General features: G+C 38.3%; 2 protein-coding genes across 6 annotated transcripts; one reads left to right on the top strand and one right to left on the bottom strand.

Annotated features, from left to right (window-relative positions):
* The first annotated feature begins 36,257 nt into the window (after positions 1 to 36,257).
* On the top strand, positions 36,258 to 93,589 carry AFAP1L2 (actin filament associated protein 1 like 2). 5 transcript variants are annotated; one of them, XM_044665598.1, is made up of 18 exons: positions 36,258 to 36,375; positions 43,460 to 43,546; positions 46,711 to 46,790; positions 60,552 to 60,642; positions 65,265 to 65,348; positions 66,783 to 66,988; positions 68,336 to 68,515; positions 73,017 to 73,106; positions 74,065 to 74,149; positions 74,596 to 74,700; positions 78,699 to 78,910; positions 82,894 to 83,039; positions 83,907 to 84,028; positions 85,598 to 85,780; positions 86,191 to 86,346; positions 90,081 to 90,274; positions 90,456 to 90,578; positions 92,052 to 93,589. In XM_044665598.1, exons 2-18 carry the CDS (start codon positions 43,483 to 43,485, stop codon positions 92,076 to 92,078), a joined length of 2,148 nt encoding a protein of 715 aa, XP_044521533.1. In that variant the 5' UTR covers positions 36,258 to 36,375; positions 43,460 to 43,482; the 3' UTR covers positions 92,079 to 93,589. The 5 variants fall into 5 exon arrangements, with proteins under 5 accessions (XP_044521533.1, XP_044521534.1, XP_044521535.1 ...); XM_044665599.1 differs by having other exon boundaries at positions 90,081 to 90,278; positions 90,463 to 90,578; XM_044665597.1 differs by lacking the exon at positions 65,265 to 65,348 and adding an exon at positions 85,229 to 85,483 and having other exon boundaries at positions 36,260 to 36,375; positions 46,696 to 46,790; positions 83,907 to 84,024; positions 85,588 to 85,780; positions 86,182 to 86,346.
* A 3,324-nt stretch (positions 93,590 to 96,913) lies between these two features.
* Positions 96,914 to 134,158, bottom strand: VWA2 (von Willebrand factor A domain containing 2). Its single transcript, XM_044662584.1, has 13 exons — positions 134,107 to 134,158; positions 131,074 to 131,148; positions 126,824 to 126,957; positions 123,107 to 123,216; positions 115,731 to 115,925; positions 114,334 to 114,467; positions 113,014 to 113,146; positions 106,593 to 106,648; positions 104,053 to 104,160; positions 100,957 to 101,538; positions 99,149 to 99,700; positions 98,079 to 98,201; positions 96,914 to 97,014 (listed from the first exon to the last, which is right to left on the bottom strand). The coding sequence occupies exons 1-13, from the start codon at positions 134,156 to 134,158 to the stop codon at positions 96,914 to 96,916; spliced, it is 2,355 nt and encodes a 784-aa protein (XP_044518519.1).
* Positions 134,159 to 144,179: the final 10,021 nt, after the last annotated feature.

The raw sequence follows: 144,179 nt of genomic DNA, 5'->3' as shown, positions 1-144,179 counted from the left end.
GCAGAATACAAACTACTTGAGGGCAGGCACTATTTCATTTTTGCTTTTGTAACCTCAGCACGTAATGTAATGATAATTGTAATGTAAGTGTAATTAGATTAATTAAGAATAGATTGTAGTCAGATGTAGAGTTTATAAAAGTTATTTGAGACTTCCTAGGGTTGCTTTAAGATTTGCCATGGAACTCTGACGGGGTCAGAGGAAGAGAATTTTGCAGGTTGCTTTGGGAGCTGTGTGTGTGTGTGTGTGTGTGTGTGTGTGTGTGTGTGTGTGTGTGTTTATAGATGGCTAGATATATAGACATATAGATCTATATTTATATATGTATATATGGAATACCACATAATAGGCACCTAATAAATGTTTTTCTAATTGAACCATATTCTTTATGGGGACAATGCGATTATGAGATGTCTTGGAGACTACAAATGATACTATACATACACAATTATTTCTATATTTTAGGGTAATCTATAAAATCTGATAACTGAGATGGATGTATATGTACATATAGATGGAGATATTAAGGGATGTGGGAGGGAGAAGTAAAATGAGACAAAATGAATGGGAATTAATTTCTTTCTTATGACTACTTAGGTAAGATTCACTATCAGGCCAAATCCCATCTTCTATAATAAGCCTTTTCTAGTCCTCCTTACTCTTTAGCGCCTTCCTTCTGAAATTACTTCCAGTTTGCCCTGGTTACATCTTATTTGTATGTAGTTGTATATGTGCTGTTCCCCCAGTCAGACTGTGAGCTCCCTGAATCTGTCATTTACCTTTCTGTTTAATCCTTAGCACTTAGTAAGTGGCATAGCACATAGTAGGTATTTAATAACTATTTACTGACTGACAAATTAGTTTTGTAGAAGATGATACTGTTGTAGGCTGTGGATTTATCTTGATTTCTATTTGAATGTTGGAAGTGACTGTCTCCAAAACAAGACCAAAGCTTTAGAGCTGGAAGAGACCTTGTTGTTGTTGTTCATTTGTTCAGTCACATCTGACTTTTTGTGACTCCATGGATTATAGAACATCAGGCCACTGTCTCCTGAATTGCATCTAAGTTCATGTTCTTTGCTTCCATGACACTATACATCCATCTCACCCTCTGCAGTTCCCTTTTGCTTTTAACTTTTCCCAACATTATGGTCTTTTCCAAGGATTCCTATATTCTCATTATGTGGCCAGTATTTAAGCTTCAGCTTCAGTATTTGATCTTCCAAAGAACAGTCTGAATTAACTTCTTTTAAGTATTGACTGATTTGGGGAAGGTAAGTGGATGCTACATGGAAAAAAAACATCAGCCTGGAGTTAGGAAGAAGTGAGTTTAAATCTGTCCTTAGATACGTGTGACAAGTCATTTAACTGTTTGCCTCAGTTTCCTTATCTGTAAAATAAGCTGTAGAAGGAACTACAAACCACTCCGGTATCTTTGCCAAGAAAACCCCAAATGGAGTCATAAAGAGTAGCACATGTCTAATCGAATAAACACGAGCAAACTGATTTGCTCTCCTTGTTGTTCCTGGGACTCTCAAAAGTCTTCTCCAGGGAGCAGCTGGGTGGCTCAGTGGATTGAGAGCCAGGCCTAGAGACAGGAGGTCCTAGGTTCAAATCCGGCCTCAGACACTTCCTAACCATGTGACCCTAGGCAAGTTACTTAACCCCCATTGCCTAGCCCATATCACTCTTCTGATAGTATTGATTCTGAGGCAAAAGCTAAGGGTTTAAAAAAAAAAAAAGTCTTCTCCAGCACTATGATTCAAAAGTATTTATTCTGTGGCACTCAACTTTCCTTATAAATGCAGCTCCCACAGCCATACATTGCTATTAGAAAAACCAATCTTTGATTGATTATGTGGATCTTTGTCAGCAAGGTGATGTGTCTGCTTTTTAGTATACTGTTCAGATTGGCCACAGCTTTCCTTCCAAGGAGCAAGTGTCACCATCTGCAGTGATCTTGAACCCAAGAATATCAAATCTGACATTTCTCCTTCCTCCATTTGCCAGGAAGTCATGGGACCAATTGCCACGACTTGGATTTTTTACGTTTAGCTTCAATCCAGCTTTTACATTTTCCTCTTTCACCCTCATCAAAAGTCTTCTTATTTAGTCTTCATTTTTTGTCATCAGAGTGATATCATTTACATATCTGAGACTGTTGATATTTCTCCTGGAAATCTTAATTTTGGCATTTGATTTATACAGCCTGGCATTTAGAATGATGTGCCCTGCATATAAGTTAAATAATTAAGGTGATAATATACAGCCTTGTCTTACGCTTTTCCCAATCTTAAACCAATCAGTTGTTCCATGTTCATTTTTAATTGTTGCTTCTTGGCCTGTATACAGGTTGCTCCAGATACAAGTAAGATGATTTGGTATTTCCATCTTTTTAAAGACTTACCATATTTTGTCATATGTCACACAGTCAAAGGCTTTAGTATAGTCAGTGAAGCAGAAGTAGATTTTTTTCTGGAACTCCTTTGCTTTCTCCATAATTGAGCAAATATTGGCAATTTTGTCTCTAGTTCCTCTGGGCCTTCAAAAACCAGCTTAGTCTTCTAGTAATTCTGTTTATATATTGTTGAAGCCTAGCTTGCATTATCTGCTGGGATGTGAAATGAGTTTGATCATTTGTTAATTTGAACATTCTTTGGCATTTCCCTTCTTTAGAAATGCGATAGAACCAGATCTTTTCTAATCCAGTGGCCACTGTTGAGTTTTCCAGATCTGCTGGCATATTGATTGAGGCACTTTAACAGCATTATCTTTTGGATTTTAAGTAGCTCAGCTAGGATTCCATTACTTCCACTAGCCTCATTGTTAGCAATGTCTCCTAAGGTCCACTTGACTTTATTCTCTAGGATGTTTGGTTCTAGATCAGTAATCAAATCATCATGGTTGGGAGCAGCTGGGTGGCTCAGTGGATTAAGAGCCAGACCTAGAGACGAGAGGCCCTAGGTTCAAATTTGGCCTCAGACACTTCCTAGTGTGACCCTGGGCAAGTTACTTAACCCTCATTGCCTAGCCCTTACCACACTTCTGCCTTGGAGCCAATATTGGCTCCAAGGTGGAAGGTAAGGGTTTAAAAAAAAATCATTGGAGATACTAGGACCTTTCTTGTGTAGGTTTTTGCATATTCTTGCCACCTCTTCCCTTAGAGGCCATCAAGTCTAGCTCATTTGTTTTACAGATAAGAAAGAGATCAGATCCCAAGAGGTTGCTATTTCCCCAAGATGACATAGCTAGTAGGTATCTGAAGCAGAAACCCAGACCTTGACTCTAAATCCAATGTTTTAGCATACTCTCCCATGCTGACTTGTACAATGATTAAAACATCCTCTCATGGTAGGTATACTTGACTTCCTTAGCCATATAAGTAATGAAACATGAACTTACAGCTTCCTGGTCTTCCCATCTCCAGTCTTCCTCTCTTCTAATATACTTCTCTTCTATACTTCTTTGAACACCAGCTGATTAATCCAAGCATTGCTTTGGTAAAATAATTTTCTTGCTCAGAACCTTTAGTAGCTACTCATATATTACAGGATGGAACTCAAAAAGCTTTCCAAATTCTAAATCCAACGACATTCCAAACTGTACTACTTGTTATTTCCTCCATTCCCTCTAAATATTTTATAAAAATACATACACAGACACAGACACACACACCACATTTATTTTTTTCTCAAGCCTTATCTCTCCTCTGGAAATCCCATCTTCCTCTTCTCCACCTATCTAAATAATAAATACCTTATAAAACCAAGGCAAAGTGCTATCTTTCTCCATGATTCTTCCCTGAGTTGCATAGCCTTCCCTTTCAAGAAGTCAGATACTCACATGTAAAACCTAGTGGAAATACATGTCGCCTATAGAGGGGTAGAGAGGGGATGGAGGGGGAGAGAAAGGGCATGAATCATGTAACCATGGAAAATTTTTCTAATAAAAAAAAGTCAGTCACTTAAGAAGCATTTATTAAGCAGTGTCTGTAGGCTAAGTGATATTCTGACCTGCTAGGAACACATATAGACCTTTAAAAAAAAACCATAGTACTTGCCCTCAAGGGCCCAGGGCAGAGTCTTAGGGGACACTTGTAGTTATTGATCTTGACCTGGTTGGAGATCCAACTAAAGAGTGAGAAGGAATGATCAGACAGGTAGCAAAAAAAAAAAAAAAAAAAAAAAAAAAAAAAAGCAAGAGGGAACAATGTTATGAAAATGTCAAGAGGAGAGAGTAAGTAGGAAAAAAGAGTGATTGGGGATATTGGGTGAGAAGAGGGTGATTGAGAGTCAATGGCTGCAGAGAACTCAGAGGAAATGGTCTGTCCCTCCTCTATACCATTATAACATTTAGCTTTTAACTCCCATGGGAGACAGAGCATATCTTGCCTTATTTTATAGATAATTTTGCACATGCCTCATCTTCTCCATTAGATAGCAAGCTCCAAAAACTGTACCTAATTCGTCATCTTTGTAGCTTCCACAAGCTCCTGCTTATGTATCCTAGGTTCTGAATGAATCAGTGAGTCAATGAGTAAACAATATTGTGTCTTGCTAGATGCATAGTTTGAAAAATTAGGACAGCTTAATTAGGAAGAGGCAGAATAGAAACTTGTACTAGTTTTTGTCTTTATTTAGGCAGACTTTAAAGGTGGTGGGGTGTTGTGTTGATGGTAGAATCTGAGCTCTGGTTTCATCTCTGGCAAGATAACCACCATATCAGCAATTGTAACAATAACACCAACAAGCAGTTCTTAGAGTGCAAGGATCATTTTCCTCATTTTACAGCTGGGGAAATTGAGAGTTAGCAAAGTGCCTTGTTCAAAGACATATGTAACAGAAAATAACTAAAATTCATCTTTTTCTGACTTTGTATCTATTTCCTTACGTATGTGTCATTTGACTTGAGGAAGACTTAGTTTTCTTCAACTGTCAAATGAGCGGGTTCAATTAGATTATCTATGAAGTCTCTTTCAGATTTTACCATTCTATGACACTTTAAGAACCTTCAGGCCATGAAGGAAAGGCTTTGTTTCATAGGAATGAAAGTTTTTATTGAAAAGTTAAGGTTCAAATATTTCATATTCTTTAAAACTTGATCATAAGTCTTATAATTCATCAACAAATGAGACCTTTCTCAAGGTCATCCAAACCTCCACCACTTAAGCTCTTTTTTTTTCTGAACCAAGTGAAAAAAAAGTTTGTTTCCAGCCCCTAAAGTTAATGGCTACAAGAAATAATATAGCATTTGTCCAAGTAAGATAGACACAGGCAAACTGAAAAGTCATTCTGACTTGCCCTGGTGTCCTTGGAAGTGTCATAAGTCATCCATCCACCCACTTACCCAGCATCTAGAAAGAATATTTGCAAATTCCCTCCATCCACTTTTCAGGATTTTCCCACCCCAGATTATCCCACTAAATGAGCAACAAAAGGTTGCAGAAGTAGGCATAGGAAGAATGGTAAGATTTGGGCAAATTGATAAATATTCTTTTACCAGAAACGTTGGCATGGACTTCTTTTTGGACTCTCTGTGGGAAGCACGTCATGCTTGCAGAAATGAAGCTTGTCTTCTTTTCCTGGGAAATGTTGGTATGAACTAATTTCTAGCTACATGTGGGAAGCATCTGGTATACAATACATGCAGAAATGAAACTAGGGCTCTAGAGCCACAAACATTAACAGCAAACAGTTGGTTTGAGACGAATGAATATGGTCACTATCAGACGATAGGAAGTATTGATTGGTTAGCTAGTTCCAGAGAAGGAAGAAATTGTGTTAATCATTTTAGCTCAGGGAGGATTGCTCTCCTCTAGAGAGTTTGAAAATAATTCCCCATATAGGAAGGTTAATATTTCCAAGATAATATTGACAGAAATTTTCTCTTTTGCACATTTTAATAATTTTATTTAGTTATTTATTTATTTTAAAACTCTTAACTTCTGTCTTCAATACTGTGTATTGGCTACAAGGCAGAAAAGTGGTAAGGGTAGGCATTGGGGGTCAAGTGACTTGCCCAGGGTAACATAGCTGGGAAGTGTCTGAGGCCAGATTTGAACCTAGTACCTCCCATCTCTAGGCCTGGTTCTCAATCCACTGAGCTACCCAGCTGCCCCTGTATTTTAATAATTTTGATACCTTATTTTTTTTTATATCACCACCAACTTTCAAGACAGTTTTCCTTCAACAACTCTTCATTGTAAGAAAAACAGTCTACCAAAAACAATTAACACAGTGACATATATATGACATACATATATACATTGTATATATACACATAGTCCATATATACATTTGGCATCCGTTCCTCCCATCTTTTCTATTAAGAAAAAGGGAGATATTTCATCTTTTGTCCTATTAACAAATTTTGGTTGTTCCAAGTTTCTTTGACTTAAATTCTATTGAATTTAATCTGAATTCAACTGCCTTAGTGTTGTTTTCATTTTCATGATTGTAATCATATTTGTGTGTGTGTGTGTGTGTGTGTGCATATTTTACTGGTTTAGCTTTCTTTGTTCTATATTGTTTCACACAAGTCTTCCCATTTGTTTCTTTTTTTAATTTTAGGGCACAATAATATTGTTATATTTGCTTATTGCAATTTGTTAAATCATTCCCCAACTGAAGGGAAGCAATTTTGGTTCCAATATTCTACTGGAGAATAAGGGCTGCTATGTATATTTGCATGTATGTGGGACCTTTTTTTCAGTTCTTGACTGTATTTCAGGCATATGTACAATAAAATTACATTCTCCAAAATACAGATTGGGGAGAATGGCACACATCTTTAGCCCAGGTTCATTTACTCTCTTTTAGGAGTATGGTTTCTTTGAGATAGAACTCATGCAGATGGGTAAATCACTATATTGCAATGTGTATACTATTTGGAGAAGATATATTTAAACTCCCATCACTCTTTGAGCCTAAAAATCCTAAGTATCCCACCCAAACCTACAGTACACGAAAGGCAATATTAGCTTGAATAACTTTGGTACAGAACACCCACAAGGCATTGGAAATCCATCATGAAAGTGGTCTTTTTTTCTTAGTTTCCAGGGCTTCAAGGTCTTACCCAGAACATCTTGAGCTAGAAAATTCATTGGTCTAGATTCTAGAACATGCTTTTTTTGTAAACGGCTTAAGCTTTTACTTCTGGTGAAATGGAAATATCCATAAAATGTCCCATTATATTCTAACATTCTAACATCAAAGAGTATGTTTATTAGGGAGAAGGAGGTAGCAACTGCCGAAATTTAAAAGAAAGTACAGTGGTTCAGAATTGAAGATATTTTCCTAGCTCTTGGAGGTTGTATTAGTATCCCTCTCAGCTTCTATTTTGACCATGTTACCCATTTCCATTCACTTCCATTTTAGTTCTGTTTAAAATGTGTTTCTTTGTTCCTCTTTCTTCAGTTTCCAAATCTGATGTTTTGTTTTGCTTTTCTCTTTTCTCTCTTGATTCTTTCTGCTCTTCTCTCTGTCTGATTCTACAGTAAACACAATAAGGTCCATTGCTGGAAGCCTGTTTCTGAATATTTGAAATGAATCTTAGATTGAGTCAATCAACATTTGACTCTTTCTTTCCATTAAACATTTGACTATCCCTTGGTTACCCACACTAGGTTGAATGTAGCCAAGTAACACTTAAAAAAAATTATGAATAGAGAATTAGACAAAAGCTAATGTTACCCTGGCATCACATATCTACACAAATACACACACACACACACACACACACACACAAACATATAAGTGTAACAAAGTAAAAAAATAAGTTTAGGGAATGTTCCTAAGAATATGAATTTACCAAAAGGTCGTTCATCATTAAGAGTATTTAAACAATGACTTCCTGCCATTTTTCTACATAATCTCTTGGCATAGTCAGACTTTCATTCTTATCCAAAGGCTGTTGAATAAAATGGCATGTTCTTGATTTAGACTTGCCGATCTTTAATTTTTTCACATCATCACTGAGCCTGCTTTCCTTCCCCACCTTTTTATTTATCCCTTTGATACATTTCAAAGAAACTGAATCTTGAGATTTGTGCTGGACCTCAAAGGCTTCTAATATAATGCTTACTTGCAGCAAATATTGACTCAACATCATTCAGTGTCTTCTTGAACACTTTTAAAAATAGAAAAACACTCTCCATTTTTTGACGGCTCTTAATTGTTAGAAAATATTTCTTTATACTGAGCTGAAATAGTTCTACCTGTGATTTCTATCTAATGGTCTTAGTTCTGCCCTTGAAGCCAAAATGAATAAATTCAAATTTTTGTCAGCATGACAGTCATTAAAGTAGTTGATTATACCCCCACACTCCAATTTTATCCTCTTTTTCTCCAGGCTAAAGATTTCATATTCTTTCAATCATCATTTGATGTGATTTTTAATTTCCTCATCATCCTACTACTCCTTTTTAGGTGATCTGTGGTTTGTTCATGCCCCCTCTTAAAATGTGGTACCCAGAATGTACACCATTGTCTAGATATGTTCTATATAGAACAGAATGCAAGGGTATTATTGTTGATTGGAAAACACAGTACCCATAAACATAAAAGTTAGTGATAAATTTATGCAGCAGAAACATTTTTTCATATTTAAAAATGGAATCATAGCACATGCTTTGTCTGGGGACCATATGTGTAAAAGAACAACCATTTAAAAAACAAAGTAGATACGAAGCCACAGTTATAGTGGATATTCTTTACAGACTTAATGTTTTTTGCCTAACAAAAGAGTATCTCATCCAAAATTGCACCTGGACTTAATATCTTAGTCATTTCTCTTGTGAAAATTTTGAACTCTTTGTATGTCTGTGCTTTGTGTGTGTGTGTGTGTGTGTGTGTGTGTGTATGTATTGTATACCCTGGAATCACTTAATGGTAATATCAGGCAACAAGAGCAACACTTGGGCTTGCAAGGTAAATATCAGATATTTACTGGATGAGGTTACCTTTTGGAAGACGTGATTTGACATGTATTGCATCCAAATTTAGGAATCATCAAGCAGAGTCATAACAAATAAATCAGGCTTTTCCAGTATGTGTGTGTGTGTGTGTTATTTTAAACAATTTTTCCTCACAGGGGTGTAAAACCTTGACTTATAATCATAGTAACAAATACTTATATATTTAAAATTTAAAGATCATGATCTCAATTCATTTGATGTTTGATACTTGAAATTAATGAGGACTTGTTCCTTAAATCATCAAACATATACTAAAGAATTTAGCAAGCCCCAGGCTCCTTTGCTAAGGAACTAGGAATATATAAGTGAATAAAATATAGTTCATATTGCTCTATTAAATAGTCTATAGTCTGGTAACACTTTTGCTCATTTCTCTTGCTTCCATTTGTATTCTTTTATGAATAAAAAGGCAGACACAGTCAGGAAGAACCTAGGTTTAAATCCTACCTCTAACACATACCTTCTATCTGACGTTGAGCATGAACCTCTGTGTTCTAGACCACTAGTGATGGGAAATTAATCCCTGCCATCTTTCATGGAAAAGATATTGGAATGGTTTGCCATTTCCTCCTTTAGCTCATTTTATAGATGAGGAAACTGAAGCAAACAGGGTTAAGTGACTTGCCTAGAGTCACACAGTTAGTGTGTGTCAGAGTTCAGATTTGAACTCAAATTTGTAAAGGTTAAATTTAGTGGTTGGACTTAAATTATATGAAATAACGTGGTCGCCAAAGTTATTATAGCTCAAGTCAGAAGTTTATTTACCAAATTAGAGGGGAAACAATAAAGTAGAGAAATGTGAGAGAGGTTAGAGAAAATACTTTTACTAGTCCTCAGCCAGGAGGGCTAGTAGGGAGTAACTACGAGGCCTCCTCTAAGATGGAAGCTAGTCTCTTAGGAAACTAGGAAAGAAGTCAGCCCTTTTCACTCACCCAATGAAATAGTCCAGGAGTCAGAATCTAAGCTGAAACCAGGATTCATGCTGCAGTCTCCAGTGAAGTTCCCAGGAGACACTTTCCAGGAGACTCAGACTCAACTTCAGGAGACTGCCCCAGCCCAAGTATTTCATGGCTTTTATGGTGGTTTCCTGTTCTGCCCCTCTTCAGAGGGGCCAATCACAGTTTCCAAATTGTTCAGCCCAGGGGCAGTGTCTGTGGGATTGACTTGTCACTTCTAAAGGTATTAACTCTCCTCCTAGGATTCACACTTTTCTGAGTTATAACCCAGTTTAGCATTTGGTTTGCAGATTTCCCCCTACTTACAGTTAAGTAGGGGTATCTTCCTTTTGGAGGTATAAACTCCTGTAGTAAGAGTTTCCCTTACTTTAGGGTTAAGTATGGGTGTATTGCTTTTGTTGATTAATTCAAAAGTAGACAAAGGAGAGTTAATCATGTCCTTACAATCTAGTGAGGTACTAAGTAGGAGTACTTAAGTTATTCTTAACCAAAGTTTTAACTCCAACTAGGCAAAGAGAATAAAGGATTCCCTTTTCAGGACTGTAAACTCAGAATAGACAAAGAGAACCAAGAATTTCCTTTCACAATTCTCCCTGTGATTCTTTGGGAGACTAGTCTCCCCAATAAATCATTTTACATAACTATCTTGTATCTCTAAATATCTTCTAGCTAAAGGTGCATACACTATTCAATAGTTAGAGATAAGAGGGAAATAAAAGAGAGAGAGAATGAGATAGAGGATGAGAGAGAGAGAGAGAGAAGGAGAGAGAGAGAGAGAGAGAGAGGAGGAGGAGGAGAGAGAGAGAGAGCGAGCAAAGAGAGAGGTGCATTGACAATAAGCCAATTAGGGGGGCAATCCCTTGTGGCATGCAAGTTTACATCCAAAATATTTGTGTTCAACCTCCCAAAGTTCAATCAGTAATACTCCAAAGTTCATGCTGAATCTTCTGATGCTGTGAAAGTTTTCTTCAGGCATCTTCATGGTGTCTTCTTCAAACAATTCATCTTCTAGATTCAAAGAGTTATCAAGCTCTCTTTCCTGAAATATTTCTTTTTCAAAAGATTATACAATCCCCCCCCCCCGAGGAGGGTGTTGCAATCCCTATGACAATTATACAAGTCCCTACTACTCTGTCCATTGCACCTCCTAGCTAACCTGATATATTGACTTAGAAAATCATGAATTAACATTACCTGTGCTATATTTTTACTGCTTTTAAAGTAGAGAGTATGCTAAATCAATAAAATAAGGGATAGTTCGATTCAAGGATGTCCTACTTGCCTATGGGGAAACTAAACCCACAAAGTCTATTCACTAAAAACCCAAAAGCCACCCTTCCTCCCAGAGCCCACAGGAAATCAGGAAAGGTAACAGGGGAATAATATGGAGAAGGTCAGGAAGAGGTCCAGAGATATTAGCTAGGTTCAAATTGTCCAGAGACAAAGCACAGGCCAAAAGCAAAACTGAAAGCCAAAGGCAGAGTATCAGCAATACACCCATACTTAACCCTAAAGTAAGGGAAACTCTTACTACAGGAATTTATACAATTCACTAAGTGTCCCCCATGTTTGAAGGTGGTGTCATCTTTGACTTCTGCTTCTCTCTCCCATCTCTTTTCTAATCAGTCACTAGATCTTGTCAATTTTATTTCTAACATTACTTACATTCATCCCCATTGCCACTATCCTAGAATAGATTCTCATTACCACCTGCCTGGTCTATTGCAATAACCCCCTAATAGATATTACTACCTTAGTTCCATCTTGCTTCTATTTCATCCCTTACACAGATGTCAAGTTAATCTTTCTTTTGTATAGATCAAATTCTTATGCTCAAACATTCTCCATAGCTCTCTACCATTTACTGAACAAAGTTCAAATCTTCATAGTCCTCTGAAAATTGTTGTCCAGCCACCTTTCAGACTTACAATATTTTATGCCTTATCACTATTTCAAGCTAAGATAAATTATGCTTTGTCCTAATTGTGCTTTGTGCCTTTCTGTCTCAATGCCTATGATCACACTGTTTCCTGTGCTTGAACAGCTTTCATTGATCATTTTCATTGGTTGAATTCCTACCTATTTAGAAGTTAGAAGAGATCTTATCTAATCCAAGTTGTACATAAGAGGAATCCCCACTGTAACATATCTAACCAAGGGTCATCCAGTCCAGCCTCTTTTTGAAGACTTGCAAGGTGGAAGAACCCACCACCTCTTGAGGCAACTCGTTCTACTTTTGGATAGCTCTAATTGTTAGGAAATTTTTTTCTGAACATAACTCCTAATTAGTTTCTTTGCAACTTTCACTTCTTGCTTCTCATCCTTCCCTGTGAGACAAACTGATCAAGCCTAATCCCTTCCATATTTTTGAGACATTTATGATTTCTGCTGTGAATCTTCTCTTCTACAGGTTAAATATGTCCAGTTTCTTTAACTGATCTGCCAATATGCATTCAGGTCTCTTTGTTCTTGTTGCCCTCAGAACAGTTTCCAGTTTATCAATATTTTAAGTTTTGCTATCTATACTGAACACAATAATCCAGCTAAGCAATGAGGGAAGAATACACTGGGACTGTCACCTCCCTGTCTTTGCTTTTTTTTTTTCAGATAATTTATGTTTTTAAAAATTTCCCAATTACATGTATTTTAACAATTTAAACATGTAAGTTGATATACATTATACACATGTAGTCATGCAAAACATTTTCATATTAGCTATATTGTGAAAGAAAACACAGATGCAAAAAACCAATCTTCCAGGGATAGAAAAAGTATGTTTTGATCTGCATTCAGACTGTCAATTATTTTCTGATGGTGGCTATCATGTTTTATCATAAAATTTAGAATTGTCTTTGATCATTGTATTCCTGAGAATACCTAAATTATTCATAGTTGAACACTGTGCTATATTGCTGGTTTTATGTACAATGTTCCCCTGCTTCGGCTCACTTTACTTTGCATCGGTTCAGGTTTCTCTGAAATCATACTGCTTGTCTTTTCTTATAGAATAATGGTATTCCTTCTTAATCATATACCACAATTTGTTCCGCCAGTCGCCAATTGATAGACATCCTCTCAATTTCCAATTCTTTGCCACCATAAAACAAGCTGATATATAAATGTTTTTGTATATATAGGTTCTTTTCCTTTTTCTTTGGTATCTTTGGGATATAGATCCAGTAGTGGTATGCTAGGTGAAAGGGTATAGACCTTTGGGCATTGCCCAAAATTGCTCTCCAGAATGGTTTGATCAATTCACAATCTCACCAACCGTGCATTAATGTCCCAATTTTTCCACTTCCCTTCCAGCATTTGTCATTTCCTTTTTCTGGCATATTAGACAATCTGATAGGTTTGAGATGGTATCTCAGAATTGTTTTAATTTGCATTTCTTGAATCAATAGTGATTTATAGCATTTTTTCATGACCGTAGATAGCTTTGATTTCTTCATCTGAAAAATGCCTGTTCATATCTTTCTGTTATTTATCAATTGGGGAATAACTCATATACTTATAGATTTGACTCAGTTCTCTATATTTTTGAGAAATGAGGCCTTTAATCACAGAAACCTTTAAATCTCCCCCCCCCACCCTGCCGCCAGTTTTCTAATCTTGGTACATTGGATTTGTTTGTAAAAAATCTTTTCAATGTAATGTAATGCTCTCTTTCTCTTGTTTTGTCATAAATTCTTCCTTTATCCTTAGATCTGACAATTAAAACATTCCATGCTCCCCTAATTTGCTTATGATGTCACCTTTATATCTAAATCATGCATTCATTTTGGCCTTACGTTGGCATAATGAGATGTTGGTCTTTACTTAGTTTCTGCCTAATTGCTTTCCCATTTTCTAGCAATTTTGGTGAAATAATGAGTTCTTGTCTTAAAATCTGAGACCTTTGCATTTATCAAAGACTAGATTACTGTGGTAATTTTTACTACTCTGAATTGTATACCTAATCTTTCCCACTAATCTACCACTCTATTTCTTAGCCAGTATCTGATTCTTTTGGTGATTACCACTTTTGTAATATAATTTGAGTTCTGGTACTGCTATATCACCTACTTTCACTTTTTTTTGTTGATTGCCTAGATATTCTTGACCTTTTGTTCTTCCAGATGAATTTTGTTATTATTTTTTCTAGTTTAATAAAATAATGTTTGGTAATTTAATTGATAAGGCACTGAATAAGTAAATTAACTTAGATAGGATTTTAATTTTCATTATCTAACCTCAGCCTACCTGTGAGAAATTAATATTTTTCCAATTATTTAGATCTAACTTTATTTGTGTGAAAAATATAATTATATTTCTGGCAAGTAATCTCCCATATATTTTATATTGTCTACAGTTATTTTTAGTGGAATTCCTTTCTATCTTGCTGTTGAACTTTGTTGGTAATAGATAGAAGTGCTGATAATTTGCATGGGTTTATTTTATATCCTGCAACTTTGCTAAAGTTATTATTTCAACTAGTTTTTTTAGTTGATTGTCTAGGATTCTCTAAATTTACCTTAAATCTCCTGTGGCATTTTATTTCCTCATTGTCTATTCTAATTCCTTTCATTTTTTTCTGATTTTTTTTTCATTTTTTTCCTTTTTTCCTTTTCTCCCATTCATTTTTCCAAATCATCCTTCTGTCTCTTTCCCCCTTGCTTCTGTTCCTAGAATTCTATGCTGAGGTCATCTGTACAAAGGTTATGTCCTAATCTCTCTCATGAACTCCATTTAGGCATTGCCAACTGCCAACTAGATTTTCCCTCATAGATGTCCATACGCATCTCAAATTCAGCATATCCAAAACATATCTCCTTAACTTCTTCCTTTTCCAAAACTCTATTTCTTTATCATCTAGTAACCTAGGTTTGTAACTTCAGTCTCATCCTTGTTAAGTCTTACCAATTATATTTCCGTGGTATTTCTTTTATATTTTCCCTTCTCTCTTCTCTCTCACAAGACCATAATAATACCTTGAACCATCATCATTTCTCTCCTGGAGTATATAATAGCTTCCGAACAATTCCCCCTGCTTCTAGTACCTCTTCCAGCTTCCAAAATAGCTGCCAGATAACTTTCCCTAGACATAGGTTTGACAATGTTATCTCTCCTGCTCAAAAACCTTCCATGGCTTGCAATTATTTATAATATAAAATACAAATTTCTCAGCTTGACATTGATGACTCTCCACAAATCCTACTTACCTATTTCTATCAGCTAAAAACTGAGCTGAATCAGCTGATTCTTGGCTTTGATACTCCATCTCCCATTTTAGGGCATTTGTATGGACCATTGCCCATGCATGGAAAGAACGTACTCCTCACAAAGCTGCTTGCCAGAATTCTTAGTTTCTATCCAAGCTCATGTAAGGAGCTACCTCCTTTGTGAAGTGTTCTATGCTCTTCCCCCAATTGTTAATCTCATCTCTTTTCCCCTCTCTCTTTCTCATTTGTTTGTGTATATGATTTATCCTTTTCGTAGAATGTAAGCTCTTTTAAAAGACAGAAACTGTTCATTTTTTATTTCTCTGTCCCTAATGCCTATGACAGTGCCTCAGCTGCATTAAATGAAGTTAGTAATAATAATACAGGACTTTACAAAGTGATATGTTGAAGGTAGGCAAAGGGCATGTATTTGGTGGGGGGTTTGACATGCATTCTGCATAAGAAACAGAATATACAGATGAATGGATAGAAGTAGGAATAAGCAGGTCATATCTAGGGGAAATGGATTAGCGTGATTATAATGCAGAGTCCAGAGAAAGGAATAAAGAGAAATTAAATTTTTGTGCAGCTTTGAATGTGGACTTAATGCAGTGGATATTAGAGAGTCATGCAGGTTCTTGAATTAGTAAGCGTGGTGCTAGAAAATTATTTTGTTTCTGAGGATCATAAGTTCCCAAGAAGGGAAAATCTAGTATAGATTCATTTTACAGGTTAGGAAACTGAGACCCAGAGAGGGTAAGTGACTTGCTTAGGGTCATAGTGTTAAGTAGGACTGCCATTAAGTAGGAAAGTTAGGATTTGAATACAGGTCTTCTGATTCTAAATCCAGTGTCCTTTCTACAACATTCTATTCCCTTTATCACCTTCCATATGATGAAATCTTAGCCGTCCTTCAAGGCCTTAAGCTCAAGATTTATCTCCTCTATGATGCTTTTACTCTAGCCACTGTTTTTTCCCTCATTCTGAATTTTGCTGTTGCTCATATTGGTCCTTACCACATACTTCCCTTTATTAATTTTCATGTTGGTATATATCTTATTTCTGTAACTAAAGTGTACACTATTGAAAACCATTTTTTGTGTCTTATTCAGACTGATCACATAGCCCAGAACAGATTTTTACACTTAATTCAAGCCAGCCAATGTTTAAACACCTTCTAAGTGTAAGATCCAGAGCTAGGCAGCAAAGCTCTCTGACAGTGGTAGCTTAATTTAATTTAATTCCAATTTCAAAAGATAGCAAGTTGTTTATCTCACTTGATCCATTGGTCTTTACTCTTCATACTTCTTTCTTGAATCTAGGCAAAGTTAGTAACTGTCATTCCCCTGCTCCTCACCCCACACCAAAATGCTACCATTATGTTTCCTACCCAGTAGCTGTTCCACATCCTACTCTTATGCAACATATTTCAGGTCCTGTTCTCGAGCATTCTAAGGGACAAAGGATAAAAGACAATGAGCAAAGTGCAAAATTAGTGCTTATGAACATTGGTGGTATAATAGGATAGGCTAGATTGGAGAGACAATGGAAGACAGAAAAAACAAATTGGAAGGCTTTCAATAACTTCTGGGTGAGCTGATTTCCAGAGGCTTAAGTAGGGCTATCACTACTGAAATAGGAAGATGCAAATCCAAGAAAAGCATCAACAGAATTTAGCAACAAACTGGATGTAATGAATGAGAAACACAGAATCAGAGACTCCAAGGTTATAAAGACCAGAAGGATAATGCTACCATTAATAATAATGTAGAGATTGGAAAAGAAATTAGGGGAAGATTTTTAAAACAACAACAACAAAAAACTGTGGTTCTGTGAGTTTCATTGAGGAGAGATGGGGGAAGGGGTGGTTAAGAAACCAAATACACACATATTAAATATTCCAAGAAAACCAAATTCACTGGAAGAGTTTGAGCTGATGCATCTGTAATTCCTTCTGACAAATCTCATTTGAAGCATTAAACAATAACAGTGATCTAAGCCTGAAATCTGTGATAGGATTTATGATACCTTTAGAGTATTTATGTAATGTGCTCTAGAGATTTAATTCAGAATATTTTTCCTACTCTGAATTACTGGCTCTTGTTCATGCAAACAGAGTACAGGCTGCACTTGGTAACCAAATCTCCTTTATCCAGGTCATAGTTGTTTTGCTGAGCAGGAAAGAACGTTTCTATTATATCTCTTTCTTACCTTAGTAAATCTATACAAATAGAGCTCTAGTCCACTAAATATCTGGGTGATCTGGACAAGTTGCATCATTTCTAGATCTCAGTTTTCTAATTTAGTTAGGAGGTGAACTAATGTTTGCTAAGATTTCTTCCAGCTCTGATATTCAATAATTTTATGAAACAAAACTGAAATATAGTAGGAACAAACCAGTTATGATAACTGAGACCAGCCCTCACACAGAGACAAAGTAAGTGACTGTCAGCTGAGAGGCATATAAGGCTTGTCTCCCTACAGTCATGAAAATGTCTAAGGCAAATCATATCTTTGGTTTAATTATTTTGTTTCTATTAACTCCTTGACTTCAGTTAGTTGATAAGCTTAGCTTGTCACCACCTGTCAGAAAGTAGGCTGCAGACATTGATAAAAGGATGTTATTTTTTTGGTGTGAGGAAGAAAAAGTCCCAAGAGTATCTATACTGAGTAGATTTAGCCAAGCTGGGAATATCAAAAAGGAACTGAGCTCCTAGGTGGATTGAAAGGAGAGGGGAAATATGACAGTAAAGGAAAGTAATAAATATTGGAGGGGATGTGGCAAAATTGGGACACTAATAATACATTGATGGTGGAATTGTGAATTGGTCCAAGCATTCTGGAGGGAAATTTGGAATTATACACAAAAGGCTTTGAAAGAATGCCTGCCCTTTGATCCAGCCCTACCACTGTTGGGTTTGTGCCCCAAAGAGATAAGGAAAAATAGTTCTACAAAAATATTTATAGCCATGCTCTTTGTGGTGGCAAAAAATTGGAAAATGAAGTGGTTGTCCATCAATTGGAGAATGGCTAATAAATTGTGATATCTGATGGTGATGGAATGTTTATGCTGAAAGAATGATAAACTGGAGGAATTCCATGTGAACTTGAATGACTGCCAGGAATTGATGCAGAGTGAAAGGAGTAGAACCAGGAGAACATTGTACCTAGAGACTGATGCACTGTGGCACATTAGAACGTAATGGACTTTTCTCCTAGCAGCAGTGCAATGACCCAGGACATTCCAGAGGAGCTTAGGAGAAAGATTGCTATCCACATCCAGAGAAAGAACTGTGGGAGCAGAAAAGCAAAAGAAAAACCTATGATTGGTCCTGTGATTCGAAGGGGATATGATTGGGGTTTTGATGTTAAAGAATTGCTCTACTGTAAATATGAATAACATGGAAATAGGTTTTGAACACATGTATAACCCCATGGATCTGCTTGGGGATGGGGGGGGGGGAATCATGAATCATGGATTCATGGAAAAATATTCTAAATAAAAAGAGGGGAAGGAGAGGGGAAAATGAAGAGAACAGGGAAAGTTCAGAAGAGAAACAGAACAAAGGCAAGTATTACCAATTTACAATTTCTCCTCTATTTGCCTCAGTTTCCTCAACTATAAAATGGGGAGAGGGATAGCTAGATTGCTTAGTGGTTAGAGAGCCAGCTCTGGAAACAGGAGATCCTGGGTTGAAATCTGGCATCAGACTGCCTAGGTGTGTGAGCCTGGGTAAGTTACTTACTTAACCCCAATGACCTAGCCCTTACCATTCTTCTGCCTTCCAACCAATTCTTAGTATAGATTCTAAGGAAGAAGGTAAGGGTTTAAAAAAATTTTTTTTCTTGATGGGGATAATAATGTGTCCCCCCCTCTTAGAGTTCTTGTGAAGTTGAAATGAAAAAATATTCATAAAGCATTTAGCATAATGCCTGGTACATGGTTGATGCTCAATCAGTACTTGTTTCCTTCCTTCAGTCCTTTGTCTCATAAAGGGGCCTGATCATCCATACCTCACAAGTTGGCCATCTTTAATAGGAACTTGAACATGATGGTTCTAGCTCCACTTGAGTACTTGATCCTGGTTAAGTCATGTGTGGTTGAGCTGGGTCTGTAAGCAAAGAGGATGGAGTGTTTCTCCATCAGCGAGGACTGATTATGTCTGAAGGGAGAGATTTTTGTTTCTCATTTATTGGGTAATACATTTTGAGACTTTTTTTAACACCTAAATGATGAATTTTCTGCAAAAATCCATTCCTTATCACAACTTTCTTCACAACTCCTACACAGCTCCCACCAAAGTGGACTTTAGGTTGGTGATATTCCTATGAAGGAATTTAAATTGGGAATTTTGCAAAAGACCTGTCCTTGGGTTATCAATCCCTTTCCTTAATTAGCCGAGGACAGCGGTGCTAGTTTGTATAAGAAACTTTTTTTTTTCACATTACACCTTCCCTATAGGAAGTTTTTACTTCTTAAATTTCTCCAAGATTTCAAGGATTATTTCAGATAAGCATCTTTTCTCTAGTTTCCATAACTGCAAAATCGGGCCACCTCCCATTTAATGAGCTGTGTCATCCTCTCAATTCAATTCTCTTGAGCTAGATGGCTTGGAAAAAAGAGATTGAAGGGTGTAAACATCTTAACATCTGTTTTGCTCCCTAAGCTTAAGTTGATGTAGCTTCCAACCTTGTATTTTTCTCATTCCTTCAGCAACCTCGGCTATTTCTAGAGAATTCAGCCATGTCAAAAGATATCATCATTAGAGTTCAAGAGCCACATGGCACTGATCAACCTTTTGAGGGCCAGTGTCAGAGAATACCACTTTGCTTATCGAGTATGGCCCTTTGGCTTTTGAAACACACACCAGATGCTCTGTTATTAGAATCAGCATTTTAAATTTGTCATCCCTTTTCCCCCTATACCACTCTAAAGATTCTCCAATATAATACTCTACCTAGCATTTAATTTTTAATCCATACTCAGTCCACAACAAAATAGAAGCTAGCATTTAATATATAGCACTTTAGAGTTTGCAAAATGCTTTACATATATTATCTGATTAGATTGTAAAAACAACTCTGGAAGAAAGGTGCTATTATCATCCCCATTTAACTGATGAATACAATGAGGCAAGTTAAGTGAATTGCCCAGTGACCATTAGGAGGCATCTGAGGCCTGATTCTAGCTTAAGTGTCCCGGACTCAATTTGTCACTTTTGTTACTCCATAGCTGATCTCTGTGTCTTTATCAATTCCTTCAAGGCCCTACTACTTTTTCCTACTTAATTTAATAATTCCATTCATATGGAATGGGGATTAGATTTGTTTTGGGCTCTGGAGGATAGAATTAGAATCAATGTATGAGAGCTACAGGGAATCAGTTTTGTACTTTAGAATAAAGGGGAGAGCTTTCTATAAGTAGCTCGGTTTAAAAATATGGTAAACTATATTGCTAGAAAATGAGTTGTCTATCATTGGAAATCTCATTTTGCCTGATAATGAGATCTCTAACATTGGAAGGTTTATTTGGAGCATAGTCATGGGAATCTCTGAATCAAAGAGGATATGAACATTATGCCTTTTGATGTTTAATTCTATGTTGCTTTCCAGAATGGTTGAGCCAATCTAACCTCTACCAGCACCAAATTAGTATGCTTATTTTATGACAGCCCTGCCAACACTGAATTTCTCCATCTTTACCATCTTTGCCAGTTCCGTGAGCATAAAGTGATACTCTAGAGTTGTTTTCATTTTCATTCTTCAGATTATTAATGACTTTCAACATTTCATATTTCATAGGGGTTCTTGATAGAGAAAAGTACTGGTACTCAAAAGGAATAACTCTTACCTTAGAAATTGCAGTCTGGTGACTGTGACTGACTGCTTCTCAAATCATAAACCTGGTTTATTTCTATGTATTTTAAAACCTTGAGGCCATATGGTAGTAGAGGGAGAAGCTCCTCTGCTACCTCAGTAAATTTCTACTCTGTTTCCTCCAAAACTGTTTTTTGGAGCAAGAAGACACATTTTTCTACATCTCTCAATAAAAATAGTACCTCAGCGAGTCTCTGAGGAATTATATTCTAGTTGCTACTATTAACTTTCTAACTTGTAATAGTTATTCTCTAGTAAGGTTCATGGACCTTTAAAAACAAATAGGAACTTTTCCCATCACCTTTTGGATTTTGAAGGTAGTGAGAATTAGAATTTGATTTTTTAAACAATCCTCATCAAATATATGAAAAGTTCTCTATATCCAATTTGCAAGAAGATTTGAGTAACTATGGAGGAGTCCAAAGGGCAGGAGAAATTTAGGTTTGATATAAGAGAGAATTTCTTGGCAACAGGAGCCAAAAAGCTATTATCACTGAACTGTATATGAAAAGATAATTGTCTCTTTCTTGGATGTCTGCCTGAGAAACTGCCTGGGAACTAGACTCAATAACTTGTCCCTTCTACACTTCTGTTTCTGTGGTATTGTCATTCCTTTGGGTAGAAAGAGGGCATGTGGAAATAGTTATGATGGCACCTGATAGCTCTTTACCTGGTCCTTTTGTTTCTCTCATTTCTTCATGAGGTTCTCAAATTCTTAAGTCTGAAAACTAAATTAACAAGAACCAGGCATCCTATCTATCCTGTTACTGAAGTCATGTTGGCCAGTTACAGTATTTCTGAAGCTGGAAATATGAACTCTAGTGACCCCAGCATCCTCTTGTGTTAAGACTGAAGTTGTTTGTGTCACTTGTGTGATTTGCCATGTAAAGAGCAACCAGGCTAGACCTTTGCACCTCCCACAAGAATAGTGGGCCTCATCTGACTATGAATGAAGCTACTCTTCTGAGGGATTCCATTTAAAGAATTTTCTAATGCTGTTGTGGGCAAACAAAGCCCCTTCCAGGACCCGAAGAAAGCCTTTGTCTGGGTGAGGCTGCAGCAATGCTCGTTCCTTGCAAGGCACGTCTGTTTTCAGTGCCCTTCTATCCCATTGCCCTTCCACTCTGAGATCTAAGTATTCTGTGATAGTGGAATGTCTGAATGTCTGGTGAGATAGGGTGATAGGAAGCTATCATAGAATGGTTTAAAAAAGCGGGGGGTGGGGGTGGGAAACTGAACTCAAAATCTGTGGACCTAAGTTCAAATCCTAGCCTTGCCACTTATAAGCCATGTTACTTTTGACAAATTGCAAAAATTCCCTAAGCCTCAATTTCCTCACCTGAAAATTGAGGGTGATTGATTAGATGACCCATGTATCTGTGAGTTTTTAGTTCTGAAATTTCCACTTTAACAAGACAGTGTAAGGAGCTTTTTAAGGCATGAAACAAATGCCAGAAACTGATCCCTACAAACTATTGTTTTATTTCCACCTGCCCACCCTCTACTCTTCCTTTACATGTTCTTGTGGAAGATTAGTATTTAATTAGTAGTACATTTTTTGTGAAATAATTTTCTCTTTAGCTCCCCCTGAAAAATCTACTTTTAAGCTAAGGCTATAGCTTCTCTCCCATGTCATGAGGCTTGATTGGGATCTCCTTTCTTTTGCTTGGATCTTGGAAGGATAACACAATTAGGGATAGAGTTGAGCAGCCACTTGACTCTCTTGAAAGATTCCATCAACAACCTTCAGCCACCATGTTGGGCAGTATGGTGAACCCTGATTAAGAAAGTGTGTTGGCAAATCTTCAAGGTCTCAACAAGGACATTCCTCTTCCTGTGATGAAGTAATGAGGGAGAAGTCAAAGTCTCTGAGCCCACTTCCTCAGGGTCTATTAAACAATCAAAAACGTCTTGTGATATTCAGGGGATGGAAAGAGTAATGAGGTCACAAGAGTTATTTATATATGGGTCTGCCCCACAGGAACTCTTTCTCTTTTGCCTTGCTCATACTCCTTGATATGTATTTGGATTACGAAGGGCATCAAATGGCTAGTTTAGATTTTCTTGATTAATAAACTAACTTAAAAATACTGCCTCTTGAGAATTCAGTTGCTACATCCTCCTACCAAATATGCTTTGAATTATCCCTGTAGTAGGTTGATATTCTCCATAGTCTTGGCAGGGGACCATGGAATATGGTGGACTGATACAGAACACAGAAATGAATCTAGAGATATCCATGCCTACAGAAGATGTTCCTCTGCTCTTTACAAGTTTAGCACTGAACAGAGAAATATTTAGTCAGCCAATGAGTGAGCATTCATTCAGTTCTTTATGTGCAGAGAGGTGATGAAACAATCCCTACTGCAAGGATCTTACATTCTAATGGGGAAAACAAGAAGGATATGTGTACACACATATGTGTATAGACACACGTATGCAGAATAAATATGAACAGAATAAATACAAAATAGTTAAATCCATGGTAATTTGGGATTGGGCCACTAACAATAGGAGAAATCAGGAAAGAATTCATATAGAAGGTGGTGCCTCAGCAGAGTATCAAAGGAAGGAAGGAAGGGAGGGAGAAAGGGAGGGAGGGACTTTATGAAGTGACAGTCTAGTAAACTAGGGCAAGTGCAAGTATACACATATGTATATACACACATGTATGTAGAATAACTATGAAGAGAATAAATACAAAGTAGTTAAATCCATGGTAATTTGGGATTGGGCCACTAACAATAGGGCTTTATATTTATATACATATACACATGGGTATATATATATATATATGCATATATATATGTATATATGTATATATTCATTGGTCAAGCTTATTTAATACATTCTTAAAAAGTTATCTATATATAAAATTAACCTTGTTCTTAACTCGCACTCGCACTGATGAATCAGTTTTATCCAGAGCAAGACTAACTACATCTTCCCTTCAGTGTTCTGGAGAACAGTACTCTTGAGGGATTGAAATGTCATTCTGCTATTCTTGGCCCCAATTCTTATATGTTCTCCTCAATATCAGGAACCAGTTACAGTTAGTAACTCATATCATTGATTAATCTAATGATTAATGCCCCAATATCATTTACCCAGTTAATATCAATTAGCTTTTTAAAAAAAGATAGTTATGGAGAAGATATGGCAAGAAGAGAAGCACGAGAATATTCACCTCACCCCCAAATTTGGGGCACATACTTCCCCCTCCCACCACTTCAATCTCTAGAGAGAGTGAGTTCAAACTTAAATGGTGGCTACAAAGGAATTAACTTCATCATGTTCACTTCCAAATGCAATATTGCCAAAGGAACAAGTCAGCCCCTTGTGAAGCAGAACATGGTGTCTCCAATCAATTCACTCATAGGGAGGGTCAAGCCAATTGCATTTCTGGGCCTTTTAGGTATTTCACCTGGTACAGTTGTCAGGAAACTCATTCTCCTGACTTTTTTTAATTATTATTTTTTAATTAATTAAATTTTTTTTGCTAACCTTTTTTTTTAAACCCTTAACTTCTATGTATTGGCTCCTAGGTGGAAGAGTGGTAAGGGTGGGCAATGGGGGTCAAGTGACTTGCCCACGGTCACACAGCTGGGAAGTATTTGAGGCTTTTTGCTAACCTTTTGAAGCTTGTAGAGTCACAGCCTCATCCATTGCTTTTTCCAATATTTCACCTAAGAACAGGAAAAAAAAAAACAAATACAAAGAGGCAAATAGTGGTCCCTTGTTCATAGCCATGTATAGGCCTGAGTAGCAAGATAGGCAGCTGGCAAGAGGAGGCCACTGCCAACACCTCTCATACTTCTCTTCCCACCCAAAGCCTTACAGGGATCACTTATTGCCATCATCGGGAAAGAGATAGAAAGAGAGATTTGTCCATGTCAGTCTTTTGCATTCCCAGTTGCAGATTAGCAGCCAAAGAGGCTTTTTTCTTAACCATGTGGTACAGAGGCAGGAAACAGTCATAGAATACCTGGGTATTCCAAAGAATTCCAAAGACTTCTTTAAGGGATTGCATCAGAGTATGCTGCATAAGACCAGACTCTCATTGGTCAGTCCCTTGTTACAATGAGCCATGTTATTGGAAATTATGGAAATTGAATTAAAAAAATTAAGCCCTTACTTCTATTTTAGTATCAGTTCTAAGGCAGAAGGGCTAGGCAATTAGAGTTAAGTGGCTTGCCCAGGGTCATATAGCCAGGAAGTATGTGAGATCAGATTTGAACCTAGAGCCTCCCAACACCAAGTCTGATCTCCATACACTGTGCTACCTAGTTGTCCTGGAAATTGGCTTTTTAAAGGAATGGTTTGTGAATAGCTTTGTGAAATGAAGAATCTTTTGGAAAAACTAAAATTTATTATTTCTGAGCTTGTGTGAACTTGGATTTTTATATATTAGGTTTACTTAAAGCAGAGTATCTAACAATACCAAAACTAGAGATGAGTTTGAAGAATAAGAGACCTGATAGAGATAATATAGAATGTGCTGGAGCCTACACAGAAGCTCCCTTAATCCCAAGGGGTTGAGAATTATTTTTTCACTTGGAAAGTATTTCACTCCTTTGGACAAGGAAGCGTTTGCCAGGTGGCCACCTCTTTGATGGAGTATGTCAGCTTTCTGAAAACAAACCTTTTTCAAGGATCCAGAATTATAGTACTTGGATTCTCCAATACAGTGTGCCGGGTGACTTGTAGGGAGACCTGGGTTTTGCTTAATGCTCTTTCTTTTTATTTGTTTAATAGACAATACAAACAAAACAAAGATCACTGCCCTCATGCTGCTCGTAGTCTACCTCATTAGGTCACAGGATTTAGCACGAAATAGTACCATAGCTAGTCCAACTTCCTGATCCTATAGATGAGAATACCGAAGCTCAGAAAGGCAATGGACAACCCAAATCACACTGATAATAAGTAGCATAGCCAGCATTCGAGTCCAGGTCTCCTGGCTCCAAACTCAGTGCTCCTGCAGCTCCAAATAGCTGGCCCTGTCTGGTAGGGTGAGAGAAGCTGTGTGCCAATAACCACCAGAGAGGGCAGAATGTGATGCATAATAAGTCCCATAAGAGAGCACCTAGCAAAGTGCCTTGTACAATGGGGGTGACCTTGTACACGGCCCTCAATCCTCCTTGGCTTTAGTTTCCTCATCTCTAAAATCTATAAATATATAAAATATAAATCTAAAAAATTAAGGTGTTTTATTATGGTGCACATTGAGAATCTCAGGCAAAGTCTGTCATATCTTTGAGCTCAGGACTTCTGATTTCCAATGGGCTTTGCCATTTGAGAATGTGTATTACATTTGGCATTCATATGGCAAGGCTTGGGAGGGGAGTGCCACCAGGTTGTGTAAGGAACGGTGAAGCTACTCGGACCAGGATGGAAGTATGTGTGTGAGTGTGATGGAGAATGGGGAGACAGGGAAGAAAGGGAAGACTGAGACAGAGAGAGAGAAAGAGACGGGGGAGAGAAAGAGAAAGAAAGAAAGAGAGAGATAGAGAGAGAAAGAAAGAAATGGTAGATGAGAGGAAATGAGAAGGGAAGAGAAAAGAAGGAGAGGCAAAAAGTGAGTATAAAAAATGTACACGTCTGCCTATTTTAATATTGGGGTGAAAATCATGCTCTATTATGGGCCTCAAGCAAATGCAGCTGAATAAATACAAATATGTGTGTAAAACAGCAGGGAAACAGTTGAAGAATAACTTTTTTTGGTGTGATGAGAAAACGTTTAAGAGTGTGAACCCAGTGACCAAAAAGCAAGATTACCTCAAGATGAGAAAACCTGGGGGAGGAGGCCAGCTGAAGAGACAAAGCTTCTTAATGGTCACAGCCAATGAATTGAACACTTGAATTGAACCAGATTTGCGTGGGCCTTGGAAGTTTTAAACAAGAATCTTATTGACGAGCTGTCAGCCCTGACCAGAGAACTCTGAACTTTAACAGAACAGTGATGGAAAGTACTCACAAGGGCCTTCAGTTTCAAGAATGAACAACATAATTATTACCCCAAGCCTTCCACTGGAAGACGAGGAAAAGCAATGAAAAAGCAAAAATGTGGGGGAGAAAGGAAATGTGAAAGACCTCCCTACAGTCGTTCAATGGTACAGACAATGTTCTGCTAAGGAAAGGCTCACCATTTTGAACTTGCTCTAGCCTAGATGGAGAAAGAAGGGGCCACAGGGGTTTGAAGGATTTCCAGCCTTCCTCTTGATGACTGTCATTTCTGAGGCTTTATCATTTATTTTTTTCCCAGAGACTGATAAGAGCCATCATTAAAAAAATTGAGCACATTACTATGTATTAAGCACTAAGTAGATAAAAAAGAATAAGTTGGATATTGTCTCCAAGAAGCTTACAGTTTACTTGGAGAGAGAATATGCACATACACTAAGCATTAATAAATAATACAAATATAAATGATATAGTATATAATAAGTACCAAATGAAAAGAACAGACAAGTGCTGTAAGAATTTTGAGGAGGGAGAAATTATTTTGGGTAGGGGTAGTCGGAAAAAAGTTCACAGAGATGGGATTGGAGCTAATCCTTGAAGGAAGGGTAACAACCTACCAAAATTCCAGAAGCATTTTAATGTTTCTAAATTACTTCCCTGCCATAGTCCTGTAATTTAGTTACTGTAAGTATCCCAATTTTGCAAAGGAGGAAATTGAGTCTTACAGCCTTTGGGAGCTCCATAATGGGTAGGGATTGGTTAGGTGAAAAAGGAAGAAGACTTTCCTAGTTTTGATCTACTTATTTTAAAGAATACTTTTCCCTGATAACTGAGTGAATCCAGTAGTTCCTCTCTTAAGGGACAGTCTATGGACATCTTTATTTTATTGCTTAATCATGTCATAGAGTTTACATTGGGTTTTCAAAGATTGTTGCAGTCCAAATGAATGCAAATAATGAATTCCCTTAAGTAGTCACATTCTCTGATTTGGGATTGCATATTTGTACTAGGTTAGAACCAATTGCCATAATTTACCTAATTAAAAATTTAAATATTGCAAATTAGAATTTGACTACTTTATAGAAGAATGGCACTGACAGGAGGTCCTAGGTTCAAACCCGGCCTCAGCCACTTCCCAGCTGTGTGACCCTGGGCAAGTCACTTGACCCCCATTGCCCACCCTTACCAATCTTCCACCTATGAGACAATACACTGAAGTACAAGGGTTTAAAAAAAATAAAAAAAAATTTAAAAGTGATGTACAGAAGTTATTATGCTTGTTAAGAAATATAGCTCCTAGGTGGATAGAGAGTCTGGAAATAGGAGAGAAGTCTTGGGTTTGAATGTCACCTTAGACATTTCTTAGGTGTGTGACCTTGGGCAAGTCACTTAACCCTGATTGCCTAGCCTTTACCACTCTTCTGCCTTGGAACCAATACTTGGTATTATTTCTAAAATGGAAGGAGGTTGTGTTTTGTTGGTTTTTTTTAAAAGGAAGGAGAAGAGGAAAGAGGAAGGAGATAATGAGAAGAGAGTAATTTGTGTCTGTACTGATTAGCCTTTTCCATGTTTCATGTGAGAAACAAGCATTTCAAAGTAGGGAGGCATGAACAGGGCAAAACTTAGAGTTGCCTGCTGTCAGAAAAGTATTAGTTCCTTGATGTTCAGTCAAGGGCAAAGCTAAAAGGGAAGAAAAGTACAGAAGACGCTTCTAATTCTTAGCAGGTGTCATTAGTTAGTGCCTTTAGGAAGTGAGTTCTGAGGCTGACCTCAGCTCTCCCTTGAATTGGTAAATCAGAACTTCAGGAAACCCAGTGAGGAAGAGTTGGTTTTCTGTAGACTCAACACTGTCCTAATTTCCTCCTATTTGCCCCTAAATCATGGGAATGTGCCTAATCAGCTGTTTGAGTCTCACACCATCATCCGTGCAGTGACCAGACTACAGATGTGTCCTTGGAAGGTTTCCCTTCTCTTTTGTGGAGACCATCAGGCTCCATTGCCAAGAGGTCGTGTGTAGAGCTTCTCATATGTCATCAAGTGTCTGAGTTCCAACCCAAGAAAAGAAAAGGCCCTCCTTGCTGCCTCTGAGTTGCTGGCTTCTGTGCTTAGAATCACATGAGCTGCTGGTTGTTTTGCAGGAATTAATTAGGTAGGGTTACTGGAAAAGGCAGCTTTTAGGAAGTTACAGTCTCAGGAATGTGCTGGTCAATTCAAGGGGAAAAGACACTGTTTCAGTTTTTGTTTGTATAAAAACACAATGTGTGTGAGAAGGAATAGGAAAACTTTAAAACTGTGAGAGGATTTGGTAGACTCTGACTCTCCTCTTGGCTATAATCTGACTTCAGGAGAGATACACTTTCCCATTAGGGTACCCAGTCTAGTTGAATTGAAATCAAGGAAGTTTTTTTCCTTCAATTTATTTATTTATTTTTAATTTAGTTTCATTCCATCAGTCTTAGAAGCTTGGATTACAGACCTCAATCTAAAAGGACTTCAAAGGGAACCTAGAGGGGACCTCCTTGTATAAATGAGGAAACCGAGATCCCAAGAGTATAAATGACTTGTCTAAGGTATCGCACAGGAAGTGACAGAAGCTGGTACTATAGAATGTTAGAGGTAGAAGGGGCCTTAAAGATCAGTCTGGAGATCCCAGCTTGTAGATGTATGACTATAAATAAGTCTAATTATTCTCTCTGTATCTTAGTTTGTTCATATATAAAAAGGGGGATCAGATATGATATTGAATCCTGCTCACCTTTCCATAGTTGTGAAAAAACCATTTTAGGAAATGGGTGTTGTACACTACATTTGGAAACAGGACGAGGATTCAAATTCTACCACTTGTAGGTTTAAGTAAATTTTGAAATTGTGGAATAAGGCCCAGGTCTTCTGACTCCAGGCTCTTCCCACTCTACTCTAACCCCTCAGCCTGGCTTATAAACATTATTGTTTCATCCAGTTTTGTTTCATATGTGTTGGTCTTCTCACCAAGATTGATAACGTCTCAAGAAAGTAAACCTCTCATGCTTTTCTTGAATTCTTCTCCGTGCTAAGTATACAGTAACTATATATAATATATATATATATATATATATTCAGTAAACATTTATTAAGTGCCTTGGTCATATATATGTGTATATACATGCATATTCAGTAAGCATTTATTAAGTGTTTACAATGTGCCAGGTGCTAAGTAAGTGCCTATTACATAACATGACACTTTCTGAGCAGCATCACAAAACAAAAGCAGTTTAAAATTCACTAAGATTGATATAAAAATGCCTTTGAAATTTGGGTTCAGGTTTAGTCTCTGATTTTGTCTGAACAAGACCATTTTACTTCTTGGGATGATGTTGACTTGATGCTCTCTAGCAGTTATGGCTTGATCAGTTATGGAGCTTGAAAAAATATTAATAGATGCTAGATACTTTGAAATAATTTTTAAATGGCACTAATGGCAGTGCTCCCCTGACACTGAAGAACAGAGATGAGACAGTTACTGGCACAGCATTCCTTTCTCTGTCCCCGGTTACCGAGGTTTTTTTTTCCCTTTGCTTTGCATTTGGCCCCCATAATATCTGTTCTGCTCTTGAGATAATGAGGGTCATCATTAATCCTGCCGCCCATTTTGGGAACAAACTTTATTTTCACAGTTCACTTTGGACCTCTTTGAAGGAGATTCTTTCCTTAGTTTGAACTGACAGAAGTACATTCTCTGAAGTCTGATAGCACAGCTCAGAGATAGAATTTAGTCCTTTATGTTTGAGAGAGAGAACCAGCAAACAGCTGATATTTCTCTGTATTTTATTCAGCCTTTCCAGGGTGTCATTTTTCCTTTCATATTCCTACTGAAGACCACTTAGGTTCTTCTCATAAGCATCCTGAATCCAAATTTGTTGTTGTTCACATTTTCTCCCTTTATCACTGCTTTCTTATTGAAACATACAAATTCCTCTTCCCCTCCTCTGTTCCCACGTCCCTGAGTTCCCTCCCCGCAACCCTCCCACCCAACTGGAATGAATGAAGATATTCATTTCAGGGAGAGTTTATTTTTGCAGGTATCAAGTTCAGAAGCAAACTATCCCACTAAGATCAAAGAGACATCTGAATAGAAACAGGCCATGTAGGCATTCCTTTTGGGTCAAGAAAGGATGATGGTTTCTCTCTTTAATGAAATGCATGAGGAGACAGTCTTGAAAGGAACCCTAATGCTCTGGTTTTGTAGCTGTAAAACACTGCCTGAGAACCATCTGAGTATAGTGGATAGAAAGAACCAGCCTTGGAGCCAGAGAGACCTTAGTTCAGTTCTCACCTCTGACACACGCTGGTTCTGTGTTCCTGGGCAAGGCACTTAACCTCAAAGCCTTCTCAAGCAATGCTCTAGTCCTATGAGTGGCAAAACTTCACATCTGCGGATATGAGGAGTTTCTTCACCAAGAATACTGTACATTAGCGCTTACTGGATACAGATCCAGGCTGGCCATTGAGATGTGGTAGTTAAAAGGACATTTAAAGGTCTTTTTCCTTCTTGACAACAGGGTTTAGCAGTCTCTCTGTAGGTACTCAATAAATATGTGTAGAAATTCACCAATAGAGGACAGAAAAGTTATTTATGTATGTCACTAGCAGGACTAAGCTATAGGCAAAGGGAGCAAGAAAAACAGGTAGAGATGGATGAGAGACATGGATAGGAAAGAGGCATTGAATTATCATATTCTATCCTAAGCTGTTTTCTTTTACCAAAGAAGTTGCAAATTCAGAGCCAGAGAGTCATTTACTATAGCAAATTAAGAAATACAGAACATATAATCAAAGAAAGAGCCTGAATGACCAAGCCAATGGAACCTCAGTTTCCTATAAGAGTATTATTGTATTATATAAAGTCCATGATTGGGAACCCAAGAGGTTCTTGATCCCAGGAAGTGTGAGAGGCTCATGAAGGGAAAATGGGGAATATTTACTAGTAATGCTGCTATCTTATTGAAATTATTTAATCTATTTTGCATATATATATATATGCTTTATGAGCTTTAGACTTTAATTTCCTTTCATATTAAATATGGAAAATAGGAAAATTTTTTGAAGACCAGTAAGTATATATAGGGCCTGAGAAAAGTTGAAAAGTACCAGATTAAATGATCTTTAAGGTCTTACTCAACTCTGAGGTTTGATGAGTTTGGAAGAGAATGAAATGTCTTATCTTGGAGCAAGGAGTTAGGGGAAGGGCAGTGGAGAGTAGTTCTGCACAAGTCTTCTTCACAAATTAACTTTAGAATTGTTTACTGATAATGACCTCATCAGTAGAAGGTTCACATTTGAATTCTGGACCTCCTAAAGCTCACCCCATTCCAAACTCTGGGAAGTGTTTGGCTTTGGTGTTGGTAACTGGGATGACTTGGCATTTTTACTTCCATTCATTTCTTGGCAAAAAACAGATTAAAAAGTCTTATTGATTTCTTCGTGATTCTAAATGGAGCCTGCTTTATACATCTTGCCAAAAGAATCATACACTTATGCTTTACCTTTCCTTGGTATACCTGGGCAATAGCTGACAATTTATCTCTCATTTTCCTATCCTTGTGAAAGGGACCTGGGGAGTAATTATTTAAAATGAAATACAGTGTATTCCTTACTATAATAGACTGCAATTCAGCAAACTGTTATTAAGCATTCACTCTACCAGAGAAATCTTGTGTTAGGCAATGGGGTTATCAAGATGAAAAATTACATGGCTCTCCCCCTCACTGAGCTTGCAAAAAATAAGTGGGGAGGAGAGGCTATGACATGTACAGGGGATAGGATGTGATAAGGGTCAAGAAGTGTAGAATATCTAGTATTCTAAAGAAAATGGAAGAGAGAAAGGAGGTCACTTTCACCTAAGAAGGACAAAAGAGAGGCAATGAGGGAAAACTGACTGTATGGCAATTGTAACACCTGAGCTGGGTCTTGGGGCACATTGGGTCTTGGGGCACATTGGGTCTTGGGGCACATCACTTCCTCTTATCTGCCAAGCAAAGTTCATACTCAACTGCTTAGTAATTAAGGCCTTTGTTAATCTGGCACCACTTACTTTTTCTCCTTTTATTCTTTTCCATGTATTCCATGTTCCCTCCCAAAAGATGGTGTTCCATCCCCTTTATTCCAGCTTCAAAAAAATGTTCTCTTGATTTCATGTCCAAAAAATTATTTTAAAGTCCCCATGCACACATATTTCATGATTTTTAAAATTGATTTAGACTGTTTGCTGTTGCTGTTCAGTTGTGTTCTTTCTGACTCCATTTTTTTAAAAAAGACACAAGAATGATTTGCCATTTCCTTTTCCAATTCATATTAAAGATGAGGAAATGGAGGCAAACAAGGTTAAATGACTTGTTCAGGGATATAGCTAATAAGGATCAAAGGACAGATTTGAACTCAGATCTATCTGATTCTAGGGTCAGTGCTTTGTCCACTTCATCACCTAGCTGCCCAAAAGCTGTAGAAGGAACTGCTGGGCTTTTATTTATCATCTTTTCATACTTAATAATGTTATTTTTTGCTATCTACACTGCCTTGTTCATTTAATTGCCTTTCCCTGAAACCACTATAGTTCCATCATATCTTTCTTTTAATAAAATGACATTCTATGAGTGGGATTGGCATAATTTTGGATTTGTTTTTTGTTTTCGATTTATGATTTCATGAGGGAAGGGGGTAGGAGGAGGGAAACTTCTTATGTGGAAACTCTGCCTGCTAATTATCGATAAGCAACTCATCTGTCAAAAAGAGTTTGAGAGATTTGCCTAGGACATTGAGAAGTTAAATGATTTACTCAAGATCACACAGCCAGTATCTGTCAGAGGTAGAATTCAAATCCAGATCTTTATTACTCCAAAACTGACTCTCTACCCACTATTGCCATGTAGCTATGGGCTATTGTAAATAACTTTTTCATTGAAGTAGTCCAAGTGACTTCATGATCTTTTTCTTCAGTATTAATTAACATCATGAAATTGTAGATTATGAGCTGGAAAAGATCTTAGAGGCCATCTGAATCTAATCTATTTTTTTTTATATGAAGAAACTTCAGGCCTAATGAAATTAAATAACTTGTCCAATGTCACAAAGTAGTTAGTGACAGAGATGGGTTTTGAACCCGAGTCATCTGATTCCAAATTCAATGCTCTTTCCACAGTTCCATACTTTTTCCATTAGTTCCACTAATAGTTGGAAACTAGAATCCTATAAGTGTAATTAGGATTTTTTTTAATCAAAGCTTTATATTGTTTTGGTTTGATTTTTTTTAGTCTTTGCCCAAATTTCTGTGCACTCATACATTCCCTTACTCTCAGCCTAGTAGAAAAAGAGTATTGATTGGCCTTGGAACCAGAAGACCTCCTGATACTTATTAGCCAGTAGGACTTTGGGCAAGGCATTGCCAGCCCAGTGCCCATAGTCATCACTCTGGCAGGCAGCCCTTTAGGATATGTAGCCCCTGCTCTTATAGGGGCTATAGTCACAGCTACCATAAGACTCCCTAAAAAAGTCCTTGCCCCAAAGTCTTTAGCTCTGTCAAGCAGTCCTACATCAGTCGTTTTATCAGGAGAGATGACATTAAAGAAGAACTATTATTTGCTTTGGAACTGTATCCTAAAGGAACATGGGACTTTCCCATCTGGCTTATAGTAAAGTCCTTCTGTATGTGTTGACTCCTCCATTAGAATGTGAATTCTTTAAGAGCAGGGATAATCATTCTTTTCTAACTGTATCCCCCTGCTTAGCAGAGTGGTTTTCCCATAGTAAGTGCTTATTAAACATTTTATTCATTAATTTCACTTTTCTGATACTTGATTTGCCTTTCTCCCAAGGTTGAGAGGATCAGATTATTTAACAAGTGCATGACATTAAACATTTGTTAAACAATATACAAGACATAACAGAGGTGTTAGTGCAGTTTTAAGCTTTAATAGTTCAACAGCTATTAAACTTTAATAACAACTAAAATGGTCAAGGCAATGGGAATAGTAGAAAAGTTAGTATTCTTTGATCCCCAAAAGTCTTAATGCAGTTCTAAGCTAAGATTTTGGGGACATTCTGTACATATAAAATATTTTTTCAGACATGAACATAATTAGTAACATACTCATGCCTGGTATACTCATGGTTTATCCTCAGTATGTTGGTATATCATACCCTGATATAACAGTGTTATCTCTATACTAGAACCGTTTTACCTTTGGTGATTACTTGTAAAAATGCCCAAATTACTTGTAAAAGATGCTCACAGAAGCCAAAAATTCCCGAGACTTCATTGACTATCCTTCCACAAAAGTGCCATTTTCTCCCTGGTATCTAGTAGGAGCTGCTGTAAAATTTAATTCTTGCTCATTAAATTCAGAGAAGCCTGGTTTGGTCTGTCTCTGACATAATGAATGAAGTAGTGGACAAGCAAGTCTTCCAGGTGATGGAAAAATGGTTGTGTTTTACTTTGGGGATAAGAATGTTTCATCCAAATAGGTGTCAGGATAGATTCAGTCAGACTCTCTGGGGAAGGAGGACTTGAAATTACATGTTTTAGTATTTAGTGGTATAAATTAGGAAGAAAAGAAATCACATTAAGTACCATGTCTCCTACAGAGCCCCATTTCCTTTTCTGTAATGTGTATTTGGGGGCAGTCATTTGCTATTTGGGGGCAGTGGTTTGCCCTAGGCAGTTGCTAAGGATGCTTCCAATTCTAACATTTCAGGATTTCTGAGTTCTGATGCCACAACTTCACAAAAAACCTGTTAGGTGAACTTTACTTTCATTGACTTTCCTATTAATTATATGCCACCTAGTGGTCAGGACTAAACTAGAAAATCTTTGCTTCTTAGAAGAGGGTCCCTGGGGTTGTTGTGATCCAAAGGTGAATAGGTTGAGGAACTCTCTTGCCATCTTTTCTCCTTTGTATTACCAAATTGGACCCAAACTTATAATCAGAGAATATTAAGAGTTGGGAATGGACTATATAATTGGATCCCCTTAATTTACAGGTAGGTAATATCTGTAGCTAGAGAACCAGACTTGGAATCAAAGAGACCCAAGTACAAATCCTATCTCAGACAAATTATTATTATCAGGAAACTTGAGACACAAAGATACCCCAAAATCACAGAGTGATAGTGTCAGGACTAGAACTTGGTGTCCTGGCTCAGTTTACTCCTTTCAGTACATCTTGTTGGCTTATCATCCCACACTGCCTTTCTTTTACACTATTATTATAATGGCTTTTCCTCCATTTTTTTCTTCTTTTAGCTCTAGAACAGCTGCTTACAGAACTGGATGCCTTTTTGAAGATCTTAGACAAGGAAAACCTGAGTAGCACAGCTGTGGTGAAGAAGAGCTTCCTTACTGATCTCCTTCGGCTCTACACAAAGACCAGCAGTGAGTTCTGAGTCATCCTTTCCTGAACTTGCTCCTCTTGGGTCATGTTGATAATCTTCCCTTTTTGAAGTCCTGTGGGAAGGAAAAGATTATTTGTGGAATCATCTTTCCATTCCCAGCTAACTTTTCTTTGGAAAGTAGTAAAAAGATTGGCTTGTGGTGATATAGGTTTGGGTGAGTAGAACATAAGCTCCGTGAGGGCAGGAATTGCTTCACTTTTGTGCCCCAGTTCCCAGCACATAGTAGGAAATTTTTTAATGCTTGCTTGGTTGATCAAAGAATAAAACAGTAATTGGCCTGCACTTTAGTTCCAGAGATATACTTTAGATATAAAGAATAATTATCTACATGTCAGCAAGGGGTGGTGGTGAGTTGAGGTATTTCTTAAGTCCAATTAGTTGAAGTGTCAGTGCCTTAGAGCAGACAGTTTTCAAATAAGCTATTCTTTGCAGTTACTGGCTTTTGTGGTTTAGTATGTTTACTCTGGAAAAATTACTGATGTAACCATGACTAGAGGCAGAAAAGGAAGTTTAAGGAAACATGGTTTGGAGGCATTGGAAACCACAAAATCCTGAACTCTAGGTGTTTTTCAAGAGAGAAGAAGATGGTAATTATCAAGGATTTTTGTTTTGTTTTCCTTTGCTTTTTTTCCTTAAAAATATATCAGAGGGGGGAACTAGGTGATTCAGTGGATTGAGATCCTGAATTCAAATCTGCACTCAAATGCTTCCTAGCTATGTGACCCTGGGCAAATCACTTGACTCTCACTGCCTATATATTAGAATCAGGGCTAGTAGAGGAGGATTTATCTATCTCTGTGCCTGCTTGACAGAACCAGACTAAAACCGTTCTAGGAGGTGATAATCTTTCAGATTAAGAAATACCTCAATCCATTACCACCCTTTACTTTCCTCTGAGGAAGTTCTTCATTTTATTTAATCTAAATCCCACAGGCTAGAGCTTAATTAAGACCACTTTCTCATCTCTTATTCTATTCTTGGAAGTAGTTTTCATCCTCTGATTTCATATGCTTGAAATTCACTGTATCCCCCTCAATCTTCTCTGGGCAACACTGTTCTAGACCCTTTACTTTTACATTATTTAGCTGGTACCCTAGTCCATTCAAAATATAAATAGACTTTAAAAAATCATTGAATTTCCTTATAACCTTTTGGGAATTCATCAGTTGTGTAAAACAAAATAATCTTATGATAGGAAAGTGACCGTATTCTAAACTGTCTTGGTGGATCCCAGTCTAGTGCCCACTTTGTAAACAGGATTACATTGCCAACCCACAGTTTGCCTTTATCCAAAGTTATCTCTGGACCTTTTTCTAAATGTGGTTTGATCAGAAAAATTGATTGATCAGAAAATCACAGAATTTCAGAGTGAGAAAGGGCCTCAGCAGCCCTCAAGTCCAACACAAGCCCCCAAAGAAACTCTATGACCACAAGTAAGCCAACAAGCCTTTCCTTGAATAGCTGCAATGAAGATTCCCTTCACTACCTACTTTTGAGTAGCTTTAATTCTTTGTAAGTTCATCCTAGCACCAATTTTCTCCTTTGGAACTGCCCTTCTGGGACCCAACAGAATGATTATAACACATTTTCTACATAATATGACATAGTAGATGAAAAGTTGGCCATGAAGTAAGGAAGACCCAAATTCAATTCCTGCCTCTGCCTCATACTGACTGTGTGACATCAGGAAAGGCAATTTTCTAAAACTAGGCATTGTCAAGAAGGTGCCAATCTGTATTGGAAAAGAGATTCCTCATCTAGAAATTCCCTATTCCAGTGATATCACAAATCTTGTGACAGTAGTCTTTCAAGTCCTTGAAGACTTCTACAATATCATATCTAACTCTTCACTAGACTAAATATCCATTCCTTCGATTGATTTTATGTGGCATAGAGTTTGCTAAACATTCATCTCATCATGATCTTCCCTAATGGGGAAATGAAGGGACTAGTCCAGAACTTGTTTGACTAGGATCAGGGACTATAGGACTATTGTTCCTTTATTCCTACAAATTATACCTTACCTAACACAGCCTAAGATCACATTAGCTTTTTTTAGGGGATAGGGATTGCCCTTTTGATTCATTGAGCTTCCATGAAAACCCCCAGATCTTTTTTTTAAGTAAATTGTTCTATAACTATGCCTCCCTTCATCTTGTACGTGGGGAATCAACTTCTTGAACCCAAGTATAAGACTTTAAATTTGTCCCTAAAGAATTTCATCTTCTTATATATTCATTGTAATGTTCCAGCCTGTTGACGTTGTTTTTTAAAATCTTAAATCTGTATCCACTTAGTTGTATATCATCATCAAATTTGTTAAGTATGGCATCCATGCCTTTAAAATTATTACTGTTTTGTACAACTGGGCACACATATATAGGGTAAATTGGAGGTAATCTCAGAGGGAAGGCACTAATACAAAAGTACTTAAAACAGTACTTGGCACTTAGAAGGCAACTAATATATAATTGTTGAATGAAAGCTAAAGAGCTCAAAGCCAAGCACAAATTCCCAATGCACTCCACTGAAGACCTCCTTTAAGGTTATCATGGAACTATTATTAATGGCTTTTTTTTTTAAATTTTAAACCCTTAACTTCTGTGTATTGACTTATAGGTGGAAGAGTGGTAAGGGTAGGCAATGGGGGTCAAGTGACTTGCCCAGGGTCACACAGCTGGGAAGTGTCTGAGACCAGATTTGAACCCAGGACCTCCCGTCTCTAGGCCTGGCTCTCAATCCACTGAGCTACCCAGCTGCCCCCTATTAATGGCTTTTTGAGCCCAGTCTGATAGTGTTAATATGTAACCTGGGCACTGTGGGGCAAAAGATGAAAACAGTATAGTTCCTGCCCTTAAGGCAAGATTCCCCACAATCCTGGGGGAAATATATGATGACTACAAATAACTACAAACCAGAAATAAATTTGAAGTAAATTCATAAAGGAGATACTAAGAAAGTTCATAAGGACATGGAAAAAAGGAGAACTCTCATCGACTCTTACTGGTTTGTTTTTGCATCAGTATTTTGCACAGTGCCTAGCAATAAATATTTACTAAATAAATGCTTTTTTCATTTATTTATTATGCTGGATTAAAGGGGCAGGGCACACTATCAAGAAAGGCAGCATTTGAGTGGGTCTTACAGAAGACTTTGAGCTTCATAATGAAGGATTTAGACTTCCATCCTTACAAGACCAAGGAGACACCTTAGAGATGAACTTGTCTTTCATTTTATGGATTAAGAAACTCAGGCCCAGAAATATAAATGAGATGCAGTTGCCAACCTGGGATATGAACCAAGTCCCCTGTCAGCAGATCCATGATTCCACTGTACTCTGCTTCTGCCCTTCTTAGAACCCTGGAGACTACCTTTCATTTTGTTTTCAATAAACTAATATATAATATGGCCATTTAATACATATGTTCTCAGGGACAACTCAGTGGTTCAGTAAATAAAGAGCCAGACCTAGAGAGAGGAGGTCTTGGATTCAAATGTGGCTTTAGATTCTAGCTGTGTGACCCTGGGCAAATCACTTAACCTCCAACTACTCTTCTGCCATGGAACCAATATTTAGTATGGATTCTAAATCACAAGGTAAGGGTTTTTTTAAAATGTATTTTAAAAAATACTTATGTTCCCAGTTTTATCGTCTAGATGACCGGTGAAGTGATCAAACCAATACTGAATATCACACATCCCTCCAGCCAACACCATGCTTTCTTAGCTGATATTTATGTACTAATAATCATATTTTAACAACATGGTTTGTCCATTAAAAAAAATCCTATCTAATAGCTATGGTGGCTTAGTCTCTAGATTGCCTTTTCCCAGTTTATTAATAGCTGTGTTTTTCAAGACAGCCAGTCACATACCTACCTACCTCCTCAGTCTCCCAAAGGTGCCCATCTGCCCTTCTAGAGAATTAGATCAGTCTGACAAGATTTTATTTCAGAGAAAAGATGCCATTTCCCCCTTAAACCTTATCAAAATTTAAACTCTAGTTAGTGAGAGGGTAGAAAATTATTCCCCATACTCTGTCATCTTCAATTGTTTAACATCGTATGTATTTCCAAACCTTTTTTTTTGGGAGGTGGGTCTGAAAATGAAAAGATTTTTTTCTTAAAGGTCAATAATTATTTCATATTATGTGGTCTTTAATTTTATTACTTTAAAATTAACTTCTAACATCTTTGGCAAGCAGCTATGAATGGGGGGATTTTACAGTGGCATTTATTTATTAAGGACTTGACTACACTTTATTTTACTTTATGGTACTGGAGAGTTCCTCAGCCATTTTTGTGTCTTTTGCCAGGCCTAGTACAATCAGAAACAGGATTTTGTTTAGCTAAATGTTCTCCTAAATGCCACAGAATCATAGAATGTTAAAGCTACAAAGACTCTTATTTTTCAAAAGAAAACACTGAGAGGCAAGAAGGTTAAGGGTTTGCACAGGATCATACAGGTAGCTAAGAGCTGAGGTAAAATCTAGGTCTCCTGATTCCTGGCAATGACACCCCCTTCCCATTTCCCCACATAGACATTTCATTGCCTTTCTTTATCATGCTTCAGTAGCTGTCTAGTCAAATGGAAGGACATGTAATATACTCCTTGGGCTCAAACAAAATCACTTTTTCCTTTTTCAGTTCTCAAAAACTCCCAGTTCTCCCTACCCCAACCCAACCACTAAGTGCTCAGAGAAAACTACCCCTGTCCCCACTACAACCTTCATTATACAGTGAAAATTTCTAGCCAAGTATTGGCTTACACAAATAAGCAGTTCTCTCACATTGAATGTTATCTCCTCTTACCAGATTCATTGCATAGTTTTCCACTGATAGACAAAGTCCTTTAAGCAGGATCTATCCAAACATTTTACGTAGTATGTAGTAGATTTAAGGTATACTAGAATGACAAATTTATTCAATTTGGCAAGTAATTTAACTATCCTGCACTTCAGTTTCCTTGATTATAAAATTAGGGTGTTATACTTCCATGGTCTCTGAGGTTCCTCCAAGCTATAGATCTATGATCCTCACCTTTCAATAATCCAGACTAATTGATTTGGCCTCCTGATTTTGCCTAATTGAGTTTATCAATTTATTTGTAAATATCAGTTTATTTAACTAGGTTTATCATAAAGAAGCCCTCATGTCAAGGGTCAAGAGCACTTGGGCTCCATGCAGCAGTGTTGGATGGAACTGAGTACACAGGTGGTTAATCTTAGCCAAATGCATAAGTCCCTGATAATGAAATAAATACTGCTGAATAGAACTTTCTGAGTGTGGAAACATGCCCAAGATAAGAGGACATTATTTGTTAAAGGAGCAAAGTTATTTGTTACTAATAACAACAAGAGTAACTTATTACCCGAAGTGGCATTTGTAGAGCATCGTACACTAAAGCCCTTCTAGGACGTTCCCTGGGCTGCCCTAGGCTCTCAAAGGCTCTGCTAAGGATACACAAGCTCTGTCAGGTCCCATCAAGCTGGAAAGGCTTTCATTACCTGCTAGTGATGCATCACAGACCTGCTGACCAAGGACAACCCTTGCTAAGCTTGGAGAATCTCATCACCAGAAGGTTAATCACCAGGGAATGATGTGAAAGTTGTTGCAATCGGCATCTTTGGAAGGAATTCCCACACAGATGAAATTATAGATCTGTGAAGTATTGAGGCAAATGTTTCTACTTTTTCACTCTTTCCTCAATAATATTAACTCATTGTTAGCTTCAACAAGCCTCTGAAATCAATAAGTAGTATCATTATTATTAATAGCATCATCTCTGTATTGAAATTGAAAAGAAACAGATAGAATAAAGGAATTATCCTGCTCCACTGGGAGGAGAAGAGGAAAGGAGAAGAAAAAACAGAATTGATTTCTGATTTCATTGGTTTAGGAATCTCTCAATCAGTATTAGTCAGCCAGCATTTATTAGATGCTTTGCAATGCGTAGGTCATTGTGCTAAGCACTGGAGTAAAAACGTCATCCCTACCCTCCAGGAGCTCACATTCTAAAGGGAGGAAATGATACATAAAGAACTATGTACATGCAGGGTGGATGGAGAGAATCTTGGGAGGTGTTGGACTGCCAGGCAGTCTTGTCATTTTCCTTCTAACTGTCCAAATCTCCCCACTGTAGTTGCAATTCATATCAGTACTGTTGCTTTATGCTTTAAAGTTTCTCCTCCTAAGTCATTAGGTCAAAGAATAGCTATTTGATTAAAATAGTTCACATTAAAGGGCATGGAAAGCTTACCTTTACTAAAGAATATTTATATTTTAAAAGAGGAGTGGGGACAGTTGGATGGCTTAAGGGATAAGAGCCAGGTCTAGAGATAAGAGGTCCTGGTTCAAATGAGACCTTCTCAGAAACTTCCTTGATGTGTGATGCTGGACAAACCACTTAATCCCCACTGCCTAGCTCTTATCACTCTTCTGCCTTGGAATCAAATCACAGGATAGATAGATAGATAGATAGATAGATAGATAGATAGATAGATAGATAGATAGATAGATATAAAACACAGTATTTTTATTATATTTTTTATTTTTACTTTATTTTATTATCTATATAACATACAGTATTAATTCTAAGACAGAAAGTAAGAGGTTTTTTTTAAAGAATAGTTTATTACACCAAAGTAATTTCTAATTGGTAGAACAGAGAAGGGAATTTTGAACAGGGGCCTTTTCCAAAGTGCTTATTCACTCCAGTGGCCATTTATGGTACATGCATGCCAGAAAATGGGCCTGAAAAAGGAATAGCCAACAACACCCTTTGGAAAGGCTGCTGACCCCACAATCAGTTCCTATTGAGGTGATGAACCGCTTCCTGGAAAAGAGTCATTGAAATCAATAGTGAAGATTGAAAAAGTAGCAGGGATATCTGTCAAATAATGACACTTTTTTAAAAAGAGCATCAAATAATTCTTGATTCTTTTTGCCTCTATATTTTTTTGTTGAAACAGGTAAAAAGAGGGTCTTCTCAATATAATCAATAGTAACCAGGCAATAGAAGCAAGTTCTCCATCATCCTTTCTTTTGGTCTCTGTTCTTCCATAGATTCCGATGAGGAATATATTTACATGAACAAAGTTACAACTCATAAGCAGCCGAATGTGGAAATAGAAGGCAAAGGAAAAGACAAAGGTATGGGATCTGGGCCAGACTGATGATTGGTGGGGTGGGACTCATATCCTGGAGGGGAGTGGTGGCAGGGAGCATCTGCCACATTCTTCCATGACCATAAGCATCAAAGCTTTGGCTGAGACTGGGGAGCTATTCCTGGGAGCTGCATTTTAAAGAATGGTATTTTGGGATGGCAGCATTCTATTCTTCAGCTGGAGGACTATATTTTGGGATGACAGTACTGTATTCTTCAGCTGGAGGATGGTATTTTTGGATCACATTATTCTAATTTTCAACTGGTCATATGCCCAGTTCTTAAACTCTGCCTGTCTGTTTGTGGCAGGGGTTCTTAACCTTTTGTGTTATAGATTCCCTTGGCAATCTGGTATAGCCTATGGACACCATCTCAGAATAATGTTTTTAAATACATAAAATAAATGCATAGATTTTGCAAGGAAAACAATTACATAAAATATAATTATCAAAATGTTTTTAAAAATCATATTCTCAAATCCCAGGTTAAGAATTTCATCTTTAGGGACAGCTAGGTAGCTCAGTGGATAGAGATCCAGATCTAGAAACAGGAGGTTCTAGGTTCAAAAAAAAATAAGACTTCAGACATTTCCTAGTTGTATGACCCTAATCCTTACTGCTCTTTGGCCTTGGAACCAATACATTATATATTGATGTGAAAGTGGAAGGTAAGTTTTTTTTAAATGAATTCCATATTTAGGAACTGAATATCTACCCTTAGACCCACTTGATCCATTCATGTAACATCATTCAGATGAAGAAGTAATATTTCTAATATTGTGAACTGAACAACTGTGGGTGCTTTACTTCTGGTCATATATTGTATCTTTTCCTGAGTAATATATGTGTTTCCTTAAATTATCTTAGTGGCTTTGGTTTTTGTTTTTCCAGATTTATAAGCATTTTAAAATTTATTGATTGATTTAGAATATTTTTCCATGGTTACATGATCCATGTTTTCTCCCTCCTCTCTTGCCTCCCCACTCCCAGAGCTAAGAAGCACTTCCAATAATACATGTATTATTGCTCAAAACCAATTTCCATATTATTCATATTTATAGTAGAGTGATCTTTTAAAACCAAAACTTCCAGTCATATACACATAGAACCACAGTATTTTAAATGTGTGTGATATCTCTTACATTGCAAAGCATTATGACAACACATTATCTCATTTTATCTTTCTAGAGAACTCTGAGATAAGTAATAAAGTGAAATAATGTGAAGTTATTTTTACCAACATCATATATCAAAGTAATTAGGATGTAGATATTTTGACTTTGGTGCTCTTGTTTGTTCTCTCCAGCCCTCTAACATAAAAACTTGGATTGAGTTAACAGGAATAATATTCAAGGGCTTATTCTTCCCTCCTTCCCCTTCTTTCCTTTCTTCTCTCCATCCATCCAGGTTGGAAGTAGAGTGTCCATGTACAGATCCAGTCCTAATATTGATCAGCATAGTTCTGATATTTTCCATTTCTAACCTAGGTTAATTTGCCCCTCCTTAGCCAAGGCAGCCTGCTGGCAGCCAGTTTCCAAGGACTCACCATATTGGATATGAGACTTAGTGTAGACACCTAATTATCTAAACCTACTGTGACTCAGAATTCCCTAGGTCAAGTGAACCACCAGTGTCAGCCTCCCTGATAGCAAGGATAGCAAGCATTTGCTATCATGATTGACTACAGTTCATTCTAAAATCCTTGAAGGTAACCAGCAGGCTCTTGAATTGACTCTGTTCAGTGCCTTCCATATATTTCTCTTAGGAATAAAATTTAGCAATGCATTGCTGTTTGAGTTGTGAACTGATCCAACCATTATGGAGGACAATTTGGAATTATGCCTAAAAGACTATAAAAGAATACACACCCTTTGTTTCAGTAATAACACTGAATAATGAAGGGAATGATAACGAAGGAATAATAATACTGAATAAAGAAGGGAGATTTAAAAAATGAGAAAATACCTGTTTGTAAAAAAATATTTATAGCTGCTCTTTTTGTGATGGCAAAGAATTGGAAATTAAAGGGATGTCCCCCAATTGAGGAATGGCTGAACAAATTGTGGTATAGGATGGTGATGGCTATATAAACTACTATATATACTACTGTGCTAAAAGGAATGATGAACAAGATGATTTCAGAAAGAGCTGGAAAAACCTACATGAACTGATACAAAGTGAAATAAGCAGAACCAGGAAAACATTGTACACAGTAACAGCAGCAATGTTGTGGAATGATCAACTGTGTTAGACTTTGCTACTAACAGCAATACAATGATCCAGGACAATTCTGAGGACTTATGAAAAAGAATACTGTCCACCTCCAGAGAAAGAACTGTTGGAGTAGAAATGCAGATGAAAACATATGATTTATCACTTGTTTATTTGGGTATATTTTGGGAGGCTTTGGTTTTATAAGATTATATGTTCACAAAAATGAATAATATAGAAATATGTTTTCCATGATAATACATGTATAACCCAGATTGAATTGGTTGCCAGATTGGGGGTGGGGTGGGGAGGAGAAGGGAGGGAGACAATTTAGATCATATAAATTTGGAAAACTTATTTGGAAATTTGGCATTAAAATAAAAATAATAAAAAATTTTAAAAGGAATATTAGTTGCCAAATTTTTTTAAAACTTAGTAGGTTTTCCACAAAACACATGACTATTTGGTGCCACTGAATTTTAAACATGATTCCCTAACCCTATGCCCCCAAACCTCAGCTAAACTACCCCTTCTCAGTGGTGGCCAGTCTGCCAAAAACAGTTTGCCTGCTGGATAAATTATGGGATGGAAAGAACCATAATCACAGGGTAAACACAGAGTCTCTCTATATAGCAATTGCTCCTACAGGTCTAATGATTACTGAAAACACTGTGGTCTGTACCATTTTTGACCCAGGGGAGTTGGGGGAGGAACATTCCAGAAATCCAAAACAGGTTCCTCCAAAAGAATTTCCCCTGTAGTTGAGGTGATACTACATTGTATTCTTAGAGAAAAGATAATATACTCTTCAAAGTAGCTCCTGAGCATGTTCTGACAGGTTACTTTCTCAGATGTAATTTTTATGCATAAGATTGCATTCTACTCTGAGACACCTCACTAACATTTTTCCATTTTTTTCAATACAGCACTGAATTTCTCAGATCCTCTGACCAATGGAGAGTTGGTACAGCACTTATCTGCCCCACAGAAGAGTCTGCCTGATCTTCCACCTCCTAAAATAGTAAGTGCCCAATACTGGGTCCTGATTCCCCAAACTTGAACTTCCTTTAGCTTTTAGTGGTTATTATATGTTATAATCAATTAGTTAATCAGCTAAAGTAATTTTTGAACACCGACTATGTGTTTAGCTTTGTGCTAGGCACTATGAGGTACACAGTAGCACAATAAAACTTCAACTTTTAGCACAGATAGTTTATAATTTAGCTAAAAAGAAAAGTTCATTGAACTTAAAATTGTTATAAATAAGCAGATGGCTTTCAACCTAACCCTTCTTTTTGAAGTTGCTCTCCCCAATGTTAACTATGACCCCCTGATTGCTAAATCCAAAGGTTGTTTCTCATTCTTTCTCCTTGAATTTTATGCAGTATTTTACACTCTTGGGCACCTCTTCCTCGTGGGTACCCCTTCCTCACTTGAACATGACCCTGGTTCCCCTGATTCTGCTACAAGTTGGAAGACTCCTCAGTTTCCTTTACTAAATCATCATCTATGTTCCATCCCCTAAAAGGATATTCTCCAAGGCTGTGTTCTGGATCCTCTTCTCTTCTGATTCTCAGTCCTTCTTGATGATCCCATACGCTACCCTGAGTTCTTTTTCTGTGTGCAGATGACTCCCAGATACTTCTACCAGGCCCCACACTCTTTCCTGAGCTCCAGTCCTATACTTGTTGACTTTTCCAAACTACATTTACAATAGGTAGTTCATACTCAATATGTCTAAAATGTAATTCTTCATCTTTTTCCCAAACACACTTCTCCAATCTGCCAACTTCTCCTTATTCTGTTAAAGATACCACCTTTTTTACACTCACCAAGGTTTGAAACATAGATTTCCTCCTTGCCTCTTTCATCTCCAAAACCTTTTTTACAAAAAAAATTAAATCTTATCAATTCAACATCTCTCTGCATCCATCATTGCTTTATCTCCACTTATATAGCCACCAGGTCCTGATTACCTCCTACCTGGATTACTGTAATAGCCTACTAACTCTTCTCCCAGATTCTCTTCTCTCCCCTCCCAAGCCATCTGCTAACCAGCTGCCAAAATAATCAAAGGGCACAGGCTTGACCAGGTCACTCCCTTGCTCAAAGAACTTGTGGTGTTGCTTTATCATTTCTACAATAAGATACAGACTCCTAAGGCATTTAAAGTCCTTCAAATTCTTGTTTTGGCCAAACTGGCCTCCCTAACCTTGGCATGCTAAGTTTTCTTTTTTTTAACCCTTATCTTCCATCTTAGAATCAATATTGTGATTTGAACCCAGGACCTCCCATCTCTAAGTGTAGCACTTCTAGCTGTGTTCTAGTTGTATTCCTGAATTTTTGAGAGACTATATGTTCTTCAGACTTTAGGAAAGAGAGGAACAGGACTGTGGGGGATGGCTCAGTCTACAAGTCTAACCAAGGTAATTGAGGACAGGTCCTGAGTGGTTCATCATTGCATCCAATTTGTCAAGTGTCCTGAGAATAAGGGAGTAGAAAAGCAGATGGAGGCCTTCAACAGCCCAGCTCTTGGAACATGCTTCTGGCTCATGATTTGGGCCAGAAGCCTCTCATTGCCTCATACATAGTATTGATGTTAGATAAGTTCAAATTCCTCTCTGTTCCTTGGTGAGATCAAATTTTACCACATCTCTTTTGTTTAGCAAACATTTATTGAATACCTGCTATGTCCAGTTCATTGTGGCATATCCAAAAATGAGTGCCATGGGCTTATTCTCAAAGAATCTAAATATATGCATAAAAAGGCTAGAAGTGTATAAAAGAGAAAAATAAGTGTATGAAGACAATGCTTTGAGAATTCAGAAGTGAAAGAGAACTGTTCACACACTCCTGGAACTGAGGGCAGGTCTCACGGATAATGTAACCTTTGAATTAATCCTTGAAAGGCAGAAACTGGAAGTGGAGGGAGACAGAAGACATCCCAGCTTATCAGTGATCAGACCAAAGACATAAATGTATGAGATACATTCAAGGGATGAGGAGCAGTATGGTTTGATTATAGTGATGGACATAGAATTCAATTGCATCCAACGAACTTTCACCAAATGCCTATTATAAGCAAGTTGGGAGTCAGTATGATTGAGTGGGCAAAGGGCCATCCATGAGACTTAGTTCAAGTACCTCCCCATCCAGTTGTGAAGCTGTGGACAAGTTGCTTAACCTCCTTATACCCCACACTTCTGTTTTAGCCAATGCTTTACAAGTGGTCTAATTGCATTATTTTCTCAATGTGAGTTTCTCACATTAATGAAATCACAGGTTCAAAGAGAAAATAACAAAGGTGTTTAGTACTAGGACAGCTGAGGAGGAAGAGGACACTATCAAAAAGAGGAATCAGGAAAAGCTTCATATAGAATGTCATCTGAGATGATCCTTGAAAGAAGACAAGGATGAAGAGGGAAGGAATACATTCCATGCCTTGGAGAATTCCATGCCTTGTGGGAATTTAGGGAGGCAAAAAAGGAAGTGTGCATTTAGAGGACCAACTAGTGATACAGTTTTTGAGTAGAACACAGAATTTGTGGGAAAAAATAGCATGAAATAAGTATTGAAAAGGTAATTTGGAGCTAAATTGTAGAGAACCTTAAATTTCAGACTGAGGAATTTGTATTTGATTATAGAGCTAAGAGGTAACTACTGAAAAATTTTGAGCAAGAGAGTGAATTGATCAGACCTATGCTGTAAGATTATTTTGGAAACTATGTGGAGGATGGATTGGAGAGGGGGAGAGAATGGAAGAATAGAAAGCAGTTAGGATGCTACCATTGTAATGGAGGATTATTAATAACTAAATAACCCTCACAGCACCAGGTAATGAGGGACTACTACATTAAGGACTGAGGAGAAAGGAAAATCTGAGCAATATTGTGGGAGTGGAAATGATAAGAGTTGGCAGATGGGGTCATGGAAGGGAAAAGAACTGAATTTCACTCTCAGGTTGTAAAGCCAAATGATTAGAAGGATGGTGGCGCCTCGCCAGAAACAGGCAAATGGGTGATTTAAGAGGATATGCTAAGAAGTTCTGTTTTGGGCATAGTAAGTTCTAGGTGCCTACAGAATATCCAGGAGGAGTTAGCTACCAAGGAGCTGCTACATAGATGGAGCTAATCATGGTATATTAGAAAGAGTACTGCTTCGAGAGTCAGAAAACATGGGCCCAAATCCTACATTTAGTTTATCCTATGTATTTGATCTTGGGCAAGTCATTTAATTTCTCTGGACTTCAGTTTCTTCATCTGAAAAATGACCATTGGATTACATGGCCAGCTCTAAATCAATGATACTATAATACAGGTTATTGGAGTCATATGCAAAAATAATATTTGAACCCAAGAGAAGTGATTCGATCTGTGATTGGGTATAAAGAGAAAGGAGAGGAGGACCTAGAACAGAGCCCTACGGATCAATACTCACAGTGACAGGGTAGGATTATTATATACTTTCTGAGTGATAATCCAGCAAAAATGACTAAAACAGAGCAGACAGGCAAACATGAAGAAAAATAGGAGAGAGTCATGTCTTGGGAGCTAAGGGAAGAGAAAGCACATATCAGAAGGAAGGAATGTTTAATAGTAGCAAAAGTTGTAGAGAAAGTCAAAGGTGATTAGATTAGGTCAAAGAAAAAACCATCAGATCTAGTAGTTAAAAGGTTGCTGGTAACCTTGATGAGAGCAATTTTGGTCAAGTGGTAGGAACAGAAGCAAAATTGCAAAGGATTGAGGAGCAAGTGGGTGGTGAGAAATTTGGAAGGAGTGAGTTTTGATTAGTTTTAGGACTTTGGCAGGGAAACGAAGAGAGGGAAGAATAGAGTGGTTGCTTTAGGGAATAGTAGAGCCAAGTATAGGGTTTTGTTTTCTTTTTTTAGGATAGGATACATCTGAGCATATTTATAGACAATGGAGCAAGAGATAGTAAAAAGATATTGAAAAAGAGAGAGAGGGAAATGGTAGAGTGGAGACTGAACAAGCCCTGGGAGAAGACAGGAAGGGATAAAATCAGTGACGCAAGCAGAGGCATTGACCTTGGAAAAGAAAAGAGATACTTCTTCCTTAGAGACAGGAGGAATGGAAAAGGAGGGAATGATTAGTGGTAAAGGCTAAGTTGATATGATTTGGTAACTAATGAAATGTGGGGATAAAGGGAAAGAGAGAAGGAAAGGACAAGAAGTAATTCCCAAGTTTTAAGCCTCAGTAACTGGAAGAATGGAAAAGCCATTAATAAAAATAGGAAAATTGGGAGAGGTGGGTTTGGGGTAAAAGTTCATTGTGAGACGTGTTAAATTTGAATGCCAATGAAACATCCAGGTGAAGATGTCCATTTAACAGTTGTAATTGTTGGTTTGAATTTTGAGAGAGAAGTTAAAATGGAAGGTATATTGGAGAGTTATCCATTTAGAGATGATTATTGAAACTGTTGGATGAAGTGAAATCTCGAAGGAATTGAGTATAGAGAGAAGAAAAGATATCGAAAATAAGGAGAGTTTAGATTATTATATATTAATATATAATGTACTGATCATGATAATACTATAATTTTACCATTGTGTTATGTTAATAATATAGCAATTATAGAGAAAGATATAGTAAGTGGATAAAGAATAGAGACTTAGATCTTAGCTACATTTCATAAAGAAACAGGAAGGGAACCATGTGAGAGAAATCTCACAGAAGCCAACAAAGGAGACTGCATCAAAGATGGCAAGGTCAACAGTGCTTCAGAGGTCCAGGAGAATGAGGACTAAAATCATTTTGATTTTGAGATCAGATCATACTTTTCCAAGGCCTTGATGAGGCATTTTGTCTCTGTTCGTGACATTCAGGAGCAGCCTGCATTGATATTCAGAAAGGAAGGGACTTGAGAGGGAACAAAGTACCCTGGGGACAGCTAGATAGCTGTGGATAGACAGTGGGGCCTAGAGTGAGGAAGACTCATCTTCTTGAATTGAAATATGGCCTCAAGATAATAGCTGTGTGACCCTGGGCAAGTCGCCTTTTTGCCTCAATTTCCTCATCAATAAAATGAGCCAAAGAAGAAAATGACAAGCCACTCTAATATCTTTGCCAAGAAAACCCCAAATGGAGTCATGAAGAGTTGGATAGGACTGAAAAATGATTGAACAACAATAAAGCATACTGGAAACACTGGATTTAGGAAAACTGGATGTGAATCCTGTCTTTGGTATTTAATACCTGAGTGGCCATAAACAAGTCACTTAACTACTCTGTAACTCAGTTTTACCACATGGTAAAACAGGGATAATACCACTAGTAGCTACAAGTTTGTTGTAAAACTCAAAAGAGAGAACACTTTGAAAACCTTAAAGCTTTGAATTTCCTGTATAAAGGACATGGGGAAGTGGTAGTGAAAGGAGGAGGAATAGAAGAAAATCATTTGGGCACTTTCTAGTGCAAATGAAGGAGCAAGGAATGTAGCAACTTCTCTGAGTGGGCTGGGTCTGCTGTTATAACCTGACTAAAGCTTTTCTGCCCCCCAAACCCTTAGTCCTTGCCAGATAGAAACTTCATGCTTGCTTCACCTCTAGGGGAACAGCTGTTCACAGGTTAACAAAAAATGAGGGGAATTTCCTGAGTTGGAACCTCCCTCCAACTGTGCAGTATCAACTCAGACCCAGGAATTTGTACGTGTGTTTAAAACAGTAAATGCATTTGCCTAAGGATTTCACATGGACGAGTAGTAAAGTTCATTAGGTCACCATGACCAGCTTTCAAGGGGACTTAACTTCTGACTTCCTTGACAAAGACAGCTCCCTTTAGGGCAGTGGTTCTTAACCTGGGGCCTATGTACTTGGCTTTTTTCCTTTTTTAATCTTTTGATAACTATATTTCAAATAAAATTGGTTTTCTCTTCAGTGCTATGCATGTATTTTGTGTATTTAGAAATATCTTCTGAGAAAGGGATCTATAGGCTTCACCAGATTGCCAAAGGGGTCCATGACACACCAAAATGTTGAGTCTCCTTGCTTAAGGGGAACCTAACCAAGGGGTTTATTTACTACCCAGGAGCCTGTCCCTCAGCTGGAATGACTCTAGTATAGAAAATAAAGGGATTTGGAAAGAGGAGTGTGTCCAGGGTAATAGAAACTAGAGAGGAGCCTAGCCCCTTCTCTAAAGAAAACATCACATTTCTAGTAGATTCTGTTATGGAGCAAGGAGACAAGAGAGGTTTGTTTAAGAGAAAGCTAGTCAGTGGAATTGATGGGGCAAAACCCAATGTAATGCTGAGGAGAGCTCTCAGATGTAAGGCAGTTGTTCTAGTGGATACATTCCAGGCCCTGGGGAGATTTTCCAGAAAACCCATACAATTTTCTAGTATAAGCCAGCTCCACTTTCCATGGAATTACTTTGCTGAGAAGCAAAGATAGTCTTTTCCAACTTCTTCAAGGGAATCACCTTTTCGCTGTCCAAGGTTCACTCTCCCTCAGGGAACTGCTTGATCAGTGAGTGAGTCACAAGATAGGCTTAAAAGCCAGGATAACCCAAGAGCCCAGTGACCTCTTTTTTCATCTTCTTTGTAACAAATCCCAACCTCCTCACAGCCAAGCCTCATTCTTAGGATGAAGCTCTGAGAGAATCTGGTTTAAGTGGAGAGGAGAACAGCTGTACACGCTGGCACGTTTGGAGGTAGAAAAATGGGGTAGCAGTCCCCGAAGAGAAAATGCAGTAGATGAAAGAGAATAGCCCTAACTCAGCTGATCCTAGGTATGGGGTGAGCTTATGGTCTCTCATACCATATATATAAAAAACCCCAAAGCTCATTTCATTCTTTGACTCCAGCATTCAGTCAGTCAATCAATATTTATTAAGAATCTGCTAGGTACCAAGTACTGTGCTAAATATTAGAAAACAGATAAGAAAAAGAAAGATAGTCCCTACATTCAAGGAACTTACAATCTAATGTAACAATTCAACAAAATTGTTCAAAAAAAATTCAACAAAAGAAAACTGAAAAAAAGATAAGGGGAAGAAAGTATCCAGTGTGTGGAGACAGGTAGAGACCACCATGCCAAGGGAGTTAGTGAAATGGTAGAGAGGATAGAATTCAGGACCTGGAGTCAGGAAGACTCATTTTCCTGAGTTCAAATCTGATCTCAGACACTTACTAGCTGTGTGACCCTGGGCAAGTCACTTAGCCTGGTTTGCCTCAGTTTCCTCCTATGGAAATATGTTTTGCATGATTTCACATGCATAATTAATATCATATTGCTTGCCTTCTCAATGGGTGGGAGAGAAGCAATAGGGAGAAAATTTGGAACTCAAATTTTTTAAAATGAATGTTAAAAAAAGTTTTACAGTAGTTGGGAAATATTTAATGAAATAATTTTTAAAAGATTGTTGATTATCTGGAATATAGCTAGGACAATACAGACCAGAATGGCAAGGGAACACAAAGTTGTGCCTTAGAAGTATATATGTGTCTAAGAAAGAACTGGGTATTCCAAATGGGCATATTTAACCTGGAAAAGAGATGATGAGGGGAAGGAGAAGGGGATAAGCATTTATATAGAGACCATTATGCTAAGCACTTTACAAATATTATCTCATTTAAACTTCACAACAACTCTACAAGGTAAGTCCTGTCATTATCCCCGTTTTATTGTTGAGAAAACTGAGGCAAATGGAGGTTTAGTGATTTGCCCAGGGTGCCACGCTAGCAAGTGTCTGAGATCAGTTTTGAACTAATGTCTTCCTAATTGCAGGCCAAGCATTCTATTCATTATACTATCTAGCTGCCTCAGCTAGGGGCAAGAAGGAGAGGGGCATGATAATCATTTTCCAATATTTGAAGGATTGATAATGTGGTAGGGAAATTATACTCATTTTGCTTAGCCTCATATGGAGAAACTGCAGTCAAAATTACAGGGATGTACATTTTGGCTTATTGTAAGGAAAGATTGTCTTTTTCTTTTTTCATTTCAAATATTTGCTAAATGCCTGCTATGTGCTAGGCACTGTGCTAAATGTTTTACAAAATATTTACAAGTATCTCATGTGCTCTTTGAACCTCCCCTCATTCCCATTTTACAGTTGAAGAAATTGAGCCAGACAAAAGTTAATTGGGTTCTCCATGGTCATACTGCAGCAGCTAAGTTTCTTGGCCAGCAGGGTCACACAGAAGGAAAGATTGGACTTTCCTTCTTTAGTCCTGGCTCTCAATCCACTAAGCCACCTAACTCCTCCACAGGGATTCTTATATGCATCTGTACCCAAGTGGGGCTTGTTTCTATTTGAGCTATCCCTGAGGCACATGACTTATGAAGTTTCTCCCAACTCTACTTCTGTGATCTTTTTGATGTCATAGCTTAGAAAAGTAATTTTTCCCCCTCTTGCTCCCCAGCAGAGGAATTCTCTGAATCACTTCACTGATCATGGCTCTGGACAGTCTCTTCTTTCTTCTTCCTCAAGAAAAAACTTGTCCTCTCACAGTTCCATAGCTCTTCCCCTTATTTCTCGAACTTTATGTTTCAGCCTGGTGCCACCTCCTTCTCTCTTCCTGTGGGAGGAGGTAGGTGGGTTTCCATATTTATCTCCAGAAGCTGCCCCTATTTCTCTTAACTTTTGTCCTTCAATTCTCAGTATTCTGCTTGAAACAAATCCCTCTAGTTACACTAATTGTTTATGGTCCACACAGGAGTGAAAGAAAATTCTCCCTTAGAAAAGACAAGGGTAGGGGTCTGTTGTGACTGTGTGAATGTGGTCCCTGACTCCAAAGCAGCCAGCTGCTCTGACTGCCTCAGGAGAAACAGATGTTCTCAGGCTGCTTGCCATCAAATTTCTCTTCTTTACACCCTTCCATCTTCCCCCATACTCTGAAAATGAAAAGATAAAAGGCTAGTCCTAAGTGAGTTAACTTAATTGGGAGAGTTTCACACAACTTGTCTATTGATATATCTGAATAATTCAGCCATGACCTACCCACTGACCCTTCCTCCTCTCTCTCTACTCCCAATCCAAAGGCAAAATTCACCAAACAGACTTTTTGAACTTCCTGTACGCTAATGCACATTGTGGTTGTTGCAGCAGTAAGGAATTGGTGCTTGCTCACAGCTGGGTCAGAACTCTTAGAGAGTGTGTGTTTACTACACTTGGGAAAAGATTTGTTCAGACAGGACCCAAGCATTGAAGTTCAGCTTTCTTGTACTAGAGAACAGGGCATCACACTAAGATTATGAGAATCCTCATTTGAATCCAAAATCCTGGATGTCTGGGAATTTTCAAAGAGATGTCAGTCTACTGGTAAAAAGGAAAGTTTTCAGCCCAAAAGTTCCAATCTTCCCACCTAATGAGGGCTGATCTGGCTTTGCTTGAAAGAGTTTAGGGATCCAAGCTACCTCAGGAAGTTACAAAATGAATGGAGTTAGCAACAGCTAACATGAATTTTACTTAGTTTGACCTCCATGTGTCTCTTTTCTCAACTCTTTGTCTTTCAATCCCAACCTTCATTGAAGGATCTGCTCAAGGGCCATCTTCTAAAATGAAACTTTTCCTGATTCTTCCAGTAAAGACTGTTAGTGATTTCTACTTCCCCCCACCTCCTTACCCACCCAAATTACTTTATTTCCATAAAAGAAAGGCCTGAGAGTTTGAATGAGAAAGCAAAAGAGTATGTTATCACTTTGCTACATGATTTCCCTGTAAGTGTATCTTACTACCATTTTGATATATTTGAATCTATTCTTTCTACAGAACTTGTGTGGTCAATCACTCTGGTTTGGGGAAATTATTTCTCTAACTGCCTTTGTATATCCATTTAAAACTCCTTTCAAAGACTTAATTAAATCTGACAATCAGTTTAACTGATAAATAATTAATGCTACCAATTGATCCTCAATGTAGTCCCTAGAATTCTGAGTAAGAGTAATCTCCATTTAGTGAGAGTTGGTGAAGTTGCCGTGGAAGAAGCGTTACATATACATTTGGTATTTATTTTTCTGTGTTCATATTAGTTCTACCTAGTAGAATGCATATTTCCTAAGGTTGAGAACTGTCTTGATTTTCATGTTTGTATCCCTAGCACCTAGCACAGTATCCAGCACTTAGTAGAAATTTAATAAATGTTTATCAAATTGAATTATTCCATTATCTGCCCCTTTTGGGCCAAAAAAAATTTATTTGGAAATCACATTACTTGGGGAAATTCCTAGGCTACTGGTCCTATATAGGTACCCCTTCCACATTGTGGGGGGTCAGGAGTGTGGCAATCCTATGATCTGGAAAATCTGCTTAAATTTTTTGACCCTCTCTTCTGACCAGAGGAGGTCTGAATTTTTTCTTTCTTTTATACAGTGTTTATAGTACCTTCTGTTAAGTATTTGGTCATCAGCTATATGTAGGCCAATGTTAAGATAGTGCTACATTTTTAGACTTTTTGTGTCTTCAATTGACTTTTGAGTTCTTTTCACAAATTTTAACTTTTTACCTATTCAGCTTTAAAAAAAAAGAAATTTTGTATGTGTTATTAAAAGATAAAATATGTTGAACTCACATAATAGCATACATATATTTTATGCATTTCTGAGTTTCTAAGCTTTTTCTGTGTCATTTGCTGCTTCTGTAAAACTCCCCAAAATTCCCATTTAATTTCTTATGCCTACCTGGAACATGTGGAAACTGTGATGGGGAAAGTTGTGATGTGGAAGGGATGCCTGTATATCACCAGTCCCCTGACTATATTCTATGTGATCAAAAAGTGGATGAGTTAAGCAAAATGAAACCATCTCCTAAGGCAAAGTTTTGGATACAGCAGTACATTTGCTATGGTATTGGTGCTACCAAGCTTTGAGGCCAGCTATTGCTACAAAGCTGTGATGTTCCCAAGTTTTGCAGTCAGGCACATTGTATTCAAGACCCTCTAATAAGAACTGTGGAGAATACAAAGGTGTATAAAATGTGGTCCCTGCCATCACAAGAGAATTGAGAATGATAGGAATCTGCTGACTAGTAAAGAGTAGCCCCTTATATTTTGAACCCTCTGCTTTCCTTAATTTGACATAATTTGTACATAATGAAAAATAGTCATTTTTCCCTCTTCTGTAACCTGATTATTGCTAAGGGGTCAAGTGGTATATCTCTGCCAGTGTTTGTGTGTGTGTGTGTGTGTGTGTGACTAATATTTTCAGCCAATCTGAAAGAAAACAAAGGCAAAGCTCCAGGCTAATAACAGATTTATGGAGAGAGACCAGTGTCTCTCAGCAAAGCTGGATCCTTCGTTTCCTCCTATCCTAAGAACCTTGAATGTGGTTTTTCTCCACTTTTTACCCTAATATTGCTCATTATATTATGATATAATTTATGACAATGAGTGGGATTATATTTTCCTGACAAGGGACAGATGATGCATTTTCTGACAGTGGGTGGGAGATAACATTTTCCTAGCAATAATTGGGTGCTAGCTTCTTGAGGAAATGTCTCAGCTTCTTATTGAGTCCTGGTTGGTTAGGATAGTCTTTAAGTTAATATGCTAGGTTGTGACCTTATAGTCATGAGAGATCCAAGACTACCATGTTCCATCTTGGATGTACCTTATATGGTAGGTTAACAAGAAGTGCCCTATTTCAAAATGCTTCTTAACATAATTTCTATCACCTAAGTTCATCTTAGTAATGCATTAGTTTTCCTTATTATCTAATAAAATATATTTATTATAAGTCTTATAATCCTATTAATCACTAAATAATCATTGTCCCGGATTAATTACTTCTTTTGGCTAACTATTGATTGATTCTAACATTTGGAGTCTTATTTGAAAGAGTCGAAGGATTCTTATTCTCTTCAGTTCGTGTGTGTGTGTATGAACATGTGCATAATGTGTATTCAAGCTTGAATTTCCAAGAAAGGTCATAGAAATCATGCTGGGACTTTTCTCAGGTTCTGGAATCTTTTCAAAGACTTACTTTAGTGGCATTTATCTGCTTACTTGATTTGTACTCCTATCAACTTAAAAGATGTCCGGTATGTTTCCTAGGACTGGCTTACTTGACCCACTGACAATGCTGTTTTGATTATATTGAACTGAGAGTCTCTGTTAGCAAGAGGAAGTGCCTTTTGCGTGCCCCAGCTCATAAGGAGATAATCAGATGCCTCTTGCCATTTGCCCACCATTCCTCCCCCAGTCCCCACCCCTTTTCCAGACAACAATTCAGTCTTCAAGCACTTCTGGCTGGTACAGGCTTCTGGGTAATCATAGGTGGATCTAGGATTGTCCTTGGAAGGATATTCTGTATAGAATAGGATAAAGGTCTTGACTCCGAATCCTCCACTCCAACTAAGTACAGTTCTTTTAGTTAAATATCCCTAAAAGTGAATACTCTCTAGGACATCACCCCAGAGATATAGTTAGAATAAATATCAGATATGGTTTTATAAAGATATAGTTATGGAGCATAATGACATCTCTGAAGAGAAACCCTAATGAGTGCTGGGCTACTGACCTTTATAATAATAATTAATTCACTTTTTGTAGTGCTTTATGATTTACAAAATCTTATGCACATAAGTCTTTTTGAGATAGTGCTATCATTATTCTTATTTTACAGATGAAGCTGAGGCTAATGTGGTTAATAATAGACCCTTGTTAGTGAATATCAGAGCTGGGTTTTGAACATGGATCTTCTAATTCCAGGATCAATGTTCTTTAGTACTATTACAACCTGCTGACTCTTAAAAAAAAGCATTCTCCTGTAACATTGGGGGAGAAAAGAAAAGAATGGTTTATAAGAATAACCAACGTTTCTGATGGAGTTTTAGTGTTCCAGCCCTCTAGGGTATCTCCATCTTTTCCATTCTTTGCTTACAAGTCCCTTTTTTCTAAAGCATAAAGAATATTTCAGCTATATTGAAAGAATCGTTGATCTTGGGCAGCTCTCTCAAAGTCTACAGCCATCTCTTATATGCTGAAAGCCAAACACATAAAGTATTTTAAATCCACCAAATATAACAGAATAACATTCTAGACTGCTTTAACATAGAATTCATAACTTAATAGTTATTACCTCTATTTTCCCTAGATTTCTAAAATTTAAGTTGTCATACAAAGATTTTTTTCCTTTTTTATTTTATTTTAAATATTTTTCCATGTTTCCATGATTCATTTTCTTTCCCTTCCCTCTTCTCTCCCACCTCCCAGAGACAACAAGCAATTCCACTGGGTTGTATAAATGTTATCACTTGATACCTATTTCCATGTTATTCATTTTTGCTATAGAGTGAATGCAAAGATATGCTTATAGATAATATGAAATGTAAAACATTATAGTTCAGTAAGCATTTGTGCAGATGCTGGGTATCATCAGTTGATTGCTAAACATTTATTTAGTAGTTCTTTCTTTCCTGAGAAATCTTAAATTATCACAATAAGATAATAATAGGAAATATTTTTAAAGGAGTGGTAGACCTGGATTAAAATCCTAGCTCTTGGTGACCATGGGTCTGCCACTTAAGCTCTCTGGAAGTCTCAGTTTCTTCACTGGGGAGGTGGGGGGGATAAATGTTCTCTAAGTTCTCCATCTCTAAATACTAATTATTTTTCCATATTACTTCTTCATCTGTGGTTCCTAGCCCCTAACCTAGCTTCTTCCATATTTGGCTGATATTAACTGATTTCAAGACTATATCACATTTTCTTCTTGAAAATTTTATTAAGAAATTCCTTCTATCCTTCTACTGAAAGAGTTAATTCTGAGTTTCTTCTTCTGTATCTTTATCTGAAAAAAAAATGTTTGTTTTATTTATTCATTCCACAGATTCCAGAAAGGAAACAGCTCCCAGTCCCAAAGATCGAGTCTCCCGAGGGATATTATGAAGAGGCAGAACCATATGATACTTCCTTAAATGGTACATCCCAGCAGCTTTACCACTAAGGGTGATTTAAGCACTTCATGCACATGAGAAGAGAAATGCTTCTAATATCCTAGTCGCTGCAGACACGTCTGCCGCATAGCTGGAAGGCAAGAAAAATCTGGTTGGGATTTTAGTAAGGAAAGATAACTCTCTGTCTTGTGTAGGGTTCAATGTCAAGTGTGACTGAAGGGTTGTCCATGCAATCAGGGCATTTCCCCCAAGAGGGCTCTCCCTTGTCTAAATGGGGGTGGGGGGAGGCAAGACTAAAGCAGGACATGGCTGTGACTAGAGAAAGGGCAAGCTTGAATTGGCTCAGGATCAGAAGATTTATGGGATTTGATGTTTCCTGTTCTCATGTTCTGCTGAGCATTGCTGACATCAGCACGTACAAGGAGAGGAAGGGTCAAGTGTCTGTGCCAAATGAGGTGAAGTCTGAAGCAGAGATGAGAAGCTTCTTTGTAACTAGGCGCCAGTGAGGAGAGGGAGGCTCTTAGCAGAGCTGGAGGCATAATCCAGTCTCCCTCCTGAACTTGACCTGTTCAGAGAGCATAGAATCACAATCATAGAGCTAGAGCTGAAAAAGTCCTTCAAGATCATTGACTCAAAACCTCTCGTTTTATAGATGAGGAAACTGTAACTCAAAAATACAGAGTGTCTTGTCCACAGTCACACAGATCTGAGGCAAAATTTGAACCCACATCTTCCTGACTTCAGGTCATCTATTACAACTTTTAGATTTGGTTGGGCAAATTCCAAAGACTCTCCTCAGATAAGCATTTAAGGTCTCCAATGAATCTTGACACAGAGGGAACCTAGGAGGTGATCATTGTGGGCTCTTCCTCTACCACCACCTTCTTCTTTTTTTCTCCTTTCCTTTATTCTTTTCTCTAATTCCATTTCCAGTGTCATAGTCTCACCATTACTTGGCTACCAGTTGAGCCCTCAAGGCTAAGGATATCACTGAGTGCTGCTACAACGCATCCCATATTCTTTTGAAGTGCCCCAGCTTAACACAGAATAGTATGATTTGATTAGCTGTCTTCCCCTTTGGGTGAGATGATAGGAGGCATTTATATGGGTTAGCCAATAGCCATAATGGATCTTGTTAGAGGACGAGATTTCCCTGGAACACAGGACAAGAGTGAAGTTTGTCATATTTATATTGTTAAAGTTTTAATAAGCCTTCTCCAGCATTTAGTGGGTCAAGACAAGTACCATGTGGCACCTCAGATTGATTTGGCCAAGAAAGTCCAAATGATAAATATGCTAAAAAAAGTGAATATGATAAAAATAAATAAATATAAATAAAGGGATATGATAAATATGCTGAGAAAAAAACATTCAAAAGATCTTCTTTGGTCTTGAGATGGGAACTGACCATTATTCCTAATGGTTAAGCTACCTGGAAATAGAAACCAAATAGAATCTTAATTAAAGGTGGAAGAGACCTTAGAGATCATTTACTTCAATCACCCTAATTCTCAGTTGAAGAAAGGGAGTGGTTGTGACTATACAGCTATGTATGTATTGAGGTAATTTCTATCAAGGTCAGAGTTGAAATTTTTAGTCTTTAAGCTCTTAACAATAAGATTGTGAAACTGTTAGCATGAGGCCTTAGAAAGAATGTTGTACTTGAGGTTATTTAGAAATCTTTTTCATTTTAGGCTTAAGTTTATATTATCAGATTTGGTGTATTTTCAATAAAAAAACTACTGTTTACTAAGTTGAAAAGATTATCTCTTCTGGAGTTAACAGGATAGACTGCGGATGCATGGGAATATTTGGTTACCAGTTGTGTCCGAATAAAGAGAGGGACTAAATAATTTGTGGAATGTATTTTTTTCCTTAAGCCTTTGGAGGATTAAGAAATTCCCACCCATTACCATCCTTTTCCCTACCCAGCACACATTTTGGCCACATGTTTTCTGGGCCAAGGATCATAGGATTCTGGATCTAAAACTCAAAAGAATATTGGAGACCATCTAGGGCAACCCCTTCATTTTATAAAGAGAAAAACAGAGGCTCAGGGAGCTGGAAGTCATCTAGTCCAACCTTCTAACTTTACAGATAAAAAAAAACTCCGGTGTAGGATGGTTAAGTGACTTTGCCTGAGGTCACACAGATAGTGTGAGAAACAAGATTTAAACCTAGGTCTTCTGACTCCAGGGTCAGTTCTCTTTCCCCAGTACCACAATGCTGAGAGCTCAAAAGATAGATAGCTAAAAGAAACACCTATCTCTTTGCTCAAAATTCATGTAGCCAAACTACTCAGTTATAGCTAGCATTAGCCCCAAACCAAGCACTAAAGCAGTGGTTCCCAAACTTTTTTGGCTTACTGCCCCCTTTCCAGAAAAAAAATATTACTTAGCCCCCTGGAAATTAATTTTTTAAAATTTTAATAGCAATTAATAGGAAAGATAAATGTACCTGTGGCCATCACCGCTTCCTGGATCACTGCAGCACCCACCAGGGGGCGGTAGCACCCACTTTGGGAATCACTGCACTAAAGGAATAAATATAATGGAACTGAGGAGAAAAAAATATCTGCTTAATTTTAGAGACTCAGAGCTCCAATTTTCTAATCTCTTCCTTCTCAACTTGGTATGACACTTGTGATTGAAATTTTGTTTTGTCAAGAGAATACTAAATTTAGAATCGAGACCAAATTACCAAACAATAGTATTGGAAATGTACTAGTTCGTCATAGAGCAAGAGACCTACCTAGATTCTAATTCCAGGTGTAATACTTGCTGACCTTAACAAGTCACTTAATCTCTCTCCCTCCACTCCCCTTCTGCCTAGGTCCCTCTCCCCTTTTCTCCCAGGCTCTCCTCTATCCCCTTCTCCCTTCTTCCTATCTCTATCCCCTCTCCCAAACCTCATCACTAAAATAAGGGAAAACTCCCCAAGCTTGCTATTGAGGTAAAATGAAATTAAAGTAGAAAGCAATATACAAATGTAAAAGATGATGCTTTTTTTTACTATATCAGTGACCATAATGAATGAATATTACTAAAGGAAATGCTATGTCACTGGGAGGGTCAGTGAAGATGGGTAATACTAAAGACCTTTGGACAGGAAAGTCCAAATCTAGTGAAACATAATAAGTATACTGAAAAAAAAAATTCATCCAGAAGATCCTATTTGGTTTTGAGATTAGGACTGACCATTTTTCCTAATGGCTAATCTACCAGGAAATAGAAACCCCAAAAGGATTTTAATTTCAAAGCTGGAAGAGACCTTAGAGATCATTTACTTCAATCACCTTATTTCACACTTGAAGAAAGTGAGAGGTTGTGACTTATCCACTGTCATATAGCTGTGAGGTAATTTCTATCAAGGTCAGAGTTGAAATTTTTAGCCTTTAAGTTCATATATATATATATATATATATATATATAAAGTTTCACAATAAAACTGTGAAACTGTTAGCACGAGGCCTTAGAAAGAATGACTAGTGTGAAGAAAGAGCTACAAAGTCTGGGATTGAGATAAGAAAGAGATGGGGAAGAGAGGTTTTTTGTGGCTTCCTCTGCTTTTCTCATCCTATGCTTTCACCTACCATCTAGTTCTAGGCTTTGGAAAGTTGGTCCAGTTTTGTCTGATGTAATTCGAAGAACAGAGTCCTTATGGTTAGATGTCTGTCTGTAATTGATGTGTTGAACATTTTCTGCCTTTTCAAACCATTGGCCTGGGCTGTAATTTCAGGGCTACTTTGTTAGCGTCTGACAGGCAAGGTGAGGTAAATCAAGAACCCGCAGGATGAGGCACCTTCACAGACTGACGTGGTGATTCACTGAAGCATCAACCTCTGTGCATTTAGATAGACCTCTTTCTCCTGGCAAGTACCAGCTTGAGCCTGTCTTGCTAATAGTTGGAGAACAGGATTGGGAGGAGGAGAGCCTCTTCATAATGTAAACACTTCGTCACGAGCTTTGCTTTGGAGAGGCTCAAACAAATTGTTAGGCTCCTGCCTCCTGTTCTTCACCACTGTTCAGTGAATTTGTATTAATTCATTAATGATGGTGAGAGTTTGGGTCATTTCAAGGACATCTTAACTAATATGGGTCCTACTAACTTAGTAGGCGACTAGATATGTACAGGGAGAAGTTGTCAAATTAGCACGGTGGATATAGGAAACTTGAGTTCTGTTGGCTCTCAAGGAAGAGATGATTGGGGAATAAAGAGCCAAATTGCTTCAAAATGATATTTGTATGTACTCAAGTTGAAAATTGGTCTTTTAATGAACTGAGCATATTTGTGATTCTCCTTTGGTCTAATCAAGGATTATGTGAGAGTGGCAATCGAAATACTGCTTTTACCCACCATATCTTACCCATGATGAATGAAAATAATATTCCATTGCCTTTCTGAAAGTCAGAATGGTTTCATGTATCTATTTCTCTGTCCATGCCTGAATATTAAATGTTAAGCATATCACTGAGGGAAGTAAAAGCTGTTAATGTACCCCTCAGCATCTCCAGAAAAGGAAAGTTTTCAAGGGAAACCAGGCTGTGGCATCCTTGATGAAAACTTTAATCGTACTATCTGTGCTTCTCTTTCTCTTTTCTTCTTCCTCCTTCCCACACCTTTTTTTCTTTCTAAATATTGTACAGGTCATTCTAGTACATTTTGCACCACTGGAATCCTAAAAGAGGTTCAGGTGTCTGAGGGAGTCATTTATGCCACAATTGTCTTGGGTTATTACCCTTTTCTGAATATAGAATGCTATATAATGTATACTTGCAGAGTAACTTGGAGAAATGCTGTCAACTGTCCAAAAGAGTAGTCATTACTATCCGTTTCTCTGCCTAAATGTATGCCTCCATCCTATCCCTTACTATTGTGCTCTCACTAGTAGTTATTTTTTATTTTTGCTCCTCTAGGTTGACATTGCTTCTGTAACCAAAGGGGCATGTGCCCTAGCATGGCATCTCATCATATTCCCAAGAAAATCTAGGGAAGGGACTGGAAAAATGGGAGTCCATATTTTAGATGTCTTTGCTCACTATGGCTTAAATGAGCACATAGTGGAGAATAGCCCTACATCCCATTTCTCAGAGTCTTGTGACAAACTGAATTTTGCTTCTAGGTATATTATTGCTCTACCTTATCATTATTATTCTTGGCCCCCAGTAATTATAGCAATACTGAAGTCTTGAATGCTATCCAAGGTATGTAAAATACTGTTTTATAATGTCATCTCAGTGACTTTTATAATATACCATTGAAGTGAAATCGTAGACTCCTAGAACTGCTAGGCTCTCACAGGTCATCTAGCCCAATCTTTACCTGTCCTTGTTGTTCAAACATCTCTAGATGCTTCATAAGGCAGCACATTCCATTTTGAGATAGCTCTCATTATTAAAAAGCTATTCTTGGTCTGGAAACTACCACACCAATGCAACTATCAACAATTTGGAAATAGGTCTTGATCAATGACACATGTTAAAACCAGTGGAAATGCGCATCAACTATGGGAGGGGGGGTGAAGGTGAAAATAAGAGCATGAACCGTGTAACCATGTTAACTTTTCTAAAAAATAAATATTATTAAATGTTAAAAAATTTAATTTAATTTAATTTTTTAAAAAAGCTATTCTTGGAGAGCCTCTGGGTAGCTCAGTGGATTGAGAGCCAGACCTAGAATCTGGCCTCAGACACTTCCTAGCTGTGTGACCCTGGGCAAATCACTTAACCCCCACTGCCCAGTCCTTGCCACTCTTTTGCCTTGTGACCAATACACAATACTGATTCTAAGGGAGAAGGTAAAGAATTGAAAGGGGAAAAAAAACCATTCTTAGTGTTGTGCCAATAGCTTCCTCCTTGAACTTCTGGCCAATGATCAGAGATCTTCCCTCTAGAGTGGACAGAAATTTGTAAGAATTCTTTTAGCCTAAAAAATTAGTAGAGTGTGGCTAAGAATAGGAGGAGGATTTGTGAACTAGTTAATTTGGAGGTCTTAAGAAAGATATAAGAAGCTTTGATGGCATCTGAGAACACTTTTCTCACTCTCCAGCTCTGATGTTGCTCCTCCTTGGTTCCCTTTGTCCCTTGCCTAAACAGAGCATGTTTGGAGATAGCCTTCTTGCCTTGCAGGCAGACAGATTTTAACTAAGCTGATCTTTCTTACAGAGGATGGTGAACCTGTGAGTAGTTCCTATGAATCATATGATGAAGAAGAGAGCAGTAAAAGCAAGTCAACCCCCCACCAATGGCCATCCCCAGAAGCCACCATTGAGCTGATGAAGGATGCCCGGATCTGTGCCTTTCTGTGGCGGAAGAAGTGGCTGGGGCAGTGGGCCAAGCAGTTGTGTGTCATTAAGGACAGCAGATTACTGGTTAGCAAAACACTGTATTTTGTACCTAACATGAGTGATTAGTCTTTATTTTTTTTCCTTGGTAGGAGAAGAGACAGATAACTAATATCTGAGAGTCAGGTTCATGCCTGAGATGATTCTGTCACTTTAGCCCAGACCAATAAGGTGTATTAACATCCGTTGCCCAACTGAGGACTTGCCAGTAATGTAGAGGCAGCTCTCAATTACATGTGAAGACTGCTTTTATGCTATGGCTACCTTTCCTTATATTGCCCAGTTGCTTCTCTCTGACTTTTGTACTTCAAACAGATTGTATCTGCTTTTCTAGCTACTTAATTATTTTAACTTGGTATATAATCGAAGTATCACAGGAGGTGTCACTGTGGCAAAAAAACAAAACAAAACAAAACAAAAACCTAACTAGAATATTTATTATTTTATATTATCTGTAATAATATTGCCCCAGTTAACTCAATATGTCATATAACAGAGGGAAGATGTTGTGGAGATATTCCAGAAATACTGGATAATAAAAAAAATCTATTAGCTTTAGTTTGGGAATGGCCTTTCATTTTCTATTATATTAACCTTCCCAATGAGATTTCATTAAAATAAATTCTGTTGACATCTTTTGTTTTATCACCCACATCTCCCAATATATCCCTTCCCCTCCCCTTCCAGAGAGCCATCATTTTAATGAATAAAAAAACTAGTTCAACAAAACTATTGATACATCAAAAATCTTACATTAAATGCAATTTCTTACACTTGGAGTCCTCCCATTTCTTTAAGGAATTTGGAGAGATACTTTTTCATTTCCCTTCTTTGCCCAGTTAAGTTTTACTCAGGCTAATATTAAATTTAGATTACATTGCCTAAACCCACAACACAGATTGCAGGGATAACTAATCACATTGTGTTGGGAAACAGAGAGAAGCTAGTTTTGAATTAAAATTCTTACTATGGATAATATTGCTTCTATGATAAGTGAGAGGTGGTTTATGTACTGTGTTTCTTAGGAGAGCCCTCTGGGGTAGCTCCCCAGCATAAGGCATTAAGTCATCCGAATAACCATGACCCTCCAGAACTTCATCTAGTTTAATTTCAATTGGATGTGTATATATGTCATCACCTTTGCCTAACTGGTATTGATAGGAAGGATTCCTTGGAAAGGGAAAGTGACCTGTAGGAATTACATGTAGGAAATTATAAATGCTGATATCCAAACACTAAATATCTGGGGCTGGTTGGGGAGCAGTAAACTTCTCAGTTTCATAACATAGAGATGAGTTTGATGGATTTTCCAAAAGTGACAGTTGTTCCTGCTTTAATGGTTTTCACTGTTTATATCTGATCTCTTCTTTCCAGTGCTACAAGTCTTCTAAGGACCACAATCCCCAGCTTGATGTGAATCTGGTGGGCTGTAGTGTGGTTTACAAGGAGAAACAAGTGAGGAAGAAAGAGCATAACCTGAAGATTACTCCAACAAATGCCGATGTGATTGTCTTAGGACTGCAGAGCAAGGACCAGGCAGAGCAGTGGCTCCGGGTAAGGAGAGTTCTGAGAGCATTTTTTTATATTTCTCCAGGAAATATTATTGGTGAATAATTGGGAGAGACAGTACACTGTGTCTCTTCTCTCTCACACTCTGTTCTTTCCAGGGCTACTCATAACAACTGTTCTCTATTCCCTAGTAATACTCCTTAGGCAGACATATAACCTCTGAACCACTTAATTACAAAATATCTTCTCTTACAAAATTCCTTACTCCTCTCTGACTCTAGTAGCACTTCTAGGTAATTCTAAATGATAGTCAACAAGAGAAAAAAAAAAACTTAGAGGAGATGGCAACGTTTCCGTGGTTCTCACCATATGGTATATTTTTAAAACTCAATACCATGTATTAATCAATACCGTGTATTGGTTCCAAGGCAAAAGAGAGGTAAGGACTAGGCAATCACTACTAAGTGACTTGCCTGGGGTCATGCAGCTAGGAAATGTCTGAAGTCAGATTTGAATTCAGGACCTCCCATCTCTAAGTCTGACTTTCAATTAATTCACTGAGCCACCTAGCTGCCCCCAGTCACTGTATGGTATTAACACACTTCATCAATTTGTCACTTACCTCTTCAGCTGCAAAATTAAATTTAATTCAGAAAGTATTAATTCAGTACATGAACTTTGCACTATAAAAGATACAATATGAGATCAAGAACCTATAACATAGTTGGGGGTGGGGCAAAAAAAAATATAATACAGATAAACCGATTAAAGGACCATGCAAGATGATGATATTTAAATGTTAAATATAAGACGATGACAAAATAGATTATAAAGATAATAAATGCTTGACCCTGAGCAAGTCACTTGACCCCCATTGCCCACCCTTGCCATTCTTCCACCTATGAGCCAATACACAGAAGTTAAGGTTTTTTTTAAAAAAGATAAGAAGTGTTCTGCTTTAATTATTTGCCAGAGTAATTGGAAAAGACTTCACAAAGAAGTTGGGATTTACAGGACGTTGCATACAGAAGAAATTAGGTGTATGCAAAGTACTTTGTATTGGGAGAACCTAAAGGAAAATAATAGGAATGCTGAAAATAAGGTAGCTAACCTCCCTCAAGCAGAAGGTACTTCCTGGGGAGGAATAGTGATGAATGAAGTTGGAGAGGTAGGTTGGTACCAAATAAAAGGCCTTAAATTGCTGGGAGAAGTACTTGGGTATTCCAATTTAATAGACAATGACGAGACACTGATTTCCTTACTGAAAGCATATACCTATGAGGGGCTTAATAAATGCTTCTTCTAATGGTTACTGTTGACACAAAGAAAAAGCAGCATCCAAGGGGAGACCTTAACCATCTGTCACTGTTCATATAAACAAGCCAACCTCCCTATGATTTGCAAGAGGAAAGGAAGAGAGACACTATCCAACTCTTACCCTCCTCTAGATTCCAAATGATTCTTCCTACCCTGAGCCTTATCTGGCGCCTGGATAAGAGCACTCAGAAGAATCTGGCCAAAAGCTGCCTCTCCCTTTTTCTCTCCATCCCTTCTTCCCTTCGCTACCATTTGTGGGTGATGCCAATTAGATGTGTCTCTATCCAGGAGAAACATCCCCCTGCAGCTTGCTGGATGTTACTGACTTGGAAAGCACCGCTAAGGCTTTGCAAACTGCAATTAAACATCCGATGCCTTATTAAAAAGCAACAGAAAAACAACATCTGCTGGAAGCACTAGCTCTCCCACTGTCAATACTCGGTAACTTCAGAGTTGGAAGGGAGAAAGCTTTGCAAAATGCCTTCCTTGGGAAAACATAGAATGCCACCTCCCTACACCTCGCATACTCCAAACTCACCAGCATTGGTGCTAAATAATGTGCAAAAAGAGGGAGAAAGTCTGAGAGGTCTCGCATGCATCTAAGTCTTGAGGAGTACTGCAGAGTAAACAATATTGCAGGTGACTGAAATGAGGAATTTAGAATGGAGTGGGGTAGAAAGAGACACTACTGTAGCTCAGTTAGTTCTGATTGATAAAATTCAGGGGATAATATAGAGAAGGAATAAACCTCTGAGTTCATCTGGTCTACCCCTCCATTTTATAGATAAGGAAATTGAACCTTAGAGGGTTTAAAGTGACTTTTCTAAAAGTCACACAGAATTTGAACCCAGGCCACCCAACTCCCTCCACTTTTCCCAGTACCAGACTGTGTTCAGAGTAAGAACACACAATTTTCAAAGAGAAAACATTTCAAAATGCACTGTTTCTTTATTACATTTTCATAAGGATCTTCTTTCCTCATTCCATAAAAATGCTTAGAGGCAGTAGTGAAACCACTTCATAGCCACATTTAAGTGGACTCTGTTCACATGCCTTCATTCTAACTGTCTGGTCACATCTTACTACCAGAATGGCCTGACTAAGTCACAGATAATGACTTTTCTCCCATGCACTTCTTCCAAGGGGCCCTCTGAAGTACTGATAGACTAGGGGTTCTAGTTTTTTTGTGCCATAGACCCCCTTTGACAGTATGGTGAAGTCTATGCACCTTTTCTCTGAATCATATATATTATTTTTAAACCAATAACTTAAAAAAATGCTAAAATTCAGTTAGAGGTTACTGAAAGTAAAGATTTCCCCCCTTATTCAAGGTCATAGGACCCTTGAATTTATTTAAGGGAGGCTGTGAACCCCAGATTAAGATTCCCTGGACTAAAGGCATGCCTGCTGTCTGAGGTTTGAGTGCTAAGCTTTTCTGTAGATGGAAAAAAGACCTGATTTAACATTGCTTCTGTGTATTTGAGAGAATCCAGATAGGCAGAGGCCGAGAAGACCCTTGCCTCATCTCTTCCCACTTTAAATCCAGTGGGACCCTGTTGGCTGGTTCTGTTGTTGCTACTGGAATTAAGTGGAGGTATATGTAGAAGGGAAGGGATAGTGAGGAAGCTGTAAGGCAATGTATCTCTCCCACTTTAAAGAGGTGAGACCTTTTGGTTTTTAGTCACTTATCACCTCCAAATACATTCAAGGAAGAGAGAAATGTCAGGACTTTTTAGAGGGCAAATGCCTGCCCTGTTTTCCTTTGGAAGTTCAACAAAACACTTAACTTAGTGTTTCAGAATCAAGCCTGAGTGAGCAGCAGCTGAAGTGAAACATCTGGGAATCTAGAGGGGGCATATGGGAGGAAGGGAGCTCAAGAGGCCCCAGAGAGGAGAGCTGGGAATTGGGAGCGGAAGCCCTGAGCTGAGGACTGCCAGGGAGGGAGGGAACTGCCTCTAGAGGGAGGGCAGACTTTGGATCACAGCAGGATTCAGTTTTACACCCAGAAGCAAATAGAGAAAACCAAAGGAGACACCTTAAGTCTAAGTAGAGTCCCCAGAGCTGAAGCGCAATAGCAGCCAGCTGTCACATCAGGCTCTCAGAACTGAATAAGTTTCACATTATTAGTGTTTCTCCCAGGATTTGAGAGGAGCTGTAGCTCTTAGCTATGAGAATCTCTAACTGGGTAAGAGTGAAGTAAAATTTAAGGTTTAATTTGGCCCTTCCTGAAGAATCCTCACTTTGATTTCAAACCAGTTGGACCTTTTTTTGAGTCTGAGAACTAATCTTTAATGGTTCAGCTACAGCCAAAGGACCAGGGATGAAAGAGGAGATTCTTTAGGCAATTCTGCATCTGTAGATGGAATGTTGTATGTGTAAATGTGTGGAATGAATGCATCTGGCTTTATCTGCAGATTAAGGTATTGTGAGAAAGGATAGGAGTAGGTTGACTGTAGGAAACTCCCTCAAAGTAAGAGCTCTGGCATTAGTCATCCTGTAAAGTCATAGATTTTGAGGGTCAAAGAGCCAGCCAGCCTGATTGCTTCTCTCTTTCTTCCAATTCAATCCTTTAGCCATGAATAAAGAGCCTCTTCCTCCCTAGAAGCATGAAGCAGATTCTGTAGAGGATATTAAGGGAAATATTTCTTAGAGGCACTTTCTTGGGTATGAGAACATGTCACAGAGAGGTTTCCAACCCACTAAAAAAGGAAGAGGCTGTTCAGGAAATGTGGTAATTTTATTGAAACCACAAAGAAACAACTATTAAAAGCAGTGGGGACCAAGGAGCCAATAATGCCCATTGGCAGGCCTGGGTATGACAAGAAGTTTTCACTTGTGTTTTACCAACCACAGAACTTGAAATATTAATGATGAGGATCAGCTTCTTGACTCATGTCGTTCTCTACAATCCCAAACTCCTGGCAACATGCTCCCTTACTCTTTCTGTTAACATGATCATATGGGGTCTGCGAACCCTAATAAACCTTTTCCAGCTGGGAAAACCCAGCTTCCAGAGTCCCAAGATAAAGTTTGGGTTTGGTCCTGGAATGGCACTGAAGTGTTCAGGTTGGGAGGAAAATCATTTAACACATTTAACACAAGCTGTTAGTTCTCAAGAGACTCCTGACTTCTGACCAAATCATAGTGAAGGCAGGAAAACCTGAGTGAGTGACAGCTCAAGTCTGATCCTGAGTCTGATCCACCAACTGGCTTTTCTCTTCCCATTCAGGTCATCCAAGAAGTCAGTGGCTTGCCTTCTGAAGGAGTTTCTGAAGGAAACCAATACATCCCTGATGCCCAACGTCTCAATTGTCAGAAAGTAAGCCTAGGTCCTCCTCCCAGGGGGGATTCTTAATTATTTTTTCTCTTAAAACGAAAGTGTAAAATTAAACGTCTTATTTTTGCATTTCCATCCAATTAATAAGAAACACACTCTGTTTGGAGATAAGCATGGTTGACTTTATTTTGGCTAGAAAACAAGTGAAAAGGACACAAAGTATTTTCTTGCTTGAGGGAGAAAAAGCTTTATTGGAATAATATTAACTTTGTTTTATATTCTTAAATTGGGAGAGTTAGTTTGTGTGGCTATTTTCTCCAAGTAAAAAACTCAATGTTTTCTGTGCTTATCAAGAAATAAAGGCTCTTATTTGCTTTTAGACAGTTTAAAAGACTGGAGTCCAGTGCAGCCTTGTTTGAACTCCTAATTTTAAGGAGTAGGTTCAATTAATCACGCAGCTTTGGCATCCTACTTAGCTCTTTTGGTGAAAACAAATGGAGTAGATCCTAGAGCTAAAGACTCAACTCTCTCTGATCCTGGTTTTTCTCATCTTTATCTGAGCTGAAAAGAAAAGGATATGCCAAGGATCTGGAAGTTGGAAGTCACCACTGATCCTTTTGACAGAGAATTTTTATACTTCTATGAAACTTTTCCATTCTGGTATCCATTAAAAAAGTAATGAATGCTAATTATTTTTTTAGTATTGACTAGTCCCTTTGGATACTTGGGAACCAAGGAGGAAATTGACTTCTATAATATGAGGGGTCCAAAAGCAAGAGACAATGAGACAAACTTGGGGAAACTTCAAGAGACACAAGAGCTTTCAAGGTCCAGACCACTGGACCTTAGAGTTGGATGAGACATTAGAATTTATTTCTGCTTCATGGGTAGAATTACCACTAGTTCACAGTTGGGAAAATTCTTTATTTTTTCCCAACACAGTTATCTGATCTACTATCAGCACATAGTCAGGCTTATCTTTTCTCTTTCCCATTGACAGCCAGATATAGCTGAGAAATACCTCTCAGCCCCAGAATGTGGGAGTAATGTGGATGGTCATCCTGAAACCACAGAGACCAAAGATGGTAATGGAGTTCCTTCCTTGTGGGATGGTGAGGGAAATGGCTTTCAAGGGTGACAGTCAGTGGCTCAAGTGGAAGTCATTTACCAACCTACTTCAAAAGGATGGGTTGGGGGAGGCATGTAAGCATCCAAACAGTTAACCTATTAAGTTTATATTGTTTTTTTCTGAGATGATATAAATAATTTTTCATCCATCCCAATCAGTTATCTTTCAAATCTTAAGCATTCTCTGTTACTAGCCAAGGTATTCCTAAAAGATTCCCATGCCCTGTCCATGTCAATGGGGAGATGTCTTTATGTGAACTTTTATGTGAACTGACTCAGCCTATGGATTTTTGTGCGATGAAGAAGAACAAGAGGGGAATGTCTGAAATCTTTGGTGGGCTTTGGATGAGGGTTTACTTATGTGATATGTATGATGCCAGTTTCTTCTCCCCATTCTTGTTAGTTAAGAAGAAAGGTACAGCAGGCCTCAAATTGAGCAACTTGATGAACCTGGGGAGGAAGAAATCTGCTTCACTGGAGAATTCTGAGAGGTCTCTGGAGACATCCAGTAAGAATCATAGACTCTTAAAGCTGGAAAAGGCCTCAAGAGGTCATCGGGTCAGACCCCCTGCCAACCGGCAGGTGAACAACTAAGCCACTAAGATAGAGTATTATTGATTCCTAATTTAAAACATCTCTGAGAATAGAGATTATCCATCTTTCCATGGAGGTCTCTTCCAATTTTCCTTCACCATCTTCATAAACTATTTTTATGTCTATTTAAAGGGGTTTACAAGCTAGGATTGAAGTCAGGATGACCTGAGTTCAAGTCCTGCCTCCAACACATATTGTCTCTGTGACCTCAATCATGTCACTTAACCTCAGCATCCAAGAGAGTTCTGAGACTGGAAGGTGCTGAGGAAGTGCTGACCTGTATTGGTAGTGGGTTTCGCCAAGGCATTTTCTAATATTGCTCATTGGTCCAGTCCCTTTTCCTGGGTTTAAAAACACTTCCTTCTTGCTGCAGTTTTACTTTCTGTTCAATTCTTGGCAGATTTAGATATCTGGTCATCAACCTTATAATAACTTTAGTTCAATACATTCATTTATTCATTCATTTATCCAACTAACAGTTCTTGTGTATAGATAGCACAATAAAGGGTGCTTGAGAAGCAGCATTGGAGAAAGAAAGACGTTTTCCAATGAAAGAACTTTGAAACTGGAGTTAGAAGCCCTCATCAAAGTCCTATTTCAGATTTGTATGTCTTCTATAAGAGACAGACCTAGAACTTAGAGGAAGGCATGATATAGTGGAAGGACACTAAATTTGAAGTCAGAGAACTTGTCTCTGATAGATATTGTCTTTGTAACCTTGAACAAGACCTACAGTAACCTGTCTGAGTCCCAGTTGCTTCAGCTATAAAAGGAAAATGTTGAGCTTGGTGGGTTTCTAAAGTGTCTTGCAGCTAAAAATCCATATCCCTATCTACTTCCTTCATTTCTCAAGGCTTAGTTTCCTCATTTGTAAAATGGGAAAATAATATTTATTTTACATTCCTCCAAAGGTGGTTATGAGGGAAGTAAACCTTAAAGCATCACATAAATGTGCACTTTCTTCCAGTGAATACCAAGAAATAAAATACAGTCTTTGAAACTTTTAATCTGGGAAGGCAGAAAGACATTTACCAAGAGCTATAATTAAAGGGCAGCATTTGAGTGGTTCAGACAATAAACATTATAGAATTCAGGGGAGAAAGAGATGATTTTGATGGAGTCCTGAGGGAAGACTTTACTGAAGAAATAGGTCTTGAGCTGAGTTAGTATGGGCATTTAGGAATGGGGAATTATGAGCCAAAGACTTGTAATGAAGGAGGGAAGAGCACAAAGCATCCTTAGAAGAGAAGTAGATAAATTTAGTTGTAATGAAATTTTTGTAAAGCTATTAGAATTGGAGAATGTTAAAAGCGGAAGGTTCCTTCAAGGTTCCTGGTCTAATTCCTTATTGTGCAGATGAGAGAACAGGCTCAAAGAGGAAAAGGCTTTGCTTGGGTTTACATGGGTAGGGTAGAACCAGGATTGGAACATAATTCTTCTGATTCCCAGGCCATCGTACCATAGCTTATACCTCTTCATTTTTTCAGACGAAGAAATTAATACCCAGAGAGGTGTTGGGGAAAAAAACACTAAAATTTATTGTCAAAGGAATTTGAATTCCAGCTCTGCTACTGAAAACCTCTTTGATTTGGGGCAAGATGCTTTCTTCTCTCCAGGCCTCTACTTCCTCACCTCTAAAATGGGTGATATTAGATTCAGTTGATTTCCAGTCTTCCCCACCTCCAAGTCTTACAATGCTATAAAATTAGTGATTTAGTCAAGAAAGGACCAGGTGTAAAGTACTCTCTTTCGAGGAAGTTGTGATAATTGAAGGTAATTATCATTAGTCCTTGGCTCTCTCTTGGCCAAGTATTTCACCTTTCTTCATAAGATATAGTTTCAAGATATAGTTTCTTTCCCTTTAATACTTTAACCACTCAAGTGATTTGTTGTTTTTTTGTCCACGGTGGTCTGCGTATTGTTCTAAACAGTGAAACTGTTTTTCCCAGAGTTCAGGGGTGTTGAAAATTGAAGCTAACAATGGGATAAAAATCTGAGTTTGTCTTTGAAGACCATGTGTTTTTCCAGCAAGGATGTTGTCCCTTGGTGCCAGTCTAGTTGTATGGATATTGCATCATCTCAGGGTGCAGCCTCCAGAGGGCATGTTTTGTGCTACATGAGAATAGTGCCAATGAGTCATTGTTTCTGGGTGTTGTGGCAGTGTTATTTCTGGAAGTATACTTAGCAATGAAATGTCCTTCCATTCCCCCGGGGAAGATGGAAAGGCTTGGGGAGAACAAAGTAGCTACCCTTCCCAGGGCTTGGCTGATCCTTAGAATAGGCTGACCTAAGTTAATAATAATATTGTCTTGCATTTATACAGTGAGTGCTTTAAGGTTTGCCCCATTAATTTCCCTCTGCTTCCAATCCAGGTTCTAGTTAGGACAAGCATCATGACCTCAACTAGCTTCCATTTTGGGAAGGAAGCATGGAGCTATGTAATGGATGTGTTTCATTTTGGCCCAGGAAGGGAATGGGATGCATTGGATAGAATCACTGGGCTTTTAATCCAGGCACTACCAGGGGGAATAGTATGAGCAAAATGTCTTTAAAGTTGACCCAAGTGTCTTAGAAGTATTATTTTGTTAGTTAGATAATGAATACCCACAATTGTCTGGGGTGAGACTTGAGACTCCCAGGGATATAAGAAAGATAAGACAGTCATTGCCTCAAGTTGCTTAGCTTATGGTTTGGTAGAGGAAGCAAAACTAACACAGAAAGAACACGAAGAAAACATCATATATGATTAAGTGCTAAGCTAAGTAAGCTGGACGTGTCTGTACTATTTAAGAGCTGGAGCAGTTGGAAGACTTCATGGAGGATGTGGGAATTGAGATGAAGCTTGAAGGATAGATAATGGATATTCTTGAAAGAAATAGCATTATGTGCACAAGGCATGTAGGACCAGAATGATCAAGGTCTGTTGGTGGGATAGCCTAGTCACTTGCCTGATGGAGTGTAGATGTGGTGAGAAAGAGAGACAGAGAAGGGGGTAGGGAATGGGAAACACTGAAGAACTTTCTGTCCTGACAACCAAGAGGTTAAGGGGCTTCACACAGACTTTTATTAAAGAGCAAGAAGTGGGAGCCATCTCTCCATTAGTTAGCAGGTTTTCCACCAGCCTACTGCTTGAATAAACTAAGAATAGCTTTTGGATAAGAATCCAACCAGAGTTCATTCTCTGTTTTCAAGGGGGCAGCATTCACATCAGAGCTTCACCAAGCCTGCCTGGATTATTTCCTTATAGTTATATTTTGCAAAATATAAATTGACCGAACTATCAGGAAATAATCCAGGCAGGCTTGGTGAAGCTCTGATGTATTAGCTAAACCTTGGCACAATGTACTTCCTACTCATTGAGCATAGATTTAAAACAAAAGGGGACCCTAGAAATCATTTATCCAGTTTGACACCATCATTTTAGTGATAAGAAAACTTGAGGACCAAAAGATCCTCTTTCTGGATACAGAAGACTCAGCACAAATTCCAGTTTTGCTGCTTGCTATCTGTATGACTCAGCCTCTCTAGGTCCTCCCTTTGTGAAATGAAAGGGTTGGTCAAAAATTGTCTCTAAGATTGTTTCCAGCTCTAAATTCTGTGATCTAATGTGATTGAAATCTAAAAATTGAAAATCTAATGTGACTGAAAAAATACTAGTTGTAGGTTCATCCTTGGAACTCACATTCTCAGATTCCAAATTCAGGACTCTTACAACCATACCATGCCTGACTCCTCTAAAAGCAACTCATAAATACAATCACCTTCCTCCATAAATCGAAACCCAGAGAAATGCTTTTTGTGATAAGAAAGCTCCTTAGATGCAAACCTGGTGAAGTCAGACTCCATATTCCCAGGGCTGGGGCTTTGATACGAGTGATTCTACTCCTATTACAGACGTTCCTTTTCTGGCAGGTTACCTGAATGTCCTGGTCAACAGCCAGTGGAAATCCCGGTGGTGCTATGTGAAGGACAGTCACCTGCACATCTACCAGGACAGGAACCGAACTAAATCAGCACAGCAGCCACTCAGCTTGGTGGGATGTGAGGTTGTCCCAAATCCCAGCCCCGATCACCTCTACTCCTTTCGGATTCTCAACAATGGAGAGGAGATAGCCATGCTCGAGGTAATCTGTGTGTGCTCCATGGTTAGATACAGACATGGTTTTATTTGTTTGTTTACAAGCTCCCTGTGAGGCAAGGGATCCAGATAGGATTATCCCCATTTTATAACTGAGGAAAATGAACCTGAAAGAAGCCACATGAGTACCCAGGCTCACAGTGCCAATGAGTGGGGAATCCAAGCTCCCACATCTATCTCCTTCCAAAACATGCCCCCATCTCTGCTTAGCTGGGGCTGAGAGCTGGCTTGTGTTTAAAGATGGCAGGAGTTAACTGGAAATCCAGAACAGCACCGAAAGCCTCAAAGGGCAATTAAATATAGCCTGGCACTATTTTAACTTAACATTTGTCTGAGATTTTTTGTTTTTTTTTTGTTTTTTGTTTTAAGTTTTATACCTCCCTTTCTGACCTCAGGGCAGTTATGGTAAAGTAGGAGGACAATGAGAACAACTTCCTGCATTTATAGTGGAAAAGTTATTTATAGCTCCCAGAGCTGCTAAAAGGCTTCTAGGGATCCCAAAAGGAGGGGTTTATTTAGTTTATGCAGCACCAGATGGAGGCTTCTGTGCCTGGAAAATAGAAAAATGTTATGACTAGATGATCTGAAAGATAACTGGGTTTGAGAGGCACGTATACAGCCTGCTAGATAAAAACCTCATCCTGCCATCACTAAATGGATGGATGGATGGATGGATGCTCTTGGATAGGAGTTACAGGTATAAAAATGGGAGAGGACCAAAGGCTGATGGAAGGCTAAGATGATGTAGGGACATACTGCTGCTGCTGTACATTCGTCGTCGGGGATATGAGTGTATGTATCTATCTTTAATTAAAATCTCACTCGGATGCCTTTTGCTACTAGGGGGAAGGGAATAAGCTTTTAAAGAGCACCTACTACGTGCCAAGCACCTACTATGTGCTCAGCACTTTTTGCAACTATTATCGCATTTGATCCTCATGACAACCCTGCAAGGTAGGTTCTATTAATTAGCCTCATTTCATCTTGAAGCCTAATTTGACTTCTGTTTTCCTGACTTAGAATGCTTAACTGTTGTATCACCAGCTGGATCCCAAAGGCTTTATCACCCATGGAGTACAAACGCAGTGGGTCTTCACCTGGGGATAAGCCTGAAGGGGTGGGGGGTGTCTGTTGTCAGCATATAGAATGTTAAGCGTTTTGAGGGCAGGTCCTGTTTCTTTTAGGCACTTAATAAAATGCTTCTTGATTCATTGATCAGTCAATGTCAGAGAAGCACATTAAGAAATGATATCACTTAGAAAGTTGGCCAGCGAGAGTGATTTTTTTCAGCTTCAGCAATGTGGAGATTCATTTAAGAGTGAGGGGGTTTTTCCTCCAAGGTCTAATTCAATTGCTACTTAGCCTTTCCCAATTCCCCTCAGCTGTTAGTACTTTTATAACTACATTATATTTATTTGGTGTAGATTTTGCTTTTTTATATATAAAATATCATTTTATGTATTATATATTATACATAATATTATATATTATGGCATATATTATTACATATTAAATACATACTTACAGATATGTTGTACACATGTTGTCTCCCCTTATTAGAATACAAAATATTACAACAAATGAAATAAAATGTTGCAATAATCTTAAAATATTGCAATAAAAAAGTAACATTTTCCAATAATCTTAAAATGTTGCAATAAATAAAATAAAAATTTGCAATAATCTTAAGATATTGCAATAAAAGTAATATTTTCCAATAATTTTAAAATAGCGCAATAAATAAAATAAAATTTCGCAATCATTTAAAAATAAAATTCCCCAATCTTGCTTTTGTGGTATTACATGTAGAGCAGTGCTATCTTTGTTTCTGAGAAACTATCTACTGTAACATTGTTCTGTCATCTTTTCAGGGACTCATTAATTGCTGTTAGGTGGGTGTATCTGTGTGGACATGTATAATTTAGGTGCTTTGAGTCCCAAACCCACATTGATGCTAAAGACATTTTTGTTAAAACTATGCTGCAGTATTGCCCTCTAGTGGGAGGAGAGCCTCCATACAATTGCTTTAGGGTCCTTTACATCTAAAAACGCCACATTGGAAACACTCTAGGTGTTCATTATTGCCTGCTTCAAACATTTCTTTTCATTTAAGATAATACACGTCCAATGGAATCCTCATTCCTTAATTTTCTGACTCTCCCTTCTATTGAGTGGTATTCTTTCCCTAATTTGTTTTGTACTGATAACATAAATTTAGAAAGATGGCCAGGAAATTTACACAATAAGTGGGAGGCGATCATACTCTCAGACTTGCCCTTTTAAAAAAATTTATGTCATGGATTGCTAATATTCCATATTATACCAGAGCTTACAGGGAACCTGTTCCACCTCTTTCCCTAAGGGGAATCATATTATTTCTGGAAGGATTTTCACTATATTTAGCAAAGTATTAGTCTGGGAATCAGAAGACCAAGGTTCAAGACTCAAATCCTATCTCTGGGATCCTATGACATTCTTTGTCTCAGTTTCTTAATCTGTAAAGTGTGGATAATTATAATAAATTGAAATTTATTTATTTAAAATACTTTATAAATCTTAAGGTCTATATAAATGCCATTTACAGTCTACCTAATAAGATTGCTGTTTTTTATTCGAATTTAGTATAAATTTCTCGTATATCTTTCTCCCTCCTCCCCTCTCCTCTCCATACTAGAGAAGGTATCATTTGGCAAATATATGTGTATGTGAAATATATATATGTATATGTATACGTATATACATATATACATACATTAAGAAAAAATATAAAAACTATCTCATGTATATTTCTATTTATCACTTCTTTTTCTGGAAGTGGGCATTCATAGTTAATTCTTTAAATAATATTTCTGTTGTTGTTGTTTATAATATCCTTTTGGTTCTGCTAATTTCCCTTTTCATAATTTCATTTAGATCTTTCCAAAGTTTTATAATTAACCTGCTTGTCATTTCTTCCTGTGCAGGAGTATTCCATCACAATTACATCATAACTTGTTTAGCCATTCTCCAATCGATGGGCTTTCCCTCAATTTTCATGTTTTATTTTGAGTTGTCTTTCTTAAATCTTAAGCTTCCATATAGATGAGTGATTATTAATATATTAAAGAAGAATGTGACATATATTTTACAGCTTATGGGTATGTGGTTATAAAATATCACATAGAATAGCCATGAGCAAAATCAGGAATTTAGGCTTACGCATTATTAGTGGCAAATATCTGCTTTAAGTGAGACATTCTGCTTTTGTTGCTAAAGATAGGAAGTTTTAAGTTCAAATCTAACCTCAGATACTTCTTAGCTGTGTGACCCTGGGCAAGTCACTTAATCTCCACTGCATAGCCTTTATTGCTCTTCTGCCTTGGAACCAATAAATATGTTGCTGTATTGATTCTAAGACAGATGGTAAGGGTTTAAAAAAATTATTAGTTGAAGACCCCAATAGGTAGTGAAATAGCTATGAAATTCCAATAACTTTTTTCATTTTTAGTGGGTCAATCCATGGAGCCATCACGCTGCCCCATCAACTAATGGTTTAACAATTGTGCTTGGCAAAATTTACAAAAGACCTCATCCCTGCCATCAAAGAGTTTATAGTCATGTAAACTGAAGATTCATAAATTTTCAAGCAATTTTTTCTTTTTCCTGGCACAAGAATCACATAATAAATCAAATGGGTGATGTTGCCATATATTCCTTTATGTTGTGCCCCCTACATATTTATGAAGAGGGGAAATCTAGGAACAAAGGCTCCCAGAGCCCTCAGAATGCTATTTTTACATCCATGTGGGGATTTGCTTACAAAGGCAGCTCAGACACCTACAGTCTAGCTGCTTTGGGAAAGAGTGATTCTTTGCAAATGCACACGGGCTAAGCCTTTCCTAGTAAATGTCTTACCTTGGCAGTGAAAAAGCCTTTTAGAGGGTATAGGATGCTGCTTTCATTGGACTGGTCTGTTTTCTCCATTTTCAGGCCAAATCATCCGAGGAAATGGGCCACTGGCTGGGCCTCCTCCTGTCAGAGTCTGGATCCAAGACCGACCCAGAAGAATTCACCTATGACTATGTGGATGCAGATCGAGTTTCCTGCATTGTGAGTGCAGCAAAGACCTCTTTCTTGTAAGTTCTGGGGCAAAACTTCTCTCTTCCTGTCTCAGGTAGGATTCCGTGTGCAAGAAAGGGGACGGAAGAATGAAGATCCAGCTGGAGTAGGGCCATAAACGAGTTACTTTTGGTGCAGGTAACATTACTTCTCACCGAAAGTGATTTAGGAGGCATCTAGAGGACTCAGTCGATGGAGAGCCAGGTCCTGGGTTCAGATTTGGGTTTGCTTTCTGGCCGTGTAACTCTGAGCAAGTCACTTAATCTAGCTCTTCCTGCTCTTCTGACTTGGAATCTTAAACTTAATATTGATTCTAAGTCAGAAAATAAGTGTTTCAAAAAAATTAAAAAGTGATATGGGATGGCCCTAGTACATATACAAAGCTAGTTCCAGAGTCAGGAAGGTTTAGGTTCAAGTCCTGCCTCCAACACAGACTTGCTAAATGATTGTGGACAAATGACCTGATTTCTCAGTCCCCTAGGCAACTCTTTAATACTGGAAATTGCAGAGATAATTCTTTTCTGGACTGGCATTAAAAGTCCCTTCCTGGGAGCTCTCCCTACTCACCATGAAACACCAGATCCAATAAAAAAAAAATTAGTCCTGCTCAGTATCCTCAGCTCACTCTCATGGAGAATTGTAGAGGAATGGGGGTCTCTACTCCCATCAGCATGCACAAATAAGAGGTCCAGGATATGAGATCCGAGTCTCCCAAATGAGGTTTGTGCATGGTGTTCCATCACCTCTCTCAATCCAAAAGCAGGAAGATGTGCTGAGTGAGCTCTCATTAGATCCTATCTATTTCTATTGGAGATAATCTGAATATTTCTGGTATTCATGTTCCCCTACCTCTCCTAATGTCTCATGCTTATTATACCTTCCAGTTTGATGCAGAGAAAGTATTCAGAGCCCAATGCCTACATCGATAATCTGCCCAAAGGCCACCAGCACGAGGAGCCTTATGATGAGGTCATTCTGGATACAAATGAGCCAACACCATTAGTAAGTTTTTGATCTTGGCCAGTGTGCAAAGAAAAGGTGACCCTTAATAGTATGCAAATATGATGAATAATTGAGCCAGATTTTCAAGCACTGTTTACTTGATGGGCACTTTCATATATGTACCAGGCAGAAGGAGCAAAGAACCCAAAAGAAGCTCTCAGCATATGGATCTGTCATGGAGCTCATCTCCAACAAAACCATCCTCATCCTTTACCTGTTACCTCTCAGATCACCTCATCTCTTGTGGCAAGAGTTCCTTAAGGGGCAAACCCTACACTCTGGAGCAGAGACTGATTCTCTCATATACAAATATTGGGGGGGGGGGGATGAGTACATGCTCAATATGTTTATACTGAGTACAAGTATTAGCTTCTGATTTTTTTATTGCATCTCTTTCTATGTTCTGAAGAGGTAAGTGGCACATTTACAACCTATGGAGTTGGGAAATATTTCTACAGAATACTTTGGAAATAGAGCTATGGCCACCCATCACAAGGAGGAGGAGAATAATGAAGAAATAGTGCCAAAGACTTCCTCTGTAGTGAAAGAAGAGCACCAGAGGGCCACTTATGTATGACAGGACTAGAGATATCTGGGTAGCAAAGGTTCTTTATAGGTTGGAGGCATGTAGCTAGACTGGTTAGTCAACTGTTTAGCACTGGGTGTGAAATGTGTTTGGGTTACAGGCAGTAATAATCTTAGAAATCAGTGAATTCTTGCATTCTGAGTGTTTTCCTCTTGAAAAATCAGTAGCTAGCCCTTTCAGGACTCAAGCCAGTAATGATAATAAGGTCAAATTTTAGCCCAAGGCTTCTGAATGCAGAATTGGAGGTAGAGATCCCCCAATCTCACTAAGGCTAGGAGGTAGAGGTGTCTTCCTGTGGTTTCAGAAACACTAATATTACAGTATAGCAGAGATCACTAATCATATGATGAAGAAGACACATTTTTCATTCTCTTGAAGTCTTAAATGCCCTGAGCAAGGGAGGAATGTATTCCCACCCCCTGCTCCTGGCAGCTGCATTTCTATCCCCACTGGTGATGCTTGAGACTTCAGGTGGCTTGGCAAGGTGCGGTAGTAGAGAATATTTGACTCAATTAGGAGCTTATTAGATACATATTAAAACTATAATGTTCCAAGTAGGAGGTGGCAAAAGCTCTTAGGAAACTTTTCAGGTGTCTGCTTTATTGTCTTCCTTTGCAGGTGGAACAAATACAAGAAAGCACTCCTCTGAGAGCCCCTACGTCTGAAGAATTAGATCGAGTGTACTTAGATCTCACACCCCTTGTGTCCTTTCCACCTGGCCCCAGTCATGTGAAAGCCCAGCTTTCCCCTCCTTCCTCTCCACTTTTGGAAAAAGCCACCTTTAAGACAGAATTAGAAGACAGCACTGAAACCTCTTCAGCAGACAAGGAAACAGAATTCTGCAGAAAGTCTTTGGAAATAGCACAAGAACAGGTACTGGCCAACCCCACATGAAAATAATTCCAAGCCTTGTTTTCTTCTCTTTTCCTATTCCCTCCCATTGTCTCAGATACTATTATTATTTCCTCCAAACACAGAAACAACCAGAAAGGACTGAATCAGAAGAGCCATCACTGAGAGGCACTGGTGTCAAAATCCAAACCCAACAACAGAAAATCTCTTTTCCTCAGAGTTTCCCTGACTTTCCATTCACCACAGCAACAGGGACTCATCTACAGCCAGTGGCTACCCCTAAAGAGAAAACAGAGAAGCCCAAGGGGACCAGTGCAGGTGGGTTCCTAGCTATGTCCTTCCAGCTCGATGATTCAACAATGTGCCTGTTCCCCATTGCTCTCCCAGTTACCAAATCAATTGGCCTTTTTCCTCTCTTCATCTAGCTCTGCAGTATTTGACATAGTTGTCATCATCCCTTCCTTCCTGAAGTGTCTTCTCTCTTGATTACTCTATATTATGGTTCACTATTTTGATTTACTTCCTAAGCTTTCCAATTTTTACTTCTCAGGCTCTACTTTCTTCCTCTGTTCCCTAAGGACAGATATTTATGACCTTCTCTCTATCCCCTGTCCCATCGAGATCTCTGCTCTGGGAAAGACTTCCAGCTTTCTCTAGCTATGAACTCTTTAAGGAGGTTGATATTTGCCAGTCATACTGTGCCCTCCCTTCCATTACAGCTCCTGTAGAAATTAAACTTGGCAAGAATAGGACTGAGGCTGAAGTGAAGCGGTACACAGAGGAAAAGAAGAGGCTTGAGAAGGAGAAGGAAGAAATTCGGAATCACCTCGCACAGCTCCGGAGAGAAAGACGGGAACTGAAAGACACTGTGGTGAGATGTACAGGTATGCTACTATCTGGAGGCATGCAATAGTATGTACATGTTTCAGCCAAAGACTTGTCTGTCAGCTCTTCTCTTCCCAAAGGCAATAAAGCAATCTTGAGTTTAGCTCTTTATCCTAACTGTGACTTTTTGTCAAGTTAAATGAATCTGTTTCCTACATCAGAGGCAAAAGACAGACCCTTGAGTGATGAATCTATAGCCTCTTTGCCAAATCCACTATCTTCCCAAATGTCCTTGTCCTGGGAATTCCCTCTAGTAGTGAGCTTCTTTTTGAATTATAAAATCAAATAATTTGAGAGAATGGAAGGGATTTCAGCAGCTATTATGTCAAAGGCATACCCAAAAAGAATTGCCTCTATACCATGTGCAACAAGCAGCTCTCTAACCTTTGCTTCAAGACTCCCTTCCCCTCAGTTTCCTTTTAAAATACACTTATTTGGAAACTTTTTGATTTTAGTTTAGACATTTTCAGGTAGAGCCCCTCCTCTTCCAAAAAGCATATGCACCGGGGCAGCTGGGTGGCTCAGTGGATTAAGAGTCAGGCCTAGAGACGGGAGGTCCTAGGTTCAAATCCGGCCTCAGACACTTCCCAGCTGTGTGACCCTGAGCAAGTCACTTGACCCCCATTGCCTACCCTTACCACTCTTCCACCAAGGAGCCAATACACAGAAGTTAAGGGTTTAAAATTAAAAGAAAAACAAAAATAAACATACACCACATTGAATTCTTCTGCCTAAGAAAAATTTGTTCAGCCAAAAAAAAACCCAAAACCCAACAACATCTTCTACAGACACTATGTCAGACAGTGTTTGCTCTATCTTGTCCTTATGTAGCTCTACTTCTCCCAAAAGAAAAGAGGTGTGTTTTAAAAATCTATTCTTAAAGGTTGATTAATTAATAAATTACTGTCTGACTTCCTTCTAGTGCCTTTTTTTAAACAATTGTAATCATTGTATATTTTCTTCTCCATTCTTCTTACTTCTTTTGGCATTAGTTCATAAAAGTCTTCCCCAATTTTTCCAAATCCTAAGACTTGCCACTTTACCTTTTACTTTTTGGAGTCATATCTGGGATTTTATGGCTGTAGTGAGCTTTCATTAAGGAATTTCTTCTAAAGTATAGTTTAGCACCTTCAAATTCCAAGTTCACACAGTATTTCTTTAATGAATCAACTTGATTCTGGACCCTGAGATTGATTCCCTATTTATGGAATACTGCCTTAGTCACTTAAATATTTTTTAAATGCACAGTAACAATATTCCTTTATATTCACACAACACCATTTGTTCAGCCATGCCTCTTAACTAATGGACTTTGTTGTTAGTTCTTGCTATCACAGCGTATGCTGCTTGAAAATTTTAGTATATATGGGACCTTTCTGACTTTAATCTCCTTGAGTATATCCCTAGCAGTGTGAAAGTTATTTAATATATAAACATTGGGAGAAAAAAGAATCTTAAAGTGACTAAAAGGTGACTGCTAAGAACAAATGATTATGATGATGATGATGATGATGATGATGATGATAAGAGGAATAAAGTACTCTAAAGTTTGCAAAGTACTTTCCAAATATTATTCTAAATAGGGAAGTAGTTGGTAGTGACAGGAATTTAATAACCCAAAGAGGGCAGTTATTTCAGGGATTGCCTATAGGAGAAGAGCTACCTTCAAAAATAAAAAATTCATGTCTCAGCCAAATAGTCCATGCTGTCCAGATGTCTATTCCAGGAGAAGAAAAAGGACTTAAAGGCAGAAAAGTTGTCTCCTAACCACTAACGGATGGATATATAGCCCCTTCCCCTAAAGCAGAGTCTTAGTCTGGGGTCCATAGATGCTATGGTTAAATTTCAGGGGGGGTTTGAACTAGGGTAGGAAAAAAATTATGCATTGACTCACTAATCTCTTCTTGGAATATAGCATTTTCTTCAACTGTCAATTTAGGCAATAAACATTATTCTGAGAAGGGACCCGGTAGGATCCATCAGACTGCTCAAGGGAGTCCATGACAGAAAATTTTAAGAACTCTTGGACAGGGGATTCTTCTCCTAGAAGGAAGATGGAAATTTTCTGTGGTTCATGCACCCAAAGAACCTCTTCTGAGGAGAAACCAGACCTCCTGCCTCCAGGGCTTGGAATTCAAACCTTCCTTCATGAGATGAAAGGCATCAGAAAGAACAAACAGGGCTATGGATGGGGTTGTCATATGCAGAGCAAGAGCTTCAGAACTGAACTATAGTGGTTTTTTTTCCTAAAGGATTTGTGACCTTTCTAGAGGTAGGGAATTCAAACATATGTTAACCTTGTTCCCTCCCCTTCAGATCCAAAGTATCAAGGGCCCTTATTGGGCTTCCTTCTATCTACTAGGTGACCTTCACATAATAGTTAAATAAGGGCTTGCTAATGTTTCCGAGAGTTTGGAAACAGAGAATATTAATAATGATGATTATTACACACATCAAGCTACCTCAGCTGCAAAGCATCATCTTATAAGCAAGCAAGCTTTGGAATTCAGAGCAAATAGTGCCTCTTGTCAGTCCATACAGTTTTTCTCTCCATAGAGAACCAGTTATTTATACATTTACCAGCACTAGACTCTTATTCTTTGCATCTCTCTGTGGCACTGTAGATAGAGAAAAGGCTTCTGATCTATAATGACTCTGCAACCCTGGATAAGCCACTTAAACCCTCACAAAGCCTCTGACTCTTAAATGAAAAAAGAAAAAAATGATGGAGGAATTTCCTTATCATATGCCCCCTATATCAACTAAAAGCACAGGTCTGAGTCTTTTTAAAAATCAAAACATTCCTAGGATCATAGATTTTGAACCAAAAGATAACTCATTGGTTATCTAGTCCAGTGGTATCAGACTTGAATAAAAACGAGGGGCAGGGGAACTCTGGACTTTTGCAAGTCCATGTGTGACTCTTCTAATCTAGTCTACCCACCTCATTTTAGAAGTGAAGAAACTAAGACCCGAGGAGGTTGAGTAATGATAATAGCTAACATTATATAGTGCTTCCTATGTGCCAAGTACTCTGCTAAGCAGTTTTACAAATATATCATTTCATCCTCACAACAACCTTGAGGGGTGCTATTTTACCCCATTTTATGAATGAGGAAACTTAGGCAAACAGATTTAAGTGACTAAGGCTAGATTTGAATTCTTTCTGACTCTAGGATTGGCAATCTATCTACTATAGCTTGCCCGAGGTCTAAGCCATCCTTAGTCTCTATCATAATAACTGATCAGAGGACAGCTAAAAAGTACAGTAGATAGAAGACCAGACTTGGAGTTGGGAGGTCCTAGGTTCAAATCTGGCCTCAAATACTTCCCAATGGTATGACCCTGGGTAAGTCACTTAACCCCAATTCCCTAGCCCTTACTGCCCTCCTACCCTAAGATTGATACTTATAATTTAATAACCCAGAGAGAGCAGTATCAATCCTAAGATAGAAGGTAAGGGTTTAAAAAAATGGCTGGATTGGAAGTGGAACATGACATTGGAGTAAGTCAAAGAAAAGCTCTTTCTTTTTTTTTGTCTTTGTAGCTCTGTGTCTTGGCACACAAAAAACATTGGCTGAATTGAACCATTTGCTCTCCAAGTAGGGTTCCATTTTTCTTATCTGTACAGCCAAGTACAGTATAGTTCTTCTGATGGAAACATAATTCCATTTGGAGCTCCAAACTTCATTTGGAAACCTGGCTCCATTTGCCTTGTCCTTCCTCTTTGCAGACAGGTGTGCCCTGGCCTGTCTGGAGCAGAAGTTAAAGGAGATGGAGGAGGAGTGCAGGGAAAAGGAGAAGAGACGTGTGGACCTGGAGCTGAGCATCATGGAGGTGAAAGAAAGCCTGAAGAAGGCAGAAGCAGGACCTGTGACCTTAGGCACAGCAGTGGACACCACCCACCTGGAGAATACAACTCCCAAAGTAGGTACCCTACAGGCTGTTGCTTCTTTGAGCCAGTGAAGAGATCCCTTGCCTAAAGATAGACACAACTTGAGTCCAATTCCTCTTTCTGCATGGCTGTCTTGGCAGCCACTCACTGGGATGCAGGAAGAGTTGAATAGAACCTTTCAACTGAGGTATGGTTTTCATTTTGTCATTTCAGACCAAAGTCCCCAATCCGGCTCCTGTTGCAGACTCTTCTCCAGTCAACTCTGCAATAGCTTTAAAAAACAGACCTCTTTCCGTCATGGTAACAGGCAAGGGAACAGTCTTAAGGAAAGCTCTGGTAAGCAGGATTTGGGATTGCCGTGGCTGGCAGAGTGGGTGGAATCCTTTGTTCATGGTGCTTCATTGGCATTTGCTTTTCTTTCCCAAATCCTATGGCTTCACCCAAGTGGGAGGACAGCTGATGGTGACTGGCCCTACAGCTCCATTAATACCAGGGCAGCAGGAGAGAAATCTGTTTTCTGGGTAGAGTCCATTGTTCTGAGTCTGAAGATATTCTGTACTGCTCCTCCTTAGGGAAAGCCAAACCTGAAAGGGTTCTTCACTGTCCTTTATTTACTAGACTCAATGACTAAGTATCAGGCAGGTTACATTACATTGGTGGGGCTTAAATGAATAAGTCAAATAGAACATAGATTCTATAACTAGCACCTAGTGAATTCATCAGCAGCTGGGAGAGCTGTAAACTATAGGGAAAGAACTTGAAAACCCTTGCTGAACTTACTGGATAAAAAGATCATAGAGACCAAACCCTCATCATCTGAGCCTTCCATGATTTTAGTTTTCACTGCCAACTGCTTTTCTCCTGAAATAGTGTAACTTGGTTTTCCCTGCAGGCTAGAATAGGTGGGTAGGAAACTTAATGCATCATTCTCTGCTTTGCAAAGAAATACAACTTGCCTGGGGCTGCCAAGTGCATCTTTGGGTTTAAAAAAAAAACTAAAACTAAAACAAAAACTAAAACAAAATCTGGCCCTTATTTCTGTTCTACAACCATGCAAGAGGCTTTTTTGGAATCCACCCCAGAGCACTGGTCCAAGAAACATAATCTATATAAATTAATCTGGTTTATCTAACTTCTGGAGATTTAGTACAGTAACTAGCCTAGGGAATGAGTTTCTAACACCATACCCTTTTCTGTTGTACTAATGGTGATAACTGCAAATGCAGTTTTGATGCTAGTGAACTTAAGCCTCACCTAGAACCAGGGAAACACATGCTTTAGTGGAATTATTTTAGTGGAAGTATTTTTGATGCATAAAATTCCATTTCTTTGATCTCATCTGTGTCTCTCTACTCATGCCAACAGTACAGATTGCAACCCATCACCGCCTTCTCTTTGTGGGCCTTTTGTATGTGTCTTCCCATCAGTCTTCCATCCAACATGCTGGGAGGCTTTCTTTTAGATCTCTTGACATGATTTGAATATCAATGGCATAGGCTGTCCTCTGGGTGTCCCTTTCCTCTCTACATAACCAGTTCACAATCTTTTAAGTTTATACATTTTTCGGCTAGTCTCTTTTCCTGCAATAGACTACTCACACTCAAGGGTCTCCCATTGGTCTTCTGGGTGATCCACACATTTCAATTGTTTAAAACTCTGGTATTCCATGACAGGAGACTTACTGGTGTTAAGAAAGATATAGCTTTGTTTCAGAAAAAAAGCTAAAGCTCATTCAAAGTACTAATTTAATCCATGAAACAAAAATTCTATTACCAAAAAAATTAATTTGGTGGTGTTTTTGTGTTCCAGGAATGGGAGAAGAAAGGAGCAAGTTAGGAAACTGACCTTCCAATAAAAACTGACATTATTGATATGGACCTTGGATGACAATCCTCCCAAGTTAAGGTCTGACCTAAAAGCAGAAAACATTGGGCTTGGAGAGTCTGTTCAGAAGGAAAAGAAAGGATCGAGACAACTGTGAACGGAGATCTTTGGCTAAGGACTCCTGCACCTCCCCAAGGTAGTGGGGAGAGTGGAAGGGATGACTCCCATGTCCCTTTTCACCACCAAGGGAAATAACACAAAAGGAAAAGACACTTTCATGGTATTCCTAATCCACTGTTATAAACAGGAATGCTAATGTTATTGTTAGGGATGGTTTGTGTATTTCTACATACAAATTTATTAATTGCATTATTGAAATTTAGCTCATAGTTCCATAACAAGAAGTTTCGTTTTTGTTGTTGGTTTTTTTTTAGGGGGAGGGGGAGGAAACATGTAAAGAATCCTGGTAGCTGAATGGTTCTCCAACTTGGAATTTTGGCTTCAGCAACCAAGATAACCTAAAATCATCAGCATCATCTCTATTTAGTACTGGCCGATAAAGTTCAATTTTCCCTGCTTTGAGGGAGCCAGGCTCCAGGCTCGGTGGCTCAAACCCAGAGCAGTTGTGCTCTAGACAGCGCAAACTCTTGTTTCAGGTTGTTTGGCTTATGATTCCACACATGTAGAAATAGCCTAGAACTTGCTTTAAAACAAAAAACCCACTTGTGTGGGTGCTACCCTTTCAGAGGGGAGAAAAAGACTAGGAAACTCTACTGTTGGTAAATTATTTTTAGTAAAAATCCCTCATTCACTGGTATTGAAGATGTAAGAATGTGTTTTTTTTTAAATTAATATGAGGACAAGATCCTATTGGGCGCTAACATTTTATAAGTAACCGTGAAATCACATAAAGCCAGTATACAAAAGCCATTTTTGAGAAAATGTCATCTCGTGCATATTTTGATCACAAAACCAAAGATGTTCTCTTTGTCCATGTTTTAAAAACAATGTCTGAGAACTAGTTGAAAGATATTTCATTAACCAGGTTCAATGAAGAGCTAAAAATGTCCTTTTCTCTTTATTTGGTTAGTTCTAATAAATGGATTAAATGTCTCAAACTGAGGGATACAAGTACTCTTTTTCCTCCTTCGGTAGGCAGTGCCCAGGCTCCCTCCAAGAAGAATACTGTGGAATTTGTTGAATGGAAATAGGTGCTTATTTCACCCACCCCACTTTTAAAAACAAGCAAACAAACAAATCACAACTAACAGATGATGACCTTCCACTTGGTGGCCTTGTCTTTTTTCTTTGATAGAAAAATAAACACTGGTGTATATTTGTTGTTGCTTAAAAGAAAAGGTTTTCAGACATTTCATCATCACCTCAACCTTCCTTCTACCCCTGCCCCATCAAAACATCTTTGTAATTCTCACTGTCTTTCTAATCACAGGGCATTTATTTCCTTTGTCATAAACTTGTTCTTGGTGTTTTAGATTTTTTTAAAAAATAAAGTATTAAGTATATTTTGAGTTTTTTTTTAATGTGTCATGTGGTGACCTGGGCTGAGTAGACTCATGCCCCAAATCAAATTTATATTACACTCAGCAATAATTGCAGTCCTTCAAATGAAGCAAATTACTTCTAAGTGGAAATGTTGAACACATCTCAATAGATTCTAACATATTAAAGAGCCATCTAATTTTTTTAAATTTATTTATTTACTTAATTTAGAATATTTTTCCATGGTTACATGATTCATATTCCCCCCCCCACTTCTGTAGCCAATGAGCACTTCCACTGGGTTTTACATGTGTCATTGATCAAGATCTATTTCCATATATTATTATTAATATTTGCACTAGGATGATCGTTTAGAGTCTACATCCCCAATCATATACCCATCAAACCAAGTGATCAAGGAAATGTTTTTCTTCTGTGTTTCTACTCCCCATCTAATTTTTTGTAATGATTAGACTACTGAAAATAGTATCTGCTATCAAAGTCTTGGAGGGAGTATCCCTTCTCCCTTCAAAAAACAAAACTTGGGACAGGTAGGTAGCCCAGTGGATTGAAAGCCAGGCCTATAGACAGGAGGTTCTGGGTTTCAATCTGGCCTCAGATACTTCCCAGCTGTGTGATCCTGGGCAAGTCGCTTAACCTCAATAGCCTAGCCCATACTGTTCTTCTGTCTTAAAATTAATACTTGATATTGATTGATTCTAAGACAGAAGGCAGGGGTTTTCAAAACAAAACAAAATTTGCTATTCTTAATCTCTTTAATGATTCCATATTCTCAATAAATAAATTCAAAGATCTAATTTAGGGTGAATTCCATTTACACTGAAGGTCTTTGAGGAAATAATTATAAAAATAGAATGGTGCCAGTCATTCATGTAAGCTTCTTCTATGATCATTTCACATATGATATTTGTTTCAGCTTTTCACTAGTGATTATCTGGTATTTTTTTAAATCTGGTTTTTATCAAATGGCTTCTCCCCAACCCCTCTATGCCTAAAGCTAATTATTTTATGAGTTTCTATGGTTAAAGTCTTCTTATAGGGAAAATCATATTGCTTAAACTTTAGGAAAAGGTTTATCATGCCTTCCTGCAAAAAAATGCATTTAAAAACAGTATCTCAAAAATTACATACAGAAATGCAGTCTACAGCCTATAACTACAAATTTGCATTTGACCATTCTCTGACCTAATTAGAGACATAATCTTCTGTTGATAATGAGATTTTCTAGTAGTAGTAGTACCACGCTTGTCTGCCAAAAATAATCCCTAGGATCAGAGATTTAGAGCTGAAAGTAACCTTGGACATCACCTAGTCCAGATATTCATAATCAACGTTCTTCCAAGGGACCTGGGGGTAGGTTTCATGGAGTTCCTGAATTTAGATAAAAAGGAATTATATCTCCCTTTTTACAAACATCTAACTGAAATTTAGCATTCCCTTCAATTATTTAAAAACATTATTCTGAGGAATCCATAAACTCCATTAGATTATCAGAGTGGGTCCATGACACAAACAAAACTTAAGAAAAAAGGTTAGGAACTCATCATCTAGTCTACCCTGCTCAACATAAAGACATTGAGGTCTACAGAGTGTAAATGACTTGTCCAGTATTACCCAGCAATAAAGTAGCAATAACTGGGATTCAACCCAAGACCCGGGACTCCAAAGCCAGTGTTCTTTCCACCATTCTGCAATGACTAACATTCATGAAGGAAAACCAAAATACACCTTTGACACATATGTTTTCAGCAACACACCAACTCCAGAGATCATATTCACAGAGGGTGACTTGCCACATTAGATCTGTTTCTCTTTTAAAGCTCCAACACCAAGTTATACACAGAAGATCTTCAGCCTGCTTAACTAGAACAATGGAACAAAGAGCTGTAGGTGAGAAAGATGGCAGGGACATACGGCAAGTCCTCAAACCAATAAATGCTTTTATAGAAAAGGTTCTCCAGAGAGTTATGTGATCAAGATGGAGCCAATTAACCTGTCAACTTAATCACTAGTACCTTTAATATATGTGGTAGAGGCTTTGCCATAGATTTTATTTTTAGGTTCGCTATTTTAAAGCATATTGGTATTTTTAAACCTAAGTGGACTTTTTACAGAGGATCTGAATTTGGGGTACTGCTGTACAGGGGTCTCCTCTGAGAAAACAGACTGGATAGCATCCAAATAAGAGTATGAATCTAGCTAAGTTCACTAGAAAAATGAATATTTTCCAAACTAATCACTTTTTGTTTGATCAACTCCTGTTAAAGAACTTGCCAACTAGGCTTTCCCCTTAATATTTTGTTTTAAAACTTGGCATGTTGCTTTCAAAAAGCAAAATGTGTCATGTTCACAAAAGTATTTTTAAATTTTAATTTAACTTTAAGTTTTAATTTTAATTATGGCTTTCTTTGCTCCACTCCCACTCTAAAATAATAAAAATGGCAATCAAAGGAGGAATGAAGAAAAATTGTCAAGAAGTCTAAACAGCAACAACATTAACCAAGCCTTTAGTCAACTAATAAAGAAAACATATCTGAGGGAACTCAACCTAACTGCAGAGATTTCCAGTTGATCAAAACTCAACAGTGTTCCATTCTCCCTCTGATCTGAACCTGCTACTCTATTCTCCCTAAGTTTCTCCCACGTGTAAAAAGCAAACAAACAAACAAGCAGATGTTAAGCAGTGAATCTCCATTCTGGTGGCATTAGTTACTTGGCAAGCCTCACTTGGCACTGTGAAATCCATACTGAAGGAAAGTATAACTACATCTTAAAAATCATTTACCTTATTTCCACATACCTTGAGTCAGTTTTCCAAACTTAGAGTGGCTACATCATGCTGCATGTGAAAAATTCCCCAAATCTAAAGTCCTAAAACACAGGTGTTAACAGTTATTCCATGTGAGCAATATGGAACTAACATCATGCTGGACAGCTCCCTGGGAAGGCAGGATTCCAAGAAGCATGCCAGACTCCCACACCAGACACCAGCCCAAGTCACCACGTTGGCCCATCAATGTTGTCACCCCTCCAAAAGGAAGGCTCTCTTTAGGTATATCCGTGGAGGAAGGATGAAATGTGCTTTGTAAGTTGACATTCAGGTGAAAATAAATATTGACTTATGCTTTGCTGTGTTGGTTGTTTTTAAAAAAAAGTAACCCAATAATTAATGTATTCATCTGCTGCTAGTAAGTGTTGCTAAGGAGCATTGCCTCTGAATTAGGACCCATTTTCACCACGAGACAGTGATTTTTGGGTCGTCATGCATACTGTTAGCCTAAAATGGATGATCACATAGAATTGCCGCCACAAGCTGCAGTGCTGGTTCAGCTGCCCAGTTGCAAATGCCGTGATTGGTACCGTTGCTGCCAGTTTGAGGAATACTGAGGCAAGCCATGAGGCCTGGGAGAGTCACCTCTCAAGATTCCTGGGGAAGAGAAAACAAAGGAGACTTGGTCTTTATATCTTTCCTGAGAAGTTGAAACATATCAAATAGTCCTCTTTTCTCTTTAAAATGTGGATCAGAATCTCTCAGTGTCTTCTCCAGAGTCACACAGCTAACTAAATAAATAAATAGGGGCAGCTCTATGACTGAGAGACAAGCCTAGAGAAGGGAAGTTCTAGGTTCAAATCAGGTCTCAAACAATTCCTAGCTGTATGACCCTGGGCAAGTCACTTTAATCCCCATTGTCTAGTCCTTACCACTCTTCTACCTTGGAATCAGTACACAGTATTGATTCTAAGATGGAAGATAAAAGTTTTAAATTTTTTCTTAAAAAAATTTTTTTAAAAATCTTATTATAAGAGGCTGGAAGTGGGGAGGGGGAACAAGGTGAGAAGAGCTGCAAAAAAGTATCTGCAACCCAGGCTGACCATGACTTCAGAAATACCTTCTAAGATGGTGCCACTGGAGACCATGGCCTTCGACCCTCAAAGAATTCACTCAGCTTTGAGACTCCTCCTCAGGGCTGAGTTCTCCTGAATTGTGAGTGAGTACATAAACACCCACTTTGACCCACTGTATTCAGTTGGTTTCACATCCCTTCCAGCTATCCACAGGACATTTGACCAGTGCAAACTTTTCTCCATTGTCACCACATGCATACACCCTGCCATCCTTCCCAGCTTTCCACCTCTTCCCCTAGAAATGATAAGCATATCAATACTACTATTGCTACCAGAGTGAGTGTGACAATCTCTGGTTTTACTCAGAATTCCCTGTGATTAAATTTTCTTTCCCTACATATTATATATCCCCCTATTAGAATGTAAGCTCCAAGAGCCTTGCACATAGTAGTTCTTTTTTTTTTTTACAAAATCTTATTGATTGAGCTATCAACACCTCTGAGATGAGGATTTTAGGATCTAATAGCTCCAAAGATTTGGAGAACCCTGCAAAATTAACCCTGGGAAAATCCACGTTTTACTTCTTTAAGTCTACCTTCTTAAGTCCCATTCTCTTCTATCCAGAGTAACTGCTGTCTCACTTACTGTTCTCACAGTGGGGACCTTCCCATCCTCTACATTCACACCGGTAGCTCCCATTCTGAAGGATGCATATCCCATCATTCATGCATGGGCTGGGTTTGCAGAGGTTGACTGGCCTCTTGGCTTCTGGAATGGAGAAAGAATTAACCTGGAAAAGACTTGGTCAAACCCAAACTTAGATTGACCAGTAGAGATCTGAACCTAACTGAACAAACCTAACAGAAAAGCATAAGGGTGGTAGAGATGACCACAGACACAATATATTTCCCTCTGGTACTATTATACAATACAACCCAGGACACTGAGAATAGACAACGCCACATCTCAGCACTAAAGAAGAACTTGTATACATAATACCCTTAGAATACAGGAATTGAAAGAGATCTCAGGATCATCCATCTAGGTCAGCGGTTTTTTAACTAGGAACCTGTGGTCAGTTTTTTAAAAATGTATTATTTTCACTAATCTTTGATTTCCTTTGTAATGTGATTTCATTCATTTAAAAACATTATTCTAGGAGGGAGTAAAATGACTGCTAGAGAGTCAAAGGAGGCAAGAATCCAACAATGTTTAAGAGCTTTTGATCTAGTTCATCTCTTCATTTTAGAAATGAGGAATTTTAGGGTCCAGAGAGAGATGATTTAACCAAAGTTAAAGAACTGGTAAATGGAAGGACCAGGAGTCTTATTTTCTTACAGAGCTTGTTCACATCATGCCCACTTGTTTGATGATCTATACTTTGTTTTTAAATTTTTATTTTAAATTTTAAAAAAAAACCCAAAATTTTAAATTTTAAAAAATCCCCAAAAAACCCTCTGCAGATTTGAAGATGACCTAGGCTCAAATCCCAACTTGCTACATAACCTAACCTTTTGGAGTCTTGATTTTCTCATCTGTAAAATGAGAGGGTTTTATTGGTTATCTCTTAGATCCCTGATGTCTCAAAATTCATGACCTAGATTTGATCAAGTGCCTTTTGATGGGTAAAAAGCAGGTCCCTGATGAGAATTCAAGTTCCCCGCAGGTTTCCCAGGCTAGCCCAGAGAGCACATTTACCAGCCATCACAGCTCACCTTCACATATCCTTTCAATGAATAAGTCTTGGTAGTTCTTGAGGTCTTCATAAGAAGCCACGTGTATCAGGAAGTCAGGAGAACCTGCAAATCTTAGGAGCGTCTCCTTCAGGACGGGTCCCACAGCTATGACCAGGACCGAGATGCCATTGTTTCGAAGCTTCTGAGCGGGCACAACAGCATCTTCGGTTCCGGTCCCTTCTGTAATCACAACCACTGCCTTGCTCACCCCGGGCCGGGCTCCCTTCTGGACAGTCATCACCTCTTCGTAGACATGCAGGAGAGCGCTGCCGGTGGAGCCTGCCCCATCCATGTATGGAGCCTGGTTGATGGCTTGCAGGAGGCTGGAGCTGGTCAAGTGTGCATCCAGGCCAAACGTGGTCTGGACCCTGCTGCCATAGACAACCAGGCCAATCTGGGTCACATCCCGGTTGATATTGAATTGAAGAGAGCTCCCTCTTACGAAACTCTGGAGCTTCATGAAGTTCTCCTGTCCCACTGTGGCTGATGCATCCAACAGGAAAACCAGGTCCAGAGACTGAGACTGGCAACCTAGTGGAACATAAAGATGCTGAGTCTTTAGTGAATCTGAATCTAACCCAGGGGTTCTTAATGTGGGACCAGTGGACTTAAAAAAAAAAAAGTAGATAACTTTATTTTAATATATTTTTATTTTAATTATATATTATATGTTATATATAAATTCTATATATCATAATTTATTTTATACACATATAAATATGCAAATGTATGTATTTTATACTTTTTGTTTTATACATATTTTATACATAAAAACATAAATCTGAGAAGAAGTCCAGAAATTTCACAGGACTGCCAATGGAATCCATGAGACCATAAAGGTTAAGCACCTCTCTAGAGTACAACTTCTCACACAACCTGTTTCATTACACAAGACTAACCATTGTTGGGGATGACTTGGAAATCCCACCTGTGCCTCTTCCTTTTAGCTGATGGCAGAGGGATGACTGCTAACTAGAAGGCGATCTCCATATTTGTTCATTTCTATTCCTTCTGGGTCAGAAACAGTTAGGAAACCACTCCAACCTCCAGAGAGAATCACATTTAGGGGGTAATCAATCAATCAACACTAGTATGTGCCAGGCACTCTGCTAAGTGCTGGCTTAAAAAAATCCTTTTAACATCGATAAACCAGAAAACACCTGTGGAATAGTGACCAGGATGGTGAGAGGACTCCAAGCCATTCTGAACACAAGGGATTTGTTGGAAGAATTAGTTCTGTTTAGTCTACTAAGTGACACAAACTTAGGAGGTACAAGATAACTGTCTTCAAAAATGAGATTTGGTTGTCCTGTGGAAAAGTAATTAAATCGCTTCACCCCAGAGACCAGAATAAGCACCAATCAATTTACTGCAAGCTACAGGAAGGCAAATTTGTGGCTCAATATAAGCCACAAGTTATAACCCAGGTCTGTGCAGAAATGAAATGGGTTGTCTTTGGAAGGTGGTGAATTCACTGTCACATAAGATCAGTAAATGGAAGCTGGATGACCACCTGCCAGGGATGTGAGAGTGGGGACTGCATACTCCAAGTATTGGGGAGTGGAACAGGGAATGAGTTGAACCAGATGACATGAGGCCCCTTGCAGTCATTAAAATTCAGTGATTCTAATTAGGTCCACTAATGCCACCATCAAGTAGAGAAGAGCTCCTGACTGGTTATGAATGCTTTTTATTAGGAGACATATATTTCAATGACTTCTGTGTTATTTGGGCCAAGAAGACACATCCCAAACTGATTTTTATCACTTGTTAAGTGAACATCTTACCTGGCCTCTGAAGGCTGCAGATTCTTTTCTGGAGTTCAGGGATTTTGTTGAAAAGATCCTGAGGGTTGGAGTAGGTTATCACTTGCTTTGGGTTGCCAGTGATTTCTTCCAGTTCTGCTCTCAGAAACTCACTACCTACTCCAATCAGGAAGAGTCCCCGGTCACGGGCATATCTTGCTGGTCCTGCCACTAGGTCTTGGGGCTTTGAGTCAGTAAGCAGGACCACCACTTGAGGTGGTTGGGGAACATGGGTCTCTCCAAAAGAAAGTATGTCCCCAAAGCCATTATTAGCAACATGCTCCAAAGCTCTTCCTGTCAATGTGGGTCCTCCAGTGAAATGCATTCCGTCCAGGCTCTTCACGAGGCTGGGTACATCCTGGTATTCTCCCATTTGGACGGAGATCTCCACCTCCTTGCTGTACTGAGCCACTGCTACATTTGCTGGAGAGTCCATGCTCACCACAGCCTGGACAAACCTCTTTAGAAAGGCCTTGGCCTGAAGGAATCCCTCCAGGGTTGTGCCCGATGAGCTATCCAGCAAGAAGAGGAGGTTGACAGTGCATTCCAGGCTCAACGTTGGTGCTGAAAGGAGAGAAATCATCATCGTCAGTCAATCAGTAGTCAGAGCAATGGCACACAAATGGGAGATATTGTCATATTTGAGGAATAGCAAGTAGGCCAATAAGATTAGATCATAGTGTGTGGAGGGAAGATTCAAAAGCTAAAAAGGAACTAAGTTTAGAGTTTCAAATGCTGGAAAATTTTCTGTTTCATCATGGAGGTAGAAGGGATCCACTGGAATTTACTGAGTAGGTGGGTGATTTGATCAGGGAAATCACTTGAATATTTGTGTGGAAGATGGGTAGGAGTGGGAATGAAATTTGAAGAAGAGATGCAATAGTTCAGGAGATGAAGGGGTCTTGAACAAGAGTGGAAAGAAAGGAACATATGAGAGACATGATGATAGAAATGACAAGATTTGGCAGCTAACTGACGATGGGGAGTGAAGAAGTAAGGAACTGAGAGTGACACTGAAGTGGCAAACCCTGGAGACTATAAAGTTGATGGTTTCCTCAATAATAAGGAAATTCCAAAGAAGAGATGCCAAAAAGAAACCTTTTGTTTTGGAAATGTGACATTTTGGGATGTGTATGTCGCATCTAGTCTGAAATATTTAACAAGTAGTTGATGAAGTAAGACTGGAGATTAGAAGAGAAATTAGAGGTAGATATACAAATCTCTGAAATCATCTGCACAGAGATGACTGAACTCATAGTTGCTGATTAGATCACCAAGTTCCAGAGTACTGAGATAAAAGATAACCCATAGTTGGTGGGTGTGACATGAAAATCCAGCTAGGGAGATTAAGAGGGGGAAGGTAACAAAAAGAGAAAGCAGACTCAGGAAAATCCATAGAGGAAAGAGTATCCAGAAGAATGTGATCAGCAGGGTCAAACACTACAGAAAAGTCATGAAGGATGAGTATAGAGAAAAAGTCATTAGATTTGGCAATTAAGAACTCATTAGAAACTTTGAAGAGTGGTTTAAAAAAGCCTCACCTCATTGCTTTTTTTTTTTATAAAGCACTCAACATCCATTGATTTCCAAAACTGGTCTGTGAGTGGACAAGGGAAATACTAATATCCCCAAAAATTGAGGCCTGAAAGGTTAAATGGCTGACCCACAGAAGAATAGCTAATGGCCTGTTGGTTGGTCTCTTTACCTCATGTCTCTCTCTACTCCGTTTAACTACCAAAATAACATTCCTTAAGTGTAGCTCTGATCCTGCCATGTCACTCTCTATTCGGTAAACTCCAGTGGTTCCATGCTATCTCTAGGATCAAATACAAAATTGTCTGTTTGACTTTTAAAGTCTGCTCCCTTCCTACCTTTCCAGCCTTCTCACACTTACTTCCCTTAAAATAGTCTATGATCCAGAGACATTGGCTCCTTGCTGTCCCTTAGTCATAACAATCCATCTCCTGACTATGACTTCCAGGTCTGTTGCCCTTCCCTGGAATAAGCTCCCTCCTCATTTCTTCTTCCTCAGTTCCCTCAAGTCTTTTTTAAAATTTATTTTTAAACCCTTAACTTCTGTGTATTGGATCCTAGGTGGAAGAGTGGTAAGGCTAGGCAATGGGGGTCAAGTGACTTGCCCAGGGTCACACAGCTGGGAAGAGTCTGAGGCCGGATTTGAACCTAGGACCTCCCATCTCTAGGCCTGACTCTCAATCCACTGAGCTACCCAGCTGCCCCCACATTCCCTCAAGTCTTCAAGTCCTTCAAAGTCTTACTCCTTCTGTAAGTGCCCTCTGTGGGAGATTATATCTAATTTATCCTGTATAGATTTGGTATAAAATTAGATCCTTGCATTTTGTTTCTCCCATTTGAATATGTGAGCTCCATGAAGCCAGGGACTCTTTTTGCCTCTCTTTACATCCTCAGCACTCAGCATAGTGCCTGGCACATAGTAGATGCCTAAATGTTTGTTGATTTGGTAGAGATAACACTAAAATTCACTGGCAATTTACTCCAAGAATGGCCCTATCCTATACATAGCCTCACCCATCACAAGCTGCAAATACCCTTAAGACTGAAAGCATATTGACCACATAGCTTATTTCTACAGAAAGGAAGTAGAGTAGATAGAGCACAGGGTCTGGTGTCGGGAAGAGCTGAGCTCCAACCCAGCCTCAGACATTTACTAGCTATATGGCCTTGGACATGTCACTTAACCCTGTCTGCACCACTCTTCTCAACTGTAAAATTAGCTGGAAAAGGAAATGGCAAACCATTCTAGTATCTTTGCCAAGAAAACCCCAAATGGGGTCACAAAGAATCAGACAAGAGTGAAATGACTGAACAACAAAAGGGAAGAGAAAGACATCCCAGTTCTGAGTCCCGGCTCATGCATTTATTCATAAGATCTAGGAAGCACAAGGTATTCCAGAGAAGACATCTAAGGAGGCTATGAAACAAGCCAAAACTAAAAGGAATAAGCTACTTGGAACTGTCATAGCTCTCCAACAAGTTGCTGCTTCCAGCACATTTACTATAAATCAGGAGAGACGGATGGTTAAGAGAATAAATACTCACCACAGTTGGCCTCCCCTCCAAATCCAATGGGACAGACACAATGGTACTTGTCTAATCCCTCTAGGACACACGTGCCTCCATTCTGGCAGGGCTGGGAATCACACGGATCTATCAAGCAGAGTTTGCAGAAAGAGATGTGCATTGGCCAAAAATCAATTTAGTCAGAGGCAAAACAATGAATGGTATAATATGGGGCTGAAAATCAAGTCTCAGCCATTAAGTCAAGACCTCCACAGCTTTCCTGCTCAAAACAAAAGCAAGTTCTCTAAGCAATATTAGTTAGTGAGACTTATGGGATAGTGAAAAAAGCATTGCCTCTGGAATAAAAGGACCTGGATTCAATAACCCACCCCTCACACTTACTATCTTTGGGACTGTAGGCACAATTACTCAGCTTCTCTGGGACTCAGTTTCCTCATGTGCAAATGAGGGTTAGATCATGTAGCCTTTTTGATCCCTAAGGACTCCATTTGTTTAATGGAGATCTTTTCTCAGATCAATGACTATATCTAATGTTTATAGCAAGGAAGAACAATTAGCTAATTAATTGTAGAAAATCAGCTAATTAATGAATCAAGTCTATCTATAGTTCTATTGCACTGTTAGAATTTGTCAGGATCAGTAAGACCCTACACCTCTTAATTAGAGCATGGAAGGGTGTTGATTGAACCTGAAGCCTGCTGTGAAATCTAAGGGGGAGGAAATTCAAACATGTTTTTGTTGGTTTACAGGAATTCCTGGCTTTAAATGAAGCTAGCTCTTCTCGCTTAAAACAAAATGCAGTCAGTTCTGGACAAGACTGGCACAGAAAGAATGCTGAAAATCATTATTCTCCCTTGCTGCTGGGATACAAGTCAGCATTTGGTTTTGAGTGAACTTTAACAGCGATAAAGAGCTCAGTGGCAAAAGGTACGTAAAATCACATTCAATATCACTGCAATGTGTTCCCAAGATATTGGTGGGAAGGGTCTTCAACTTGTTTTTTTTTTTCTTTAATAACCTTTACCTTTCCTCTTAGAACCAATCCTGGGAATTAGCTCCAAGACGGAAGAGTGGTAAGGGCTAGGCAATGGGAGTTATAGTGAGGAATTTAGGATATTGATTAAGTATTGATTAAAATAAGATATTTGATAAAGAGTTCTCTGAGGGTGCAGGCAAGGCAGAGTGTTGGGCATGAGACCAGAACTTAGAAGGAGGAACACAGAAAAAGGTTCTGACAGTTGGTGAGGTCCTCTCACGGACTGACAGACTTTCTCTCTGGCTGCTGGTGGAGGCAGACATCTGAGACCTTGCTCTGGGCTGGTGAGAGGGAAGAGAGAACTCTGAAAGCCATCTGAAGAGGTTTTCTACCTTCCTGACTAGAGAAGTCGTCCCTAAGAAGAAGCTGGTAGATCTGTTTTGCTGGAGAACAGCTCAGAGAAAGAAAGACCGAAGGCTGTTTGCATGGACATACCAGGGTTACCTTATTGTCAGTTAGCAGCTGCCATCTTGGCTGACTGAATTTATATGTACTTGGAGATATCTTTATCAAATTAAGTTAGCTGAATAAGGATTTTAGTTAGATTATAGTCAGATTGCGTTTGGGGCTTTTTTAGTGCTAGGCAGTTTTAGTGTAGCTGGATGAACCGAAGGCTTTGTCGTGAGACAAACGTAGAAAGTGGGTGGATATAATTTCCTGTTAGTGTTAAGGCTTTCCTTGTTATTAATCCTTATACTTATATCTTTTAATTATAAATAAATAGATTTTTATGAATTTATAGTCTCCAAGTAAAGTACATACTGAGCTGGTGAAGGGAAGTCACTCCTGGCTTTCCTTCTGAGGGGAGAACTAAAAGATACGTTTGGGAACAACAACAAAGTCTCCTCTTCACAACACAGATAATCTCAATACTTCAGGGTTAAGTGACTTGCTCAGAATCACATAGCCAGGAAGAGTCTGAGGTCACATTTGAACCCAGGACCTTCTGTCCTCAGAACTGGCTCTCAATCTACTGAGCCACCCAGCTGCCTCCAGGTCCTCAATTTTTCACAGCAATCTTTCCAAAGCGACATGAATAAGGGATGGATCTGTTATTTCACTGGTGTAAAGAAGCCCTTCGCCAATGCAAGACAGCATCTCCTCTGCAACTTAATAGTCTTAGAGAGATATGCCTAGGACATTTAGAGTTTAAATGACTTGCCCAAAGTCATGAATCCAGAATAAGTCAGGGCCTTGCCTTGAACCCAGGCAGTCCTGACTTTGATGCCAGCCTTTACCTACCATGCTTCTTCCCAAACATTCCAAAAGGCCCCCAAATTAGAGGCATGGTGTGAAGTACAAGCTGAGTCTACAAGCAGTCATAGCCTGTGTGAAAGCAAGAATCCATACCGAAGAATTAGGTTTCAGATAACAATGAGGCTTTCAACTCTCGGACTAAGGACTTGGGTAACTGGGAGATCCAAACACTGCCTGCCCTAAGCCTTTTGCAAAAGCTCTTTTACCAACATACCCAAGTTTGTTCCTGGGACACAGAAATAAAAGGTCAATCAGAAAACCATACCTGGACATACTGTTCTGTAGCATGTGGCAGGATGGGTTATAAAAACTTTCTTCCAACTAAAAAAAGAAGAAAAAAGTATGGGATTTAGATTCAATTCAATTCAGCAGATATTAAGTACTTGCTATGTGCCAGATGCTTTGCTAAGTCCTGAGGATATAAAAACAAAAATGCAGTATACCTGGAAATGTCAAGGAGCTCACATTTGTAGAAGAGATGCTATATATATATATATATGAGGCAAATGCAAGAGGTGATGAAGATCTAAACGAAGGTGACAGCTATGTAAGTAAAGAGTCTTGGAGAGGTGGGAAGGATGCTGCAGGTAGAATTGACAAAATGTGGAAATTGTTTAGATATGGAAGAATCAAGGATAACTTTGAGGTTATGAACTTGAGTTACTGGGAGGATTATGATACCTCTCAAAGAAATAAGAAGTCTAGAGGAAAGGTATAAATGGGAAAAGGGAAAGGGAGATAAAGTGTTCCATTTTGGAGATATTCAATTTGAGATGTGGGATATCCAAGTGGAAATAAATGTCTAGCAGAATAAAAATGATAATTGGTATTTGCATCCATAGCAGGGAGGAGAGAGACTCTACAGAATTCCTAATTGAATCCATGGGGAAAGGAATGAGTGAGATAGAGGGAAGGAGGAAGAAAACAGCAGAAGTGCCCATGTCTGAGGAAGGCCTTTAAACAGTGGATGGAAGAAGAATGATGATCCAGCGATGAAGATTGAGAAGAAATGGTCAGACAGGTAGAATAAAAGACCCAAGTCAAAGAAGCCAATGGAAAATTACTTCTTAAAGCTAAGCACAATGTCAAACACATGTAGTCCCTGCTACTGGGGTTCTGAAGCTGGAGGATCATTTGAGTTTTGGAGTTCTGAGTGGCAGTGGACTAAGCCAACTCAGTTTCTGAAGTTTGACACCAATATGACATACCCCTAATATGGAAGGAGGGATAGAGAGATGGATGAATGAGGGGTGGAGGGACAGATGAGGAGAAGGAAGGAAGGAAGGAAGGAAGGAAGGAAGGAAGGAAGGAAGGAAGGAAGGAAGGAAGGAAGGAAGGAAGGAAATTGCTTAGAATTTGGCTAAGATCAAGCCAAGGAAAGAAAGGGTTTTCAAAGGTGACAAAACCTGCAGAAAGGTCAATTGAAATAAGGACTAAATAAGTGCCATCAAATAAGTTTTGCATTATGGTACGTGTATAGCCCAGATCAGATTGCTTGCCATCTCTGGGAGGGGGTAAGAAGGGAGGGAGGGAGACAGTTTGGACCATATAACTTCAGAAAACTTGTGTGGAAAATTGTTACTACATGCAATTGATAAAATATCTTTATTAAACTTAAATAAATGCTATCATATTTAGTCATTAAAAATAGGTGATAATTTTGTAAAGATCCAATTGAGTCTAGTTGTGGGGTCAGAAGCCAATCTGAAAAGGGCTGAGAAATGAGGTGAAGAAATAGAGGCATAAGAAATACCGATGACTCTAGGAATTTGTCTACAAAATGGAGAAGAGCAATAGGATAATAGCATGAGGGATAGAGTAAAATATTTAAGTTTTTTGTATTTAAGGTTAAGGAAGATCTTTTTGTAGACATAGGAAAACCACTAGTAGAAAAGGAAAAATTGAAAATCAGAAGAAGTACAAGAAAGAATGATTAAGGGATCAAGTCTCTGAAGGAGAGGTAGGGAATGGGATCAAAGGCATACATAGAATGCGTGTCCTTGGCTGCTTCTAGACTTGGACTCAGGAAGACCCAAGTTCAAATTTTACCTTAGATACTTACTAGAAATCTGGCACAGGGCAAGTCACTTAACCTCTCTGGGCCTTAATTAATTCATCTATAAAATAAAGAGCCTTTTCTTGGTGCCCCTAAGCTCTCTTCTAGCACTAAATCTGTGATTATATAATTTTTCTCAAAAAGTAGGAACACAAAAAGAGAGAACTGAGGCATGCAATGAGTGTGGGCAGCAATGAGAAGCCTTTGAAAGATGGAGGTAAGGGAAAGAAGACTATAGTTGGCTTTTATTTTCTCAGTACAGTAGGAGGTAAAAAGAGAGAGGGGAGAAAAGGTATTGTAGAGAGCTGAAGGAGAGATTTGGAAGAGTGACTATGAGAAATATGATGGAAATCAATCAGGAAAGAATAAAAAGAGGTCCCAACCAACATTAGCTAACATACATTTGCAGTCAGCATGACTGTGTGACTTTCTCCAGCAAAGTTCAGTAGTACATGAATAGTAATGGAAAAAGGAAGGGTTGGCGTTTATCAAGGCAGGAGCAATGATAGGATAAGGATACAAAAGAATTCAGAGTTATAGTTGATCCAGATAACCAGAGAGTCATGCCTGGAAAGGGGAAAATTAAACCAGAGCAAGGATGTTGGGCTAGAACAGATGTTGATGGAAGGACTGAACATCTCAGTGAAGTCAAGGGATACGTTTAATAGTGGCAAAAGAAGAAGGGAGATGCTGGGATCAATGGTTGTGATTAGAAAGGGGAATTTTAGAGGATCAGAGGTAGCCTAATTATGGGGAAGGGGATCCTCTGTAGGGATGGCTGGGGTGTCATGAAGATGGAAGTCATAGGAATTGAGGAAACTGATGAACTGTGAAGCTATCAGATTTAAGGGAGCATAAACCCAAGCACAAGACACAGAGGGAGGTTAAAAGGAAGACTGTGAGCAAAGTTCTGAATTCCTTGAAAAAAGAGAAATAATGACACTGAGGTCTGTAGATCACTTCACAAGGGTCTGATAAACACAGATACATTAAATTGCAAAAGGAGCAGCTGTTTTTGAGTAATGTTGGTCCAAAAGTGTTAGTGAAGAACAAGGAGTAAGCCTGGCCATCCTATTCCCATGTGTTGGGAGTAGGGTGTGGAGCATGAGAGAAGGAGTCTTGGAGAGAGCAGCCAGGGATGCTGGGATGGGAGAGAGAGAAAGAGCATCCTCACACCGAAGCCAACTCTAGCTACCATATCTTGCTCTGTGTTTTCCATCAGCCACTCTGCTTTTTTCCTCTCCACAGAATGCTCTTTCTTCATTCTGGGCAGCTCCCTCTGCCACCCACTTTTCAGCTCTCTTTTTTGTGTCTCTTCCCCCATTAGAAAATAAGCTCCATGAGGACAGTGACTGTTTCTTTTTCTTATTTGTATCCTTAGTACTTAGTGCAGTGTCTGGCACATAGCAAATGTTTAATAAATGTTTGCTGAACTGTGTTTGTGTGTTTATGTGTATATACACACATATTCTCTTTAGATATAAATGAATATATGTAACATATACATATATACAGACTATATGTATATACACAAATATATGTAAGCACACACACAGCTGAATGTTATTCTCGTACCTATAGTATTCAAATATCTGAAATACAAAGTTGATAACAGTTTGGCTCATAAAATATTAAAATTTATAAAATAAGGGTTTTATTTTTATTTATTTTTTATATAATATATTTTTTATAAAATATATTTTTAATATTTTTAATAAGGGACAAAAATAAATTGTCCTCCAAATCCTGGCTCCCTCTCCTAAACTGGTGTGGCAGACATTTTTTAAGTAGGTACCAAAAATCTAAATAAGTATAGATTTTTTTTTCAAAAGCCTACTACTTAAAAAAAAACCTATTAACCTTCTGTTTTAAAATCAATACTGTGTATTGCTTCAAAGGCAGAAGAGCAATAAGGGCTAGGCAATGGGAGTTAAGTGATTTGCCCAGGATCACACAACTAGGAAATGTCTGAGGCTAGATTCAAACCCAGGACCTCCTGTCTCTAGGTCTAGCTCTCTATCCACTGAGCCATCAAGCTACCCCACAGTAGTGTATTTCTTATGGAGTTGTTCTGGGTTAGAAAAAGTCCTGGTTTTGGAGTCAGAAAACCTTAGTTCAAAACCGGACTATGCCACCAATGGACTGTGTAACTGGGCAAGTCACTTGGGTTCTGAGGTCCATTCTAGCTCAAAATCTAAGATCCTCTCCTGTCCCGGTGTCTTATGGTGGTGTGCCAATAGCCTGGGCCCTCAAAGACTATGCCAGTAGAGCTAAAGCTCTGACAAATCCTAACCAAAATGGACAGTCTTTCAAAAGCCTGAACCCAAGGGGGGAGTCCACACCTACTCTCTAAGGATAAGTCTAGCTAAGCTCAGGAAGGTTCTAGACTAGATTGGTTGTGGGAATAAGGTAGGCACCAAATGTAAATATGCCATGTATAGTTTAAAAATCTCTTCTTCCATTCACCAAAATTCCTGAAGAACCCCTTCTTTGCGAGAGGACCTGTCCCAGTGAAGAGGGTACTCAAACCTACCAAATGAAAGCTCCATGTTATGGAGGCAGCATGGTACAGTGACAAGAACCCTGGACTAAGAACGCTGACTCCTTCTTTGATCAGGGGATCAGGACTGTAGTCTCCATTTGGTCATTAAGTAGCTGTGTGATAAAATCACCTTGGATAAAGGTCATTTTAATTCCCTAAGCCTCATCTTCCTTTCCTGTAAATGCGACAAATTAGACTCAATAATTTCTAAGATTTCCTCTCACCCAAACATTCTACAAAGCCATCTCTCCCTGTTCTTTCTGAGCTAGGAGAATGTGATCATCCTCTTAGGAGGCTTCTAAAACATTGGTGACAACTCCAGCAAGGAGGTGACTGGTAAGGGGCGAAGGGACACCCTATGGCAAGAGAGCTCCCTGGCTCATCCCAGGCAAGAAGAATTGGGGAAAAAGTTCATACTCGTGTAAAATGTCCATCCAGGAGGAAAAAACTAGAATGGCTGCCAAATTACCAGCTCATTAAGGATCCGGTCCCACAGGTCTCATAAAATTACAAGCCCAAGCAAAGGCAACTATGCATGTCTTTGAAATGGAAAGAAAATTTTGAGGGAAGGGTTGAGTGGAATGTCTTCAACTGAACAAGGCTCTTGACCTAGTAGGAGGGTCCATATTTCCTCCAAGAAGACTGTGCTCCATCTTTAGGGAGGTCATTTACTGATCTGCTATCAGAAGAGCAGAATGCTGAACTGTTTTTCTAGCATCAAGATGGATGTGCCTGGGTTCACCTCTGATTTCTTTTTTGGACATCCCCTCTTGTGACTCTGATTGGGAAAAGAGTACATGTAGCCTGGGGCCACAGAATCAAAGACCCATAGACCTTGAGAGCTAGAATGGACCTTTGAGATCGCAGGATCTTGGAGATAGGGGGGACTATTGAGGCCATCTAATTCTACCTATTCATTTTACAGATGGGAAAAGTGAGTCACCAGAGAAGAGAGGTTAAATAACTTGTCAAAAGTCATACAGATCATAGCAGAGTCAAGATTCGAATCTAGGTTTCCCAGAGGAAGGACTTAAAATCAGATTTTCTGATTGCTAATTCAGTGCTTATGGTTCTATAGAAGACAGCTAAGTGGTACAGTGAATGGAGTGTGTTAGGCCTGCAGTCAGGAAAACCTGAGTTCAAATCCAGCCTCAGACACTTATAGCTATATAAACCCGAACCATCATTTAACACCTGTCATCCTCAGTTTCCTCATCTGTAAAATGGATATAACACTATCTACCTTCTAGAGTTGTTGTGAGGATCAAATGTGATAATACTTGTGAAGCATTTGGCACATAACAAGTGCTACATAAATATTAGGTACTATTTTTATTATATAAGAATCAACCTGAACATCAATAATACCACACTGCAACAACCCATTTTCTCATTTCCATCCTCAAAAAAAAAAAAACCCTAAACATGAATGTTATATTATGCCTTACTTCAGAGGAGCTTCGAGTGTTTGGAGCCTTTTACTATTTGTGTTCAAGCTTCTCCTGATGCCACATTCAAGGCTGATGGCACAGAACAAGTGACTCATTTAAGAGCACTGGACTTGGAGTGAGGAAGACCTAGCCTTCCTCAGAAATTTATTCTGTGCCCCTGAGTCTCTCCGAGCCTCGGCCTTCTCATCTATAAATCTGGTTCGATCATAATAGCAACCTTCCTCCTAGGGTTATTGTGAGGATAAAATGAGATCATGTCTATGAAGATTTTTTGGGAAGGCTGATACAAATGGCAGCTGTTATATAATAAATGATTATTGCTCAGGTCCAACTAGACCAAACTAGTTTCACTTACAGGCCTCACATGGCAATAAATTAATGAGACAGTTCAGCCTGCTCAACATTTTCCTATATCACCAGAGAGCTGTCATTGGCTCCTTCCCACCTGGCCCCACTCCCTAAGCCATGTCCTCATCCCTTCTGCTGAAGGCTCTATTGATGTATGTTTATGGAGAGCTGCACACTACAGTTCCCCTCTGCCGGTGTACCCCTGTATGCTGCTTCTTTCAGAATTTATTTTGAGGAATCGTTCACTCCTGGTTCTGGCCCCAGGACCCAAAGAATAGAGTGGACTCACCTGTAGAATGGGCAGAGGGATGAAAACACTGCTTTGGTTTTCTTTGAACCTCTCCAGCACATAGAGTTCCCAGTGACCTCTCTGATGGTCTCGAGTGTCTTTCGTTCACAAAGGTGAGGCTCAACTCTGCAACCTGGGGTAAATGCCCCCAAAACAGATGCCAGGGATTTCATCCTGCTTTCCCCTGGTTGCTGACACTAACTACAATGTATAGGTTCCACTCATCTTTACCAGCCATTTGCTAACACTCTGGGGAAAGTCAAGTGATATGTGAAGAGAGGTAAAAATGCACTTTTGGTGATTAAATCTAAAAATGGGCAGGGGAGAGTTAATCCCATCTTCACAGATAGGAAAAGATTATGGCAGGAGAGTTGCTAACCTGAAAGATGAGTGGAGCTTTCCAGCTCCTCTCAGTTTGAAACATATTTAAGAACTTGCTAAGGTATATCAAGGAGCATTTCACTACTCTTTCCAATCCAATCATCCTCCGATCCATTCTCTCCCCCACCCCCAGCCATGTCATTTGTATAGATAGATAGATACAGGCACACATGCACAGAAGCCCTTCTTCTCTCATAGGCACTATTTCCATTCTCCTGCCCCAAGGCTGAAAATTAACAAAGGGGAGTAAGAAAACCTACCCCGTATCAATTCTGCCATAATATCCCAGTTGAGAAAGGAAGCTAAAAAATTGGTTTTGGGAACAAGAGAGAAGCATGAAGGACTAAAGGGGTAACAATTTCTACCCCTCCAGATCTATCTCCTTATTAAACAGAGAGAGAAGTACTACCTACTCGTAGTTAGGTAAGGAAGTCTCAGGACTGGCCCTAAAGTTATTGTGCCCCAAAATAAGCCCTTCACCAAAATGCTGCTACAAGCCTAGACTTCAAACAACAAGTCCTCTTCATCTTCAAGTCAGATAAATACATGAGACAAGGCTAAAGAAGCTTGGGTCTAGCACAGTGATTCCCAAAGTGGGCGCCACCGCCCCCTGGTGGGTGCTACAGCAATCTAGTGGGGCGGTGATGGCCACAGGCGCATTTATCTTTCCTTTTAATTGCTATTAAAATTTTTTAAAAATTAATTTCCAGGGGACTAAGTAATACTTTTCTGGAAAGGGGGCGGTAGGCCAAAAAAGTTTGGGAACCACTGGTCTAGCAGGAACAGAAGGCAAAATGATAGAGCATCTTATGGGCAAGTTGCCATCTTCTCATCCTTTCCCCTTATGACGTTGTCCTTGGCATTGCTAACTTTTCTCTTAGAGGACCACCTCTGCTCCCTAAAACCTGAGGCTGGATAAGCAAGCAGGAAGAGCTTTACCTGGAGCTGTGGCATTACAGATGGCCAAGCTGGAGAGAGTGCTGTAAAGGCCATTGGTAGCATCATCCACATGCTCTGCAAACAACACATATTGATCCTTGGGTTCACTTGCTAAGGTGTGAAGCTCTGTCCACCTGCCCCAAAAAGAGAAATTCAAGTGGCTCTTCTCCCTTTGATCACATGAGGAGAAAAAGAGCCCAGGTCATCAAATGACAGATTGTCTGGTTATCTCTGGTTCGAGAGTACGAGTGAATGAGAGTTATCTTATGTCTTTGGACTTTTAGACTAGGTAGAGTCTCCTCTTGAACAGTGTCTACTAGCTGTCTCCCAGAAGAGCTAGAAGAGGACAAGCCATTAGTCCTGATAGCTGAGTCCAGGCAGAATGTTACAGAAGATATTTTAAAGGATTTAGAGTCAGGATTCAAAATTGTTCTCAGACACTAGCTGTGTGACTCATGGGGAATTTAACTTCTCTGGATCTAAGTTTCTGCATCCATGAAGTGAGTCTAAAATCCTCCTCATCTCTATCTATGATCTAGTTATTAATTCATCAGCATCAATAATCATTCACCGAGTAGCTGTTAAACTGGCAAGGTTTTTGGAGAAAGAGAGAACCTTTTCCTTCAAAATCTTACCAAAAAAAAAATGCAATGTTGCCATGGAAATAAAATGGGACTTGGGGACAAAAAGCCTTGGTTTGACCTCCCTGGCTTCCTTTAAGTCCCACTAAAATCCTACCTTCCTTCTATAGGAAGCGCTCCCTAATCCTTCTTAATTCTAATGCCTTCCCTTTGTTAATTAATTCATATTTATCCTGCAAATAGCTGCCTTGTATATATTTGTTTGCAGGTTCTCTTCCTCATCAAATTATAAGCAACTTGAGGGCGGGAAGTCTTTTGCTTCTTTTTGTATCCCTCAAGACACAGTTCACGGAATGAATGAATGAAGGAATTGAATTGAATTCTCTAGCTCTAGCTCTATCAATTAGCTGTGTGGCCTGAGGTATGAGATGCAATCTCTCTGAGCCTCATTTTCTTTATCCATAAAATGGAGATGATATTCACTCCATCTACCTCAAAGGACAGTTATAACCAAATGAAATATTTGAAGTGAAAACACTCTGCTATCCTAACATGCTGCATAAATGTGACTTGTTATTATTACAGTCTACTTAGAGAGACAAAAAAAAAAGAAATAACAAGGAAATCTGTGCTAAGCCCCTAAAGCCAGAGAGATGCCAAGGTGGTGAGTGACTGCCAACTGGTGCCAATATTGGCCAGTGACTAGAGGAAGACACTTGAGAATTCACAAGCCTCAGGATTGAAAATGTACCCACCAGTCCCTTTTCTCTCCGTTTTGCTGGTATAACTAAATGCCTCTTCCTGACAGTTTCTTACCTTGGGAACCTGACTCCCACAGCAAACACCATGACTCCCCTTTCCTTCAGTTGGTTGGCAGGAAGGGCAATATTTCCTTGGGATTTCCCATCAGTGACAATGATAAGGAGCTGAGGGACGGAAGAGTTCCTTCCCCCAGGGAAACCTTTACGGAGAAGATATTTCAGAGCAAGACCTGTTTCGGTGCTCCCTCCTCTGAAAGCACAAAGGAAAAAACAGGGAAGAAGGCAGAGTTAATGAGCTGAGGATAAGAGGCAAGGATCAGGATTTAAAATGTATAGCATTTTCCACTGTTCATTTTCCTCCTAGTGTAGACTTGGAATGAAGTAACATTCGTTGTCTCATTGAAATAACACCACAGGCTTCACAGAATGATGGAAAAAGCCCCGGAGTAGTAACAGATTCCAGCTCTGCCACTGAAGTCTAAGACTTTGAGGATACCAGCCTCAGTTTTCTCAAAAGTAAAATGGGATGGTATTGAAATCAAAGGTTCCTTCTAATTCTAACAAACTATGAATTTATAAGCATATCTTAAGATCATAGAACTAGAGCCAGAAGGACCCTCATGGAATATTTATCCCAGTCCCTTCATATTACAGACAAGGAAACCAAAACTAAGTGACTTGCTCAAGTAAGCATCAGAAATGAGATCTGAAACAAAACCTGTTGTGGTATTTTTGAGGGAATTATGTTTTTCATACATGCAGATTTTCTAGGTAACTGAAACTCTTTTAAAAAACTAAAACTTTTTTTAAAAATTTAATCATTTTAGATGGAAACTTCTCTCAGGTTCATCCCTGACTTATGGAATGTATTGAATAAATTTAACTTTTTCCTGACATTACTCTCACTTTTAAAAATGTGCAGTCATACAGAAATACTCCCTACTACTTCCTTTTTAGTATTTCTTTCTCCCACACGATTGTCAGGTTGTCCAAGATCCCTTCTATAGCTAACATTGTGTTTGCCTCTGATACCTAAATCCTCACCATCAGTACTCTTCCACCCTGGCACTCGATTTGGTGCTTCTAATCTGTTCTGGGCTAGGAAACCATATGAACAAATCTGTTAAGAGCTGAATTTATAAGGCTTTTAGTGAGGTTCTCAGAAGCAAATACTTGTGTTTAGTTTAGTATAGATTTTATGTCAGTTTTTTCAGTAACTTGCAAGTCTTTTCTGCTTGCTCCTCAGCTCAAGGCTGTGTTCTAACTATCAATGTACTACAAGTGTGAGCTTTTCCCATGGACATTGCACATATTTGTGGGAGACTGTGCCCCAGGTTTATATGGAAAATGCTTTGTAGGTACTGTTATCACTCTGTCATCTTAGTAAATGCCTTTTCTAAAAAATAACTATATCTTCCAACTGTTTATAAGAAGCAGATCAATGGAATGCATCCTCACAGGGTGAGAAACTGGGGGTCATAAATCGAATAGACAAGGATACATCAAGCTGGGGAGCAGGCCAAAGGGGGTACTACACATTTAAAGCAGCAACATCAACATGGATCTGATTTATTTCTTCTGCTGCTTATTGGACTGAGATTTGAATTTAGAATGTCAGCAGTTAAATGGAATACATGTTCTTAAAAGTGTGGGATTCTTTAAAAAAATAAAAACAAAATTCTCTTATTCTTCCTTTCTGCCAATGCTTTGGAGATAGAAGTGAATTTTTAATCTATTTTCTTGGTTGTTATGATCAACGAATTCATCACCCAGTAGCCAACCCGCTAAGGATGAGCCACTCTATCCTTAGGTAGGCTGATCCTCAGATAAGAAATATGACTGAGTGCAAAGACTATATTAAAAGCATTTCCATTTTGGTACAAACTGCCAGGCATTGGTGTTGACTTGAGGGAAAATGTCATTTTGTTGGATTTAGCAAATGGGATGACTGTGGAATGTTAGGGAGGTATAGCCAAAAAGTATATAGGGTGTAGACTTAAGAGACCAGAGAGTGAATCGTGTCTCTGTCACTAGCAACATGTGGTAGTTTAATCTCTCCAAGCATTTGTTTCCTCATCTGTAAAATGGGCATAATATTTTACTTGCCCTCCCTAATCATAAGGTGATGGTGGAAGAAATATTTTGCAAACCTTAAGGCACCGTAGAAAGGTGTCACTGTTTTTGAATCATTTGCCATAGGGTCTCACTCAAAGATACTCAGTAATCTTGTGACAAATGGTATATTCTAAACACTTTATAATGCCAACTTTGACTACATTGCTGATATCAAAATTAATCTAGGCCATTATGGTCTTCAAAAATGGCAACTATTCTCAACAAGCCTTATGTAGTTGGAAAGATAATTCTGATAAGATCTGAATCTTTAAGAGCAATCTGTTCTCTCATTTGAAAATTATTCTTTAGCTTTCTTCTCACTTAAAGCCCCAAAGGATCATCGTCCTAAAAGCTAAGAATTAACTTATTAAAATATCAGCTTTTGTGTCAAAGGGAGGATGCCATACATATGTCCTGGCTATGATCTTACTCCCTGGTGACTTTTATCAAAGTAGTTAATCCAAACCATTGTTTCAGGACCTCATCAAGGCGTGCTTACTCTACCGAAAGCAAGCATCTCCTTGTTTGCTTGCCCATGACTTTCCATCCTGCATTCTCAATCACTGAAACTAAAAATAAAAAATACTCACTATCTGTAGCTCTTTGTTCTCTTATTTTTCATAACACATTTTCCATTGCAATTGTTTTTTTTTAAATTATTCTTTTGGATTGAACACCTGCCAAAGGACATCTTTTATCTGATCTCCCCTGTGGATTCCAGCCTCCTTCTCCACATCCGCTCACTTGTGGCTGAGGCACAATTTCGGGATCTGAGAGTCAAGTAAGAAGAATTCCTAACCCCTTTGATCCAAATATAGGAGGCAGACTTTCCTGTTTGTGCTCCTTTATCCAGCACGTCTCCCTCCACCATCATCTACTTCACCGTCCAAAGTGGATGTGAAGCCATAATGAAAGCTGCTCGTTGACCAGGATCGAACCTGGAAGGGCAGTAGAACCAGAGATCTGGATATTGAGGAGCCTCCAAAGCAGATCCCCAAGTTCACAGATGAAGACTTCATCTTATACCAGTGCAACACCATCATGAGATACCTACATCACAAGTTCAGGCTGTGCAAGAAGGGTACTTGAGAAGCTACTATGGCAAATGATGGGACAGCTGAAGGAATGCTCCCCTCTCTGACTGTGGGGTCTAGCTCTTTCCAGCGAAAGCTCAGGACCTTCCTGACCCCGTCCCAGTATACTCATCTCCCCATCAATGACAATGGTAAACAGCAATGGGTTTATTCTTGACTCCTCTTAGAAAACAAAGGTTTTAAAAAAATAAATGGTGTCAAACTCAAATAGAAATGCACACCACTAAATCATATATAAGGATCCCTGCTGCTTCAAATTGGAGAGATTAAAATTAATATGCAAAGAACTAAATATCATATTTTATAAAGTTTTACTAATAAAAAAGCTAACTAAAAAATACTAACGAGCCTGCTCCCAAAAGCAACAGAGAAAGAGGGAGGAGTTACAGCAAACTATATACAAATGTGAGGACACAAACGTAGATAAAGGGAAAATTATTCTGGGTAATACAGAAAGGGAAGTTTTAGGGATTCAAGATCTCCACTTATACAATATTGAGTTTAAAAATGACATGTTTTATGTATTATATAGGCATAGATATCATTAATACATCAATTCATTAAAATTAGATAGAAACAACATTTTATTCTGGTTTGGGCAGTACTTGGGAATGTTGGGCACCATAAATAGACTGTAGGCTATGTGTTCAACACCACTGACATAGAAGATTGAGTGTTAGACTTCAAATTAGGAAAACCTGGATTTGAATCCTGCCTCAGACAATTACCACTTGATCTTGAGCAAGTCACTTAACCTCAGACTTGTTTTATTCATCTGAAAAATGAGGATTATAATGATATCAAAAGCATTCAACTCAAAGGCAATTATGAGGATCAAATAAGATAGCACATAGAAGTACTTCCCAGACCTTAAAATCTGATGTAAAAGTCAGTTTTTATGATTTGGGGTATCAATCTGGTTATATCACAGGGATTATATTGTAGCTCAATGTACCACTAGAATTCTTTTTCTAGGAGCTTAATATATATTATTTCATTTGAGACTTGTAACAACTCTATGGGATAGCTTATATGGGCATTATTGCTTCCATTTTACAGACTGGGAAACTGAGGCTTAATGACTTTCTCATAGTAACAGCAAATGGCACAGGGAGGTTTTCCCACTCCAAGTTAATCACCCAGTGCTGCCACTGTTTTCTTGTTCCCCACCAAACAAAGTGACCTAAAAAGTTTTGGCAAGTATTGGGGAGTTTGGGCTCTGCTTAGTTTGTGAGGGGGTGGTTTCTGACTTTAGAATCTGGGGTCATTCAACTTGGAGAAGGGTCAGGACCAGAACTGGAGATTTTATTTTCATTTTTAAGGGACTAAATTTATTTAAAATTAAAGATAGACTTTGGCTATTGCTCTTAAAGAATCTGATTTTTTCAAAACCAATGCCACAATAATCTCTTATCATCAGAAATCTTAACAGAGAGCCTGTGAACTTTAAAACTTATCTATTTTGGTAACCATTTCAATACAGTTGGTTTCCTTTCTAATCCTAGCCATTTTATTTAATGCCCTTAAATACTGTATTCAGAGAAGGGCTCTATCAGGTTGAAAAAGGGGTGTATGATGCCAAAAAGTCTAAGAGCCCTGCTCCAGGACTTACTTAGAGATTCTGCCCTCCCTTTCAAAGGATAATCCTCTAAGACTGAAAAGATAAGATTCCTCTCCTAAAGATCTGAATATAGGCACTTGCCAATTCTCAGAGCTGAAATGGTTGTGGTAGATGATAGAGGGCTACACTGGGCATTGGAAAAACCTTGGTTCAAATCCCACCTCCAACATTTACTAGCAAGTGAAGATGGTCAAGTCCTGTTAATCTACAGTAATTATAGCACTGTCCTGAGGTGCACATAAGACAATTTATACAAAGCGCTTTGCAAACTCAGAAGAATAATAAATATCAACATTATTTGTTCATATATAGTTTATAATAATATCAGTTATTAGTCTAATTGTAACTATGGAAGACTAAAACTTACATGTCTTTTAATTCATTCAGATTCCTGCCCAGAAACTCTGGCCTCATTAGCTTTTGGAGACTATCTACAAGGAACAACTGCTCACTTCTCTTCTTGGCGTTGAATGAAAATAACTGAGATCATCATTTAAAAAGCTATTTTTCATCAAGGGGACTCAGAGTGCCAGGGTTATCTCTGGACCTCGAGATTTCTTTTTTTTCCCTGAGAAAAAGATAAACTAGCATTTTCTGGTTTTTTCCCTCTAGAATTATTTGATCCAGTCCAACATTTAGATCTTTCATCTGTAAGAGGGATAAACAACCAGTGCAGAGGTCATCATTTTGTCAACATTCTTTTGTTCTGATTCATAAGATTTCATCATGATGCTAAACTCCAGACTCTCAGCACAACCTCATTTTCAGTGTCCTCCAGGACCCTTAAGAGTGGTCAGAAATAAGTCACTATTGCCTTCCATAACCTTTGAAACAAGGTGGTGACACAAAGAGCCTGTTATGGCTCTTTCCTCTAACAAAGGACAGAGATCACAAAAAGACTTGTTTAAACACCTTTTAAATATCACTGGTTTTGACCAAAAAAAGGATCCCCATCACCAATGGCTCTGAATGAACATAATCTTAACATTTTAATTTTTTAAATGTGTTTAAAAGTATAGTTGAAAGAGAGTATGGGGCAGTGCAAAATAGTCTGCTATGTTGGCTGCCTCCAAAATTCCTGAGAGTTGGCAAATGTTTTAACAAAATAAATAAAAATATAATAAAACAAAACGTTACCTATGGTTTCCTAAGTGAATATGTGGCTAGGCAAGGATCTATTTCTATTTGAGTTTGACACCAATGGTGATTTAGTGGATGGTGGGCTGGCTTCAGAATCTGAAAGACCTTAAGTTTGACTTCTACTTTTGATGTGTTAACCTTCCTTTGCTCCTGAAAACTCTCTCAAACTATAAATCACAAAGAAGGCACCAGTCTGAATTAGTAGAAGGCATATTCTTATGAGGAGTTCCCCCTATCAATGAAATCACAAGACTACTTCAAAAATGAAAACTTTAGTTATTCCAAAAATGGGCAATGAAGAGGCTAATTTCAATTGTTTTCAACTGGGTTTGCCTAACAGTGGAAAGAGCCCTGACCTGGGAATTAGGAGAGCCGGCTTCTGTTTTCAGCTCTGCCACCAAACTGCCTATGATGCCTTTGGACAAGTCCCTCAACCTTTCTGGGACTCCATTTCCTCATATTTAAAATGAGGCTGCCCTAGATCATTTTTAAAGCACCTTTTAGCTCTAAAAATCTTTGATCCTTGCTACTCTTCTGTTTTAGAACTAATACTAGGACAGATGATAAGGTTTTTTTAAAAAAATAAAAATAAGAAAATTTCCCAGTTCTACAGTTATAAGCTTAATCTAACAAGGGCTATGATGTGGGGAGGGAAGATACTTTCCAAAGTCAAGGTCCTCTATCACATGCTAAGCTTTACTTCAACACAAAATTTCAGTGATTCTGACACAAGAACAGCAAGAGAGACTTCATCAAAAGCTTTACTAAAATCAGGGTTAATTGTATCTCTGGTGTTTCCCCAAGCTACCAGTCTAGTAATTGTCAATGAAGGAAATAAGGTTAGTGTACCATGGCTTGTTCCTTAGATCCCTGATCACTCTTGCCTTTTTTAGACATTCCCTAATCATCTAACTTATTCTGAAATTCTGCCAGGAACTGAAGTGAAGCTCAGCAACCTTTGAATTACAGACTCCATTCTCTTTTTTTCTTAAAATTAAAAATTTTAAATTAGAACATTTATCCTTTTCCAATCCAATGGGTGTGAGAGAGAATGAAGAGAGAAGCATGTGTAAGGCATTTGTGCTAAGCATTTTTTTAAAAGAAATATCATCTTATTTGATCCGCCCAAGAACCCTGCAAGATGGGTGCTATTATTATATTCATTTTAGAGCTGAAGAAACTAAGGTATACAGAGGTTAAATGACTTGCTCAGAATCACATCGCTAATAAATGTCTGAGGCCAAATTTAAACTGATTTCATACTCTGTGTATATGGCATCACAGTTGTATATGATATAAATAAATATATAAATAATGGCAATTCCTACCCTCAGTCCCCAAAGCTACAACTGTGTGAAACACGTGCCAGCATGGGGTAAGAGAAGGATCAAAATCCTCTAAGAGGAGCCATCTTAGAAGCCACCAACATCTAAGATCCTGGGGTTATCAAATCATACTTACTTGAAAACGATTTTCTTGATTTTTTCTTTTACTTCCTCTCGGGTAAAAAATGAATCCAAGGGGAATTCCAGCTGAGGAACTGAGCTAAACTGTAATATACCCACTCTGACCTGCAAGGAAAACACTGAATTTGAGACAACAAAATGTTTACTTTCTACTTTACGCCAATCAGCAACCACAAAATTCATCCCAAAGATTTTTTATTATTTTTTTTTACAGAATTAAGGAGAAAATGAATGGGAAGAGTTGTATCTGTAGTGAGTTTTTGCAGATGGGCTTCTCCCACTGCCATTTATGCCACGTGATAGGCTACAGAGACGGAGAAGCTACACCTGTCTTCAATAGCATGTCTTCACCTAAAAATCACCCAATTCATAGGATCCCCTTTTTGGATAACCAGCCATACTGCATTCCATGAGATACCTCTAGAGCTACAGAACAATGAATAGCTCCCAATCCATAGTATCTAGGGCTAAGAACTGGTTAAGAGTCCAAACTGAAACAAATACAGGGCAGGATCTAGGGACTAATTTGAAAAATGCCAAGGTGTCGATGGTACAGGGACCTTCAAGCAAACTTTAGCATCTTCATGAGGAGGAAAGACAGTATCTGCTAAGGCACATAGAAGCAGTGTGAGGATTTAACACTAATCTGTTCCCCTTTTTCTTTTTTAAAAGGAAAATTTCATATTGAATTTGAAAACAATGCATTCTCTAGTGAATTGGATTTTAGTTCAGCCCTTTGACTGAATTAAAAACAAAGCCTGAAGTCCCCTTAAATTAAGATATTGGTTCCAGGGAATTTTAATCTTAACACCAATGTGTACTGAGTAGAAGAGAAATACTGAGTAAAACCAATCTCTGAATCCTGGAAACAGAAAAAACAGAAAAAATGTTTTATATGAAGTGGGCTGTAAAGTTTTAGGTTTCACCTCTGGTACACAAGCCCTCCATCCAATCTTTTGTTATCCAAAATCTCAGGAGAAACAATATTCCTAGACAATTTTCCAGTTGCCTTTCCCTTCAGTAGTAGTACCCAACTGAGACTAAAATCTGAAATAGGAGAAATTATTGACAAATAGACAACCACATTTTCCATTTCCCATTTAGTTCATTTGGTCCAGTATCTAATATTGTTTTGAGATTACTAATCAAAATATTTTACTCAACTAGTCATACTGTATTCCTCTGGCTCCACTCAGCACATCTGCTTTCCTTTCTAGATGAAATGAGTTCAGAGAAGTAAACATTCAGCATTTTGAGTAGAAAGAAAGTTAAGCCACTGGAGGAAAGAGAAAAAATGCTGCCCCTGGAAGACAGAGCATTAGGGTAAGACTCAAAGACCAGGAAGAAATTGCTCTGGGTCATGTTGGGGCAAGAGATGACATCCTTTGAGACAAACAGCTAAATCTGTTTACAGGATTAAGCAGGAAGGGTGGGGCTTCCAAATAAGTGGAAGACAGCTTAAATCAGCAGTTCAAAAGTTAAGGCATTTAACATAATTGGTGGTTTGGAAGAAAAATAGTTATTTTCCCCCTACCTTGGTTCTTGGTGTGTATGAGAATAAGGTCTACATAGCTCTTTAGACCATGGTATAATTATCATATTATATATGGGAAGTTAACTTCTCTGCTGTTACTTGCCAAGAGGAAGACTTCAAATACCTTAAATCCACCCCCTGCAAAATGGCAGCACTAAAATGCTTTAATTTCTGTTTATTTCAAAGTTTCCTCCCTAAAAGCAAAGTAAGTTACAAATCATCAGCTCTTCCTTGGAGGTAATAAGAGGAAGCCAAAGACCTGTAAAACATAGGGATGACAAAGCTAAATCCTGTTGTACAAATAGTACTGGAAAAAAGGAAGGAAAGACCAAGCAGATCAGATGGTCCTGAAAACCCAATGGATCCCCATTCAATCGGACATTTACAACTACATAGGACCTCAGAATAGAAATGAACTTTTTAAAAAAGTCAACTCATCCAAACTCTAAACCCTGGGCAAATCACTTCACCCCAGTTGCCTAGCCTTTGCTATTTTTCTATCTTAGAACTGATACTAAGACAGAAGGTAAAGGTTTAAAAAAAAGATAGAAAAAAGAAAGATGTTTATATTAAGCCAAAATCTGCCTCTCAGGAGTTAAGTTCTGCTCCATGGAGCCATATGTCTCCTCCTTCTTTTATATGATCACTCTTTATATATTTTGAAGATAGTTATTCTATTCATCCCTCAAGTCCTTCCTCTATTCAACCATTCCTTGGATAACACTGTTGCAAGTTCCCACACCATCCCAGTCACCCTTCTTAGTTTAACATCATCTTTCAAAATGTGAAGCTTAGAATGGAGATACTCCAAATGTCATCTGGCACTTTCTATCTCAAAAAATATTGGACCTTTTTTTTGTTGTTTTTGTTTTTGCTGATGACATGGGGAACAAGATTTGAAAAAATTTCACCCATGTTTGTCTGACTGGCTGCTCTAACCAGAGTCTGTCAGATGGGAAAGGCTCCAGAGATTCCTGAGGACAATTGTCTAGAGCAGCAGCAATGTGAAAGTTCTCACCCCAACACTGGTCCAGGCCAAGTGATAGATGAACCATTTTCTAAAGAAATATGCCATAGTGTCATTGCCTCCCTCCACAGTGAGGAGGAATCACAAACTGGAATCTGTACCCCATAGCCATAGAGCTAGGAACTAACTTTATTTTACCACTTCACATGAAATCAAAGGATCAGCAGCATTCTCCTTGGCACTCCAGTTGGCGAGGTGAATTGCACAATTCATTGAGGGTCCCTGGATCTAAGACTGCTTGTGGAAAGAAGAGGATGGAAAGAGTATACATACTCTGGGGTCTCTTCCAATTCTAACCTCTAAAATTCCAAGACTCAGCTGAGATCTGCCTGTCAGAGTGATTCCCTTTATATGTTTACATTAAATTATGAAAAGGAAACCAGGACTAAATATACAGAATGAGACACCCATTTTAGATACAGTCAATATAGAAATTTGTTTTGCTCAATTGCATACTTGTTACAAAAGTTTTCTTTTTCCTTTCTTTTTTTTCCCTCAGTGTGTTAGGGGGCTGGACAAGAGGGGAGCACCAGTGAAGAAAAATGGGAGGGAGAGAAAATAAACGTCTATTAATTGAAAGAAAAATTTTTTTAAGTAGGTTGGCATGGTGATATGTCCAAAAACTCTCCAACTGTATCTAACATGCCTGTTCCCTGCCAGGGCTTGTCCTAGGTCCACCTTAAGCCAGGGTTGCTCAGTATATAGGTACTGCTATATTGGTAAAGGTGTTGAATTCTATGCTAGGTCAAACACTAGTGTAAGATGATCATCTTCCCATAATGATACCTCAAAGCAGGAAAAGATTTGCCCTAATTAAAAAAGCCTGTTGGTTTCTCTGGGATTAACCTAGGAATGTTGGCTTAGAATTCTGCTTTCTTGTTCACACTAAATGTTATACTTTGATCTCTAATTCAAGAAAATTATGGCTTTCCCAATGAAATTGCCAATTTTTAGAAATGAGATCCAAGCAAATCACATATTATTCACAAAGAAGAGGTACTACCTGTATACAAAGATGCTAATTTCAGCCAATTTGTTAAGGGGAGAGGGTCTGTAAATTTGGAAAGGGCCAGTCTTATTCCTGGGATCATAAAGTTAAGGTTTTTAGGTTTAATGGGAGTTTTATAAAGACCAAAAAAATGGGTACTCACTCTATCTGGATAGATGGCCAAGGCATCACACATTTTGATGGCAAAGTACTTAGACTTTTCAAAGCTTCCTTTCCCAATACTGTGAGAGCCATCCAAGGCAAACAGGACATCCAGGGCAGCAGAACACTGCATCACTAGAAAAGAGAAGAATCTAGGTATCAATTTGGATCATTTACAGACCAAATCAACACATGAGATTCCCTCCAGAAATAATACCAATTGATATTAACAACTTTGAACATTGTCTTGGCAGTATTCACCCTGGCAAGCAATAATTTTAGGACTTTGACCTACACTTTGCAACCAATTGGGGAACCATACTTCCTACTATGTTGACAGCATAGAGGGTCTGTAAATATCCAAAGAAAATAAGTTTGGTACCTAAAATGAAGCAACCCTGAATTTAAGGAATCAGAAGACTTGGTTTCAGGAGCTGCCTCTGCCTTGTTACCTAGACTAGCCAGTTAAATCCTTTGACTTTGTTTCCTCATCTCTTACTTGAGGATAATACTTTTATTCCATACATCGTAGGATTATTGGAAGAAAAACACTTTATAAACTATTAGATCATACATAAATGTGAGCTGTTATTACTCCCAGGGATATAGATGTGAAGGTTACCCAGCAGAAGAGAGAGGAACCAACAACCTGACTACCAAAATAAATAAACTGTAACATGTCTGAGGATTATGAAGAAGGAGTAATAACCATGGAGTCTTGGTCAATGTGACAACTTAGAAACACAAAGGGACCAATGTGGACTGGGATTTGGCTGTTGTAGAACAGGGTCATGTAAAATATATGCAAAGGGCTGTAGCCCTACGATTTCACTTGTACAGGGAACTCAGGTAAAAAATTTCTCTCTAATAGTACAGGTTGGAACCTTCTCTGTGATTTAAAGTCTTAAAGAGTTTTCTAGAACACTGAGAGATTAAGTGACCTGTCCAGAGTCACAGAGCTTCTATGTGCCAGAAGCAAGATTTTAACCCAGGTCTTCTTGGCTTTAAGGCTAGTTTTCTGTCACACTAAGAAGTAGATTATTTTAAAGATCAGGGCATTTTATTGACCCTTCCTCTTTAAGGAGAAGGATCCATCTTCTGGTACTTTAGACCAAAGAGGCAGAAACACATCTATCTTCTCTGTCTTATAGATTCTGCTCTAGATGGATCAGCTGATGTCCTTAATGTCATTCCCCTGTTGCTCCTGCCCTATCCCTTCCATGTTCTTTATCTAGGGTGTTTCCAGTAAAGTTACAGAGATGTCCGTTAAATAGACCAGAAAAAAGCTAATCACCTTCTGCATCAAATAGCTTCTCTAATTCTCCTGAAAAAGCTCCCTTTAAAAATACCAGAAAAACTGGAACAAATAGGCTATGGAAATACAGCTGACTCCCCTTATTTATGTGATTCTGAGTGTTGCTCTCACTTTTTCTCATTCTAAAAATAATAGCATTCCATAGATACTTAACTTTCTAATATTTTTCACTGTTTCTAAGTCGGTTAGTTAATTCCTTGACAGAGATAACGTTTTACTTACTTTTCCAAAATAGGAAAGATGATTTCATTTTCCCCTATACAAAATCATACAGATAGTTAATATGGATATTAAACCAGTCCAGATAATTGCATTAAAATGGTCTACTTGAGTTCCAAACTTAACTACCTCAGGGCTCTGGCATGACCTGGTTTTAGGGTGAACTTGTTTAGAGAATAAAGGCCACTTTGGAAATAGGCTTAAGTGCAGCAACAAATTGATTTTAGAAAAACATAGCTTATTAAGCCAAGGCAGGAACATAATAGTAAGTATTTTACAACTGGATCTTAGAGGGGGTAGACATAGTACAAGACACACTTTTAAATTTAATCTGCCTTATTAAAATTTTCTCCATTACTTTAAATGTAAACAGTCAAAAAACAAAAACAAAGAACAATAAATCAAGCCCTGATTTGTAATGTTTGCCAATTTCAAAGTTGTAAAAGTTCACACTGAAAATTTAACAATTGACTTTCTGGTTGGAGCTGGTTCCAGTCCCTTGGTTACAGCTCAGCTGAACAAAATAAAAACCTATTTTATATTTGTGTGCAATTTGGGGAAATGAGGAGGATGTGATTATAAAAGGGAGATTAAAAATCATTTCATTTGCCTAAAAGCACTTCAGATTAAAATTACCTTTTACTAAAATTTCAGATATTAAGAATCAGTTCTTAGAAGCATCATCATCACCATCATCATCACAAAGTTCCAAAACATGTTATACAATTTGTGCCTCTCAGTGTGGGTTTTAGAATGATCAGATCACAGATCTAGAGCTAGAAGGGACCTGAGAGACCATTTGGTCCATCCCCTACATTTGACATCTGAGAAAAGTAAACTTCCCAAAGGTTAAATGATTTGTCCAGAGTCATACAATGCTAGTAAGTATTCAAGGCAGGATTTAAAACCTTGAATGCTAAATCTGCACTCCAGCCACTTCATTATATTACTTCTCAAAAGTTGGGAAGGAAAGAAAGTTGGACCTGGATCCCCAGGATTTCTTCTGATTCTTTTCTTCACTAGAACTAGAACTCATCTCTAAAGCATCCTGGCCATCCTTAATGGTTATTCCAACTGAAATTATAATGATTGCCTTGATTTCCTCTTCATTGGAGGTGAAGTCTTCCTTTTCATCTTTGATATTGATGTGTTGGTTTTCTTCTTTCCTTTTTTTTAATTAGATTGACCAGTACTTTGTCAATTTTATTTGTTTTTTCAAAGTACCAGCTTCTAAGTCTTATTTATTAATTCAATAGTTCTTTTACTTTCAATTTTATTGATTTCTGCTTTAATTTTTATAAACTCTAATTTGGTCTTTAACTGGGGATTTTTAATTTGTTCCCTTTCTAGTTTTTTTATTTGCATGCCCAGTTCATTGATCTTTGCCCTCTCTAGTTTGTTAATATATGCACTCAAGGATATAAATTTTCCCCTGAGTACTGCCTTAGTTGCATCTCACAGAATTTGGTAGGATGTCTCATCATTGTCATTCTCTTCAGTGAAATTATTGATTGTTTCTATGATTTGTTTTTTAACTATCTGATTTTAGAGAATCATATTATTTAATTTCCAATTAGTTTTTTATTTGCCTGTTCATGTGCCCTTACTGGTTATTATTTTTAATGCATTATGATCTGAAAAGGTTTCTTTTATTATTTCTGATCTTTTGCATTTGTTTGCTATGTTTCTATGCCCTAGTACATGGTCAATCTTTGTGGATATACCATGTACAGCTGAAAAGAAGGTGTATTTCTTTTTGTCCCTATTTATTTTTCTCCACCAACTGAAATTATAAATAGTTCATATGAACTGAAATTAAGTGCCCTAGAAAAGTAGATCAAGGTGACCAATATTCTCACATTCTATTGCTACATTTTTGTTACTATTAAAAACCTCTTCCCGCCTCTACCAAGCAAGTCAACTTGAGTTTAGCGAGTGAGGATAGGACCAGAGAATATACTCATTTAATGCCAGTGACTTCTATTTCAGATGCTACCCTGGGACTTCCAGAAGAAATGGATAGAGCCAAGTATAACAAGTGCAGTTTTCAAACCCTAACTGGTAAAACCTAATTTGAGATGATCTTAAGTGTTATGTGTTATCATAACATAAGTTGATCTCATTTTCAAAATGGAACTAATGGAAACAAAATGGAATTAAAACTTCATTGCAACATGGTCTAGTGGGAAGAGTCCAGTATTTGAAGTTTGGAGATTTGGGTTCTAATTCAGGCACGGTGACCAATTAGTTATGCTCCTTTAGCCAAAGACTTTCACTTTTCTGGATCTCAGAATTCTCGTTTGTAAAAAGGGAGGTTATGGATTGGAACAGACAATTTCCAAAAGTACTTTCCAACTCTACTTATGATTCTACATTCCAAGGAGTGGCTCATTAGCTAAGGTTGCCTCCCCTGTACTCACGTGGCCACTTTACCTGGTGTTCTCCACTCTACATGCTTAAAACTGTCTCCTTACCCCTAGATTACCCTAACCCTGGAGAATCTGCAAGAAACGACTATAAAACTACTGCTGAATGTTCTGTACATATACTAGATCAGAGGATCTGTGAACTGTCAAAAGGAAAGGCCCCAGAGGTGAGTCATGAAATGGTTTTGTTAAAAATAATGATGACTTATCTAGAGTAGGAATGTCATCTCAGCATGCAGATAGTCCCAAGGAAATCAAAATGGAAGCTTTGTGCTTAAAATAGGAACTTACATTGACTGGCAGATGAAATCTTCACAATAGTCTCCTGGTTTGCATGGAGTTCCTGGACAGTGAAAGACGGGAGCACTTTGGGAGCAAATAAATAGGAAAGAGTTATTCCATTTTTTTAACTTTATAGTACATATATAATTAAAATAATAAACATACGATATAATTTAAAGTTTATTAAGTCAGGAGAATATTTCCCTTTAATATAGAATTTACCAAATATGAAGGGATAGATAATAGAAATGGGCTCTTCTTAGAGCTTTTATGTGATTTATCTCTTGCCCAGTTATTTGAAGAATATTGGTAATAAGAAGGGAGAAAGTATGGCTAAAGGGCAAGACTCAGAATCAGGAAGATCTGGGTTCTAGCCTGGCCTCTGACACACAAGAACAAATCATGAAACCTCTCAATGATCTCAGGTAACTTCCTAAGATTGTAAAATAAGTCAAGTTGCTGAACTACATCAATGTAAGATCTTTACACCAAGTTCCCCAATCAAATGAAATCATGAATTTAGATTTAAAAAACCCTCTACAATATAATTATATATAATATATATGTGTGTGTATGTATATGCACATATATATAAAATGTCTATACATATATGATATATAGCATGTACTTAATAAAAGTAGTATTTAATGTTTTAAGGTCTGTAAAATGCTTCATATATATTATTTCATTTGATCCTCATATAACTTACCCTGTGATATATAGGTAGTATTATCGTCATCCCTATTTCATAGTAAAGAAATTGAGGCTCAGAGAGATTAAGTGACTAGTCCAGGATCACAGAGCTAAGTAAGAATTTGAACTCAGGTCTTCCTGACTCCAAGTCTAACACTCTAGCCACTGCACCAAGGTGAAGTCCCAGGGATACCCTGACTACATCCCAACTCCCTAGACCTTCATTATTATGTAGAAATTTGTTTAAGTAATTTGAAAAGATAGTTTTCATTCATTTTGCTTTTAGAATATCTCTGTTAGCTTCTGCAGGGCAGCTAGAAACCTCTGATGGAAAAAGCCTGTCCCTAAGTGCATGATCACATCTTATCTTTCTACCCTAAAAATGTAAACTTTGGCTGGCTGGGGTCAGGGGAAATCTGTGAAGGCAACTAAAGACCCTTGGGGAAATGCTAGTAAACAATAAGAAAGGAGAGCCAACATCATGGAAACCCAGACGAGGAAAGTGAATTTCTCATTTGGAGAGTGTGTTACAAGTAACTTCCCCTCCTTAAATATTTTTTGTTTAAAGCAAAAATAGTACAAGAACTGTCTTATCCATGTTAAATACAAATGCTAATGCCTTTGTAAAAAGTAATGGCATGTAAATGTAATGTCACACACAAATGCAGATGCCTTTATAAATATGAAGAGTGAGTCTAAATCAACTTATTCTATTTATAGAGGTCTTGGGAAGAACCATACAATCTGAGGAAGGGACCATGAGGGCAGAATGAACTTCCAGGGTGAGAAAGTATTCTAATCTGTTTGTTGAATGAAGAAATCAAATAATTTCAGCTAAAGTGCTAGACTGGTGAAGGGAAGCAATCCCAAGATATTGCAACACCCAGAAAAAAAGACTATTTCTTTTAAAAAAAAAGTTTTATTGCTGTTTTGGGGCTTGAGGCTGGAGCAAAGCCAAATCCTATTTCTAAGGAACAGGGCTCTGATGAGAACTAAAAAAGGTGTTTGCCTGTAAGAGATCATAAACCTGTCATCATCTGAAGCTAATTCTCTATTTATGTGCATATACAATGTACCTGGAAAATAGAGCATGGTGCCAGAACTGAGGTGTAGCCCCTACACTACCTACCAACAGCTCCTGGTAAGCTAGCCTGGTGAAATGAAATAAGATTCCCTGGGAAGCAGGCAAATGATGCATATGTTCATTGCTGAAGGATCTAAATAAATAGCAAACTCCATTACTCTTCTGAAGTTGGTCCATTCAAAGGGATGCAATGGGAAGAGGTAAACACTGGAGATGACATCTCTACAATGCTACAAAAGTAAACCACATTGACCTCAGGAGCCAAAAGGTCCAAGCTAAACCTTTGGCTTTTCCATAAACTGGCTCTGTGACCAGAAACAAGTCTCCCAAGAAGTCTGGATCAAAGAGATCTCTTCCAGCTCTGTATTTTTGAAAAATCAAAGCTCTAAGACCTTAGCCAAATTTAAGAGATAACAGAGGGTTTCACTATGCCCTCTTCCTCCCCCAAAATGGAAAGAATTCTTTTTCAAACTGAAAGAGACCTTAGAAATCCCACTTTCTTCAAGAAATCTTTCTTGGTCCTCCTAATTGCCAGGGCCTTCCCTCTGAGATTATCTCCAATTTATCTTGGATGTACCTAATTTGTATATACTTGTCTCCACCATTATACTGTCAACTCATCCAGGGTAGGGTCTGAGCTTGCCTTTGTCTCCCCAGCACTTAGCACAATTCCTGGCACTTAGTAAGCTCCTCATAAAGGCTTGTTGACTTGACTTAGAAATTATCTGGTCTACTCACTGCATTAGCCAGTGAAAACACAACTGACCAGAGAAGTTGGCTACTTGTCCAAAGTCACACAGCTAGTTAATTGCAGAGCCAGGACACAACTCCAGGTCTCAAGTCCCCACTCAGTACCCTTTCCCCTCTACAACACTGTCTCATATAAGCTTTCCATATAATCTGGCTGCTTGTTAAATTGTTAGGCAAATTGCTTAGCTAGGGGAGATGGGTGTGGATCAACAATTAGTCTTGAGCAATTATCCCAATTCCTCAGCATCTCTGGTTTCTATGAGGCATGTAAGGCCTCAGGGATGGTTTTGGTGGCACCAAACCTGCTTAGATTCTGTCTAATCTAATTGCATGCAGCAAATGAGAACTCAAAACTTGAGATTCTTCAGCTATAGTCGGGAGGATTTGTTCCAATTTCTACGTCTTCTATGGATTTCTTAAAGATTTTCTGTCATTGAGTGAGTGTCCTCTGGCTTAGAACTTAGTGATTGAAAAAAATGAATGAGAAGGCTGAGATAAAAACTATAGGAACATACCTTTGCCAAATAGAAAAATACAGATGGCTTCCAGGAACAGAATCAAGCTCATGGTGATCAAACTGAATGGTGGGGGGTAAAAAAAAAATCACCATTAAGTAATTTATCAATCCCAATAAATACCCCTGCAAAGAGATAGTTTTGCCTTTTCTAAGCACATACATCACAAGTAGGCCATGTTCAAGCAACAAATATTTTTAAGCTCTTTCTATGAGCCAAGCACTAGGTAATGAAATATAAAACTAAAAGTGAAATACTCCCAGCCTTCAAAAAACTTACTTTCCATTAGAGAAGCCAACATGTACGTATATAAATTGATAGAGAATAGATGCAGAATAAATACAAAATAAATTTAGGGCAGTTAAACATAAGCTAAGTAGCCTACCTGCTATTTCTAGCACACATTCCTGTCTTATTAATAATAATAATAATAATAACCTGCCTTGAATGTTTTCCTTCTTCCCTTCAAACTCATGTTTTCCTGGAATGCCTTCCTGCCCCCTGAGATCATTTTCTACTCATTCTGTAGCTATTTGATATGTATTTGGTTATTTATATGTTACATCCCCCATTACTATGTGAATTCCTTGAGAGTAGGGATTGTTTTTGCCTTTGTGTCCCTAATTCTAACACAAAGTCTGATACTGAATAAATGGAATGCCTATTGACTAATTGGTTAGTCTTGGGTAGTGAAGGAAGGTATTAGAAGCTGAGGGAACCACAAAAAAAATTATAAGTAAGATGGTACTTAAGCTACATCTTGAAGAAAGTGAGAGATTCTATGGTGGAATGGAAATATAGATATTTAGAAATATGGGAAAATTATAGAAATATGAGAGATTCTATAGCTGTAGGGAGGGAACATATTCTACACATGGTTGGTGGTTAGTGCAAAGGGACAAAGAAAGGTGGGGATGTAGTACCAAATTTGAGGAAAAGAGAGAAGACCAGTTTGGCAAGAAGGTAGAGTGTGAGAAGGTGAGCAGTGACATGGGAAAGCTAGGTTGGGACCAGGTTCTGAAAGGCTTTGGAAGTGAGAGGAGTTTATATTTTATTTTGGTGGCAATAGGGAGTCATTGGAGTATATTGAGGATATAATATAGTCAGATCCATACTTAAGGAAAATTACTCTGGCATTTCTATGGAAGATGGATTTTAGCGAGGAGAGGCTCACAGCAGAGAAACCAGTTGGGAGGGTGTTTTAATATTCCAGGTAAGAGGTAATTAATATCTTGAAAGGGTCAGATTTTAAATGTATGTTATAGGTAGAAATGGGAAGAAATGGGAACTGACTAGCTATGAGAGGTGAGGGAGAGGGAGAAGTTGAGGATAACACCAGGATTATAAACCTGGACATGTTTGAGATGCCTTCAGAATGTCCAGCAGCGATCAGCTCAAACCATGTTGGGAGCGCTGAAAACTTGCAGGTCCTCAGCCAATTCCAGAAATGCTGGAATAGCATAACATTCAATACCTATCCTCCAGAAAAACCACACAGCCTAGACCCAACATCAGATCTGAAGTCAGGAAGTGGACTGGAAAGAATGGGAAAACAATAAAAAGAACTTTATTATGATGAGCTATTATGGTGGCAGGGATTCTCAGGAACCAAACATAAAGGAAAATGACTCTAAAACAGCTACATGCATCGTCTCAGTGAAAAATACAGGGTGGGTACAAACTCAACTAGACTTCCTAGAAAGGAGGAAGTAAACTTAAAAAAAATCAATGGAATGAGAGTGCCTAAGGAATAAAATTGGAAAAGAAATGAGAGCAATGGAAGGAAGAATTAGAAAGGAAGATTAACAGTTTGGCACAAGAGGTATTAAAAACCTTGCTCAAGAAACAAACTCCCTTAGGAATGCAAATGAAAACATATGATTTATCACTTGTTTATTTGGATATATGTTTTAGGGTTTTGGTTTTATAAGGTTATTTACTTACAAAAATGAATAATATGAAAATTTTTGCATGGTAATACATGATTGAATTGCTTGTCAGCTCTGGGAGAGGGGAGGGAAAAAGGGAAGAAGACAATATAGATCATATAACTTCAGAAACCTTTTGCAGAAATTTGTTATTAAAATTTAAAAAGAAAGAAATAAACTCCCCGAGAATTAGAATAAATCAAATAGAGGTCAATAACTCCATGAAGCAACAATAAATATTAAAACAAAATCAAAATGCTGGTAAAATAGAAGAAAATGTAAGAAATCTCATAGCAAAAATGAATTGACCTGGAAAACAAAAGAGGAAAAAAATGAGGGTGTGCAAATAGAAATCTATATAAAAACAAGGAGGAGGGAGGGAGTGGAACAGATGACATTTCAACTTCACTGTCATCTGAACTGGTAGAAAGGGGTAGAGAAATACATTTCACTTAACAGGGAAATAGGAAAGTGGAAAACAGAAGAAAGTGAATTAGAGTGAGATAAAGGATGGATTCATTCTAAGCAAAACAAATTCTAAAGATATCCAAAAAGATTTATAGCTCTTTTTGAGCTATATGAGTAAATGGTAATTAAGGGGTATGAATGTATTAGGGACTAAATAAACAGGTTATGTTATACAAATGCAATGGAATACTAGTTTGCTGAAGTCTTATTTGTGTAATAACCAACCAGGATTCCAGAAGACTAATGATGAAACATATTTCTCTCCTCCTGAGAAAGAGGTAAAGGACCAAAAATGTAGAATGAGGCAAATATTTTTTAGGGCATGGCCAATGTGGAAATTTGCTCTAATTGACTATATGTGTATATAATGGGTTTTGATTTTCCTGTGTTCTCACTTTGGGGAGAGGGGACAGCAGGAGTTGGTGTGAAAAGAAAAGAAAGTAGATCTTCACTACCAAAACAAAATACAAATTAAAAGAAAAAACATGAAAACTGATCAAAATAACTAACCTCAATTCCTGAGGACACATGACAAAACATATTATCCACCTCTTGAAAGAGATGTCAGGGACTTATGGCATAGACTTTTTTTTTAAGACACAGTCAATGAGAAACTTTGTTTCACTTAACTATACATGCTTGTAATGGGTTTTGTTTTTCCTGCTTTTTCAAAGTGGAAAGGAGAGGAAGCTGGTCTTTGTTGGAAAATAAAACAAAATATGATTTTAAAAGTATAAAAACAACTTTTGGAAAAATATAAACCTAATTGAATATATTAACAATCAGAAGAAGAAAGTCATATATCAACAGATGCAAAAAAAAAAAGCTTGACAGGATACAATACCTTTTGCTGTTAGAAACATTAGAAAGCATAGGCCTAAATGGATTTGTCCTTAATGTGATGAAACGTATCTAAAATTAAGCACCAGAATTATATGTTAACAGGGACAAACTAGAGACTTTCCCAACACTATCAGGGGTAAAGCAAGAATGTCCATGATCACATTATTATTATGATGTTAGAAATGCTGGCTATAGCAATAAGACAAGAAAAAGAGATTGAGGGGAAAAGTATAGGCAAAGAAGAATAAAAATTACTGGGATTTTTTTTGCAGAAGATAGGATTTGCTTCAAGAATTCTAGAAATCCAACTAAAACATTAATTTAAACAATGAACAATTTCAGCAAAACTGAAGGATATAAAATAAACCCATATAAATCACTGGTATTTCTATCAACATAACCTAGCAAGAAGAGCTAGAAAGAAAAATTCCATTTAAAATAATTTGACTATGCAAAATATTTGAGAGTGTAGCAACATCAAAAGCAAGACTGGATAGTACTAAATGTCATTCTGTTGCTAGTCTGGCCCCAAACTGCCCACATTACCTGCAACTCCCTGGAAATACGTAACTTGAGCTTGACATTATTTACTATTATTATCCTTCAATAGATCTGTGCTCTCAATAAAAAGGATATAGTCTCCCACCTAGTAGATTATTGTCTATCTTTGCGTTCCCATCAAAATTCTTCCACAGATTCTCCACAGAGAATATATCTACAGTGTGAGAGATCTTCTCCTTTATCTTTATATACTTTGTCAGGGAAAGTGCAACACACCTAGATCACAGATTTAAACCTGTAAATATTCTTAGAAGTCATCAAATCCAAACTTCTCGCTTTATAGTTGAGGAAACTGAAGCTCAAAGAGATTGAGTAATTTGCCCAGAATCACATAGATACGAAGCATTTAAGACAGGATTCAAAACCAGATTTTTTGACTTTGAGTCATTCTAATCCATTGATACCATGCTGTCTCACTCAGGCCATCTATCTGGCTATCTCTGACTCTTGTTACATTACTAGTGCATTGACTGGTATTCTTTAAGCTCTTTCTTAGAGTAGGGTTAAAATTCTAAAATACCCCCACACAGCTTTCCAGGAAACATGCCCTAGAGGTCATTATCTCCACTGTCTGAAACCTGCAGGAGTATCCCCAACTTTCACTGCCCCAGCAAAAAGTCCAGTGATACAGAAAATTTATAGAAGAATAAAAGGTTTCTGTATTTAATTCTTGTCAGATTCCTCCTTATCATTCTCTGCCTCATTGCCCCCACCAAGAGTTTTGGAAGCTATTTCCAGAGCTATTGAACAGCCATCTAATACGAAAAGCGAGTTGGGAAAAGTAGAGCTCTAAGATGAAAATGATAAGAGAAAAATGGCTATAAGTTTCTAGGAGTATTCTTTAGAAACGCAGGTACTAATCATAGTACCAAGGCAACCTGAACAAAGAGTTAATAAAGTGCTAAGATGCTGAAGAGTCCGAACCCAAAGTACCTTGAATGGGACGCGCAACTGTCAAAAGCCAACAAGCATATATTAAGGGCTGTCTATGTGCCAGGTGCTTTGTGCTAAGTGCTGGAAATATAAAGAAAGACAAAAAAAACCCAAAAAACAGATAACAGTCCCACGGTCTCTCAAGGAGCTCATGGTCTAATGAGAGAGAACATGCAGAGGACTATGTACAAACATGATACGTCAAAGATAAATTGGAGAAAACCGAAGAGAGAAGGCACTTAAATTAAAGGGAATCTGGAAAGACAGTTGGCATGTAATACAGATATTTTTTCAATGGAAAAGACCACCCAAAAGTCTGATGTGCACATTTTGCCAAGTCCAAGAAATGCCAAGCATACATTAAAAAAAAACTCTAGTCAGAGGCACCAGGACTACCCAGCTTGTGTCTTGACTCATTCAAAATCTTCTCCTTCCTCTCTGCTCACTTTCACTTTTCTAAATGATCCCAAAAATAGTCAACATAATTTGATCATTGTTAGCTCAAAGCCTGTCCACCTGGATCATCCTAAATGCTGGCTTGTATGTTTCTACACACACACACACACACACACACACACACACACACACACACTTGTGTGTATACACACAAATCAACCCAAACCACAATACTCAGGGATGAAACAAATTCATTGAGTTTAGGGATGAGGCAATAGTCAGAGGCTGAAAGCCATATAACTCTGAATCTGGGCAAATATACTCCAAACTTCAAATCTTCCCCATCAAACTTGCCTGCTTTCAATTTCTTGAAAGGCTCTGACATTCAAAACACATAACTCGTGCCTATAAGGGTACTAAAATAAAGGCTGTTGTCATACCTAAATTTCTTTTGTCTGGTGTCTCCAATCACAACAAATGACTCCAGGGGAGGGAGAAGAAGGGTTCCAGAAGTTGAGTTGCCTTTTAAAGAGAAAAAACAATGGACAGGGCTTTCACAAGACTTCAGCAAAGTGTCTTTCCCCCTTGTTTGTCATCACCCTAAGCCTTAGGGGGCAAGATGGTGAAAAGAATGAATGGGGGAAAAGAGAAAAGACAAGGCATGAAAGGAAAGACTAAGCCATTGTCAGCTCATACAGGTTAACAGAGACTTCAGCAGTTAGAGCTTTCCATCTAAGCCTCAACCACACGCTCCAATAATTTCTTAATCTCCTGCACCAGGAAGTGTAGAGAAAGAGAGACCTATCTTCCCAATGGTAGAATGGCAAGACCTCAGATTTTATATTTTATTCTGGAGGTAGGGGAAACCTAATGACATTCACTAAATGGGGGTGGCAGGCTAGGGAGGACATAATCAGATAGAAGATCACTTTGGCAGCTAAATGAAGGATGGACTGAAGTGGGGAGACTTGAGGCAGGGAGACCCAGCCAGAGATCTAGTAAAATTAGGTGATGAGAGCAATGGTGGCAATGTCAGTGAAGATAAGGGAGCGGATATGGGAGATGTTTCAAAGGCAAAATCAACAGGACTTTGGCTACAGACTGGGAAGAAATGGGGAGAAGAGAGAGAAATATAGGATGAACTGAGGTTACTTTATCTCTTTGGAGTTTTATTTATGGGCTTTTGATATGAATGGGCTTTTAGAAATGAACTAGTTTAATCAAACTCCTAATTTTCAGATGAGGAAACTGAGGTCCAGAGAACCTAATGTACTTGTCCAAGATATAAAAAGCAGAATGAGGATTCAAAACCCAGATACCTCTGACTCCGAATCTATTTGTTCTCTCCACGAAATCACAAATCAACAAGCACAAAAGAATTCCAGATGAAGTTATGCCTAATGTCCTTTTCCAGTTCCAAAATCATATTTATTCATGCTATTATTCCCACTAAGGCAACTACCAGAGATCACTTTGCCTTATTGGATTTTCACTAAACTTAATAGTGTTCCCTCCTCTGATTTTTAGATTTTTCTGAAAAAGAAAAAAAAAAAAAGAAAAAAAAAGTTGAGTTTCAAGGGCCAGTTGGTTCAATCTCTCTTGGTATCTTCCTGCCTCCAATGACAAGGGAAGCTCAAGACTCTGCATGATCAAAGAAAAAAATCTGATACTCAATATTGCAGTCAAGAGTTCCCCAAACATGATCAAAGGGATAAGGGGAATAAGACCAACAGAAAGGATATAGCCCTGCCCTGCCCAGGCAGCTATTACATTCCCTGAGAAGTTAAAAAGTCTCAGAACATGCCAGGAAGGCAGAGCTATATTTTTCTAATCGCCCCCATACACCCCCGCTTTCCAAGATGTGTTTTCTTTTTAACTTCAGCACAGCAGGGATGCCTGAACAAGCTCCCACCTGCTCCCCAGGAGCTGGGAAAGTACTTGGCAGAGGGGGAGATGGGGCATTTTAGGATGGAGGAAACAAGGAGAGGAAAGGATACCCATAGGCAGCCTGAACTTGAAGCATGGACTTGGTATTTTTTTAGTTCTTAGTGTCCAGTGGAGAAAATTTGAGAAATAGATTCAATCTATCATCACCATTATCATCATCATAGCTAGCATTTGTATAGTGCCTATAATTCTAGTTTTGTCACCCCAGGCAAGTTACTTAACTGTTCTGTGGCTTAGTTTCCTCTGTGAAATGAGGGAGTTGGATTTGACGGGTCTTAAGACACCTTCCAACTCAAAATCTATGATCCAGTCTGTCAGAGATGCGACTTGAACCTTAAGAGTCTTTCTGATTCTAAGGCAGGCTCTCTCTACTACACCACGCTGTCTCTATTTATTATCTCATATTTATATATCTCATATCTCATAATAAATATAACATATTTATGATCTCATTGAAGAGACAACAGAGAACTGTAATGCCCTTCCTTTTGAAACCACATAATATATATTATATAATCATTTTCATTTTTATTAATTTTATATATTGTATAATGATATATGATATATAATATAATAATCTGTTCATAATAATTATAGTTTATATTTATATGACACTATTTAATAAAGTACATTCCTCACAATGGTTTTGTGAAGAATTATATTATTTATTCTCACTTTGCAGATAAGAAAACTGAGGCTTAAAGAGGTTAAAGGACTGGTCCATACTTACAGAGCTATTAAGTGTAAGAACAGGATGCAAACCAGGTGTTCTTTTTCTGAGACCTGTGTCCTTTCCACTGAATCACCTTGCCCATGTATACCCACATCTAAAACATACCTATCTGCAGATAAACTGAATGAGCTGATTTATATGTGCCTTAACTTCTTTATATCATGATATAAACATTAAGCACAAATAAGACTTGAAACCTTAGTCTTTTTTGACTCTCTGTCCTCACATCCAAAAAGTTGCCAAATCCTTTCCATTCAACCTCCACAATGTCTTATGTATACATGTTACAAAATCTAAATTCCTTGAGGTCACAGATTATTTCGGTCTTTTTTTTTTTTTTTTGGTCTTGGTTTCTCTGGTGGCTAGCATCCTACCTGACATGTAATAGATATTAATAAAAGCTTGTTGATGAATAATCTTTGTCATGGGTCCCTTTTTCTCTGCTGAAATTGCTGCCACACTAGTTCAAGCTCACTGCCTCTCTTTTGTAGACTACTATAATGCATAGACTCTAATATATATTATGTGGACTGTCTTTTTTTCCTCAAAGAAGTACTTTATTAATGTCTTTTATTTTCATATGAAATTTATTTTCCCTTTTTCTATCCATTGTCTTTTGTAAAAAAGAAGATCCTGAAATAAGGGTAGACTGAGTGAGAAAAAGAGGGAGGTCAAAGTGGAATCCCTCTCACAAGTCAACTCAGGAGACCTCTTTTTACTTTTTTTTAATTCCATCTTACACTTTCATGCCTCCAATATAGTCCCTCTCCCTATCTCCACCTATTGGAATCCTTCTCTTCCTTCATGATAATAGCTCACCTTCTCTACAATGTCTTCTTTGATTAATCTACAATTCAAACTAAATTTTCCTCCATGTGCTTTTATAGCACTTTAAATGGCTTCCTCCTTTGCCTTTATCATATTCTATCTTGTATCATATTTTCTTATGTATAACATCATCACCAGAGTTAGTTTTAAAATTACATTTCCATTAAACTTTTCAATTCTATTACAAATACAAATGCTATGATAACTATGACCCAAGAGGATTTGTACAGAATCTTTTTTCTTTTTTTTTTGAAAGGATGATTCTCTCACTATCCTTTTCTCTAATGTTTTAAAACAATGACAAAAGAAATCCTTTTGAAGTCCAGTTTTCTCTGGGAAAAAAAAAGAAAAGAAAAGAGAAAACACCTTAGAAAATCTTTTAAAATGTGTGCATTTGCTTTGGTTGACAGTTTCAGACTCTAGGTTTAAATTGCTGACTATGGAGGTCGATGCCTAGTTAGAACTCAGCCACCCTGCAAACACTCCATTTGGCAGGTTTCCACCCCACTGTAGGCCTGCCAGAAACTCCAATATCTTAGTCATAGAACTCTAAAAGATTAACACAGACATTGAATTCTTGACAAGGCATGTTACAGTGATCTGCCCGGAAAGGGCAGAAAGCTGATTACTGTTTTCTGGCAACAGTTTGCTTTTCATGATGATATGGGGTTGATTCAATTCCACACAAATCATTACTCTTGTCAATCCGGTGATGATAGTAGAAAAAGCACTCAATTGGAAGTAAAAAGACTGGAGCCCTCATTCTAGTTCTAGTTTGGGCTCTACTACATAATACCCACAAGACCTTGGGTAAATTACTTCTTTTTGAGTTCAGTTTTTTTCTTGTTAATAAAATGAGTGACTATAAGAAATGATAAGCAAGATGAATTCAGAAAAAGCTGGAAAAATCTACATGAACTGATGCAGAGCAAAATAAGTAGAACTTATACAACACTGTACACAGTAACAGCAATATTGTATGATGATGAACTGTAAAAACTCAGCTACACTCAGCAATGAGATCCTGAAAGACTTACAATAGGAAATGCTCTCCACCTCCAGAGAAATAACTGTTGGAATCAGATGGATGTGGATTGAAACATACTATCTTTTATATCAGTGTGTTTATAATTTTATTTTGGGGTTTTGGTTTTGTTTGAAACTATCTTTTATATCAGTGTGTTTATAGTTTTATTTTGGGGTTTTGGTTTTGTATGAGTTTGCTCTTTCAAGAATGACCGATATATGTAAGTGTGTTTTCCATGACAATATATTTTTTAAAGAAATCTAAAAAATAAAATAAGTGGTAAATGATGATAAAATCTATAATTCTATGATTAATTACTTTTAATTTTTTAAAAATTTATGAACAGAATGGTATCCTCATAATTTCCATTTATTCTGTCCTTAAAAGAAGACAGAAATCCCTGTGTTCT

The sequence above is a fragment of the Gracilinanus agilis genome, chromosome 2 (genome assembly GCF_016433145.1).
Source record: "Gracilinanus agilis isolate LMUSP501 chromosome 2, AgileGrace, whole genome shotgun sequence".
NCBI classification, from domain to species: domain Eukaryota; kingdom Metazoa; phylum Chordata; class Mammalia; order Didelphimorphia; family Didelphidae; genus Gracilinanus; species Gracilinanus agilis.
Note: the sequence above shows the minus strand (reverse complement) of the source record. Positions and strands in the feature narration are given on the sequence as shown.

Coding starts and splice junctions, on each gene's coding strand:
- AFAP1L2 (XM_044665597.1), top strand. CDS start 43,483: ATGAACAAAGTTACAACTCATAAGCAGCCGAATGTGGAAATAGAAGGC. Junction 60,643..66,782: donor ATATGATACTTCCTTAAATG/GTACATCCCAGC, acceptor TCTTTCTTACAG/AGGATGGTGAACCTGTGAGT. Junction 78,911..82,893: donor AGGAGATAGCCATGCTCGAG/GTAATCTGTGTG, acceptor CTCCATTTTCAG/GCCAAATCATCCGAGGAAAT.
- VWA2 (XM_044662584.1), bottom strand. CDS start 134,158: ATGAGCTTGATTCTGTTCCTGGAAGCCATCTGTATTTTTCTATTTGGC. Junction 114,468..115,730: donor GTGGGAGTCAGGTTCCCAAG/GTAAGAAACTGT, acceptor TTTTTGGGGCAG/GTGGACAGAGCTTCACACCT. Junction 99,701..100,956: donor CTGCAGCCTTCAGAGGCCAG/GTAAGATGTTCA, acceptor ATGTTCCACTAG/GTTGCCAGTCTCAGTCTCTG.